This window comes from Manis pentadactyla, chromosome 2 (assembly GCF_030020395.1).
Source record: "Manis pentadactyla isolate mManPen7 chromosome 2, mManPen7.hap1, whole genome shotgun sequence".
In the NCBI taxonomy this organism is placed as follows: Eukaryota; Metazoa; Chordata; class Mammalia; order Pholidota; family Manidae; genus Manis; species Manis pentadactyla.
This window is the reverse complement of record NC_080020.1, coordinates 45,949,208-46,078,529: the sequence shown is the minus strand read 5'-3', so window position 1 is coordinate 46,078,529 and position 129,322 is coordinate 45,949,208. Positions and strand designations below refer to the sequence as shown.

The following is a 129,322-nucleotide window of genomic DNA, read 5'->3' as shown; positions in this document are numbered from 1 at the left end:
TCAGTAGTTTCCAACCCTGGCTGAACATTAGATTTCTTGGGAAGAATTTAAAAAGTCTCTATGCCCAGGCCCCACCCTAGGCAAGTTACATTGGAAGCTCTGTGGATGGGACTCAGGCATCAGGATTCTGAAGGTCCCAGGTGATTACAGTGCGGAGTCAGGGCTGAGAAACTACTCCTGCTCCGCCCAGGCTCCAGTCAGCAGTGGGGAGTAGGAGCTGGGCCTGCATGTGGTATGTGGGGTGGGAGCTAATGCTGCCAGGAGTCTCTGCTTTGAAGTGCTGTTTTCTGTTTGGGAAAATGAAAACAAAAATTTTTTTTTTGTCAGAGAAATACCCCTTTATACTTTCTACCATAGCCATATTCTCTTTCTCCTTAGGAAGGTGACTTTGCCAGCGCACGGATCTAGGCGGGCTGGAGATTTTTGCTCCAGTTACTAAAAGAAAACTGTCAATACCGGACTGGAAGATGCCATTTCCAGGGACGCAGTGATGGTCTGTCCTGTGAAGAGCCTCTCCAGTTTATCCTTGAGCAAGTAAGCCAAGTGTCACCTACTGTGTTCATTCCTACAGAAAGAATCTCATAAATACCCCATTCTGGAATTTGGTGGCTTATTCCTGGTGTGTGCGCCCAGGACACCTGGTATGTGGTGTATGTGTCTGTATGTCTGTCTGTGTGTGCACACGGTCTAAAGTGCGTCTTGTTCACCTTGCATCCTCAGTGTTCTGGCTGGTGTGGCCTGCACCTCATGTCAATAAATATCTAATAAATAAAGGACCCTGACTAAGCAGCACCATTTGTGAGACAAGCCCTGGGCTGAGAGTTCACTGGCTCTGCCTTATTCCATCCCCTCAGTGACCCCTGTAGGAAGTGTCCATGCTACTCTCCCGTCCCCAGATGAGGGACAGAGGCTCAGAGACCAAGAAATTAAGGTGGTAGGCAGCACAGTCAGCCTATTCTCTCGCCTGTGCTTCACTGCCCGGCACCTCCGGGAGCTGTCCACTGCCCTTGGGCTTCCCCCAAGGGGCAGACCCTTGCTTAGCCCAGCTCCCAGACCACCAGATGGACAGCTGTGACCTTGAGTGAGGGCATGTCTCACCTCTCTGGGCCAGCAGTGTCAGGGGAATAATATAGTGATCATGACACTAACCAGCCAGCGGCTTTGGTGCTTATTGGGTGTCTGTGCTGAGAAGGCACTGCGAGCTTAGCTCATCCTCACGCTCTCAAGTGAAGTGAGTGCTATTATTACCTTGTTGACACACATCCTCCCTGTCATGGCTCTGCCGGCAGCCTCCATGCCCCCGCCCCAATCCGAGAGGAGCCCATGTCCTCTTGCTGCCCACGGAGCCCCAGGGCTCCAGCTGCCTTCTGCTCTGCCCACAGGTGCTTTGTGGCTTCCTCCCTTCCACCTTCTTCCCTCACTTGCTCTTTCTCTCTCTCCCTCTTTCCTCCCATATGTCCTGTTTTTATCCTCCAGATATGTCAGATTCCCCAACCAAGGTTTTCACTTACCTCTATTTTCTCTCTCCTTACTTTCTATTCTTTGCCAACATTTTAAAAGAAAGAATAAATTGCTTGTTCATGTCATTCACATGCAGGTGGACTTTTCTTCCTTTTGTTCAGCATTTTCTCATTTATAGGATAAAAATCACATTAAGTACAATGTACTTTTGCCAGGCTATGTCTTTCATTTTTATTATTCTCACACTCACGTAGGGCTCAAAGTCCTCACCAATAAAATCAAATTCTCTTTCTGCTTGCCTCTGCCTGTCCACTCACACTTATTCATTAATTAGCGAGATCTGGTTGAGTCCTATTTAAGCTGGACTTTGTTCTAGGATTCTGAGAATAAACACTAAGTATTTTTCCTCTAGAATCTTACACCAAAGCGAAGAGCCCAATATGTAAACCAATACTGATGTGACACAGAGGCTGTAGTTTGGTCCTACGACCCACGGTGCTCTATGGCAAAAGGGTGGCATCTATCCAGCCTATCACAACTCAGGAAGGACTCCTGGGTCAGGTGTGAACCTGAACCTTGAACTAAATCATTATATTAAAAAAAAATAGCTTTATTGAGGTATATCTTAAACACCATAAAATTTACCCAATGTAAGTTTACTTTTTTGGTATATTCAGTGCTTTTTTGGTAACTTTACCAAGTGGTGGAACCATCACAGTAAATCAATTTGAGAATGTTCTCAGGAGCCCCCAGTAAGATCTGTCCTTCATGTCCATTTACAGGTAATCCCTGCTCTACTCCAGTCCTAGGCAACCACTAATGTACTTACTGTCTCTATCAACTTGCCTTTTCTGGACATGCCATGTAAGAGGAGTCAGACACAGTGCTGTCTCTCGTGTCTGGGCTCTTTCACTTAATTGTAACATCTCTGAGGGTCATCCTATATATGCTACCATCAGTCATCCATTTGTTCCTTTTTATTGCTGAGTAGTGTTCTGATGTATGGCTTTACCAAATTTTGCCTACCCCTTAATCAGCTGATGAGCATTTAGGTTGTTTCTAATTTTGGAACTATTATGAATAAGGCTGCTATGAACACTGACACAAATATTCGTGTGGATGTAAGTTTTCGTTTCTCTTAGATAGATACCAAGAAGTAGAGTTGCTGGGTCACATGGTAAGTTTATGTTTAACTTTTTGAGGAACCACCAAACTATTTTCCAAATATGCTGCCCCATTTTATTTCTCATGAAATGTATGAGGGTTCTGTTTCTGCACTCTGAGCTAACATTTGTTGTTATCTGGCTTTTTAAAACATTTTATTATGGTCATTCTAGTTAGTATGTGGCTATAGGTCTCATTTCACATTTGCATTTCCTTAATGACTAATGATGTTGAGCATCTATTCATGTGCTTATTAGCTCTTGGTGTATCTTCTTTGGAAAAATATCTATTCATATCTTTTGTTCATTTTTTGATCACATTGTTTGTGTTCTTATTATTGAGTTGTAGAAGTTCTTTGTAAATACTGGATATTAGCCCTTTGTGAGATCTGATTTTGCAAATCTTTTATCCTAGTCTATTGTTTATCTTTTCATTTTCTTAATGGCAGCTCTTAAGTACAAAATACTTGTCTTGATGAATATCAATATATTAATATTTTCTGTTATAAATCATGCTAAGAAATTTTTGCATAACCCAAGGTTTTTAAGATATTTTCTTACGTGTTCTTCTAAAAGTTTTATTGTTTCAGCTCTTACATTAAAGTCAATGATCCATTTTGAGTTAAGTTTTGTGTAGGGCATAAGATAGGGTCTAAGTTTTTCCTTTTGCATGTAGATGGGTAGTCAACTGACAGAGTTGTTAAACAGCCTAGCATTTCCTCCAATGAACTGCTATGGCACTTTTGTTAAAAATCTATTGGCCATAAACATAAGAGTTTATTTCTAGACTCTCAACTCTGTTCCACTCATCTCTATTGTAGTCCTTATTCTGGTACCACACTGTCTTGACAACTGTAGCTTTAGTAAATTTTGAAATCAAGAAGTGATGGTCCTACATATAACCTTGTACTTTTTCAAGAAGTTTTTGTCTATTCCAGGCATTTTTCATTTCATATGAATTTTAGGATCAGCTTGCCAATTGCTGGGAAAAAAGCCTTCTGGAATTTTGATATGGATCATGTTGAATCTATAGATCAGGTAGGGGAATATTGCCATCTGAATTTTTAGTTTTCTAATCCAAGAACGTGGACTGTCTCTAATTCAGATCTTCTTTGATTGCCCTCAGTAAAGTTTTATAATATTTAGTGTAGGAGTCTTGCATTTCCTTTTTAAAATTTATTCCTAAGTATTTTATTCTTTTTGATACTATTAGGAATGGAATTAAATTCTTAAGTTCCTTTTCATCTTGTTCATTGTTTGCATATAGAAATAAAAGTGATTCCTGCATATTGATCTTGTATTCTGTAACCTTGTTGTATTTGTTTATTAGTTCTCTAAAACAATAGTATATTGTTTTAGATTCCTTAGGAATTTGTACATACAGAATCGTGTTGTCTGACAATAAAGACAGTTTTACCTTTTCCTTTCCAGTCCAGATGTTTCTTTGCAGTTTCTTGCCCCTGAGAGTGTATTCCTGTTCTGGGGTGTCTGCCTGGACTGTTCTTCCCCCAGATACTCCATGGTTCACTCCTTCACCTCCTCAGATCTTAACTCAGATGTCAACTTCTTGCTGAGGCCTTCTTGAAATACCTAACTTAAACTGAATCCCTCACCCAGCCCACAATCCTCAGAACCCCACCACTACCACCACTGCTCTGTAACCCTTTTCTCCCTTTATATTTTTTGACAGCACTGACCACTTCAGACTTTATACCTCTCCCCACTCAAGATGGTCCCAAGAGTTCCAGGAATGAACAACGTAGCTGGAAGAAGGGCCCGAGCTGGTACTTGGCCAATGTTGGATGAAGCACAGTCAGAGGAGTTTTCTCTGGGCCACTCAGTCGCCTACCCCACCTTTCTTGGCTGGGAGGGGGTGAGTCTCTCTAGGCAGATGGGAAGACTTATAGGAGGCAGTGGGTGGGGCTACCCAGAGGCCAAGCTGCTGCTGCTGACACTAAGTTGAGGTGCATATATACATGTGGTTGCTTTGAACACCCCAGCCACACCAAGACAAGGCCCTCAGGGATCCACCTGAAGCTTGTGTGCATTTGGTATCACCTGGATAGGAAATGCTTGAGAAGAGAGGTGGGCTCCCAGTGACTCCTCCAGCTCCCAACTGTGCTATTGGTGATACTGCTTTTGAAGATTCCACTCTGCTCCAGCAACCAGGAAAATACATTCCCTGTTTGCATCAGGTTGAGAAACAGGGTCTCTTTGCACCCCTCCCTTATCTGGGGCTTGCCCCAGACTAGGATTTGGGTTGGGCTGGGGTGATTCCATATCAGGCATAGGTGGGTGAGGGCTGCAGTGGGAAGAGCTCTGGTTGGGTGTCAGGTAAGCCTAGATCACAGTCCTGCTTGCTCTGAGTCTTTGCAGCAGAGTGACCTTGAGCAGGGAGGGTCAAGCCTTCAGAAAAAAGGTTTCACTTCCATCAAATGGGTCTACAGAGGCCACCTGGTGGGGGGAGCTCCATTTCTTCATCTGTACACTCAGAGTAAGAATACCACCTCACAGGCTGGATCTCCAAGAAGATATTACCCCTTAAAATATTTACACATACCATAATGCACATAAAATAAAACCAACCATCTTAACTGCTTTTAAGCATACAGTTTAGTGGCATTAAGTTCATTCACATTGTTGCACACCCCAAGAAGATATGAACCCTTAAAAAGTCCTGTTCCTTCTCCACCCTCCCCTCTTGTGTTCCACTCCTGTGCTGGGTGTCCCCTCTGCCCTTGTTCTCATCTCCTTGTGAGATGCGATGATTTATGTGTCCCTCTCTCTCCCAAACTGGGGCAGCGTCCTGCACAGACCTGGGACAGAGTGGATGTGCCATAAAAAGGAGTGAGTGAGAGAATCATGTGGAGGGTGAGCCTCCATGGTCTCAGCCACTGGTGCAGCTCTCAGGGTGACTCTGATGGGGCACCCACGGCGGCTCCCTCCAAACCGGCCAGGTCCCTCCAGCTCGCTCATTCAATCCTATGGCTTATCTCTCCTGAGAGCTCTGAAGCAGGGAGCGACTATCTTCTCCGTTTTTGCAATGAGGAAACTGGGGCAAAGGGAAGATACACGACTTGCCCCCAACATCACACTTTGTGGTTACTGGCAGAGCTGGGGTTTTTATCCCAGGCACTGGGGTGGGGCTGCATTACTTTTCTTTAAAACGTGACCATTTTAATTTTTAATTTTTAATTGACGCCAGCACTCTACACTGTTAAATTCACTTTGGGAGTGATTCAAGTTTGCTTCACTTATAAATTCACTTTTGTTAGCTTACTTTAATTTAAAGAACACCATACCTTTCCATTGACAGGTTGCTAGGTGAATCATTAGACTAAATGCACAAACTGCTTTCTTATAATCTCCTTGTTCTCTATCCTTTGGTGTCTGAAATTTCTGAGTCTAAATTAGGCAACAGAAATTAGCCCATATGAATGGCTAGTGCTTGTAAGATGCATCAGAAAGACCCCTGTTAACCCTTTGGGTGGTTCAGTAAGTAAAATAACTTAGTCCAATTTAAGGCTGTTTCTCCAAACCCTATACATGATTCTCAGGGTCTGGCTTACATACCAGATTAAAATCAACAGCAGGGCTGGGGGAGTACAAATTTCTGTGTATTTGGCAGTTACCAGATTACTGCGGCCTCGGTTTCCAACCTGTAAATGGGGATCTGCTCATGGGGACGGCATGAAGATTAATTCGCTGGCTCTTGAAACTGTGCAGTACCCCTAGTTAGTGCTGAATCACGTTAATATCACCCGGAGTTCACTGTAAGGCCATGTCACTGGATCTCACATTTTTATTATGAAAAATTTCAGATATGCAGAAAGCTTGAAAGATATTATCCATGAACACCCTATGCCCACCACACAGACTCAACAATTGTTAATGTTTTGCTGTATTTATTTATTTGTGTGTGTTTTCTTTGAAATAGTTAGAGTAAGTTGCTAACACTGTGACCGTTTTTTGCTAAATTCTTCAGCATTTATCTCATAAAAACAAGATATTCTCCTAAGCAACCATCAAAGTTACAATTCCATAATATCATCTCACATCCTGTCTACATTCAAATTTCCCTGGTTTCAGCTCAGCAAAAGGTACCGTCAAATTTTTGGATTTTTTTTTTGCCAATCTGATTGCTGAGTCTCTCAGTGCAGTTATAATTTTCTTGTCTCTTGTTACGATTATCAAGGAGCATCTGTTTACATGTTCATGGTTCTGCAATTCTTCATGGCTTTTGTCTATTTACAAATCATATTTGGGGGTTTCACCTCTATTTTTAATCACTCTTTATGTATTGGTGAAATTAGCCTTTGTCTCTAAGTTACAAATACTGTCTCTGATTTGTTTTTTATTTTAAACTTTGCTTATGGAGTTTTTTGGCCATGAAAGTCTTTTTAAAAACTTAGCTTTAATTTTATGTAATTGAAAGTTACATTAAACAACCAAAGTTCCTCTTTGGTTATTTCTGAATTTTGAGTCCTAAGCAGAAGGCTTTCCTCATTCCTAGGTTATAAAGGAATCCCTTTGTGTTTTCTTCAACATTTTAGCTTAGTTCTACATTAAGGTTTCACTTTAAAAATCTGAATCTCTGGTCCATTTGGAATTTATTCAGGTGTTCAGTGTGGCATATGGGTCCATTTTTACCTTTTATTTGAAATGGCTGTCCAGTTGTACCAGGATCACTTATTAATAAATCTACTATGTGATTTGAGAGACCATGTGGGTCATACAGCAAATTTCCCTATGTACTTGAGCAAATTTCTGGAGTTTCTGTTCTGTTCCTTTGGTCTGTCAGGCTATTCATGTTCCTAACTATTCCATTTTAATTGTAGAGACTTTATGGCATGTTTTAATATCTGGTAGGGTTTGGCCCCACCCAACTGTCCTCCTTTCTTCATTTTCCTGACTATTCTTGATTATGTATTTTTCCATATCAACTTCAGAATCAACTTGTTTAACTCCCTAAAGGAAAAAAAAACACCCTCAGTATTTTTATGAGGAGTATGTTAAATGGATGTATTCACCTGGGCCAAATGAATGTCTTTATGGTACTGAGTCATTATCAAGAGTGTCTCTTTGGAGCATAGGCCCTGCTATGGATTGAACTGTGTCCCCCAAAAGGATATGCTGAAGTCCTAAGCCCCAGTACTCCAGAATGTTACCTTATTTGGAAATAGTCTTTTTGGAGGTAATCAAGTTAAAACAAGGTCATTAGGTTAGGTCCTGATCCAATATGACTGGTGTCCCTATACAAAGGGGAAATTTGGGCACAGACATGAGCGCAGGGAGAAGACAACGTGAAGATGAAAGCAGAGATCAGGGGATGCCTCTGCAAAACAAGGAGCACCAAAGATTGCCAGCAAACTACAAGAATCAAGGAGAGAGCCATGAACAGACCCTCCGCACAGCGCTCAGAAGGCTTCCGCCTTCCCAGTGCTTTGGTCTCAGACCTCCGGCCTCCAGAACTATAAGACAATAAAGTTATTTTGTTTTAGGCCCCTTAGCTTGAGATCCTTTGTTGCAGCAGCCCTAGCAAGGCAAACTACAGGCCTCTCAGAGAATCTCTTAGTCCAGAAGTGAGCATCCCCAACACGACTTCAGGACTGGGAAAAGCACTGTGTGCTTTCCTGTCCCCAACTCCTAGTGAGCCCAACCGGGCCTGTTTCTTGCCTGCCTGAAGTTGGATCAGTGAACCAATGAACACATCGGAAAGCTGGACGTGTGACTTCACCCTCAATGGGTGGCCAAACCCATTGAGGTCAAGGCAATGAATGAATCATTTATGCAATGTGGCTCAGTGAGTCAGGGAGGGCCAGGCAAAAAAGCAGCCTGAATTTGGGGCATGTTTCCTTTTCCCTTTTCTTTGGAACCTAGAAGAAATAAACAGTGAAATTGTGCACATTGCCACCCTCATCACATGCCTACTGTGTGCTGTGGAGAAATAGGACAAGGGCTTAGAAAATGGAGAGATGGAAGTAAGAGGCACCCAGCTGTGCCACTTACTTGCTGTGTGCCTCTGAATAAGTTAGTTAACTTCTCTGGGCCTCAGTTCCCTCATCTCTTCACATGGGGTGGTAATGATATCTGCCTCACAGGGTTAGTGTCATGATCACACAAGGAAATAAATATAAAGCCCTTGGCAAAAGGGCAAGGGTGAAACCATGTTCTCAATAGAGACTGGCAATTATTAGTAAGAACTGCCCCCAAATAACTTACCCATAAAGGCAAAATTGGGATGCACAATTTATGAGTCTTCAGCTATGATTCTGTACATACCACTGAGAACTTTCCCTCCTCCTTCCTTAGGCAAGAGTTTAGAATAGACAAACTATGACCTCATTTGTTCCCTCCAATGTTAATTAGTGTTTTCTAATTATGAAAAGGAAATTATGCCTCAACTCATACTCTGTCTAAAAAAATTAACTGACAACAGAAAGGTGTCACTTCTCATGGTGGCGTCAGTTCCCCCGGCAGCCGGGGCGTGGCTTGGGGCCATGTTGGCAGGCTGTGTCCTTGGTTCAGGGACACAGGCCTGTCTGAGTCATAGAGGCCCTGCTACTTCCTGGTCCCTCTCTTTGGGCTCATTTTGTGTTTGTTCAACAAACCTGCTTTGAGGCTTGTGCTGGACATGAGGAGAGGCAAGAAACCACATCCCTGTTCCCAAGCTAGTGGGAGAGACAGAAATGGTCAGCTACAGGGTACTGTTTCCCTTAGCTGCTCGGACTTCATCTGTTCCCACAGTGAACCTGAGAGTTTGGTTCCTTGGGGTTATTACTGCTCCATTTTACAGGGGATAAAACTGAGGTTCCTGGGGAAAAGTGATAGATAATTGAGGACCATCTCTCAGAGGTATTTCATCCAGACATTTCTATTCCACACCAATCTTTCTCTCTCCAGACAGCCCCCCCTCTGGGTACCTTGCCCTCATAACCCCCTCCTGGGAGAGGGTCCCTTTTCTGGCTTCCCCAGTTTCTACCCTGGCACTTAGCACCCGGGTTGTAGTTTTTTAATAACAAATATTTAATAACAAATAATCTCCCCCTGCCTGCCAGGAAGTTGTTACTCAATGACTGCAGCGTTTTAATTCCTGTCCATCTTAAACCTTTCACTTAATTGTATTCTACTTGATCTAAGATGTCAGCAATTCTAAGGCCCCCTCATTAATTTATGCACCATTACAAAATAAAAATGCTGCCAATTAACTATGTCAATTGACTATGATATGCCCCTGGTTGTAAGTCACATTCCGCTTTGAGGAATGTTAAAATATGAAAAGCATGCCAAGACTCAACAAAATATAAAGACAATTACTGCTTTTAAACACATCTTAGAGGAAGAAGATTTTATAAATATCCAAACATTTACCCTATGTCAAGCACTATTCTAAAGTGCTTTTCATCCATCATCTCCCATCAGGGGCTGGCAAACTTCTGCAGAGGTAAATACTTTAGGCTTTATGAGCCATACGGTGTCACAACTATTCACTTCCAATTGTGGTGTGAAAGCAGCCACAGAGAATAAATAAAATGGGTGTGGTTGTATTCCAATAAAACTTTATGGACACTGAAATTTAAATTCCATACAACCTTCACATGTCACAATTATTATTCTTTTGATTTTTTTCCACCAAACATTAAAAATGTGAAAACCATTCTTAGTTTGTGGGTTGTATAAAGGGAGTGGGTTAGAGTTGGCTCATGGACTGTACTTGACTGACCCCTGAACTATAGTTTACTGATCCCTGAGCACAGTGATCTTCTCGTGATCTTCGTATCAGCCCTACAAGATAGATGCTGCTATTATCCTCATTTTACAGGTGAGGAAACTGATTCTCAGAGAAGCAAACAGATGAGTGGTCAGGCTGGTACTGTGACCCATGCAGTCTACCTCTGTACTTGCTAACTTGCTTTTAACAAGTTACCCTAAATAGAGTAAATATGGTTTACCTTAAACATGGTTGCCCTTTAATATTTTTAACTTTTCTCCTGATTACAACAGTTCCACATTTATGTTGAAAGACTCAAACCATACAGAGCTATAATGAAGAAAATGAAAGTAACCCCGCACTCCAGAGATAAAGGCTTAAGGGTTTGAACACACAGCTCACACAATGCTGACTAGATTTAGAATGTTCTGGACACTGTGTGACTTTGTATAGGTTGCCTAACCTTTCTGGGCCCTTGTCTCTCCAATGAGGGGGCTGGCTGAGATTACGCAGTTCTTTAGCCCTCCCAGGCCTGACCATGGAGCTGCTTGTAAGGATTGTGTAATAGCAACTCGTTCTGTCCTAACTGCTTGGGTGTGGAGGGTGAAGTCACTCCTTGCCAGCCCCTCAGGATGGGCCAAGTGGCTGTTGAGTCTCCCTGGCTGTGGCTCCCCCAAGTCCCAAGAGCTGAGTGATTTCAGAGAGGCAGCAGGGACTCCAGGGCCTGAGTCAGGGGTCCTGGGAGGCTGAGGTTCCTTCCACGGCTGCTGCCAGGGAGCATTCTGCCCAGCAAGCAGAGCTCTAGGCATTGTGGGAGTCAGAGGCTTCAGCCAGTGCTGCCTGAGACAGGACTTAACAGATTGGGGTTCCTAGGTCAGATTCCCCAGGCCCCACACCATCTCTAAGACAGGCCCAGGGTTTGGCTATATGGGATGTATGCCATACACCAGTTGTGTGACCTTGGGCATGTCCCTTCTCTGAGCCTGTTTCCTCGCTTGTAAAGTAAAATGAGGATAATTACCACTTCACAGGATCACTGATTAGTTAATGACATGATAGCTGTTATGCAGCTGGCACAAAGGAGAGGCTTAATTAATGCCCATTTCTGCCTCCTCCTCTTCTGATAGGAAGGCCCAGTGGTGGCAGCTTGGGATATGTGGGGAAAAGAGCCTCATGGAGGGTACCGAGCAAGGGGAGAAGCTGCCATACAGCACAGGGAAGACAGTAAAAGGGCTATGGATTCTGAAAGAGGACATGAAGAACAGTGGGAGCCAGGCCCTCTGCTGAGAGTACCCCCTCTGGGTGTGACCCACCCCAGGCCCTTTCTCACACACAGTCTGGTGTAATCCTAAATGGATATATTCCCAGTTTACAAGTGAGGAAACTGAGGCTTAGAAACATTAAGCCTCTTGCCTAAGGTCACAGAGCAGACAGTAAGCTAGGGTCACTCTCTGTCATCTGTGGGAGTGCCATCGTTTCTCCTCCTGTGACCCCAGGACAGATCCAAAGTCAATTTTGAGGGCAAGGTTTGCACAGGGACTGTAGGTAATGCCAGCACTGGCTACCCAGTTTTCCCACTGCCCCTAGGGATACATGTTATCACATCCATCACAGGAAGGAGGGAGTGCAGGCTCAGTAGGCAAAGTGGCTTACTCAAGGCTGCACATTAAGGGTGGGGAGTCCAGGCCAGGCCTTCTAAATTCAGACCTAACCCCTACCCATCCTGCCTCCAGGTTTATTTTAGGGACATCTAAAATCAGGATGCACCCAGGTCAGAAAAACTGTTTTCTTCCCATTGACCATGCATTGCTTCATGCTCCTTCATGCCCCTCTGCCCACCAGGCCCACAGTTCCAGCCCCTCTGCAGTCACCTTACACCAGTTTATGCTGGGCCTCTCTTTGCCTCCAACTCCTGTCAGAAGCATCATCTCCACCGCCTGGACTTTGGTTTGGGTGGCTACACCTTCACCACCGGACCCCCTGACCCAAACCTTTGTGTTAGTTGGTCTCAAGGAGGGACCTTTTCCTGAACTTGGCCTCACTCCCAACCAGGCCTGCCGTCATCTTGTGGCCGCCTCTCCAGGTTCTGGAGCCAGACCCTGAAACACATAGTGCCATGATGATACAAGACCTGCTTTGCTGGGAAGGGGAAAACCAAGAGATTTCGTGAATCATAATGAGAAGGGGTGAGGCAGGGCCTGGGTTCCTGGTATACTTACCATTCTCTTACTTGGGCCCCAAACTGTCCACAAAGTAGGCAGTTGTAAACCCACTGTACAGATACCGACCTAGGTTCAGTAGGGGAAGAGATTCACCTAGGATCATGCAGCAATTAAAGAAAAGAGCGGTATTCAAGCTATACTCTTTCCAGAAAGGGATAAAGAGGAAAACCCACATAGCTCAGCAGACACCTGACTCCAGGGCCAGACTGTACCACCACCACTGTAATATTTGTATGAAAAAGTTTTCTTTTCAAAAAATGTGGGTAGGGGAAGGTATGAATGCTCTTGGTTTAAAAAAAAAAATGGGGCAGATCAAGTTAGTATGCTGTGAAAAGTCAGCCAGCTGTAACATTTTATGATTCAATGCAAAAAATATGTTGAGTTCCTCAGCTGAGTAAGTAGTATAAACAAAGATTTTTTTTTCAGATACAGGGAGGGTGTGTTGCCATTATCTGAGGACCTCTTTGCTGTCCTCAGCCAATGTTCATCTGAGAGCGGAAACAGCCCTTAAGAAAAAACACTCAGCCCTTAACTTTTCTAGAACTGACGCAGAAAAGTTTTGAACATGTGTGAACACAGAAGCTAGGTGAGGCAAATGCAGAAGTTGCCTCTGGTGATAAAATCTACAAATCAATGACACAGGGTCGTTGAAATCCCCTCCCCACCCTGCTCCCCAGGAGAGGGGAAGAAACCGCAGAATGTTCCTGACTCTGCACTCTGGCCTGGTGGCGCAATGTTTATGTTTGTGTACCTAGCTCCTCAGTGCCGCCTTCCACTGCCCAAAGGACAGTCACTGGGGCTCAGGGCGCGGATGACCGCATGGGGTCTTCCCAAACGTTTGTCCTGGAATCAGCTGAGAACCAGGGCGTAGGGATTGGGGCCCCAGAACCCAGCGCAAAGTAGATGCCGAATCAAAACGTATTTTGGGAACAGAGATGAAGCAACTCCATCTGTGTTAAGTGAACATGACCAGAAACGTGTCTGGTGGCCTCTGGGAGGCGCTGTGGAGCCCGCAGGCGGTCGCATTCCCAAACCCCGCACCCGTCCGTCAATAACGGCACCTTGCGACCCCCATTTGATTTTTTTTTTTTTTTAAGTAACAGGAGAGAAAGTTTGGTAAACAGGAAAACATTTCCCTGAACCACCCCAGTTCTTGGTAGGAACATTTCTCTGGTCAAACTTGTTCACTTTTTCTCCAGCCCTCATTTCAGGCTCCTCTCTGCCTCCCCACCCAAGGACTGCGATGCTGGGTAAATAAAACGCTTCTCCTTGGAACCTCAGTTCCTCCTCCTGTTGATGATGATGAAATGCGAGAGGAGCACACGTGGACGCGAAAGAGCAGGCTGAGCCCCTTTCCGCCCAGGCTGGGGCTGGCGGCGGAGGGGCGCTGCCAGCCTCTAGCATCCCGGGGCTCAGCCTTTGGCTGGCAGCGGGCCCTCCACCTCTCGTCCCCGCTGGGCCCGGAGAGCGGCGCGGGCTGGGTCCCGGGGGGAGCACCAGGCTGAGGCTGGGCGAGTGCTCGGACTCCACGCAGCCCTCAACGAACGGGTCCCGCTCGGAGGACGATGACGTCTTCGCCTCTGGCTCAGCCGGCGCCAAGCTGGGCAGGGCGGTGACGGCATCGACCGGTCACGTGACCACTGTTCAAACAAACAGACCTCCCCTCCCCCAGCGCTACCGCTCGCCCCGCCCCAAAAGAGGCCACATATAAACGCGCTCCCTCGGCCCGAGCTCGCTGCTCAGGACTTTGGAGTTACGGTAGCTACGCGGCCCGGAGGGAAAGTCAGGGGAACAAGGAAGCCGAGGCGGCTGGGGACCCACACGACACACCCCTCGCTCAGTCCAAAAGCAGTTTGGGGTTAGGTGCAAAGGGAGCCAGGGTCGTGCTTTTCCTCGAAAGCCGTCGCCCTCCTTCTATTGCAAGGACAAAAGAACACAAGAGGACTTACACGCTGGGGGCGCTGGGGCCGGCCATGGTCATGGAAATGGGTTCCCTGGACGCCGGAGGCCTGCGTACGCTGCTGCGGGAGCGTGCGGCGCAGTGCCTGCTGCTGGACTGCCGCTCCTTCTTCGCCTTCAACGCCGGCCATATCGCCGGGTCGGTCAACGTGCGCTTCAGCACCATCGTGCGGCGCCGGGCCAAGGGCGCCATGGGCCTGGAGCACATAGTGCCCAACGCCGAGCTGCGCGGCCGCCTGCTGGCCGGCGCCTACCAAGCTGTGGTGCTGCTGGACGACCGCAGCGCCTCCCTGGACTGCGCCAAACGTGACAGCACCCTGGCCCTGGCTGCAGGAGCGCTCTGCCGCGAGGCGCGCGCCGCGCAAGTCCTCTTCCTCAAAGGTACGCGCTCGGGGAAGCTCGAGGGCGGGCTGCAGCTCTCTAGAACCTTGCCAGGGTCCTCTGGCCCTTTGCTCCTGTGGGGCTGCCCCACCTGGAACGTATGGGTGCCCGAGTCGTGTTTTCGGGACTTGTCATTGGCTTTGTTTGGCTCTAAGAACAAAGACTTGCCTGAGCCTCGCCGGATAAACTTCCAGCCCTGGTGGTGGGGGGAGCTGTATGAAAGTGCCCCGTTCCGGAGATACTAATGGAAAGAAAATGTCTCTTTGTGTTCTCAGGAGGATATGAAGCCTTTTCAGCTTCCTGCCCGGAGCTGTGCAGCAAACAGTCGACCCCCACGGGGCTCAGCCTTCCCCTGAATACTAGTGTCCCTGACAGCACCGAATCAGGGTGCAGTTCCTGCAGCACCCCACTCTACGATCAGGTTAGTAGGGGCCCATGCCAGAGGGGAGAAGGAACAGCTGGCAAAGGCCTGGAAGAGCAGCACTATGAGAGTATAGAAAGCGACCTATAACTTTATAACAGAGAGGATACAAGTATTTACCCCCTGTTAAGTGGCCTAATGGAGTCTCTACTTGCTGGCACTGCAGAAATGAACTTAGCTGCCCTGCCCAAGCAAATGGGTTTAGTTCTCTATTTATACGCCAACAGTGCTGAGAACTTCACCCAGTATCTGAAACTGACTTTTCCAGCAGGGATTTTTCTGTGGGTGTAGGCACTGGCATTGACTTTGAGCAACACTTGACAGATGTTGGATGTTTCTGATTTCAGGGTGGCCCAGTGGAGATCCTGCCCTTTCTGTACCTGGGCAGTGCCTACCATGCTTCCCGCAAGGACATGCTGGATGCCTTGGGCATCACGGCCTTGATCAACGTCTCAGCCAATTGTCCCAACCATTTTGAGGGTCACTACCAGTACAAGAGCATCCCCGTGGAAGACAACCACAAGGCAGATATCAGCTCCTGGTTCAATGAGGCAATCGACTTCATAGGTAAATAGAACAGATGCCTGGGACTTCTTTGCCTTGCTCCTCCCATTTTAGCCACTGACCCAACTCTATGGCAAGGATTTGCATGACATTCTTCTGAGCCTTCCTCCAGATGTTAAATAACAGTCTGGTGTGGCCAACATCCCCGCAAAATATGGATTTGATGTTCCACCTAACAAATTAGCAAAACTGAGGCTCAGAAAGTTGAATAGACTTATCCAAGATGAGTCTGCTTAGTGGAGATACCTGGTCTGGGTTTAAATCCTTTGCACACTACCCACACTGCCTCCATGAACAGTGTCTGTGTGGTGGCACGATGTGATGTTGACCATCTCTGGAAGGACACGCATGACCTTTCTTAGACACCCTATCCTGGGGTTGGGGTCATTCTCCTGAGCTCTTGAGTAAGTGGCTGCCCTTTGTTTTCCAGACTCCATCAAGAACGCTGGAGGAAGGGTGTTTGTCCACTGCCAGGCTGGCATTTCCCGGTCAGCCACCATCTGCCTTGCTTACCTCATGAGGACTAACCGAGTCAAGCTGGACGAGGCCTTTGAGTTTGTGAAGCAGAGGAGAAGCATCATCTCCCCCAACTTCAGCTTCATGGGCCAGCTGCTGCAGTTTGAGTCGCAGGTCCTGGCACCACACTGCTCTGCGGAGGCTGGGAGCCCTGCCATGGCTGTGCTGGACCGGGGCACCTCCACCACCACTGTCTTCAATTTCCCTGTTTCCATTCCCGTCCACTCCACGAACAGTGCGTTGAGCTACCTTCAGAGTCCCATCACGACTTCTCCCAGCTGCTGAAAGGCCATGGGAGGTGATCTTCATGACTCACCAGGACTCCGGGCTCCTTGAGGAGAAATGCAGTAACTCCAGGGAGGGGGCTTGTGAGTGCTGGCCCTTATTTATTTAATTTCACCTGAGTTCCACTGGGTTCCTCAGCAGTCATAATGATGACTTAGTGTCAAGATGTTCGCTGAACTTCGCACATTGGGACCAGTATGTGTGGGTACATCAAGTTCCTCTGACAAAAAGGGGCAGAAGAGAAAGGACTCAGTGTGTGAGCCAGTTTCTTTTTGTTTGCCCCTGTTTTTGTAGAAACTCTTCATGCTTGACATACCTACCAGTATTACCATTCCTGACGACACATACATATGAGAGTATACCTTATTTATTTTTGTGTAGGAGGGTCTACCTTCACAAATGTCAATGTCTACCCTAGATGAACCAAATACCTCAATTTTTGTGTTTTGAGTACTGTAATTTCCTGTAAATATATCCTAAGCAGGTTGTTATCAGCACTGATGGAAAACACCAGTGTTTTTTTTTTTTTAGTTGCCAACAGTTGTATGTTTATTTATGACCGGAAATAATATATTTCTTCTTCTAAGAAGACATTTTGTTACATAAGGATGACTTTTTTATACAACAGAATAAATTATAGCATTTCTATTGAAATCTCAATGTTCTGTTTCTTGGGCAGCCCCACCTGATTCCTTTCCCATCAGTGAAATAGGAGAATCTGGACCAGGACCTCCAGATGTATGTTGGGATTTGATCTCATTCCTTGGTGCCCCTCAGATCCCACAAGATGACTGGGTTGCAACAGATGTAGTGAAGTGTGATCTATCATGGAAAATCAGGTGTTGGAGCTGAACTCATTGTATTGGATCCAGGTGTCCCCCCATGTATCCCTACCGTGCCACCCACGGACCTCAAGTGTCCCCAGATTCAAAGCTAGGGAAAAATTACCATTTGCTTGAGTTGCCTTTTCATTTAATACCTTCCTCAGTTAAAAAAAAAAACAACTCCCTCCTCTCTCAGCTGTGCTAAAGTTACAAGGATGATGGTTTTCCAAAACATTTGACATAAACGTGTCCTGCATGCAAGGCAGTGTGTGCAACCTGCCCCTAAAACTATATTTTGCAAACAAAGATGCTGAGACCCAGCATAGCTAAGTGGCAGGGTGGGGAAATTGGGCCTCGCTTCTATGTAGTTTCCTAATTCTGTGTGCTTTGTACTTTATCACTTGCCTCTCACGTGGTTTCTTTTTTCCTTTGAAAAGCCCTTTATTTTTATGAAAAGAATCCAAGCAGTATAAGCAACTACAATGTAGAGAAATCACCTGAAATTCCCAACCCTAGCCTAACCATTAACTGGAGTTCATCCACATTGGCATCTCTGCATATATACACAGCATTTTTGGTGGCTGTTCCTTCAGGTCACTTGCTGCTCTGATTTCATAATTTTGTTGAAGATAGGCAAGTAAATCTGACTCGTTCTAGGGCAATATTCTGGATTTTTACTCTCTAGCCAAACAGGCTGAAATAGGATATAACTGACTACCAACCTATAACCCATCTATAATGTTGAATTAAATAACAGTGAAGCTCTTGGGTTACTTACTGGCACCTTAGTTCCTGTCCCCTTTACTTGTTTCTGACAAAATGTTATAGGAAGCAGACAAGGAAACATCTTACTTGGCCTCCAGTAGTACCCTGAGCAGTGGTCTTGGTCCAGTTCTGTCATTCAAGACGTTCAAGGCCTTGACAGAATCAATGTCCTTGACATTTCCCCACTGGTTCATCAGCTGCCAGCTGACATCCAGGGCCTGAAAGATCCCTGTGTTCTAAGTTCTAAGAACTTACCCTGGGCTGGCAAGCTTGTTCCCTTGCCTGGGCTTCCAAGTGTAAGTATGTTCATGCCTTTCAAAACAAATCGTATCCATTGTTTTTATCAAACCCTAGAAATTTACTATTACAAACATCTCCCTTCGTGGAAATGTACTAGCGACTTCGAGACCATGGCAGATGCCATGGCTGACTTCCCCGTGGGTTTGGGCCATCACTTTCTGCTTGGCAGGCACTGGCTGAACCAAAATTAATCTCCACTATGATCCACTCAGTGGAAAAATACAGCTGCTGCTTAAAGGAACCGCCAGCATAAACAATTCACTCACTTCTCCCAGTGCAAGCTGCTCCACCTCCAGCCAGCCCTGGGGAACAGGGATGATAACCCTCATTTCCCATGTATCTCAGTCTTTAGGGCCTCTAGAAAAGGTCACTTCTGGCTCAAGACTATTTTCTTAGACAAGAAAAAGGTACCTCATAATGAAAAGAAAGATGCTTAAACTATTAAAATATTTCTCAGTGGGAGACTGGAATAGAGACAATTGTTTAATACTGATAATGCGGTAATAATAGCTTAAATTTTAGAGCTAGCACAATGTGTCAGCCACTGTACTAACGTCTTTGCACATCTCACTAAACCCTAATAGCAACACCCATTTTAGAGAGGAAGAAATTGAGGCTCAGAAAGGTGAAGCAGCATGCGTAAGGTCATACAGAAAGTAAACAGCATTGCAGAGATTGGAACCTGGGTCTGAAAGGAGACTGGGACCGAAGTCCTAATTCAGTCCCAAAGACAGCTTGAGGGAATAGGGAAAAGATGATTATTGTAATCAACCATACATCACCATGGTTTTACCATATAACTTTGTAGTGGAAAAACTACTTATCCCTTTGGGGCTCAGTTTTTTAAATCTGTAAATGAAGATAATAAAACCTGCCTCATGTGTGAGAAATAGGAAACAGGCTCATGAATGTAGAGCTCCTGTCAGGTAGTGGGGCTCTGGAAGAACATTAATATCCCTTTCCTCATTGCTAAGGACCTCTGGCAGTTCTCTGGTGTCAGTTTCCCACCCTTAAAACGACCAGCTTCCATTGGATCTAATAGGTAAAGTTCCTCCCAGTCCTCTAATTCTAGAACTAGAAAATGCATCAATGGTACTTTATGCTTTCCTGTGGTTTCCAGGCACCCATTATTGCACTGGGATATTGCCAACCCCAGATGCCTCCATTGCATCCTCTCCTTTCCTTGGCATTTTGCAAATAGCAGCTTATTTACCTCGGACTTGCAGCCTCCGGCGTCCTTTCCCTTCCCTCCCTCCGCAGCCCGTGGAGAATGACATCATGGTGTGTACACCTTTAAGATTATATAAATGTGTGGTTTTTACAGTGGCCTCCATCCCCATGGTAACGCGGAGGAGTTTCCCTTTTGTGAGGAAAGCTGTTATGTCACTTCCTGCTGCTGACAAATCAGTTTAAGAGATTAAGATGAAGGGGGGCGAGGGGCGGGAGGCGGCTTTTGAGAACTGCTGGTTGCGGTGGTTTCTGGTTGCCATACACAGAGGCAAACAAAGCCGAGGCCACGCGGGGTAGCCCCGCCCAGCGCCAGCCCCGAGCTCCGGCTTCCCACACCTCACTCGGCCGGCGGGTGGATCCAGGTCACCCTAGGCTGGTTTTCTCCGCAGGTGGCTTTCTGGGGAGCAGGTGGGAGGGCTGCCCACCTCTGCGGACTTTCTGGGGCTCTGTAGGGCAAGGCTGTTGGAGACCAGCCGCCGGGTCTCGTGGATCCTCTGCTGCCCTGTGCAGCTCAGGAGGTAGCTTTGTCCTCCCAGGACGAAAGGGTATGCAGGTTACCAGAACCACAGCAGACAAAACTGTGCTAAGAAAAAGACCTTAAAACCACCTTTTTCTTGACTGTGGTTTTTTAAGCTAAGCACCGGGCCCACTCATTCATTCATTCATCCATTCAGTATTTGTTGATTCTCCATAGGCTCAGGGATACTTTGGTGCAAGACAAAGTTCCATCTCTCAAGCAGCTAACAAGGTATATAACAATGTATAAATGAGATAAGGATGAAGGCTATGAAAGTGGGAGAATAAAAGGGGAGGCTCTCCTTTAGATTTTGGTGGTCAGGGAGGCCTCTCTGAGGGGTGACTAAGCGAAGACCTGAATGATAGTTGCCCATTTAAGAGGCAAGCTGGGAAGAGGGTTTCAGGCAGGAAAGACCTGGGGTTTGAGAGGGATCTTCATGGACTGGTAGATAGAGCACCTGACTTGAGTCAGCTAGACCACTTATTAGTTATGTGACTTACTGTGGGTAAGTTACCAAACTCTTTAAACCTCAATTTCCTATCTATAATAAGGGTTCCATATGCCAGACCTTCAAAGAGTCTTTAAGGATTCAATGAAAGGCAATCACCACTGGGAACCTGAGAGAGGCTTTGGAAAGGTTCGTTGTCCTCTCATGACTGAGCTGGTTGCCATCTGTCCCCATTCTGTCACTTGAGTAGCAGCACCCCTCCTGAGTGCCCTGGTGAAGGCAAACAGGGAAGTGGGTGTCTCGCTCCATCCTGACAAACACTCTGCGCCCGCACTCAGGCGGAGCTGTCCTCTGGGCCATCACAGCTTTGTTTGGTGATGGCCTTTGCTTGAAAACCACCAGCCCTAGCCCATTGAACCTTCTAGGCCTCAGTTTTCTCATCTATGAAAAGCTCCTGAATATCCTCCTTTCCCACCTAACCGCTGGCCCTGAGCCCTCTCCTCGTCGAGGCCTCCGAAGGCTCTCGAATCTCTGGGGTTTGTTCGGCCTGGTTCAGAGACAGGAAAGGAAACAGATGCTTTCCAGGAAGGGGCAGCAAGGGGTCTTGGACTTTTGAAAGGTGAGTTGACATGATGGAGATGTGACTAGTCCCTATGGAAATGGGTTCCCCACAATGTCCTGCAGGGGTATCACAGACTCCTGGCCCCATTGCCTGCCCTTTTCCCCAACCCCAGGCAATCCTCTGCCATGGACCACACTGCAAAATTTGATTTTAAAAGCTTCATCAAGGCTGACACCAATGGACATGTGAGGTTGGCTGCCTCCATCTGTGTTCTTTGTGCCTTCATTCATGTATTCGTTCACTCAGTAAAAAATATTACGTACCTTTGGTTTACAAAACACTCAATAGTTACTTCTCTCCAGCCCTTACTCATTCTCTTCTGAGATGTGTGAACTTGTGTACATGCTCCAGACCAGACTCACTTTGGCACGTAATTGAAGGTCTTCCAAGATGGAACCACTGCCTTCATTTCCAGTTTCATTCTCCCTATCCCCACTATTGTTCTTCATGTGTGTTTAGACCTGTAGTTCTCATAATACAGTCTGCTCTCTCTTGCTACCCTTACCTCTGCTCATGCTGTTTCTCTGCTTGAATGACCTCTCACTGCTCAAAAGAGCACCAAATCCGTGAAGACTTCTTTAACTTTTGAGACTTCCTTGTCTGTGCATCAGTGTCCTGAGAATATATAGCTTCATCCCACTGCTGGAGCCCAAGGGTCATAACCCAACCAACCCTGGGCCAGGCAGGTCCCTTAATTAAGCACTGGGCCACTGGGAACTGTTGTGACCTGGGAAGTTCATGCTGGTAAGGAAGCTATGAACCAATGTGGATATGCAGGCCCAGTGTTACGATAAGTTCCTAATTTTTTTTTTTTTTTTAGTTTTTTTTTTTTTTTTTTTTTTTTTTTTTTAATAATTATTTTTTATTGAAGGGTAGTTGACACACAGTATTACATTACATGAGTTTCAAGTGTACAACACAGTGGTAGAACATTTATATACATAATTCTAGGTTCCAGCTATCACCCTACCAGGCTGTTACAATATCTTGACTATATTCCTTATGCTATACCTTACATCCCGGTTACTTATTATTTTACCATTGGAAGTGTGTACTTTTTTTTTTTTTTTTTTTTTGTGAGGGCATCTCTCATATTTATTGATCAAATGGTTGTTAACGACAATAAAATTCTGTATAGGGGAGTCAATGCTCAATGCACAATCATTATTCCACCCCAAGCCTAACTTTTGTCAGTCTCCAATCTTCTGAGGCATAACAAACAAGTTTTTACATGTAGAACAAATTCTTACATAATGAATAAGTTACATAGTGAACAGTGCAAGGGCAGTCATCACAGAAACTTTCGGTTTTGCTCATGCATTATGAACTATAAACAGTCAGTTCAAATATGAATACTCATTTGGTTTTTATACTTGATTTATATGTGGATACCACATTTCTCTCTTTATTATTATTATTTTTAATAAAATGCTGAAGTGGTAGGTAGATACAAGATAAAGGTAGAAAACATAGTTTAGTGTTGTAAGAGAGCCCATGTAGATGATCAGGTGTGTGCCTGTAGACTATGTGTTAATCCAAGCTAGACCAGGGCAATAAAACATCCACGTATGCAGAAGATTTCTCTCAGAATGGGGGGGTGAGGTTCTAAGCCTCACCTCTGTTGATCCCCAATTTCTCACCTGATGGCCCCCCTGCGACTGTGCCTGTCTTAGGTTGTTCCTCCCTTGAGGAATCTTACCCGTCTCTGGCTAACCAGTCATCTTCCGGGGCCATACAGGGAAATGTGAAGTTGGTAAGTGAGAGAGAAGCCTTATTGTTTGAAAAAGTTAGCTTTTTACTTCTTTGCATATTTATGCCCTGTGGCTTCTATGCCCAGCATTTGTCTTGAGGTATCTTTACCACTTGGAAGAATTATGATACTCGGTAAATTTGATATGAGGCACGAATTCTATTTAAGGGTTGTAATTAGGAAGGAAGAAGAAAAGCTATAGAAGTAGCAGGCGGAAGAAAACATGGGAAGATTGATTATTTCTTTGATATATCTTCTTGTAGAGTAACTTCAGCATGTATAGGTTTTAAGCTACTACTTAAATTGCACACACACATTAACATAATAGGAGTATAGTTACATAACCAAAGCATATCTGTAATTACCAGCCATCTGCAGTGAAACCAAGAAAACCAGTTAGGCACCTTAGGCATTTGTGAAAACTTATCTATGATATGGTGGATATTGTCCAAATGAACTTGAACAGTCTGAGAGAAATCAGACACATTAAAACAACCCATTCCTGGGGACTGTTCACACGCCATATGTTCTTTTAACAATAAATAGTTTGTAGTTGTAAGACTTTGGAGCGCTACAATTTGCACTTCTCCAAATTCTTGGTTGAGTTCCAACAGTATAGATCCAGTCCAATTTTGTTGTTTTACTGTATGTACAGGCCAGCTTAGATATCTCCTTCCTCATTCCCATGGCAAGTCCAGGAACTGGTGGGATGAGTGCATCTACAGCTGTAGCAGTGCGTGGATCTTTGTTGGGGTTTTTTGATGATCATCTTCTGGCATGAGTCTTCCAGAGAGTGCAGATGTTGGAAGTTCTTTTTCATATCGTATCTTAGTTCATTTTCGGGGTAGCCCAATTAGGCTTTGATCCTCTGTATAAACACAAACAGACCCTTTGCCTACACTTTTATATGCCCTTTATACCCTTGTGTAGAACTCGTTGGAGGTTACCACACAGGAACTGCCCTTTTTTTTTTTTGCTATCACTAATCTACACTTACATGACGAATATTATATTTACTAGGCTCTCCCCTATACCAGGTCTCCCCTATAAACCCCTTTACAGTCACTGTCCATCAGCATAGCAAAATGTTGTAGAATCACTACTTGCCTTCTCTGTGTTGTACAGCCCTCCCTTTTCTCCTACCCCCCCATGCATGTTAATCTTGATACCCCCCTACTTCTCCCCCCCTTATCCCTCCCTACCCACCCATCCTCCCCAGTCCCTTTCCCTTTGGTACCTGTTAGTCCATTCTTGAGTTCTGTGATTCTGCTGCTGTTTTGTTCCTTCAGTTTTTCCTTTGTTCTTATATTCCACAGATAAGTGAAATCATTTGGTATTTCTCTTTCTCCGCTTGGCTTGTTTCACTGAGCATAATACCCTCCAGCTCCATCCATGTTGCTGCAAATGATTGGATTTGCCCTTTTCTTATAGCTGAGTAGTATTCCATTGTGTATATGTACCACATCTTCTTTATCCATTCATCTATTGATGGACATTTAGGTTGCTTCCAATTCTTGGCTATTGTAAATAGTGCTGCAATAAACATAGGGGTGCATCTGTCTTTCTCAAACTTGATTGCTGCATTCTTAGGGTAAATTCCTAGGTGTGGAATTCCTGGGTCAAATGGTAAGTCTGTTTTGAGCATTTTGATGTACCTCCATACTGCTTTCCACAATGGTTGAACTAACTTACATTCCCACCAGCAGTGTAGGAGGGTTCCCCTTTCTCCACAGCCTCGCCAACATTTGTTGTTGTTTGTCTTTTGGATGGCAGCCATCCTTACTGGTGTGAGGTGATACCTCATTGTAGTTTTAATTTGCATTTCTCTGATAATTAGCGATGTGGAGCATCTTTTCATGTGTCTGTTGGCCATCTGTATTTCTTTTTTGGAGAACTGTCTGTTCAGTTCCTCTGCCCATTTTTTAATTGGGTTATTTGTTTTTTGTTTGTTGAGGCGTGAGAGCTCCTTATATATTCTGGACGTCAAGCCTTTATCGGATGTGTCATTTTCAAAGATATTCTCCCATACTGTAGGGATCCTTCTTGTTCTATTGATGGTGTCTTTTGCTGTACAGAAGTTTTTCAGCTTAATATAGTCCCACTTACTCATTTTTGCTGTTGTTTTCCTTGCCCGGGGAGATATGTTCAAGAAGAGGTCACTCATGTTTATGTCTAAGAGGTTTTTGCCTATGTTTTCTTCCAAGAGTTTAATGGTTTCATGGCTTACATTCAGGTCTTTGATCCATTTTGAGTTTACTTTTGTATATGGGGTTAGACAATGGTCCAGTTTCATTCTCCTACATGTAGCTGTCCAGTTTTGCCAGCACCACCTGTTGAAGAGACTGTCATTTCGCCATTGTATGTCCATGGCTCCTTTATCAAATATTAATTGACCATATATGTCTGGGTTAATGTCTGGATTCTCTAGTCTGTTCCATTGGTCTGTGGCTCTGCTCTTGTGCCAGTACCAAATTGTCTTGATTACTATGGCTTTATAGTAGAGCTTGAAGTTGGGGAGTGAGATCCCCCCTACTTTATTCTTCTTTCTCAGGATTGCTTTGGCTATTCGGGGTCTTTGGTGTTTCCATATGAATTTTTGAATTATTTGTTCCAGTTCATTGAAGAATGTTGCTGGTAGTTTCATAGGGATTGCATCAAATCTGTATATTGCTTTGGGCAGGATGGCCATTTTAACGATATTAATTCTTCCTAGCCACGAGCATGGGATGAGTTTCCATCTGTTAGTGTCCCCTTTAATTTCTCTTAAGAGTGACTTGTAGTTTTCAGAGTATAAGTCTTTCACTTCTTTGGTTAGGTTTATTCCTAGGTATTTTATTTTTTTTGATGCAATTGTGAATGGAGTTGTTTTCCTGATTTCTCTCTCTGTTGGTTCATTGTTAGTATATAGGAAAGCCACAGATTTCTGTGTGTTGATTTTGTATCCTGCAACTTTGCTGTATTCCGATATCAGTTCTAGTAGTTTTGGGGTGGAGTCTTTAGGGTTTTTTATGTACAGTATCATGTCATCTGCAAATAGTGACAGTTTAACTTCTTCTTTACCAATCTGGATTCCTTGTATTTCTTTATTTTGTCTGATTGCCGTGGCTAGGACCTCCAGTACTATGTTAAATAACAGTGGAGAGAGTGGGCATCCCTGTCTAGTTCCCGATCTCAGAGGAAATGCTTTCAGCTTCTCGCTGTTCAATATAATGTTGGCTGTGGGTTTATCATAGATGGCCTTTATTATGTTGAGGTACTTGCCCTCTATTCCCATTTTGCTGAGAGTTTTTAACATGAATGGATGTTGAACTTTGTCAAATGCTTTTTCAGCATCTATGGAGATGATCATGTGGTTTTTGTCTTTCTTTTTGTTGATGTGGTGGATGATGTTGATGGACTTTCGAATGTTGTACCATCCTTGCATCCCTGGGATGAATCCCACTTGGTCATGGTGTATGATCCTTTTGATGTATTTTTGAATTCGGTTTGCTAATATTTTGTTGAGTATTTTTGCATCTACGTTCATCAGGGATATTGGTCTGTAGTTTTCTTTTTTGGTGGGGTCTTTGCCTGGTTTTGGTATTAGGGTGATGTTAGCTTCATAGAATGAGTTTGGGAGTATCCCCTCCTCCTCTATTTTTTGGAAAACTTTAAGGAGAATGGGTATTATGTCTTCCCTGTATGTCTGATAAAATTCCGAGGTAAATCCATCTGGCCCGGGGGTTTTGTTCTTTGGTAGTTTTTTGATTACCTCTTCAATTTCGTTGCTGGTAATTGGTCTGTTTAGATTTTCTGTTTCTTCCTGGGTCAATCTTGGAAGGTTATATTTTTCTAGGAAGTTGTCCATTTCTCCTAGGTTTCCCAGCTTGTTAGCATATAGGTTTTCATAGTATTCTCCAATAATTCTTTCATTTCCGTGGGGTCCGTCGTGATTTTTCCTTTCTCGTTTCTGATACTGTTGATTTGTGTTGATTCTCTTTTCTTCTTAATAAGTCTGGCTAGAGGCTTATCTATTTTGTTTATTTTCTCGCAGAACCAGCTCTTGGTTTCATTGATTTTTGCTATTGTTTTATTCTTCTCAATTTTATTTATTTCTTCTCTGATCTTTATTATGTCCCTCCTTCTGCTGACCTTAGGCCTCATCTGTTCTTCTTTTTCCAATTTCGATAATTGTGACATTAGACCCTTCATTTGGGATTGCTCTTCCTTTTTTAAATATGCTTGGATTGCTATATACTTTCCTCTTAAGACTGCTTTTGCTGTGTCCCACAGAAGTTGGGGCTTAGTGTTGTTGTTGTCATTTGTTTCCATATATTGCTGGATCTCCATTTTGATTTGGTCATTGATCCATTGATTATTTAGGAGCGTGTTGTTAAGCCTCCATGTGTTTGTGAGCCTCTTTGCTTTCTTTGTACAGTTTATTTCTAGTTTTATGCCTTTGTGGTCTGAAAAGTTGGTTGGTAGGATTTCAATCTTTTGGAATTTTCTGAGGCTCTTTTTGTGGCCTAGTATGTGGTCTATTCTGGAGAATGTTCCATGTGCACTTGAGAAGAATGTATATCCCGCTGCTTTTGGATGTAGAGTTCTATAGATGTCTATTAGGTCCATCTGCTCTACTGTGTTGTTCAGTGCTTCCGTGTCCTTACTTATTTTCTGCCCAGTGGATCTATCCTTTGGGGTGAGTGGTGTGTTGAAGTCTCCTAGAATGAATGCATTGCAGTCTATATCCCCCTTTAGTTCTGTTAGTATTTGTTTCACATATGCTGGTGCTCCTGTGTTGGGTGCATATATATTTAGAATGGTTATATCCTCTTGTTGGACTGAGCCCTTTATCATTATGTAGTGTCCTTCTTTATCTCTTGTTACTTTCTTTGTTTTGAAGTCTATTTTGTCTGATATTAGTACTGCAACCCCTGCTTTCTTCTCACTGTTGTTTGCTTGAAATATGTTTTTCCATCCCTTGACTTTTAGTCTGTACATGTCTTTGGGTTTGAGGTGAGTTTCTTGTAAGCAGCATATAGATGGGTCTTGCTTTTTTATCCATTCTGTTACTCTGTGTCTTTTGATTGGTGCATTCAACCCATTAACATTTAGGGTGACTATTGAAAGATATGTACTTATTGCCATTGCAGGCTTTAAATTCGTGGTTACCAAAGGTTCAAGGTTAGCCTCTTTAGTATCTTACTGCCTAACTTAGCTCGCTTATTGAGCTGTTATATACACTGTCTGGAGATTCTTTTCTTCTCTCCCTTCTTGTTCCTCCTCCTCGATTCTTCATATGTTGGGTGTTTTGTGCTGTGCTCTTTCTAGGAGTGCTCCCATCTAGAGCAGTCCCTGTAAGATGTTCTGTAGAGGTGGTTTGTGGGAAGCAAATTCCCTCAGCTTTTGTTTGTCTGGGAATTGTTTAATCCCACCGTCATATTTGAATGATAGTCGTGCTGGATACAGTATCCTTGGTTCAAGGCCCTTCTGTTTCATTGTATTAAATATATCATGCCATTCTCTTCTTGCCTGTAGGGTTTCTGTTGAGAAATCTGACGTTAGCCTGATGGGTTTCCCTTTATAGGTGACCTTTTTCTCTCTAGCTGCCTTTAACACTCTTTCCTTGTCCTTGATCTTTGCCATTTTAATTATTATGTGTCTTGGTGTTGCCCTTCTTGGATCCTTTCTGTTGGGGGTTCTGTGTATTTCCGTGGTCTGTTTGATTACTTCCTCCCCCAGTGTGGGGAAGTTTTCAGCAATTATTTCTTCTAAGATACTTTCCATCTCTTTGCCTCTCTCTTCTTCTTCTGGGACCCCTATAATACGGATATTGCTCCTTTTAGATTGGTCACACAGTTCTCTTAATATTGTTTCATTCCTGGAGATCCTTTTGTCTCTCTCTATGTCAGCTTCTATGCGTTCCTGTTCTCTGATTTCAATTCCATCAATGGCCTCTTGCATTCTATCCATTCTGCTTATAAACCCTTCCAGAGTTTGTTTCATTTCTGCGATCTCCTTTCTGGCATCTGTGATCTCTTTCCGGACTTCATCCCATTTTTCTTGCGTATTTCTCTGCATCTCTGTCAGCATGTTTATGATTCTTATTTTGAATTCTTTGTCAGGAAGACTGGTTAGGTCTGTCTCCTTCTCTGGTGTTGTCTCTGTGATCTTTGTCTGCCTGTAGCTTTGCCTTTTCATGGTGATAGGAATAGTCTGCAGAACTGGGACGAGTGACGGCTGGAAGGACTTCCTTTCTTGTTGGTTTGTGGCCCTCCTCTCCTGGGAGAACAGCGGCCTCTAGTGGCTTGTGCTGCGCAGCTGCGCGCAGACAGGGTTTCTGCTTCCTGCCCGGCTGCTATGGAGTTAATCTCCGCTGTTGCTGTGGGCGTGGCCTGGCTCGGGCAGCTACTCCAAAATGGTGGAGTCGCGTTGGAGCAGGAGCTGCTGGGAGGCTATTTATCTCCGTAAGGGGCCTCCCTGCTCCCTGCAGCCCAGGGGTTAGGGTGCCCAGAGATCCCGGATTCCCTACCTCTGGATTAAGTGACCCGCCCTGCCCCTTTAAGACTTCCAAAAAGCACCCGCCAAAACAAAACAACGACCCCCAAAAAAAAAACAAGAAAAAAAATTTTTTTAATTAAAAAAAAAAAAAATTTTTAATTAAAAAAAAAAAAAGGTGGTCGTTCGTTTTTCTTTATTCTCCGGTGCCAGCCTCAGGCCTCTGCTCACCGGTCTTTCTGCCCTGTTTCCCTAATATTGGGGTCCCTGTCCCTTTAAGACTTCCAAAAAGCGCTCGCCAAAACAAAGCAGCAAAAAAGCAAAAAAAAAAAAAATGGTCGCGCGCTTTTCTTATGTCCTCTGTCGCCCAGCCTCCAGTGCCTGCTCACTGTTCTTGCTGCCCTGTTTTCCCAGTATCGAGGGCCCTGCACTCTGGCCCGGATGGCTGAGGCTGGGTGCTCGGCAGTCCTGGGCTCCGTCTCCCTCCCGCTCTGCCTGCTCTTCTCCCGCTGGGAGCTGGGGGGAGGGGCGCTCGGCTCCCGCGGGGCCGGGGCTTGTATCTTACCCCCTTCGCGAGGCGCTGGGTTCTCTCAGGTGCGGATGTGGTCTGGATATTGTCCTGTGTCCTCTGGTCTTTATTCTAGGAAGGGTTGTCTTTGTTATATTTTCATAGATATATGTTGTTTTGGGAGGAGATTTCCGCTGCTCTACTCACGCCGCCATCTTCCGCCCCACCCCGATAAGTTCCTAATTTTAAAAGAAACCAAAAATTTGTATTTTTTGTAAAATACCTGGATTTCAGATACTTTGTATAGACCAAACCATCAGCAGACTGGACCTAGCCCATCGCCTATGAGTGTGCAACTGCTGCTAGCCATCTGTTTGTGAATCTCTCAAGGTAAGAGCCCTCCCTTATCTTCTCTCTAGGCCCCTGGGACTTAGCCCAGGGCTTAGTGAGTAGCAGGTACTTATACACATTTTTTGAATTAAGGAGTTAGTGGCAGTCATTTATCCCCTACTGTCCTACAGTCTAGACAGTAAATGTTAGAATAATACAAAGAAAATTCTGAGATTTTATTCCAAATGCCTGGGACAAAACCAATAGATGATGAATATCTTCACGACTTTGGGTGGATTACTTCTTTCAAAGCCTTTTTAGAGATTTTACATCTCTAAAAAGAGAGTGATCAAAGTATCTGCTTCACATGGTAGTTATCAAGATTAAATGAAATAATGTGCAGAAAGTGTTTTGTATAGTACTTGAACACGGCAAACAATTTATGTTAACTATTTTAACTGTCATTTTCATCATCACCAGAAAAAGACAAAAAAAAAGGAAATAAATATATTTTGACAGCTCTGAAAATTTAACCTCTAGCCTAGACTTCTAACTGCATGCATGCTGCATCGCCCCTAGCCTCCTTGACATATCCATCTGTTGATCAAACAGATTCTCAAATTTGGCAGTACCAAAAACAAACCTTTTATTTACCCCCAAACTAGCCCCTGTGGTCTCCCCACCTTGTTAATGGCCACGGCCACTTCATTCTTCCATTGGTGCAAGTCAAAGCTTTGGAGACATCCCTGACTACTCCCATTTTCTCATAACCTGTATCTAATTAATCAGTATTTTGAGACAGGTCCATTTTCAAAACACAGCCGTTTAAAAATATACCTACTTCTCATCACTTCCAAAATGACTCTCTGGCCCAGCCCCCACCACATGTTGCCTAGTGACTGCACAGCCTCCGAGCTGTTCTCCCTGCTTTGGCACTACCCCTCTTAGTCTCTTCTTGATTAGATGCCAAAGCTCTCCTTTCAGCTTTGCATGTAGTGCACATCTTATGATGATAAATTCTCTCAGTTGTTGCTTCCCTACAAATGTTTTTGCTTACTTCAACTATTGAAAAATGTTTTTGCTGGGCAAAGAATTCTAGTTTCAACCTTATTTTTTTAACTACTTTGGGAGTACATTCCAATGTCTGCTGCCTTTCACTGTTTCTTTTGAGAAGCCAGTTTATGGGCTTATTATTGTCCCTCTGAGGGTAATCTATCTTTTTTCTCCGGTTGCTTTATAATATTTTGTCTTTTTTTTTTTTAAAGCAGTTTTATCATACTGTCTCTGTAGTTTTCTTCCTAGTTAATTGCTTGTGATTTGTGGTGGTTCTGAATCTGTGGCTTGATGGATTTCATTAGTCTTGGAAAATTCTGTTGTTATTTCTTCAATACTTTGAATATTTAACTTAGTTATTTTAATGTCTGTGACCAATAACTATCTGGATCCTCTTGTGTTTATAGCTATTGCCTATTGTTTCTATTTTTTAAAATCATGTTTTATTCCCTCACTTGCCTGGCTGTTTTTGTTGTCAGGCACTGTGTATGAAAAATTTTAGAGATCATTTGAGAGTTAAGGTGGTGTTACCATCTTCCCGAGGGGGTTTCCTTTATTGCAAGTGGCTAGGGACCTAGGATTCCCAGACCACCTTAATGTAACCAGAGACTGAGATGGCTTGAGAAGACTTGAACCTGGACTTGTATCCATTTGGGGTTTCAACTAAAAGCTTGGGTGATTTACTACCACTTACCCCCCACCAGGCTGAATTACTTTTTTGGTACTATGCAAAAATCCCTGAGTATACTAGATTCCCCCTTGGTGTTCCCTGAACTCTATTTGCCTATTAGATTCATGAGTCTTTTAAAAGCTCTGCTAAAGTTCTTAGCTTTTTAGCTTCCTCTTTCAAATTGGCAGGTACCCTTTGGGGAAAAGAGGCCCCAAAGTGTTATGCTCATCGCTCTGAGCATTCATCTTCTCTGTCTTGATCCCACAATTCCTCACTACTCTTTTAGTGACTAGATGTCTTCACATTGAAATATTTTTAAATGTTTAGTCCAGCCTTCTTAGTCTTCATCAGTAGGGTGGTTCTGAATTATGTGCTCTGCCGTGACTAGAAGGGAATTAGGTTTTTTAAAACCCAGAGTGGAACTTCTAACACAGGTCATTTTTCTCCTCTATTCCAAACCCTCCCATGGCTCCAATCTCACTCATAATAAAAGGCCAAGTCCTTACAAAGGCTCTAAGACCTGCCGACCTGCCACGACTTGTCTTGCCAATATGTCTCTGACCACATCTTCGGGCACTGTTGCCCGTCACTCATCTCCTGTGGCCAAGCTGGCCTCATCCCTCTTTCCGGCATGGGTGAACTTTACCCATGTTCACTCTTTCTTCAGGGACCTGTGCTCCTCCCTCCACCGAGACGGGTCTTCCTTCAGATCTCAGCAGGGCTGGCTCACCCATTTCCTTCAGCTCTCTGTTCAGCAGCATCTCATCAGTGGGCCATTCCCTGACCACCACCCCCATTTAAAGTAGCAACTAGCCTGACCCAACACTGGCATCCCCTTCTTTGCTTTTTTCCTCTCATCATAGCACTTATCACCACCTAATATTTATTTATATGTGTATGATCTATCTCCCAACTAGAATGCGAGGCCTTGAGGGCAGGCACTTTGTCTGTCTTGTTCACTGGAACAGCGCCCGACATATTGTGGGTGCTCAATAAGTGTGATGAACACATGAAAGAATTCTGAAGGCTCTGGACAATTCTCCTTCTTTCTGGGTGGGTCCTAGGCCCAAGCTAGGGGAAGTGATTCTTTTCTGCTTAACCAACCTCTTTCCCCTCCACATGAGGCAATTTCCCATGGAGACTTTCCAGTAACACACAGTTGTGTGCAAATGAAATACAGTATATAAAAGCACTTTGTAAGCAGGAAGCAACATGAGGGGCCTAGCCATTTAAGACCTGCTATCCTGGGGTTCTAGTATTAGGTTCAGGGATATGATTCTGGAAAGATGATGGTGGGAAAACCTACTCAGGGACTTCACTCTGAGCCCCATCCTCCCACCACTTCCCCCTATATTTCCTCCCTCCCATCTGAAGCAGAATTCCCCATGGCGTGTGCTTCTAATGAGGAGAATGGGGTAGTGGGTGATTCATAGGGAAGTCTGTAGGGCTGCTTGGGGCATATGACTCACAGCTTCTCATCCATTAGGAGGATTAGATATCCACAATGAATCTTCTGGAAATGTCTCTTGTGATCACTGGGGATTCTCCCCAGCAGGACTCTCAACAGCACCTTCTTGACACCTGTCACTCTGTGTAGTTGTGTATCTGTTGCTCAGTAAGTACAGATGGAGGGAAAAAAGGAAGGGAGGCAAGGAGCAAAACGGGGGAGGAGGGAGGGAGACTCAGGAGAGGGCATCTGCCTTCCCCACCGACTGTGAGCCATGGAGGGCAGATCCTGCCCTTTTCGTTTCTGTGTCCTCAGCATGCAGGGCAAGGCTTGACATACATACAGCTGGGGAAGTGGGTGGTTGAATAAATGAAGAAATATTTGAGGGGGTCTTGATGGACTTCATTCTAGGATTTTGCCAACCTTGACAGAGCCTCGAGGCAGTGGTGGGTGGGGGGTTGTCAGTGCCAGCCAGGTTGGGATTTGGTATCCATGGTGGATGGCGTCAGAGACGCCAAGGCAGATGGTTGTGGTGGCCACAGGTGCACTAGTTCCACAGCCCCTACTGAGCTTTACCTGGTGTTGGGCCCTGCACCAGGCACTGGATGCCAGGAGTGGAGAAGGCATGATCCCTGACCATGGGCTGTCCTAACAGGTGGCGGACACTGATGGGTGGGCCCAAGATTGTAGCGCAATGGTCCAGGAGTCACGAGCAGGCATGGGCAGGGGGAACAGGTGGGAGATGAGGAAGAAGTGGGTGGAGGGGAGAACAAGGAGGGAAAGCTTTCTGTAAGGGATAACCCTTGAGCTCAGAAGTCTAGTGACACAGCACAGAAAGGACCCCGTCCTCAGCATGACGAGGTATGATCTGAAGTCAATTTACATTAATAGGTTTGTTGTTCAGTAGATTTTATGGAGGGAAGAATGGCCCAGGGCTTGTCCCAGGACTGACCTATTTGTCCTAGAAGTTAATTCCCAAGAGCCCTCATGAGAGTTGCTGCACTTGTCCTATTCCTATGCAGAATGGACCGGAGACCTGTGCCTCCTATGATGGGCATTTCAAAGCAGAGGCACTGCAGTGCCTTGAGTGAGGCCAAGGAGACAACCGCCAGGGAAGAACGACTGAGGAGCGCTGCTTAAACTACAGCCCCAGCTTCCTCTCCATATTCTCATTGGATGAATTATTTAGTCTGTTCTGTCACTGCAGGCAGAGGAAGGGTCTGCTGTAAGATATGCTGGCCACCCTCCTTCATCAGATCATCATTGTCACCATCAACAACTACCCTTTCTGAGCAGGAGCCAAAGGTTTCAGGGGGCATCTGTGTGTTCTGGCCCCAAGTGTAGCATTTCCTTTTAGAGTGACTTTTATCAAATTACTTAACCTTGCTGGGCTTCAGATTTATAGTCATAAAATATGGATAAGATGAACAGAGAGATTCACCATGAACCTGGAACCTGCAGAGAGTACAGTGCCCCATGAAAGTGAGATCACATTATTATGACTGCCTTCCCCCAGCCCAGAGCAAGTCATTCAGGCTCCCACTCACACTGACTTTGGACATGAACAGGGCACAGCCAACATTCAACCCTAGTTACTCTACAATGAGCTGCTTCCCTGGTGTGAAAGGCCCTACAGCCTCGGAGAGGCAAGACCCGGGGTCCCAACTGGGCCACTGCTCATCCTATTGTTAAGTCTCCAGGAGTGAAAGTGGCTTTATTTCCAATGTCTCTGGCCAGAGATAGTACCTAATACAGCCCCAGTAACTCAGGGTGGGAGAGGAATAAGGGAGGTCTCTTTGTTGAGCACCTTCTATGACTGCTTGCTTTACATACATGATTTATCTAATGCTCCCATCTGGCCTCTATGGCAGGGCTTATAATTGCCATGTCATGATAAGTAGTAACTGAGGCCTGGAAAAGCAGAGGATTAGGCTAGAGCCACAAGTTAGGCTGAACTTGTCCAATGCCCAAGTCTGGCAGGGTCTTTCCACTGTACCAGGCAAGACAAGGGTGAATCCCACCCTCATTCTGGAGCCCCTCAACCCTCTTTAAGATTGGGGAAGGTGGAAAGTGCTGAAGTTGGTTACTAGATGAGGCTTCTTTCAGGCTCCTGAGAGGGGTTTTCTTTATCCTTGTATCCTCTAGCTCCGTCAAAAACTTCACAGACCATGTTTAAACTGACCTTTTCAGGCATAGATGGCTGATTACTCCCAATACTGGTTCTTCCTTTCTTCTGTAGCAATAGATTTTTAGCCAGGTATGTGTCCTGCATTTCCCAGTATCCCTTGCAGCCTGGTGTGGCCATTTGTATAAGTCAGGCCTAAGATGTGTGCAATGTCCATGGAGTGTCCCTAAATAGAAGGAGAATGCTTTTCTTCTCCCTTTCATCCTTGTCTGGAATACAAATGTGATAGCTGGAGCTGAGGCAGCCATTTGAAACTATGAAGCAACCTTGGGAATGATGGCAAAACAGCAAGATAGATAGAGTCTGGGTCCCTGAGGACTGTGGGGGGCTAATTCTCAGTGACATTTTTATGCCTCTTGTAACACCTTCAGATTCAGTTTTTCAAGAATATTTGTATGGCAGATAGCCTGGGAGGACAGAAATAGTGCTCCTTTTGGAATAGAGATGAGATTTTTTTTCCTCACCAGGTTAATAATGTCATCCTCCAGGGTAATTGTTGACCAGCAGCCTCTTTGAAGATCACCAGCTTCCTAACCTCAGTGTGTCTCAGCTCTGACACAAACCCACTGTGTGCTCAGCATCCACCTGGGCTTTCTGCACTGGCCCCCTAGAACTTGGGGGCAAAGGGAGCCAGTATAAACATGAACTTCATGCTTCCTGCTGTGCTATAACTGAGTTCTGACTCAGGAGCCCTGTGTCTTCTGCAAGCATCTGTGAAACTGCAATAGGTTAGCATTTTAGTTTGCAAGTAGGGAAAAAGTCTCAGACCCTTTGTGCTTCTGACAAAAACTTCATGGAACAGAGCACTATCATTAGCCTTAATGGGCTTTTTACTCCCTTTTTCTAACTTTATTGAGATAAAATTCACCTCAATAAATGCATGTATTTTAAGCTTATAGTTTAGTGAATTTTGACAAATTGATACAATTTTATTTATCTTTGAATTTTGACAAATAGATACAGATGTATTATACATCTACATCTACATGTATATGTATTATACATTATACATTATACATGTATTACACATCTACATTATACACCTACATACGATGGATATATGGACCGAACATATCCATCATCAAAAATTCCCTCCTGCCTCTTCCGAGTCAGTCCCTACTACCTACCTGAGCCAACTAGGGGGATGCTTTTTGTCACCATAGATTTGGTTTGTGATTTCTACAGTTTGAAATACATGAAATCATGAGTATTCTTTCTGTTGTGGTTGTCTTCTTTCAATCAGCATACTTTAAAAAAAAATCCATGTTTTGTGTATATCAGTAGTTTTAAAAAGTTTTAATTGTATTTTATAGAGCAGTTTCAAGTTCATGGAAAAATTATGTGGAAAGCACACAGAATTCCTATATACCTCCTGTTGTCCCCACACAGGGACAACCTCCTATATGCATTCATGAATACGTGTAACACACACAAACATGCACACATTCTCAAACACATATGCATATGCACACACATACACTTCTATCTACACACACTCATGCATCCATGTTCACACATACACACATTCACACACACAGCCACACACACTCCTTTGGGAGGCTGGCTTCTGCCGCTCGTCCAGAGGTCCTGCCTGACCACTTTTTCTAATGTAGCCCCTCCCGCCATTTCTCCACCTTTGCACCTTGTTCATGGACTTCACTCTCCATGATGGCTGCTCCCATGCATTAAGCGGAGAGGTGCACCAACACAGACCAAGCTTCTGTCCTAGGGTAACAGTGGGTTATTGTTGCTCCCTGTCTGCACCACAGGCACCTGTGATGGGGTAGGGACCATGTCAATCCTGTTCACTGTTGTATCCTCAGTCCTAACACAGGTCAGGAACATAGTAGGTGCTCAAAAAACATTTTGGGGAATGAATGAATGAACAGACCACAGGTTGTTGGAACAGGTAGGCATTCTGTGCAAACCACCTGTCAGCAGGAGCTGAGGTTGAGTGACAGGCAAAGACCCAGGTCAGAGCATGAACGGGGGTGGCTGACTGGGACTTGCCTCTCCCACTTAATGCTTGGGTCTCAGCAGAGCCTGGCAGGCAAGTCTCCTTTTCCTGCTTTCCCACAGGGACAAGGATGTGGCCTCCTCTCCTTGGTGGGCTGGTTCCAGGAAACACTCCTGCTCTGTTCCACAGAAGGCAGGCAGGCAGGCCAGGGTAGGCACTGGGCGGTAGCACCAGAGCAGAGGCACTATTTCTGCTCCAGCATGTGGCAGTGGCCCAGGTGCACTGACTTCCCAGCCCTGGTCCCTCTCCCTTGGCAGAGCACCTTTCTGCCTTGCTTTCCCCTTACACCAGGGCTGTGAGGCTCAGACCGGGAGGTTGGGCAGGAATCAGAGCCCCCAGAGGTGCTCTCCGTGCTCCCTCTCTGCTGGCTTTGGATTCTCACTGGCTTGATGGGAAGCAGGTCAGGGGCAGATATCAAATCTTGGGAATAGTAGTAGTTTGAAAATAATTTGACAATGCATAGTCAACCTTCCTTTTTTTTTTTTTTAAACCCCAGCAAAAAGCAAGTTTGACAAAAATCTTCTTGAGGTATGTGGGGGAGGGGTGGAGAAATAGAGGTAAAGGCTTTAAAGACTTGGAAACATTGCCTTAAGAATTTGAGTGAAAATGAGATGCTTGTGTGAGGTGTGTGGCTGTTTCGTGTATGCTGAAGTACACACAGGTGTAGGTAGGCAGGGAGGGAGCAGCTGTGTGTGCCTGCATGTGGGAAGCACGGCTGAGGCCCTCACATAATTGCCTACGTGTGAACACATGCGGTGTGCTGCCATGTCTGGGTGAGGGGAAGGACACGCTATGGGGCAGAGGGACATCTCTGGGTAGAAGGCCAAGGTGGTTCAGGCCTGACAACTAGCCTCAGGGAGGTGAGTGGGCACCAGCCTCTTCTGTGTCTGCTGCCCTCAGTTGGCTGGACCAGAGGAGCTTATGTTCATTTAAGGTGCTGGCTGGGACAGGCAGCTCATTGGGTGGCAGGCCACCCAGGCCAAGATGGTGCAGGCCTTCCAGGGGGGCCCTAGGAGCTATTTTTAGTGGCCTGGGATGACTCCCAAATCCTGCTGATTATTTCTGGCATCAGAAGATTGCCCTGAAGGATGTGGAAAATTTTCATTTTAAGAATGTCTGGTTTCCCTTTGGCTGTGCAAGGGCAGAGTAGGAGACCAGGACAAAGGGCTTGAGGCCCAGGGGCTTCTGGGAAAATTCACCAGCACTGAGAACATGAAATGGCCAGCTTCCTGACCTTTGGAGAGTAGATGGACTTTTAAAAAACACCAACACAGTTATGGGTGACCGTCCATCCTGGTTTGCCTTGGAGTGTTTCAGTTTTAGCACCGAAAGTCTGGCATCCAGGACATCCTTCGGACACAGGAAAATTGGGGCAGTTAGTCACCCAAGTTCCATTTCAGCCCCTTTTAGTTCTAGTAGTAAAACTAATAAGAATAAGCATAAGAATTGAACTACATGCATCATCTTCCAGAATGTTCACAATCACTCTGTGCAATTGGTACTGTTATCATCTCCATTTTACACAGGAGGAATCTGAGGCACAGAGAGGAGAAGCAACTTGCCTAGTGCAGAACAGCTAGCTGGAGCCAGGATTTGACTTGTGCCGCTCTGGAGCCAGGGAGCCCTTTATGCTGCTGGGGAAAAGGTTGGCTTTCTACTCAGGAAAAACTGAGTTCAGACACTTTCTAGCCAGGCACTTAACATGGGATAAATAATATTTTTTAAAAATGTATTTGGCCAGGTTGTCATGAGGGTTAAATGAGAAAGTGCCATTGCAAGAGGCCTGACACCAGTAGTGCTCAAGAAGTACTGGCTGTGTTTCGCACAGCTCAGTTCAGCTCCTCCCTTTGGGAACGGCAAGGCCTGGCTGTGGAAATTCGCCTGTTTAATTTGTCTTGAGACTTGCAGACTGAACCGCAGGACCCCTGGTTACCCGAGGCCCTGAAATGCAGCCCTCTCCAGCTCCCTTGCCAGGCAGTGAGGGAGGGAACCAACACAGGGCAGGGAAAAAACCTGCGAGCCACCAGCCACAGTTCTGCCCTATTTGCCTCAGCGTCCTCGCTCACCTCTGGTCTCCACATCCTCAGCTGTAGGAAGGGCAAGTAAGCCCGCCCCCGGCGGCTGGGGACGGGGTGCAGGGAGGTCACGCGGGTCCTGTTCCCGGCCACAAACCCCCCGCCCAGTCCCCACCAGATGCCGCCACCTCGCCCCCCACCAGACAGGTCGGCAGCGCGATCGCGCCCGTGAGCGGTGGGGGCCGGAGGTGCGGACGTGCGTGCGGCCGGCCGGGGCACGAATGGAATGCGGCGGGCCGGCGGAGACGCGCTGTTCCTTCCGCAGGCCGCACGTCAGCGCCCGAGCAGGAAGGGCCGGGTGGGCCTCGCGTTCCCAGCCGCCCTCTCCGGGCTGGGGAAGTGGCTGAACAATAGGGCCGCCCCGAGGGACCACCGTGCCTGGTGTGTGTGTGTGTGTGTGTGTGTGTGTGTGTGTGACCACGCCCAGTGTGTGTGCGCGCCCTGGTGTGTGTGGACCGTGTGTGTGTGTGTGTGTGTGTGTGTGTGACCACGCCCAGTGTGTGTGCGCGCCCTGGTGTGTGTGGACCGTGCCGTGTGTGTGTGTGTGTGTGACCACGCCCAGTGTGTGTGCGCGCCCTGGTGTGTGTGGACCGTGCCCGGTGTGCACGCCCAGGCACGCGTGTACCCTGGGGAGAGTGGTGAGACAAGGAGAGGACCCCTTACTGGGTTTCCCTGGATGTCAAGCAGGTGGCTGGATTATCTCATTTAGTGCCCACAGCCATCCTGGGAGGGAGGCACTAGAAACATCATTATACAGGGAACAGGCGCAGAGAGAGCCACTGAAGGCAAACTGGGTTTGGGCATTGCTTAGGGAAAGCCCTTACTGGCTCCTGCTGTCTTCCAGCAGTGGGTTTGGGGCTGAGGCTGGGGCTGGGGCTGGGGGAGAGGCTGAAAACCCTTGCTATGCCCTTGATTCCACAGTTCATAGAAAGCTTGCATGCACACATCCTTTGATAAAGTAACTGAGCTCTCCCCACATACCAGAAGAAGGCTCTGAGTTCACCAGCATATCTATTTTCAGGTGGGGCAACAGAGGCTCAGAGTAATGTGTCTACTCATACTGCAAGTACGTATTTATTGTACCAAAAAAGATTTAAGTTCCTGAAGAAAGGGAAAAGAATCACAATTAATTCCACCTTTCCTATATAAATGGTACCTCATGGTTATCAAATGGCTGACAAGGGAAATTTTCTATGTAGATTTACAGTTGCTTAGAAGCGTAGAAGGAATGATAGAATTAGAGATTCATCCTTGTGCAACCCCTTATGGATGAGTTGGGCAGCTAGAGTTACCACATCACGAAAAGCCAGACAAGCATCACAAGAAGAGCAAGAGTGTGAGTCTCTTCTGTGAGTCTCCTGATGGAAGAATACACGCTACCCGTGAAGTCATCTTGCCCAAATCCAAACCTGAATCTGATCAAGGCCCTCAATTTGAACAATTTACTGCAACTACAGGAGACAGAGGAACATGCCAAGTGGTACCTTGGGGATGCAGTCAGCCAACTTCAGATATAGGAAATTCCATAGATAAATAGCTATTTTCTTCTACAAATAAATTGTAAGGAGAGAGAAAGGCAAAAACAAATAACAAATAAATAGGTAACTAAAAAAGTAAATAAATAAATAAATGGATGTGAACTTGATAGAATAAAGGAAATTTGGAGACATATCGACCAATCACCAGGTATAGATCTCATTAGGATTCTGATCTAAACAAGTCGCAAAACAAAAATATCTCCAAATAAATGAAAACCATTTATGAAAAAAGAAATTTGAATAGATCCCTAAAAATCCCTTGGCTGGGGGCTTGTGATCTATTTTGAACCAACACTCCCAAAATGGGATTCTTGGGGTCAGGCAGCTTTCAGAGTCCTGACTTAGGGTAAAATGGGAATGGCCCCAGGGCACTGATGCCTGCCTGCCCCCTCCTCCTAGGCACTCCTGGTGGACAGGCCCTCACTAGAGTTTGTGAAAGGAGGGAGAGAGGGAAAAGGGAGAAGAGAGAGATCATTTTCTCCTTTCTGTCCTCTGCTTTCAGGGTCATCTTTTTTTAGTGCATGTGTCTTGTAGATAGCCAGGATCTGACCTTTTTGTTCTGTCTGCCCAGAACCCAGTGTTCAAAATTAGACCCTTCGAGCCAGAGGCCACTGTGATTCTGCTCCCTGGGAAATGGTGTAAACAACAAGCTCCGGTTGCTGGGACATAGAGTATGTGCCCCAATCTGGGGTGGCCCAGGATAGTGATGTCCCACACCTCTGAGGGCAGCCCTGATGAAATCCAGCAGTGGCTCTCAGGCCCAGATCATAATGGCAGGCACTGTGATGTGCAAACGCTCTTTGTTCTCTTCTCCAGATGGTCTTTTCTTTTTTTTTTTTTTTCTGGATAATTATTTTTTATTGAAGGGTAGTTGACACACAGTATTACATTAGTTTCAGGTGTACAACACAGTGATTCAACATTTATATACATGATAATTCTAGGTACCAGCTATCACCATACCAAGTTGTTACAATATTTTGACTATATTCCTTATGCTATACATTAAATCCCGGTTACTTATTTATTTTACAATTGGAAGTGTGTTTATATATATATATATATATATATATATATATTTGTGTGTGTGTGTGTGAGGGCTTCTCTCATATTTATTGATCAAATGGTTGTTAACAACAAAAAAATTCTGTATAGGGGGGTCAATGCTCAATGCACAATCATTAATCCACCCCAAGCCTAATCTTCGTCAGTCTCCAATCTTCTGATGCATAACGAACAAGTTCTTACATGGAGTACAAATTCTTACATAGTGAATAAGTTACATGGTGAACACTACAAGGACAATCAACACAGAAGCTTTCGGTTTTGTTCATGCATTATGAACTATAAACAGTCAGTTCAAATATGAATATTCATTTGATTTTTATACTTGATTTATATGTGGATACCACATTTCTCTCTTTATTATTAATATTTTTAATAAAATGCTGAAGTGGTAGGTAGATACAAGATAAAGGTAGAAAACACAATTTAGTGTTGTAAGAGAGCAAATGTAGATGATCAGGTGTGTGCCTGTAGACTATGTGTTAACCCGAGCCAGACAAGGGCAATAAAACATCCACGTATGCAGAAGATTTCTCTCAGAACAGGAGGGGGGAGGTTCTAAGCCTCACCTCTGCTGATCCCCATTTTCTCACCACATGGCCCCCTGCGACTGTGCCTGTCTTAGGTTGTTCCTCCCTTGAGGAATCTTACCCATCTCTGGCTAACCAGTCATCTTCCGGGGCCATACAGGGAAATGTTAAGTTGGTAAGTGAGAGAGAAGCCTTATTGTTTGAAAAGGTTAGCTTTTTACTTCTTTGCATATTTATGCCCTGTGGCTTCTATGCCCAGCATTTGTCTTGAGGTATCTTTACCACTTGGAAGAATTATGATACTCGGTAAATTCGACATGTGGCACGAAATTCTATTTAAGGGTTGTAATTAGGTAGGAAGAAGAAAAGCTATAGAAGTTGCAGGCGGAAGAAAACCTGGGAAGATTGATTATTTCTTTGACATATCTTCTTGTAGAGTAACTTCAGCATGGATAGGTTTTAAACTACTAATTAAATTGTGCGCACACATTAACACAATAGGAGTACAGTTATGTAACCAAAGCATACCTGTAATTACCAGCCATCTCCAGTGAAACCAAGAAAACCAGTTAGGCACCTTAGGCATTTGTGAAAACTTATCTATGATATGGTGGATATTGTCCAACTGAACTTGAACAGTCTGAGAGAATTCAGATAAATTAAAACAACCCATTCCTGGGGACTGTTCACATCCCATATGTTCTTTTAACAGTAAATAGTCTGTGGTTGTAAGATTTTGGAGCGCTACAATTTGCACTTCTCCTAATTCTTGGTTGAGTTCCAACAGTATAGATCCAGTCAAATTTGTTGTTTTACTGTATGCACAGGCCAGCTTAGATATCTCCTTCCTCATTCCCATGGCAAGTCCAGGAACTGGTAGGATGAGTGCATCTACAGCTGTAGCAGTGCGTGGATCTTTGTTGGGGTTTTTTTTTGCTGATCATCTTCTGGCATGAGTCTTCCTGAGAGTGCTGATGTTGGAAGTTCTTTTTCATATCGTATCTTAGTTCATTTTCGGGGTAGCCAAATTAGGCCTTGATCCTCTGTATAAACACAAACAGACCCTTTGCCCACACTTTTATATGCCCTTTATATCATTGTGTAGAACTCATTGGAGGTCACCACACAGGAACTGCTTTTTTTTTTTTTATCATTAATCTACACCTACATGACGAATACTTTGTTTACTAGGCTCTCCCCTATACCAGGTCCCCCCCATATACTCCTTTACAGTCTCTGTCCATCAGCGTAGCAAAATGTTGTAGAATCACTACTTGTCTTCTCTGTGTTGTACAGCCCTCCCCCTTCTCCCACAGTCTTTTCATTTTAAAGTTGGGAAATGGAGTTGCCATGAGCCTTGCCCAAAGTTGGACAGCAAGTTTTTATTATTAATTCATACATATCAGATTAAAAATTTTTTATTTAAAATGGTTTGCTTTCATATAATAGGTCAAGCCATGTCCATGGCAAAAGATTCAAAAGTAGCAAAGGATCTGATCTGTGATGAGTGATTTCTTTCCACACTACCCCCAGTCTCCTAATTCTCCATTTGAAGAACTGATGTGATCAGTTTCTCCTGCATCCTTCCAGAGGTGGTGGCCAGCCTATCTTAGCAAGATTCCACAGGAGAACTAGGTCTTAACACAAGATGGTTGTATGTAAGGAATTAGCCTCTCACTTCTGCATCTGGAGTGGTACCAGTCATGAACCATACCTGGATGAACTAAGAATTTGTATCTTATGTCATTTTCCATGTTCTGTGTCAGATCCTGACCCTCAGTGGGTCAACTAAATGTTCCATACCTTTCTTCTTCCCTTACTTGGTCTTGAAGATAGCATATGGTTAGTATGCAGAGAGCTACCTCTTTGTTACAGCTTTTGGCTGTGCGGTACTCCAATGTATGTAGGCATGTAATTCATTAATCTGCCTCCTCTGATGGGCGTGTCATCTTTTGCTTCTATACATGATGCTTTAGTGTATATTCTCATTCATGTATAGGAGGACATCTGTAAGATAAATTCCTAGAGGAACAGGCCCTTACTGATTTGTGTCAGCTGGTGCTGTTGCCCAGGCTTCTTGGAAAAGGACAAAAAAGTTTTGCATCCATTCTGAGAAGAACCTGACCTGGATGTGCAAACAATCTGCAAGTTAGAGGAGGGAAACAAGAATTCCAGATGTTCAAGGAAGGGAACGAACAGTTATTATGGGTCTCCTATATGTTAGAAGTCTCTGTGTTGCCTAATTTAATTCTCACAGCAGCCCTGTGAAGTGGATACCTATTCCCACTTACTGCAGAAGGAGATTTACTTACTTGTGTGCAGGTACACAGCAGATAAGTGGCAAAACTGGGATTTGGACCCCAATGCGTTAGAATCCAAAGCTTGGACCCTTTCTGGTCCACCACCTCACAGGCTGCAAATGTTCCAGAATGGCCAAGGGTCAGGATGACATGTTGCCCACCCTCAGGGAGTATCACTCACATTGAAATCTGGGTGCTCAGCATCCTGACATTGTACAGTGCACAGTCTGTGAGGCTGTACATGGCAACCCTGCTGGGATGCCCACACTTTGCTCTCAACAACAACAAAAATCACTGAACATGAGCATACAACAGCAAATCAGTTGAGTCATGATTTCTTTCTCTCATGTGTCCATTAAGAGGTTATTACTAGATACTAATAGCATCAAAGTTGAGAGAGAGGCTGTTTCACCTTCCAGAGGCTCTCAGTCACTGATTTAGAGGTACCTAGTGATTAGAGAGGAGGATGGACTGAGCCTCTTGGGCTGAGGATCAGGGAAGGCTTCTTGGAGGAGGAGGCAGTTGGCTGGGCCTGAAGTTTGAGCAAGAACTTGCCAGGTGGGAGCAGAGTGAAGGTGGCGGTGGAGAGGGGTATTTCAGAGGAAAGAGCCAGTAGAAGGCACAAGGTGTGAAATAAGTAGACCGTTAGGAACTGCAAGTGGGTCCCTGTGACTTGGGTGCAGGGAGTGTGGGAGGAAATGGGGGGCAGATGGGAACCTTGGAAGGGCTTGAAGCTCACAGACATGTGTGGGCAGTGGGCAAAGAACAAGCCCTGGAGTCCCTGACTTGGATTTAAATCCCCATTCTCACTGCACGACCTTGCACAAGGCCAGCCCCCACTCTGGGCCTCTTGTCTGTGGGTCACAGGAGGGAAAGTGCCGTGGTGAGGTCCATCGGGGGCCCTTGGTCAGCACTGTGTGTGCTGAGCCCCAAGCGCAGAGGTCACTCAGCTGTCCTTAGCGATGCATACATACCTCCCTCCTGAGGGCAGGTCCAGCCAGCCAACCTGGGAACTCCTGGGGTGTGAACGGGGCATGGTGGGGCAGGGGAAGGACTGGCTGTCTCAGCTGGTCTGGGTGCTGGCTGGGTCAGACGTGCAGACAGCTGGGCGACTCCTCCCACTTGGGTGGTTCAGCCCCAGGCACATTGCTGTGGGGTTGGGGCACAGGGCGGTGGGAGCGGGAACCAGGAAGCCTGGCACTGAGTGCTCAAGGTGAGCCTGCTGCCCATTCACGTTGCCTCACTCGACTCTCACCGAAGCAGGTACTTTGTTCCCTTTTCACAGATGGAGGAAACCATGGCCCCATTGGCTTTAGGGAAGAGGTTTCAAGGCCATGGCTGTCCACTCCAGAGTCTGGACTCTTGCTAGTTTTCATCTGTTCTTCACTAGTTTCTTTATCTCCACTTCAGGCTATAGAGAAAGTGGAGGCCGTGGCCAGGGTTTTCTGCCCCATTGGTTTAGGTGCCTTCCAATCTTGAGATAAAGGGAGTACTTGGGGGATCTCCTCCAATCAATCTCTTGTACTCGATGCTCTGGTAGTTGCCTGTTTCAGGCCTCCGTACCTTTGCATACGCTGTTCCTTCTGACTGGAATGTTCTGATTTTTCTTTTCTACCTCACAAATTCCTCTTCATCCATCAAACCCACATTAAGCAGCACCTTCTCCTAGAAACTGTCCATGACTTTGCCCTAGACAGAACCAATTTCTCCTCTTTCTCTGGATCACCTGTGCCCCTTATCCTTCTTATGTGCCCCCTTTCAAGTGGTTGTGATTACATGTAGGTGTGTCTGTCTCCACAGTTAAATGATTAATAATCTAAAGGGCAGAGACTGTTGTTGTTTATCTCTGGACTCTCAGCCCTCACCATGTCCCAGCTTTCCCCATACACACAACCTATGCATTCTCCTTCTCATCCCCACAGCTAGAGCAACCTTTGAAAAATGTAAGCTGTACCTTCTCCTCTCTTGTGAACCCCTCCGATGACTTTTCATTGCATTGAAGAGAAAGCAAACTCTTTCCCAAGGCTGAGAAGGCCCTATATGATAACCAGCCTCTTCCAACCTATTTTCTCTCCTCCACTGGCTGTTAGGTGGAGATCATGTTGGCCTCATTGCTATTCCTGCCTCAGGTCCTTTGCACATGCTATTTCTTTGCTTAGACCATTTGTTTGCCAGATCTTCATACAGATGCTTTTTTCTCAGCCACCTCCTCTGAGAAGCTGCTCCCTTTGCTCCCCACAACTAGAAGTAGCCCTTCTGAATACTCACAATTACCTCACAGTGGTTCATTTATCTGAATAGAGCCTTTAGGTATTTTTTTCTTTCTTTAAAAAATTATATATCTTTTTGTTGTTCCATTAAAGCAAGAGCTTTATTTTGTCATTGTTGTGTCTCCAGAATAGCGTCTGGCACATAGTAGGTGCTCAGTTACTATTTGCTGGGCACATACATATGAGTGGCTGAGGGTGCTGGAGAAGGGTTTAATTATGCTCATATATTCACAGTTGGGAGGCAGACGTCTCCAGAAACAGCTGAGAGGTTTGAGGTACTCCAGCTGAGCAGTCCAGGCAGCTGAAACCAAAACTGCAGATGCAATGAGTCACTGCTGGAGCCTGGTAACGCTGGCACCAAACGCCCTCTCCGTCCAAACACATCACAACATCATGGGCCCTTGCGTCGCCAAGGCCCCAGGTGGCAGCTCTGGCATTTGGGAGCAGTTGAGCCGTGCGGGCACAGGGGATGGGGTCAGGGGTGTGGAATGAGTTAGGCCGAGGGCCTGGGGACAGTCAGTGGCCCGGAGAGTGGGGGTGGCTTCTGAACACAAACCTTGAGGAAAGTCGCCTTGAAGAATGAGCTTAAAGCAGCTGAAAAAGAAAAATTCCACTCATAAACCAGAGCAGACCACTGGGTTGTGTAATCCATTTCTATGACACTTAGCATGCTTGAGAGAGGAAATTCTCTCCTTTCTTTTTTATTTTATGACAGTTTTATTGAAATTTAATTCACTTACCATATAATTCATCCATTTAAAATGTATGACTCAGTGGTTTAGAGAATATTCATAGTTGTGCAACCATCACCACTATCAGTTTGAGAATGTTTCCATCACCCTCAAAAGTAACCCCAACCCATTAGCAGTCACCCCCATTTCCCTCTCCCCACCAGCACTATGTAACCACAAGCCTACTTTCTGTTGCTATAAACTTCTCTTCTGTACACAATGTAAATGCAATCATACGTGATCTTTTGTAACTGGCTTCTTTCACGTAGCATAATGTTTTCCAGATTCGCCTGTGTTGTAGAGTGTATCAGTATTTCATTCCTTCCTATGGCCAGGTAATATGCCATTGTATGGAGAGACCACACTTTATTTATTCTTTCATTGGTTTATGGACATCTGGGTTGTTTTCATTTTGGGGGTATTATGAATAATGCTGCTATGAATGTTCAACAAGTTTGTGCAGACATATGGTTTCATTTCCCTTGGGAATATATCTAGGAGTGGAATCTACTTTTTTTCAAAAGGAAAAAAAAAAAAAACTCCAAGTCAGAATATGTCTAGAATGTAGTAGATTTAAAATGTCATTTGTGGGTATGATATGGCAAACGGACTTCATGAGCGGGGGCTACAGCAGTGCCCGGCACATACCAAAACCTCAGTGAATATTTTTAAATGAATGCCCAAGTTCTTACTCATTCTGGTGTCCTCAGTGAAAAGGCCTGGGGGTGGAAATGAGACAAAAATGGGGCTGTATCCATTCATTCATTCAATAAATATATTATGAATTGGATATATGAATTTAATCAATTGTTCAGTTTCTTTGACAAAGATGGAGAAGCCCCAACCCAGGTAAGGAAGAGAAAGCAGACCAGTGGTCCCAGCACCTTGGCACTCAGGGCACAGGGAGGGAAGCAGGACACTTTGCTGTCCCCTCTCACTCTTGGTGTTTCCTCCCTGAGCCAGGGACACTGTCCCAAATTCACAGCATGGATTCTTCTTGTCGTTGGGACAGGCGCAGCCGTGGAAGAGAGGCCCCACCTTCAGAAGGCCCTCGGTCTGCCTTTAAGGCAACCCTGGTCCTGGTCTTTTGTCTGATATCAAGAGCCTATCTGGCTGGTTTATGGAGTAGAGAGCATCTTGCCTTTTGCCTTTTTCTGGTCGTTGATGGATTTCGCCTGTACTCCTGAGTACAGTCTAAGATGTGCTGGGCACTTTGGGCTCAGAGAGGGGCAAAGACAGCGCATGTCCACCTGGACCTCCAGCCTGGCAGGCAGGACACAGGGTCCACAAGTGACACAGAGGGATAAGAGGACTCAGAGTGGGACACAACCCTGGACCGGCCTCTGGGGCTCATATCTGAGGACGTATAACCCTCTATGTCTCTTTAACTTGTTAGAGGCATTTTTACATCAGTTCCTGATATATTTTCGTTCTTAGCATTTTCTTGTGTATTTTTATTTTTAAACATTCACTTGTTCATTTATAAACATTTGTTGAGTATCTAGTATGTGCCAGGTCCTCAAAGGGACATAGAAACCAGTAAAATTTTACCTTGGCCCTTGAATGCCTGACAGTCTAGCAAGAGAGAAAGACAAGTCAGTCACAGAGCCCCTGGGCATGTGCTGTAAAGGGGACCATACAGGAGGGAACTTATTTTTATTCTATTTCACATATAAGTTTCTCATTCAGAATATAAAAATACACACACATACATATCTTATATATATATATATATTATTTAGTCACATTTCTCACATATGTTCTGTTCTCTGGGTGACCTATACTTTTGTAGATAATTTTGGCTTGTAAATACTATACTTTTACTTTCCTTGTCAAAAATATTTTGTATCTTTGAGTTTCATCTTTTTAACAATACATTTTATCTTTTTAAAAAGGTGCTTTTCTTCTCATGATTTTAATAGTAGTGTGTTTTCAATGGAGAAAATTTAGAAAACAGAAAAGAAATAAATACATAAACAGAAATTGCTCCTACTCTCCTATCATCCAGAGACAGGAATTGTCTACCTGTTGGGGCCTTTCCTCCTAGTCCTTCTCCTAGGCTGTGTGTAATGTTATGTGTATTCTTATTAAGGCACATATAGTCTTATATGGTATTTAATTCTAATGATACAGGAGGGGTGCAGGTGTCTCAGAGGATGAAGCATCTCTACCTCCCTTTCCAGGGAAAGGCCTTGATTTTTTTCCTTTCTGGGTCACCCACTCACCCTGTTGTGACTCCTCAGTTCAGAAGCCTGGGGCATAACCAGCCAACACCATGGTGGTGAGGGTTTTTGGAAGGCCTGGGACTAGGGTTCTGAGGCTGTGCCCAAGGTCGGGGGGTGGCCCTTGTTCACCCCAGGGTGGGGGTTGGGGGAGAGCAGGTAAATTATTATGGGTCTCCCCCCAACCCCCAGCAATGGTTCTAAATAAGGCCCTGGAATCTGCTGTGTCAAGAGACAGCTGAGAATCCATGTGGCCCAGTGTCCCCTGCACCCGGCCCCAGAGTGACATTTGTAGGGCAGGGGGCACTGGAACGCCAAGACCCGCTGCCCAGCATTCTGCCACTCTCCAGCCTCCCTGAGAAAGGAACTTCTCAGAGAAAGAAAAATACATGAAATACATGAAATATTAAACCCAGCCTAGGAAATGGAAGCCCAGGTTCCCTTTATCGAGTGGTGGGGCCAGTTTTTCACCAAGCTAGAAAAGAAAGAATGACTGTGAAAGATAGTGCTGTGACCAGTCTCATGGAACCCTCATGATAGCTCTAGGAGGTGCGTCTCACTGCCCCCTCACAGCAAGGTGGGGAAGTGGGGTGGCTTGTTCATGGGCACAAAGGGTTGGGGGGCTATGAGACAGTTTGCTGTTAACCCCTATGCTCTCCTGCCCCTACCGCGGGCAATCCCACGCCCTTCTGTGGCTGTCTTCTCCCCAGGCACTGAGGGTTCTGCAGGATTAATTCCCCCAAGCCTCTGCTCCTCCATCCCCCTTACCTCTTCCCTCCATCATTACACAGGCAGGAAAGACGTGTCCCAGATCTGGGCTTCCCAGCAGCCCCCCAGCTCTAGCCTTCACATATAAATATTTATCTAGCAAACTAATAAATGTAGAGAGGAGGCCTGCAGATAAAATCAGGCTGGAGCAGAATCCTTCACCCATTTCTCCCGGAGGTCTCTGCATGCACAGCTGCCTGGGCCCCTGTGTGTGTGTGTAGGGGGCTGGGCTTGTGGGGGCAATAAAAGAGTCAGATGGTGGAATGCAGTGATTTGACACACAGATTCCTGAGCCAGGCTGTCTGGGTCTGAGTCCCACCTTCTTAGCTGTGTGAATTCGGGAAAGCTACTACCCCTCTCGGTGCCTGTCTCCTCCTCTTTAAAACAGCAGAGTGGTAAATAGTGTATATCTCCTAATTAATGCAATAGCGCTGGTACAGGGGCCAGCACAGTGCATGGGACAGAGCAAAAGTCTTTAAAGTGAAATAAAATATTTGGGAAACCAAGTCAAGATTCCAAGAAGGGAGAGGCCACTTGTACTAGGAGGCTCCTTAGAGGAGGTAACATCTGAACTGTTCTGGAATTCTGCATAAAATCCTCCACTGACTCCTCTGCTGTTCTCAGAACCAACACAGAGCGGGTTTGTTTATTGTTTCCATGGCTCACAAGGCTCCACAGGGTCTGGAATTCAAACTAACCTCTCAGTTTTGCCCCCATGAACCTGCCTTGCTTGCATGTGTCCCGTCACAGCCCCACTACCCACTTCAACCCCCAGCAGAGCCCAGCCCCAAACTCTGGAGTTGTTTTTGACTCCCTTGCTCTCTCTCCTACTTTACAGCCTGTATCGCACAGCTGTCCCTCTAAAGCATACCCTCCAACCAACCACCTCTCATGGCAGCCACCAGCGCTGGTCCCTGTGGCCTGGCTGGCCCCTCCGCCTCTCTGCGGCAGGAGCCTACTACTCGAGTCCCACTTCTGCTTGCACTCCGGGCCCACAGGCTGCCGGAGAGGCCCCTTCAAAACACATCTCTGATAATGCCCCCTCTGCTTGCAAGAACCCCCAGCTCTTACCTCTCACCGAGCTCCAGGCCTCAGCATCTGGCTCCCAGCCAGCCTCCTGTCCTCTCGGGTCATCAGTCATCTGCTTTAACAACACAAGTGTGCATGCTGTTTCCCCCAAGAGCCTGTGCACCTGCCTCCCCTCCCCCAAAATGCCTTTCTCCAGATGCTCCCATGCAGGGTGCTTTCCCTTCCAGGGCTCTGCCCACATGTCACCCCCTTAGAGCCTCCCTGGAGTACCTCTGCAGTACCCCAAACTCTCTCACACATGTACACCCTCTCATCTCCTCTTCACCTCTTTCTGACCTTATTTTCTTCAAAATGCTTATTTCCACCTGAAATGATATTTTAATTTTATTTATAAAATATATTCACAATTTTTAACATTACTATATTGTCTGTCTCTCTCTAAAGCATCAGCTCCAGGAAAGCATGACTGTTGAAGGAAAGAGGGAAGGAGAAGGGAATTCAGGGTCAGATCTGGCTGGGTGGAGGCAGGAAGGAGGGGAGAGGTGAACCCCAGGCATGAAGCCATTTGGGGGGAACAGTAGTCTGACTCAGAGAGAAAGCATGGGGTATTGTGGAATCTGAGGCTGGGGTATGATTTTAGGAACAAAATGCAAGGAGCTTTAACCACTAGAAAAGGGACCCGTGGAACCAAGAAGCAGAACTCAGTATTGACCCTAAAACCCCGTCCTCACTGGAAGGCAGGTTAGCTTCTAGAAAGGACAGTGAAGGTCAGGCCTATCATCATATTCCAGCCTTGGTCTGAGCTGCCCTCCCTACCATCCCACTCAGGAGCTGAGGAGGGTGTGGACCCAGGATTCGGAGCCAAGAGGCCCTCACAGTGTCACACCCTCTGGAATGCTGTGGCTGCGATTAACTCGCTCCAGATTCACACAGTTCCCGTCAGAACATGAAACCAGAGGAAAAAACCCACGAGGCCCAGCCTGATCAGTGCAGAGCTTAGCAACAGCACAACAAGCTGTAGGCAGCCCCTTCTGCAGTCGAGGTGCTTTCCACCAGGCCTGGGGCTTGGGAGCTCGGCTTTGGCTCTGCAGCCGCTGCCCCCCACCCCTACTGTACCCCCGCTGTCAGGGCAGTGGAGCTGGGGCTTATGGCTGAAAACCCCAGCATCCCCCAGGTGCTCCCTGTGGGGGACCTGAGAGGCAAGGCCGGTCCTGGCCACCTCGGGCCCCCTAGGTCACTCTGCTGGCTGATGGCCTCTCAGGGCCACGCCCTTGCCAGCTGACAAGGGGATGGGGGACTTCAGAATTTCGGCAACATCCAGATCATCCCAGCATTGGTCAGTGAGTCACAGCCTTGGGTCTTCACCATCACATCTGGAGGCGAGGAGCATGGCTGGCCCCTGACCTGGTTCCTCAGTCCCTCCTCCCTCCTTCCAGGCCAGCTTCACACTCACTGGAATGGCATGATTATATCATAAAATACCTCAAGCATATGGAAAAATGCAGAAAATCATATTGCACACAAGTACCCCTCACTCCTACTTGACCCTTAATGATTTGTCTTATTTGCTTCAGATCTTTCACTTTCTCTCTCTAAAAAAAAAAATCCAATGTATAAGATTCTTGTGAACACAGCCATGGTAGGTGGCAGTGGTGGGTGTCCCCAAGCCTATCTGGGGAAGTGTGAACAGCTGGCAGAGTGGGAGAGAAGGCTCTGAAAGGGAAGCATGGCCCATATCAAAGCCCACTGGGTCAGTTATGAAGGGTGCCTGGCAGACCTCTAATAGGCTTGCCACGGAGGAGGTGCTCAAGAAGTAGTGGTTTTCCTGGGACTGCTGGGTCCCAACCACCCGGCCTGTGAGGCAGGCTGCCTGCAAATGGGGGAAAAATGCCCAGACTAGGGCTCAAGGTCACTTGCCCAGGAAGGGGACCAGGACTGTGAGCCTTTGAGGGAGCACAGAGAGGACAGCCACCAGCCTCCCAGGGCCAGCCCTTCCCGGCATTGCAGGGAGGAGGGCCATCTCCAGGCTGGGTCCCTCCAGGGGTGCTGAGAACAAGAGCCTACTGAAGAACAGGGACTGCGAGGGAAGTCACCTTGATTTCCCGGATGCGGCCACTTGGGGGATTTGAGGGAGGTGCAGGAGTGTCTTCAGGGATGGGAGTCTCTGGGCTTGCCCCGACAGCCCCTTTCCCTCCCTCCGTGACAGCTGTGACCTGGCCCGGTTGAACCTGCTATGGCCTTCTGCAGTGGCAGGGACTTAGGGAAGACGCACTGCAGCTAGTGGGTGAGGTTAGAGCCCAGAAATGCAGCAGCCCCCATGTCTGTTCGCCTGACTCATCGACCCTTTGACTTCGTGATTATGCAGCTTACCAAGGACAGAGCACCCAGTCTTGTCCTCCCAGGGCCCTAAAACCCCTATTCAGAGGCAGGGTGGTGGGTAGGTCCCCTGGAGCCCCAAATCCCTGGATGGAGTCCCTGCCCCACTACCAACTAGCTGCATGGGCCCGTGCAGGTAGTTCCCCCAAGCCTTAGTGCTTTGTCAGCTGAGCTGAGGGGACTAAGTGACCAAGCTGGCACATTCTTGGCACCCCAAAGATGGCAGCCCTTATTGCAGTAAACACTTGGGCATTCCTGCCACCCTCCAGACCACTGTTTTGTTCTAAAGCAACAGCTCTCAAATTGGGTGTCCACACAACCAGCAGTAGCATCACCTGGGAACCTGTTAGGAATGAAAATTCCTGGTCCTACCCTAGACCTAAAGAATCAAGGACTCTGGCGTGGGGCTCAGTGGTTTGTGTTAACAAGCCTTCTGGGAGATTCTGATTCCCACTCCTGGTCGGGCACTACTCTTCCAGGGCAACCAGCTGACCATGTCATTTTCCTGCTCTAGACATTCCCCTGGCTCCCCATGGCCTTCTGGATAAAGTCCAAGGGCTCTACCCAGTGTCCAAAGCCCTCCCCTGATGGCCCTGACTGGTGTGAGGTGGCCATCTTTTACACAACACATCCTATTTGTGGAGGGTGGGGGGGTCTTCAGCTATAAAGAAACAACAACACATGTTTCTGCATAAAAAATGTTTGAATATGCAAAGTAAGACCAAATAATAAAGAGACTACCAATAAATAGCTTCTCATCAGTTCATGTCAGGCCAAGGCTCTTAGACTTTTCCAGAACACTGGGGAGCCATTGAAGGGTTTAGAGTAGAGATGTGACATGATCAGGGTGATGCCCTAAAAGAGCAGGGCATGCATCAGAATCCCCTGTAGGGCTTGGCAAACACAGACCGATGGGCTCTGTACACTGTCACTCAGACCATACAGCAGCTGGTGAGGAAGGCGTGACCACTCTCCCATTTTGCAGAACATGAGGCTCAGGGAGATGAAATTACTTGCCCAAGTCCCCAGCTAAGTGGGGGTCAGGGTTGGGACTTGCCAAGTGAATTTCAGGGCCAAATTTACAAAAAATCTTTTGGTTTTCAGGGAGGAGCTGTCCTCGTGCTGGGCTCAGTGAAAGGCATGCGAAAGAGGGAGAGAACAAAGGCCTTGGGATCCCATGGCTTCTACCACATCTTGGCTGTTTCACCTTAGCCACACGAACTTGCCTCGCTGAACCTCAGTTTCCCTGCCTGCAAACTGGGATTGGCAGTGCTCTTTGGCAGGGCTGAGGGAGACCACACTGAGACAAAAGGTGCTGGGCACCCCACAGCCCTCAGGAGGAGCAGCTCTGGGGCCAACTCTGCTCTCTGCTGGGGTGTCAGGCTGAGCCCTAGAATTCCCCAGCCCACACCCCAACATGTCTGGTCCTGGGCCCGGGCCCCAGAACAAAGAGGAGCCCTTCCACCCTGTGTTGCCCAAATATTGTGGGAGGCCTGTTGGTATCTCTCCATGGTGATGGCAACTTGCGTGGGAGGAGGTAAGGGAGACGGCTCTGCCGGGCACCCACAGGTGCTGTCCCCAGCCCTGGGACACTGCAGAAACAGGCTGGCATGGCCAGTGCCATTGAGTGAGACTACAGAGGTAGCCAGGCCTCAGTACCAGAGCTTCCTGGAGTCCAGCAAAAGGGTGCCCCCCAGCTGTGTGCTCCAAAGCTGCCCTTGCCACTGCCAGCCTGGAAGCAGTTGCATTTCCTATCCAGGCACTGATTCTCTATCTCTTTCTCTTGGAAGCTCCTTTTTCAAAGTTCAGTTTTTGCTAAACACCACAGCGGATTGCAGAGCTCAAAGGTTCCAAAGCCAGAGGCTGGTTTCAAAGCCCAGCTTGGCCAGCCACCGTCTATGTGATCTCAGGAAGGTTACTTGATTCTCTGTGCCTTCGTTTTCCTCATCTGTGAAGGTGTTGACCTCCATTCTTCTAGGGACTCAGATCTAAACCTCAGGGATGTCCTTAACTCTGTGCTTTCTCTCTCCCCCACGTCTGAACTATCAGAGAGTTCAGTGGGCTTTACCTGCAGAGATCCAGAGCCTGGTGACCCCTTCCTCCCTCCAGCTCTACCCCACTGCTCAGGGCTTCCCTTGTCTCTCAGCTCCCTGTCCTTTCTGCTGCCACACTGGCCTCCCTGACAGCTCGTTCTCAGCACCCTGCCATGCTTTCCCATCTCAGTCAAAGGGAAAACCCAGTTGTTCCAGTGCCTGCCCCCATCTCCCCCACGTGGCCCTGCCTCCTGCGCTGCTCCAGCTCCCTCTCTCCCCTCGCTCCCTCTGCCCAGTGCGCTGGGCTCCCTCCAGTGCCCTGGGTCCAGTCCTGCCCTCACTCCTTAACCTGGCTTTTCTCTGTTTGGAAAGCTCTTCTCCAGACAAGGGCCTGGCTTGCTCTCTCCCCTTTCTTGGTCTTCACTTAAATGTCATCTTCCCCGGCTCTAGTATCTAAAGAGCTGCCCTGTGTCCCCAGGCCCTCTCTGTGCCCCTCCTTGCTTTAATTTTCTGTAAAGCTCTGATCACTACTTAGTGTATGCTGTGTTTCACTTTCCCCCAACTGAAATGTCAGCAGCAGAGAGCAGGGACTTCTGTGTGTTTGTTCTCTGCTGTATCCTCTGCCCCTAGAACAAACAGTATGTGGCCTTCAACAAATATTTAATTAATATTTGTGGAATGAATGAATGAATGAGTAGTGTAAACCGCTGGTTTCTTGTGAGGATTCGAGTTAATGCAAAGCCCATAGGAAGAGCTCAATATGGGTTTGCTAATGCTACTGGGGTTCTAGACCCTCCTTGCCTTGGGGTTCCAGACACCTGCTTGCAAGAGATGGCTTGTAGCACAGTGGTAGCAGAGGCAGGAGGATCATCTGGGCTGTGAATGGGGCCTGGGATGCCCTGGAAATGCCGAGTAACCAGGTGAAAAGGCCTCAGGTGGAGGAGGGACAGCAAGTGAGGCCAGAGACTGGGGCCGCTCCACCTCACAAAGCCCTGGGACAGCAGGTGGAGGGGTTGGAGGCAGTGGGGAGCCTTGGGAAGGCTTTGGGTAGGGGTGGGGGTGGGGATTGGGAAAGCAGGTGATGACTTTGGGAACCAGGACTGATGTCTCTTGAGGCCTTAATGGGAAGGTCATGATCTTAGAAGCTTTGTTGCACAGTGAAGGGCTGAGGAACTGAGCAATCCCTAAAAAGACAGTTTCTATGGCAGCCCCTCCCATGGCCCGGAGGGCCCCTTCCAGTGATCAAGAGCGTTCCCTCTGTAACTCCCTACCCCGTGCCTAGCCCAGTGTTAGCAAAGAAGTGAGTTGCCCATCTCGGGCAGTTTTCCAGCAGAATTCCTGGGATACTTAGAGAAAGGGAGAGCACCTGGACTGTGGGGTTTCCTTACAGGCAAGAAGGGGCACAAGCTGGTTCTCAGTGAGGGGAAGTGAGGCGGGCTCTGCAAGCTCAAGGTTTCTGGGGAGGATCTCTTCGCTGATTCCTGCACCATGTGCTCTGTGAGCATGGACTACAGGCCAGGACCTTGCCGGGCACTGGCTGTGCAGCAGGACGCAGAGTGGGCAGGGTCCCACCTGCCCCACCCTCCTGGGGCCAACAGTCCAAGGTGGGAGGCAAAAAATCCACCCGAGATGGAAGGAGTTTCCTCTAGAACAAAGTGGTATTAAATTGCATGGTATTGGGGAGTTATCTCCTAATAGCCCTGGAGATTACATCATTAATGTCCAGCTCAACTCCTACAATGAAGTGATGAACTTGGAATTGCCATGTGCAACTCTTAAAATAATAATGATAATTTTTTTTTCTGGTCCAAAATATCATTAATGACAAGGTTGAGAAATCCTACTCTAAATTGAACAGTGGTAAATATTCTGACTCATACGCTTTAGTCTCTCTCTCTCTCTTTATATATATATATATATATATATATGTATTTCTTCATCTTCTTCTTTGACTTAACCCTTTGAGAGTAAGTAAATTGTAGACACCATGACTCTTCACCCCTAAATACCTCAGTGACCCCTGCATAATCACAGTACACATCTGATACAATACGATTCTCTTCTATCCAGTCTATTCAGAGGTTGCCAACTGTCCGAATAGTAGCCTTTATGGTATTGCTTTTTCCCACCCAAGTCCAGCCCAGAATGAGGCCTGTATGTAGTTGTCCTGTCTCTTTTCTCTTCTTTAATCTCAAGCAACTAGTTCCTCAGCCCTCTGTATCTTTCATGACCTTGACATTTTGGCAGAATACAGGCCCATTGTTTTGTAGAACATCTTATCCCTCGGTGTGGGCTTGTCAGGTTGTTTCCTCAAGATCAGATCCAGGTCCTGCTTTCTGGCAGGCATGCCCAGCAGCACCACCCAGTCCTCAGCACAGTACTTCAGGAGGCATGCGACGTCCGATGGCCCCAACTGATCTCTTGGCTAAGCTGGAGTTTGCCCGATTTCTCCCCTCCAAAAGTGTGCTTTCCTCTGCTGGGATTAATAAAGAGAGTGGAGGCTGATGCTTTGGGACGGTGTACACGTCCTACTCACCCCCAACACACCTTCCCCTTTGATGATTTTTACCTAAATCAATTTTCACTCTTAGGGAGCTGAGTGATTTTCTAACTCCATCATTCCTTGATGACTCCCCAGCATTCACTGATGATTAGTGAATTAGCCTTTCCTGTGATGGTTGTCAGATGATGCTTTTATACATCCACCATGGCCTCTTCGTTTGTTAGTTGGCATTCCTCTGCAAGGAGGGGCTTCTTCCACCCTTCCTCTCTCTCTCCTCCCTTTCATCTTTCCTTCCCTCCTTTTTCTCTATCTTTTGTTTATCAGGGTGAATTCATGGATTCTGTTTTATTCAATATGTTATAATCCATTGCCAACATTATTCAGTGCTCAATTGTCCCCTATAAGTCAATGTCAAATTGTTCCGTAGTTGGCAACAGTGGCCTCTTCGGGCTGGTTCCTGTGTCCTTTTGACCTGTTTCGGTCACTTTCACCATTCTTTGGTCACTTCGCATTTTCTGTCAAAATTTGATGCTCCAGGCTCATCTTGTATTTTTCCTGCCCCAGCCTTGGAATCATCCATTTCCCCAAACTACCCTGGTTCCTTCCACCGGGGAATGATACCTAGAAACCAAGACTTGGGTGGTAGACGGGCACACTGCTCTTGCGGTGTCATTGATCCTGGACCCTTTCAGCAGAAACCAACATTCATTCCTGCTCAAATATATTTACCCCATGAGCTCTTACTTAATACTCCAACTTCCAGCCCAGCACCACGGCTTCCTCCCATTGCCCATTTCCATATTGTATCTCCCTTGCTGAAAAACCTGACTCCCCACCACATTAATGTGTTTGCTCATTCAGTCGGGGCTACAGTAACCACAAAAGAGTTTCAGACCTGGTGAACACCAGGAAAGCTATTAAATAAAGTTCAGGTTTCCTTTCCAATTCTACTGCCTTTAGATTGAGGGTAGCATAGTCCTTTGGCTATGTTAAGAGTTTGCTTGGATTCATTTTTCCCCCTTTCTTTGGAATCATGATGACAGTGATATGTTACCAATTTGCAATATTGTTACTTAATTTGCTTGTAATAGTATTTAATTTTAGGTTTCTGCCTATTCTTACTCATTTACTTTAACACCTCGCTTAACTCCTTTCTGGCTCTGCTTCCTGCAGTGTTGGACATTACCCTGAACTAAAAAAGCTCCTTCTGCTTCAGGTTTCCCAAAGTGTAGACTGCACACTCCTGGCTCTAGCAGAGACAATGGTACGCAGACTTGGCATTAAATAGCAGTTAATCACACTGTGAGAAATGTATTATTTTTCTGGTTTCTCTTCCATTCTCTGATCACTTTGAGCGTCACAGGTTGATTTTCTGCCTTTCCAGCACTTACTGATCCCCCTTTGTAATGAAGAAGTAGAGACTTTAGGCACAGAGCCTGCAGAAGGCAACAATATTTACAGAGAAGACAACATTGTTTTATTGATCTATTTGTTTGTTTCTTAGAACCAGGCTACCTGATTTTACATGGTGAACCTGCTGCTTTCCAGCAGTGACCTGGCACAAGACACTTAGAGTCTCTGTGCCTCATCTATATGTTTGAGATATAATAATGCCCATCATAGGATTGTTATGGTGATGAGCAAGTTAATATTAGTAACATGCCAGGCAGAGTACCTGGCACATGGTAAGCACAAATTATATTCATTTTTATGACAACCTTCGGATGATGGAAAGTGATTCTAGCTTTCCATTCTGGGTAGTGGTGCCACTTTTCCTTTTAAGATACATTTAATTCAGTGAGCAATTAAAAACAAAGATTAAGCTTAAAAATAAGTGGTCTGCAGACTTCACAAAAATAATCAATGCAGTCAGTGCAGTGTGAGGTGAGGACTCTTCCCTGCAGGATTCTTTGCCGCCCCAACTTTTCCCTAAAATAATGTACATGAAAGAACACTGCAAAGTGTAAAGTGCCCTCCTCCCTTCCTTTCTCTTTCCCTCGTGCCACCCTTCCTCTCCTCTCCCGTCCTCCCTCCCTCCCTCCTTCTGCAGTTCCTAACAAAGCCTTGGGCTAGTTGCTGTGCTGGGCACCTAGGTGCTGTTGCTGGGCACCGCAGCTCCAGAGGTGAAAAAGTCAGGAAGCCTGTCCTCCTGGAATTCACAGGCCAGCTGGGGAGGCAGACCAGTCACTGGATAATTACGGCCCTGTGGGGACTGCCCTGAGGACAGGGCTCAGTACAGCACGTAATTGAAGCAGTGGGGAGTGGGGTTGCCTCAGCCAGCAAAGGTGTGGGCAGGAGGTCAGAGATGGTGCTGCAGTCAGAGTGAGGTCTTGAAGACCATGGAGGACTGTTGGAGTGGAGAAGACTGGGAGGGTGTTCCTGACAGAGAGCTCTTCTGGATAAAGATGTGCAGCCTTAGAGAGCACACACTGCGTTTATTCCAGAAAATGTGGAAGCATTTCAAGGGGTGGGGTGCCAGGTGCGGAGCTTCGGGGAGAGGCTGCAGAGGTCACAGGGTCACGATGCCTGGAGTCGTGAGGACTTTCTCAAGCCTGACCTACAGTCCCTCTACCCTTAGCCTCTACCCCCTTCAGAGGCTTTGGCCCCATTAACTCCTGCCTGAGCCGAGCTTCCAAAAAGGAGGCCAAGTAAAACAAAGCTTTGCTAAACGTGCTAAGCAAAGACTGGGTCACCTTGATCCAGTCACCTAGCCCTGCTCTGCCATTGTTTGGCTGGGTGGTCTTGGACAGGCTGCTTCTCCTTGAGAAGTCACAGGTTCCTCACTGGCACCACGGGCAGAACCCACTTGCTTCAAGGGCCACAGTGAAGCTCAGCCAAGGAACCTCAAGTAAGAGTCTTTCAGGCCTCGTACAGGGCCACGTGCATTCATGGGGTGGGAGTTTGCACCCAGTTTCTTAAACTGTCATAGCACCTAGCTGAATCAGTGCCTTGACGTGCTTCACTGCCCAGTTCCCAGCTGAGGGAACTCCACCCGCTCCTGCCCTTTCCAGCAGATGCTCTAGGTCACGTCCTGGGTTCACTCGTCATTGTTTTGTGCACTCAGAAGGTTGCCAGCACCTGCTGATGGCCCATCAGCTGCCCCCACCCTGGATGGCTCCACACTGGAGGCCTCTCTTACCTGGGTCACTGCAGCCATCTGTGCTCTGACCTCCTTCCTGGGGACAAGACAGTTCAGGCCTAACAGTCTCTCAGCCATCCATCCATCTGCCCACCCATCCACCCATCTCCACTCCCCCTCCGTCCACCCAGCCATTCTCCTCAAGCCCCATCTCTGTACTGGGTGCAGTGCTAAGCTCTGGGGAGAGTGGGATGAATGAGGACTCACGCCTGCTCTTATGCACAGGCTTTTTGTTCTGGAAAATGTAAGCCATCCAGGGAGAGTTGATGGGGTTTGTGGAGTGCTGGCAGTGAAGGCGCAGGCGCCCTGGGGGCATGTGGACTGGACTTATTGATGGGCAGGGTCAAGGGATCCTAAAGGGCTGCAGCCAGAGAACTTGCAGGGCTGAGGAAGAATGGCCCCCAGATGCTCTGAGACTTCTGGGACAGGGGACCCGCTGCCCCAAACAGGAAGACCTGAGTTCAAGTCTTGGGTCTGCCACTCTGTGACTAAATGACCTTGGGCAAATCACTTCCCCTCTTGGATGCTCTCAATTCCATAACGTCTACAATGGGAATCATAATGGACAGTCCTCTTGAATGATGATGATAATGTACATAATTACCATCAAATTACTCAGCAGGGCACCGGGAACCCAGGAGGTGCTAAATAAATGTTAATTTTCACTGTCCATTTCTCTCTTCCTTCTTCTCACTACTGGCCCTGGAGATTTTCAGGGACCCTGAACACTCCACTTCGGCCGTAGCTCCTCCTACTCGTGGCTTTCCCTGTCTGTAAATCAGGTAGTAACGTGCGTGTGTTCCCTAGGAAGTGTCAGTCAGTGTCAGGGCCCTTGCGGTTGCCGCAGCAGGGGGATGAGCCTTTGGCCTGTGCCTTGCAGACCCCCTTCTGAGTCTGGCCGCTGCTGGTGTTTCTCACCCTGTCTGTCCCTGACCCCATGGCCACCCCTTGCCTTCCCCATGAAATCATGGACTCGTATGCCTCAGGGCTTTTGCTCAAGCTGCCCCTTCTGCCTGGCTCACCCTCCCCTCTGGCTGTCTCCCTGCAGCCCCCCTCACCCCCTCTCCTTGGGCACTCTATCACATCACCCTGTTTTATGTTCTCCTGGTAGTTGCTAGGATGGGAAAGGATCTTTATTTCTTCTATTTGTCTGTTTGTTATCTGTCACCCTGTTAGTCTGGAGCTTGCAGAGGACATAGCTTTTGTCTTGCTCCCTGCTGTACTCCCAGGTCATGGTACAGAGCCCAGCACAGAGCTGGCGCACACTGAAGATTTGCTGTGAGAAGGAAGGAAGAAGAAGGTAGAAGAAATGAAGGAGTGAAGACAGAGGGCAGAGGAGCCTGTGGAGGGCGGCCAGGAGGTGTGGCTAGGGAAGGGGAGCCCCAGACCTCTCTTCTGCTTCTCTCCACAATCCATTTTCAGATTCTGGTGGTGGCTTTCACCTGAGCTTGCTTTCTTTTTAATTTTTATTTATTGTGGTAGGAACACTTAAGACATCTACCCTCTTAGCAGATTGTTTAAGTGCATGACACAGTGTTGTTGACTAGTACAGCAGATCTCTAGAACTTACCCATCTTGCATAAGTGAAACTTTATACCTGTTGATCAGCACCTCCCCACTTCTCCCCACCCCGCTCCCCAAGGTCCCAACCTTTCTCCTCTCTGCTCTAGGAGTTGATTAAAATTTAGATACCTCATATAAGTGGGTATCATGCAGTATTTGTCCTCTGTGACTGCTTATTTCATTTAGCATAACATCCTCAAGTTTCATCCACATTGTTGCACATGGCAGGATTTCCTTCCTTTTTGTTAAAAGACTGAATAATATTCCATTGTATGTATACACCACATTTTCTTTATTTATTCATCTGTCCATGAACATGTAGGTCGTTTCCACATTTTGGCTATTGTGAATAGTTCCACAGTGAACATCAAACTAAAAAGTTTCTGCACAGCAAAGGAAACAACAGAGCAAAAAGGCCACCTACAGAATACGAGAAAAATATTTACAAACCATGTACCTGATAAGGAATATATATCCAAAATACATAAAGAACTCCTACAACCCAACAGCAAAAAAACTAATAACCCAATTTTAAAAATGGACTAAGGACGAATAGATTTTTCTTCACGGGAGACACACAAATGGCCAACAGGTATAAGAAAAAATCCTCAATGTCACTAATCACTGGGGAAATGCAAATCAAAACCTTACACCTGTCAGGTTGGCTATTATTAAAAAAACAAAGACAAGAAGTGTTGGCAAGGATGTGGAGAAATTGGAACCCTTGTGAACTGCTGGTAGGAATGCAAAATGGTGCAGCCATAGCGGGAAGCACTATGGGGGTTCCTTCAGAAATTAAAAATCAAACTACAGTATGATCCAGCAGTTCCACCTAGGTATATGCATCCAGAAGAATTGAAACCAAACTTTCTTTCGAGGAGGTCAGTAGTCTCCTTCCCCAGGTGTTTGTCAGCCAGAGGTCCCCCCACTCCCTGTGCCCTTGGACCAGGGCGCTCTGTTGAGGAGCTAGGATGCACCTGCCGATGGGATTAATTGGGACAGGGAGACCTCCCAGCACCTCAAGTTTCTCAGTCTGGAAACCAGGGATGTGAAGGTTTCCTTGAACAAGGGGCCTTTGCTGCCACCTACTGGGCATCTGGGAAAGGGCTTTTACAGTCACCCGGGGAGCGTCCCCCACCCCCCGCACTTTATCTGGGCATTATAAAAAATACCAACAACAACAGCTAGAACAACAGTCATAATATATCAAATGATTACTCTGTGTCAAACATTGTATCAGGGGCTTTAAAGACATTATGTCTTCATCTTCAACAACCTTGAAATGTGGCTGGCGTTCCCCTTCTGTATTTATAGAGAGATGGGGGAAACTCAGACTCAGAAATAAGAATGGCCAGTCATACAGCTAGTGAGTGGCCGAGGCTGGATTCGAACTCAGGTTTCTCTGGCCCCCAAGTGGGGCTGAGCAGTGTCCTGGTGAAAGGCAGAGAGGGAATGAGAGGGTGGGCAGGGAAGGTGGGAGGACAGAGATGAGGGCCCCAGGAAGGCTCCCTCACAGTCACTCTTTTCCGGGGCACCCACGCTGTCCCCCAGCCTTGCTCTGAGCCCTCCTCAGGGTGTCCTCCCAGCAATGCTGATTGCCGTGCCCTCAGCCAACATCAGCGCTGGGGAGTGTGGGGCGGAGGAGGGGCTGACTGCAGGCCCTGAGCCTGGCGCTCTGGGGTGGGGCACTGGGATCAAACCGGAGAGGGGGAGGCAGATGGGTCAGGTTCTCACGTTCCGGGGGCCTCAGCGTCAGGCTGGCAGAGTGGGATGGGAGGCCCTCTATGGGATAGATTCCTGGGCATGTGCAGGGTAAAGGTCCCTCTGCTGCTGTCAGGAGGTCTTTCCAATGGGGAGCATGTTGCTGATGTCAGGAAGACCAATACTCTTTTCCTGGCTCTGCCACTTTATAGCTCTGTGGTCTTGGGCAACTTCCTTCAGCTCTCTGAACCACAGTTTACCCTTCTGTAACATGGGAAGAATCCCAGTCCCTCCCTCAGAGGGCCCACTTAGGAATCAAGTGAGAACATGAATATAAAGCCCTGCTTGCAGAGTAAGTGCTGGATAAATGGTATTATGAATGACCCCCACAGACACATAGCAACCATGCTTTAATGCCTCTTAAGGCTGAGAAACAGATGTTGTGTAATGCCTTTGCAACATTGGGAAACTGAGTCACTGGGCCAGGAAGTGCCTGGACCCAGGCTTCAGCCTGAGTCACAAGCCTAACCCTGGGAAACCTCCTTGTAGCCACCTCCAGAAATGCTTCATGCCTCTGACTGCTGGCTTCTGTGCCTGCACTCCATCCCTTCCCTACCAGCCTGGGAATGTTAACAGAGGGAACCCACTGAGCCAGGGCAGACTCCATCCCATATGTATCTAATGAATGAATGATGCTCTGAGGTGCACATTTTTATCTCCACTTTACAGATGTGGGAACTGAGGTTTAGAAGGGGTCGGTGATTTGCCCAACGTTACACAGCTATGTTGGGATAGGACCCTGATTTGCCCCCAGAGGCATCCATTAGAGAAAGCTCCAGGTAGCTGGACTCCCTCAAGGCTGGCATGAACCCCAAGCTCAGGCCTGGGATCAAAGGCAGCCCTGCAGGAAGCCCTTCCCATCCCGACTTCCCCAGAACTGGGACACGCTTTGACGTCAACAGGTCCACATTCCTGCCCTCCAGCCCCAGGGTGGGGGCACAATTTCCTCCTTCCAGTACTGGCACCACAAACAGGAAGCTGGGTCATGTGGGTGGGTCAGGCCAGGGCATCAGGAGGAGGAGGTGGGCATGCAGTCCAGGCATCAGTTCCCAGCCTGGCCGGGGGGCATCCGGGGAGGGCCAGGGGGTCGTGTTATAATGTGCCCCCAAGGTCACACTGTTTCTAAGGCATGACAAAGGGCCTTCAGTGACTTTATCCTTTGGTCTCCACAAGCTGTTGCACTCTCATTGATCACAGTTAGTCTCACTGATTAACAATTGTGCCTATCGTGGGTTGAGCACTTACCTGGCTGTGCATTTTACATGAGTTCTCTCACTTAGTTCTCATAAACAATCCTCTTAGCATCCTTTGACAGATGAGGAAACTGAGGCACTGGCAGGTCCAACCAGGTATTAAAAGTCCCATAGCAGTGGGAGTGGTCAGGGCAGGGATTTAGACCCAGAGTCTAGCACTCAGAGCCCTACCTGGTACAGCCTCGTCACCAGCTCAGCCCCTGCCACTGTACTGTTAGAAAATGCAAATCTGATCCTGTCTCTCCTGGGCTAACCCCTTCTGTGACTTCCTTTTACCCCAGGGAGAAAAATCCATGCTCTGAGGATATCCCCTGCTGCTCCCACATCCCCAGCCAGGTTTCCTCCTTCAAATGTATCAAGCCACTGCTGATTCCTGAAACCACCCTCATTTTTTCATTATGACCTGTTTTATAGGGGAGGAATTGAGAGTCAAAGAGGGGACAGAATTTGCATCAGGTCAGAGAACTGATGGGGGACAGTCAGAATTCACACTTGGGTCTGGTTTGTCCAGAGCCTTCCAGGCCTGAGGTCCCAAATACTGTAGCACAGAGGAATGGCTGGGTCTGTTTGGATGGCAGCTTCCTGCCCAACCAGGGAGATGCAGGGGACGGGCTTGGGCACCTGCACTGTTAGGAATCTCCCCTGGTGACTCTGGAAACCTCAGCTCCCCAGCCCTCTGAAGCCCTCAGGCCTGTCTGGTGGACTCCCTGGTGTGACAGAAGCTGTAAGACTTGGATCCTGTGGGGCTTTTCCAGCCAGTAGCCCTGCCCATCCAGGGCTCATACCAGCCAGAGACCACCTCTCCTGCGGAGCAGCCCTGACTTCTCACCACCCACCTCGGGGTCCAGCAGGGTACTCCATATTTCACTTCCCACTGCCCTCACTTTCCTGCAGGGCAGGTGTGTTTTGCACACCTTAAGAAGGGCTGATGCAGACCAGAAGCTCTCACACTTGACTGTGCTTCAGAGTGCCCTGGAAGGCTTTTAGACACAGATGGCCTGGCCTGCCCCTGAATCTCTGACTTTGAGGTCTGGGTGGGCACAGAGCATGTGCTCCTAACAAGGGCTCAGGTGACGTTGCTGCTGCGCTGGGACACACTTTGAAAACTGCTGCTCTGGGACACACTTTGAAAACCACTAGTGTGGAGGAGGCAGGCAGGGTGGGCAGGGTGTCACCACACTCCACCAGTACAGCTGTGCCTCAGTTTCCTCCTCCGTCAGAAATCAAATGACACCTACTTCTGAGATGTTGTGAGGTTTGAATGGTTTATTTGTTTTTCTTTGCCACTCAGAAATACTTTTCCAGGCTGGTTCCTTCCACAAATCTTTCCCAGCAAAGAAATCTGTTTCCCCCTGAGGCTCTTGAGCTCTGGTTCCCACAGGCACAGTGAGAATTTTTGCCACTAGCTTGAGTTTGGTGGGACTTGAAGCACCAGTTCTTTGGGGCAGGGGCTGCTGGGTCAACAATCCCATTTGACAGCTGCGGACACTGAGGCTGAGTGTCCTGTGCTCACACAGCTGGGAAACAAGCCAGGGAAGGAGTTAAGCCAGTTATCAAGTCTCTAGCCGCCCGCAGCGCTTCTCAGTGAGGCCACCGCGCTCACTCCTGAAGGGGGAGCTGCCAGGCGCCCGTGGGAACCTCCACCCCTCTAGGGCAGACCGGTCAGTCAGCTGGGCCATTTCTCAGGTTAGGACGCCCTCTGGTGGTCAGTGTGCAAAGGCAAGGGAGGCACGGAGCCCGGCTCCAGAACCTGGCAGCTCTCTCTGCCAGGGATTTTATTCATTGGTTTATTCATCCACCCATTCCACAAACATTTTTGGGGTGCCTACTGATGCTCGCCCCTGGGATAGGCACTGGGGCCAAGACAGACACAATGGCTGCTCTGACCACACTTACGGTCTACCCAGGAGAACAGAAGCTGGAGCCTAGCCTAGTGGGGCAGGTGGGAGGGAGGACGGTGGTGGAAGAATGGCTGGGGAGACGGCAGACCCGCTCTGGGGGGCCTTCTGAGCCTTAGCAGGGAGGTTTGTCTCCTTGGTGCATCAAGCTGGTGTCATGAATAAAGGTGTGGATTCTCACCCCTGGCTGCCTGGGTTTGAATCCTCTTTCTGCCTTTTGCCGGCTGAGTGACCCTGGGCAAGTTGTTTAAGCTCTCTCTGCCTCAGTTTTCTTATTTGGGTAATTGGGGTGGTAACAGAACTCCCCTCATCTGGCTCCTGTGAGGGGTAAGGAGTCTGCCTGGAAGAGTGCAGGGCCCTTGGGAGTGCCTGAGAATACTATTATTGCTGTTGCTTTTGTTACTGGAGGGTTCTGAGGTGGGGTGACAGAACAGAATCCTGGCGGCAGGAGGCCTAGCCTCTGAGGAGGATGGCTTGAGGCGCATGGAAGCAGGGAGGCTGGGAGAGATGACGGCCACATGGACCAGTGAGCTGGTCGGGAGGTGAGGACAGCCTCCAGGTGTAATGAAGAGGCAGAATCAGTGAGGCTAGTTGATGCATGGGATATGAGGGGTGAGGGAGAGAGAGGGCCCAACAGGACTCCCAAGACCCATGGCTTCACAGCTGGGTATAGAACAGGAGATGATTGTTATTTGATTGACTGATGTTGAGAAATTGATTCACAGCAGGGTGGGTAGGTGCACAGCAATGTGCAGGGAGTCCAGGGTCAGTTTGCAGCCTGGGGGAGCTGTTCAGAGACAGTGGCCATGGCTGCAGGGTACAGTGCCCAGAGGGTGGCCCAGGGGAGAAGGGATTCTGGATCCCCTGACTAGGAAAGCCTCCAAGGATGCTACCTGGAGGGAGAGGATGCAGAGGTACAGGAGGAGAGGCCACTTGCAATGCTGCCTCAGGAAGGGTGGGCTGGAAACAACCCCTGGGATTAGCGTTTCTGGATCTACCAGCACCCAGTGCAGGAAAGCACATCTCTCTTAGCCCCAGCACGGGCCTCCTTCCTCAAAGGGCCTATTTGGTCTCAACCCACCATGTGCATTCTCTCTGTTTCTTTCAAATGCCCCTTCTCCGCTGCCTGTTCTCCACTGTGTGGTTATTTTGTTTGGCAAAGCTTCCCACTTCCCTGCCTCCTGCTGTCTTTCCCTGTCCTTCGTCTGTGAGCCCCAGCTCAGCCTACGCCGTAAGGATGTCACCAACGGCCCCCCACCTGGCTCCTCCTGTGCTTCCCGCTACCCCTGCACCCTCCCGAGGCTCTTCTTGAGCTTCCTCAAATGGGAATGGCTTGAGTTTTCAAAAGTAGTAGATCCCAGGGCAAGTAGATGGGTGGGCATCTTCCTTGGCCCCCTGAGCCTCTCCAGGACTTTCCACCTGCTTGAGAGCAGCCTGCGCCCTAGAGGTCCACCGTGGTCAGCTCTGCTGTGTTCTGCTCTTCTACCTCGTCGGCACTGATTTCATTGACTGTCTTCCCAACCGTTCTCTGCCCCTTCACGGAGGGCTTTGACACCTGCCGGCGTCCTCTGTGTCCCAGGCTTTGCCATCATCTTGGGTGACTTTGCTGGCCCTGTGGGAGGCCAGTCCCATGTCGTGGCCTTCCTCCTCCTCCCTGTGACTATGGGTTTGTATTCCTCTTTCCATCAGTCAATTTTTACTTTATACATTTTGGGGCTATGTCATTAAGTATATATAAACTTGGAACTGTTAGAGCTTCTTAGTGGACTAAAGTCTCTCTCTGGTAATGTTTGCCTTAAAGTCTGCTTTTTTTGGATATTAGTACAGCTACATTTTTTATTATCATTTGTATGATGTATCTCTTTCCATCTTTTTACATTTATTATCCTAATATTTAAGTTGTGGTTTCAAAAAAGTCCAGTCTGATATTCTTTATATTAATATATTATTAATTATTAATCTATTACTAATATTAATTGCAATATTTAGTCTATTGTAATTTCTTCAAATTACCTACACATTTTGAGTTTATGCCTACCATATTATTATGTGTTTTCTATTTCTCCTACCTATTCTATGTTCCCTTTGCTATCATTTTTTTCCCTTTGTACCAGTTTCCTAGGGCTGTCATAACAAAGTACCACAAACTGAATGGTTGGAAAAGGACAGAAATTTATTCTCGCACAGTTCAGAAGGCTGGAAGTCCAAAAGTAAGGTGTCAGTGGCGTTGTTTTCTTCGGGAGTGTCTGAAGGAGGGAACCGCGGCCCCTCCCCCACCCTCCCCTTCCATCCGGTGATGGCCAGCAATCCCTCGAGTTCCCTGGCCTGCAGATGTGTTACTCCAATCTCCACATTCGTCTTTCCATGGTGTTTTCCTGTCTCTGTCTTTACATGGTCATCTTCTTAAAAGGACACCAGTCATACTGGATTAAGGACCCACCTTACTGCAGTATAACTTTGTCTTACCTTAACTAATAACATCAGCAATGATCCCTTTTTCCAAATAAGGTCATATTTTGAGGTACTGGGGGGTCAGGACTTCAATATACCATTTTTGGAGGATATAGTTCAGCCCATAACAGCCTTCTTTTGAATTAAATACTTTTTAGTATTCATCTCCTATTTATTTTTTAGTTGCACATTCTTTTACTATGCTTTTGGTGATTATCCTATCCATTACAATGTGCATCCTATATTTATTCAAGCCTAATATTAATTCGTGTTTTTTCCATTTTTTGAACAATGCAAAAACTTTGGAGCACTTTAATTGCATTTTCTGTCATATTTTTTGTGCTATTGTTGCCAGATATATTTTAACTGTACATGCACTTGAAATTCCATGAGACATTATTCTTGCTTTATGTAGTCATCTCCAATTATATAACCCTATATAATTACCTTTCTATGTATCTTTCTTCATCTGATTCTTCCATCTGAACTTATTTTCTTTCTGCCTAAAGGAATTCCTTTAATGATTCCTTTGGAGGGGATTTACTGGTGACAAATATTTTAGCCCCCTAGAAAGCATTTTTCCTTCATTGGGAAGGCTATAACCACTGCATATCAAATTCCAAGTTGCAGGTATTTAAAACATTTAACCCCTTTTAAGGCATTATTGCATTATCTTTTGTTTCTACTATTACTGTTGAGAAATTAGCTGCCAATCTCATGTTCCTTTGAAACTTAGATGTCTTTTTTCCCCTCTGGCTCCCTATAGGATTTCCTCTTTGGCTTTGATTTTCTACCCTTTTTCTATAATGTGCCTGGGTGATTTTTTATTTGTATTTGTTTTGCTTGTTGATTCTTTTCTTCAAACTGTGGATTGAGGTCTTTCATAACTTTTGTAAAATTTTAGCCACTATCTCTTTACTATTGCTTCTACTCTTTTCCCTTTATTCTTTCCTCTTTTAGTCCAGATTTCATGTGTGTGTTATGGGCTAAATTGTGTCCCCCTCCTAAATTCATATGTTGAAGCCCTAACCCCAAGTACCTCAGAATGGGACTGTACCTGCTGAGGAGCCTTTGAAGAGGTGACTAAAGTAACAGGAGGTCCATAAATGGAGGTTCTGTCCTGCAGGAGCTCCCAGACGGGTTCCCAGATAGCTCCTGTGCAGAGGCATGAGTGAGGATGGCACATAATACGTGCTCAGTAAATTGCAACATCACTGGGATGTCATTTATTTAAAGTACCTAATTGATCAAAGATGAAAAATACATAGTGTCCAGAGCTGGTGAGGCCACGGGGAGGTGGATATTCCCCCCTTGCTGGTGGAGCTGTAAATTGTTTTAGTCTCTTTGGAGAGTGTTCTGGCAGCAAAGGTCTAATGGCTTAGATGTTTGCATATTTTTTGACCTAACAATTCCTCTTCAAGGAATTTAGCCTATGGAAGCAACTGGGAGATGAGCAAAAAGACAGCTTCAAGGACCTGCAGGACAATGCTGTTAATAACTGGAAAATCTTGCATGCAATCAAAATGCTTATTAGAGGAATGATGAAAAAATTTATGGATCATCCAATCAATGAAATACTGTGCTATTCTTAGAATTAATGATAAAAATATACTGTAGCAATTCAGAAAATGCCAGTACATGGTATGGAACCCTGGGGAGCAGCTGCCGTAGGAGCCGCCACTCAGTTGAGGGGGCATTAGACCTCATGAGGAGAGTGGGGTGAGAGCCCCCCATCAGGCCCTTAGGATGATCCCAGCATGCGTTGCAGCTCCCCCAGCCTTCCATCATCTTCCAGACTTTCACTTGTGCCTGTGCCACCCTGTACACCCACCCTGACCGCATCTGACCCATCTTCCCTCTTCTCTCTCTCTCCCTCTCCTCTCCCCACACAACACACACTCCTGCATTCATTCACACACCTGCCCACACATTCACACACACTTCCACATGCTCACCACACCCATAAACTCACACACATTCCCGTACTCACCCTCACCCACACACTCACAAATGCACACACTCATCACACATATAAACACTCATCCACCTGTATTCACATGCACCCACACACCGACATGCACATCCACTTTTACATACACCCCTGGTCCTCACACTTGACACACGCACACCTCCCACTTTCATACACACTAACACTCACCAGCGCTGTATTCAAACATGCTCATGTGCTGGCCCACACCTTCACATACAATCCTACACTCACATTCACTTACACACTCACACCCACTCACTACTATGCCTTCTGTTCTCTGAGGTCAGCAAGCTGGCTTGTCCCTGGCTGGCTGCTACTCTGAGGAGTCCCTCCCCCGGAGGACACAGCATTCCAAGTATGGGGTGGAAGATGTTTCCATCCTCACAGTGGCTGCCTGAGAGCCCAGGGATGGGTTTGCGGATTCCTGGCTCCCTCATCCACTTCGAGACCCCATCATCTGGCTTGCCGTCCTCTCTCCTGTCTCATGGCTGCCATCAGCCCAGTCCCTGGACAGCCTCTACTTCACAGGAGACTTGAGCTCTTCACAGGAGATTTGATGCTCATGGGAGCAAGTGACCCCAGGCCTCGCAGCACCACCTCCTCCCAGTGCCCCCGGTGTCTCCCGACCCCACAGCCCCTGAAGGCAGCCTGCCTCGTCTCTGCTCCCGACCCAGCGCAGCTCTCTGCTTGGCCTCTCCACCTGCAGGCCATTGGCCACAGCCTTCTCTAAAGACTGACTGAGCCCCTACCATGTACCAGGTGCTGGGGATGAAAAGTGAGTAAGAGACCTGTCTCTGCTTCCACTCACCTCCTGAAAGGGTGGGAGAGAAAGTAAACTGACAGAAGATGATAAATGCTATGATGAAAATAAGCAGGGTGCCAAAATCAACAGAAGGCTGCGAGCGTGGGTCATGAAGGGAATTTCTGAATAAATGACATTTAAGCTGAAAAGGACGTGGCAAGGCCTTGCGGCCCGGTAAGGAGCTTTGGGCCTGCTAGGAAAATCTTTGAAGGATGTTAAGCAGAGGAATTATATAATCTGGTTTATGTTTAAGAAAATCCCTTCTGCTGCTCTGTGGACAGTGGATTAAGATGGGGTGAGGTGAAGAGGAGGTGGAAAGCACCTATGGGCCAGGCCATGTGCACGGCCCTCAGCCAAGGGCATGAGTCCCCTGGCAGGATCCACAGTGATGGGGGCACTCCCCTGAGGAAAACTGAGGTGTGTTTCCCAAAGAAGGAGAATGAGGGCTGGACAGCAAAAATTAATAGTTGTCCATGTCAGAGACCAAAGTGAAATGTATTGAAGGGAATATTATAGAGTGAAGAGCATGACAAAGTGAAGGGCCTTCTACACCTGGGACTCTGGGCGGCTCAATAAAAGTCTGTTGAATGAAGAACGAACACAGGTATAAAGTATAGAGGGCTGCTCCTGCCAGGAAGGCGAGATCTCCCTTTCTGCTGATTCAGGCAGAGATGCAATAAGGAACTATCTTGATTTCTTGAGGCAGAGATGGAATAAGGAACTATCTTGGTTGCTTGGGGATGTTATGCTTATGAGGCTGGGGTCCACACAGCCCAGTCTGGGAACAGCCTGTGGGATGGAGGCCACAGTCCAGCAAACAAAAAAAGCAGAAGGCACACAGCACACTTCTTCCGCCTGTGGTTTTTAGCTGCCACAAAGACGACGAATGCCCTGCATCCCTCTCCCTCCCACAGGAGCTCTGATTCTGTCTTCCAGGTTCCACACAGCCCTCGGCCTGCCCCAACCTCTTGGGCCCCTCCCTTTCTGCCTTTCCCTCAGAACCCTCCCAAAAAGCAGACAGGAGAGAAGCGGGGCCAAGTCAGCAGGTCAGAGGTGAGAAAGGCTCAGAACATGCTCACTCAGGAGGGACTGTCCCTTGGGCCTGGCCTGGAGCCAGTTTCTGAGGCTAACAGAAATAACTCCCTCTTGGACAGCCCCCCTGCCACCCCCCACCGCCTTCCTTACACACCATGTAGTCACATGCTTAAGTGAAGAACTATCTATAAGGTGCCTACTAAGAGTCGGGGATTGTTCTGAGCATCAGGGATACAAGATATTGTCCCTGCCCTTGAGGAGCTAATGGTTTACTGAAAGAGAAGAGTAAGCAAATGATTACTGATTAACCCAGCCGGTGTGGGGGGGGGGCATTGGGGTTGAGGGGGAGAGACATTCTAGCAGAGGTCATATGGAACTGTGAGGTTTGAATGCTGGTGAGTAGGCTGATCCAGGCAAAATGAGTGTGTGTGCACTGGGGCTGTGGGTGGTGGGGCACTCCAGACGGGAGGGAAGCATGTGTACAGCGAGGATGACTCTCAGTCCATAAGCCCAGGCATGCATAAAATGAACTTATTTCCTCCACAACTTCATTTCTATTTTGAGACCCTGTTCCACCAGGCTTCCCTGCCTTTTTCCCAAGGTCATGCATGGCCAAATTCCAGGGGCTTATATTGTGCCAAGATGTTGATGGGGAGTAGGTGCAGAACACAGGAGCCGATCCTCCATCCTACCTGTCCGCGTGGTAACCCAGCTGGTCCCGCTGCAGCAGTGACGTCCCCTGTCCTCTCCTGGCTTTCTGCACTGTGGTGCCTTCCCTTTGAGTACAGAGGGACAGGGAAATCCCATGTAAGGGCAGGAAGTGCCAGGGGCAAGGAGGCTCACTTAATATTGAAAAACTGAGCTCCCACATTGGCAAAGGTGGTTTACTCTGGCTGGGGCGCACAAAGTGCAGGATGTGGGGGGGGACTGTGGGGTAGTATTGGGAGGCATAGTTGGGGTGGGCCCCACACGTCCTTTCTCTTTCAGCCATGCAGAGGTTGTGGCCTGGACCTGGCAGGGGTCACTGCTCTCTCCTGCAGAGGTGGGTGGGCTCTTTTAGGCCACTGGGGACCTCACAATTTCACTCTACCCAGATCATGCAGGGAGAGGTCTTCCAGGCGGGCTGGAGTATCACCCACCTATTCTGTTACTACAGAGCCAAGGGAACAAGGGCTAATCACTGCAGTGGGGTCATGGAGCTAAGAGAGCCCACATTTCACCTGCAACCTTCCTTTTTCCCTTGCAGATAAGCAGGGAATGATAAACAGCCCGAGGGAACTCGCTCGTCTGATTTAATCTGATTTCACTGCTTAGCATTAGCAGGGCAATTCTACAATTTACAGGAAAACCACAGCTCTGGGGAGAGGCTTAACAGGTGAATCAGAGCTTAAGTGTTTTCTGTTACATGTGAAGGAGGAAGGAAAAATAAAAGGGACTATTTAAAAAGAAATATTCAAAAGCTACTTTCAAGGTGAAATATATATCCTCTCTAAACCTTCTTATACTTCTTTTTTTTTTTTTGGTTACTGGCCTGATGAGTCACCCAGGCTGGAATGAAGCTGCTTCAGGCCTTTGCACCCACTGTTCCAACTGCCCGGCAAACCCTTCATCCTCTTCACCACCTGTAGACTACCTGCTCCCCTTAAAAATGCTACTCAAGGGCTCCCTCCTCTTGGAAGCCTCCCTTGAACCCCTCGGGCTAGATCAGGGCTCCCACACTCTGGGCTTTCCCTGGCCACAACTTGGGGCTCTGCCACTTCTGCTTTCATTTCTGTCCCACTCCCTGATGGTGAGGTTGGGAGGGCAGAGAGCATGCTGTGTCAGAGTAATTTGCTGATTCACTGGGCCCCACTTTACCGACTTTCTTTAGAAGGTCGCCTCACCTTGTCCATTCTCTTTTCATGCCCATTGCCCAGACTCTTGCATTAAACAATAATTATAGTATTTCTAAGACACCTATGTCAAAGCTATAACCCCCAAGGTGACTGTTTTTAAAGATGGGCCTTTAGGGAGGTAATTAAAGTTAAATGAGCTCTTCAACAGCTGGTGTTGGCAAAACTGGACAGCTACATGTAAGAGAATGAAACTGGATCATTGTCTAACTCCATACACAAAAGTAAATTCGAAATGGATCAAAGACCTGAATGTAAGTCATGAAACCATAAAACTCTTAGAAAAAAACATTGACAAAAATCTCTTGGACATAAATATGAGCAACTTCTTCATGAACATATCTCTCCGGGCAAGGGAAACAAAAGCAAAAATGAACAAGTGGGACTATATCAAGCTGAAAGTCTTCTGTACAGCAAAGGACACCATCAATAGAACAAAAAGACATCCTACAGTATGGGAGAATATATTCATAAATGACATATCCGATAAAGGGTTGACATCCAAAATATATAAAGAGCTCATACACCTCAACAAACAAAAAGCAAATAATCCAATTAAAAAATGGGCACAGGATGTGAACAGACACTTCTCCAAAGAAGAAATTCAGATGGCCAACAGTCACATGGAAAGATGCTCCACATCCCTAATCATCAGAGAAATGCAAATTAAAACCACAATGAGATACCACCTCACACCAGTAAGGATCGCCACCATCCAAAAGACAAACAACAACAAATGTCAGCGAGGTTGTGGAGAAAGGGGAACCCTCCTACACTGCTGGTGGGAATGTAAATTAGTTCAACCATTGTGGAAAGCAATATGGAGGTTCCTCAAAAAACTAAAAATAGAAATACCATTTGACCCAGGAATTCCACACCTAGGAATTTACCCTAAGAATGCAGGAGTCCAGTTTGAAAAAGATATATGCACCCCTATGTTTATCGCAGCACTATTTACAATAGTCAAGAAATGGAAGCAACCTAAGTGTCCATCAGTAGATGAATGGATAAAGAAGATGTGGTACATATACACAATGGAATATTATTCAGCCATAAGAAGAAAACAAATCCTACCATTTGCAACAACATGGATGGAGCTAGAGGGTATTTATGCTCAGTGAAATAAGCCAGGCAGAGAAAGACAAGTATCAAATGATTTCACTCATCTGTGAAGCATAAGAACAAAGAAAAAACTGAATGAACAAAACAGCAGCAGACTCACAGAACCCAAGAATGGACTAACAGTTACAAAAGTGAAAGGGACTGGGGAGGGATGAGGGGGAAGAAAAGGGGGGCATTACGATTAGCAGACATAATGTAGGACAGGCATGGGGAGGGTTGTACAACACAGAGAACACAAGTAGTGATTCTATAGTATCTTACTAGGCTGATGGACAGTGACTGTAGTGGGGTATGTTGGGGGGACTTGGGCATGCGGGAGTCTAGTAAACATAATGCTCCTCATGTAGTTGTAGATTAATGATACCAAAAAAAAAAAGTTAAATGAGGTCACAAGGGTGGGGCCCTCATCTAACAGGTCTGGTGTCTTTATAAGAAGAGAGGGGGACACCAGAGATTTCTCATTCTACATCTGCACAGAAGAAAAGCCATGCCAGGACCCAGGAAGAAGGCAGGAGGAGAGGGCATCACAGACCACCTGACAGCACCTGATCTTGGACTTCCAGCCTCCAGAACTCAGAAAATAAATTTCTGTTGTTCAAGCCATCCAGTTTATGGTGTTCTATTATAGCTGCCTCAGCAAACAAAGGCTGAAGTGTAGGGGAGTCACCTTGATGGCTAAAGATGGTTTTAGCACTATTGCCATTCCTTGTCTATATTTAAGAGTTTCTTTTTCTTTCCAATTATAAAAAGTGTGGTGAAATACACATAACAATACTGTCTTAACTATTGCAAAGTGTACAGCTCAGTAGCATTACGTACGTTCACATTGCTGTGCGACTATCACCACCATCCGTCTCCAGAACTCTTTCCATCTTGCAGAACTGAAACTCTTCCGCATTCAGTATTAACTGCCCCATTGCCCTCCCCAGGCGCTGGTAGCCTCCATTTTGCTTTCTGCCTCTGTGAATGTGACTACTCTAAGGACTTCATGTAGGTGGACTCATATAGTATTTGTCTTTTATAACCAGCTTGTCTCATTTAGCATAATGTCTTGAGGGGTTCTTTTTATTACATTTCCCCCTGCTTGTTTTAGTTTACTGTCCCTGACCCAGGGTTGCATGTGTGGATTAAACTGAGCCAGTCAGGTCAGTGGCCTGAGGTAGAGACCAGAATTAGGGACCATGTACTACCCTCCTAGCATTGCAGGGTCCAGAGAAGGACCTTATTCTGGTCCCAGCCCCAGTCCACCCCAACTGTAGCTCCAGCCCAACCGCAGACTCAGATGTGACCTCAGCTCAGCCCGTGTCACCTCTATGACCTCCCACACCCTCCTCAAGCTGGCCTGATTCACAAGGCTATTCGTAGGAGCCTGGATCCCCAGGTCTCCGGGATCTGCTGGGGTGGATCCCACAACTGGACCTCGACTGCCTGACTCTCAGTTTCTTTCAGCTCAGATCTTTGCTGCCTTTCACCAAGACCACTAGATGGCGTCAGTGCTCCATCTTCTAAAAAGAAATCAGCAGCTCCCTACTAAGAGCTCAGAAAGCCCCTTCTCTGGACTCGAGGACATCCAGGTTCACTGCTTTCTGATGAGAACGGGCAAAAAGGCAGTCCCAAGGGGCTGGGGCCCTCACTCAGCGTCACGTGGCTACCCTGCCTCCCACACCCCTGCCCAGGCTACTCTACGGCCCTCTGCCCATCCATCTGTCCCACCTGGAGCTCAGGGACCCCAGCCTGTGGGCAGAGCTGCCAGCCAGCAGAGTCATGGGAACCTCTTGGAGAAAGAAGGCTGGTTGTAGCAGAAGGAAAATGTCTCCTGGGGACCTTTGCTCTGGCCTTGGGCAGCTCCTCCAGCATGCTGCCCTCCACCCTCTGCTTGGGCAGGTCCCTTCTGCAGAGGGGGCTCTGGCTGTTCTTCTCGGCTGCCAAACTGCTGTCCACCCTCCAAGGCTCAGCTTTCGTGTGACCTCCTCAGGGAAGCCTGCCCCAGTACCAAGGCCTCTGTTAAGAACAACTCCAGCTGAAACAACCCCAGGGTATAAAGACAGCAAGGCTGGACCTGGAGGGGTGGCCCTGGGACCATCTAGACTGGGACCAGCTGGGACTACCTGTCAGAGGGGACAGAGGGTAACGCAGGCCTGGAATTACTCAGAATAATGGAGAGGATTCTTGTTTGGTGGAGGTGGGGGATGACACCAGAAAAGGGAGATGCGGGTTAGCTAGCAAGAGAGACTGGGGTGGATGAAGGCCAAGAACTTCTCACCAGGAAGTTTCTGACCTTTCTGTCCTGGGGTGGCAGAGAGAATCTTCTCCCACACTCCGTCTCCATTCCTCTGTGGGGGTGGCTCTCCCTGCGGGGTGCCTAGGTGGGCAGGGGCCAGTGCTGAGGCCAGGCTGCAGGCAGCTCCCTGCTCAGCTCCGATGAGGGATGGCCTGGCCCTTCCCACGCCCCTCCTGGAATGTAGGGCTGCTCCTGGGAGTTGAGCAGAAGTGTGACTTTCCCTCTGGAGTCCGAGGTCAGTCAGCCTCCCAGGCCTGGGCCAGCATTCTTGATGGGGAGCCAAAACAAGCAAGGGGAGAGGGGCTGGCGAAGCTCAGAGGCCTGGCGAGCCCCCCCCCCGCATCTGATCGCCCCTTGCTTTCATTCCTTGTGGGGAGGAGGTGTGCTGATGCCAGGAATTCCACACTTGGAGGACGGGGATGTAAATACCAAGGTTCTGCTGTGTGGAGCCGCTGTGCTGGTCACCTTAGATGCTGCTAACAGTGTCACAGGGCTCACTCCTTGAGGCAGTACAGGCTTGAAGGGAGGCCCAGGGTGCTGTCGGGGGACAGAGGCAGGCAGCCCACAGCCCAACTGGGATGCAGGGGTGGGGTTGCGGGGAGGAGTGGGATGAGGGAGGGAGTGGTGTCCTAGGACCTATAATACTGGAAACAGTGACCACCATTACCCAGCACCTCCTGAACGCCAGCACTTCCCAACACGATTCATCCTGACACAACCCACGGGTGAGCCGACACTATCTCACCTCATAGATTCAGAACCTGAGGCTCAGGGAGGGTTAACAAGGTCCCCAAGATCCCACAGGGGAGGCAGGCTGATCCCAGGCCTGTCTGTCTCCCAACCGGTGCTCTCACCTCACTGTGCTAGAGTGCATCACACTGGCAACACCTGCTCCAAGATGGGAGGCCAGGATGCCGCCTCCCCCCGTGAGAGATCCCCCCCCGAGATGCTTCCCTTCGCTACAACCAGCCTCTTCCTCCCTCCAAGGGCTGGAGGGCATGGTCCCTGTTGCCCCACCTAGAGGCAGGGAATAGAGGCATGGGCAAAGGGGCCTCCCCATTGCACAAGTCCAGGGGGGCACACCCACACAAACTTCGGGTGAGCAACACTCCCAGGGTCCCTGCTTGCTGCGGGCAGAACGTGGACGTGAGCTCAGGCCTGTGCAGCTGACTCCTAGGCGGGTCCTTTGGACTTCCCGGAGGGTAACTCTCAGAAAGGAGAGTCTCAGGCTCTCCATTCAGAGAGAAAGGTTTAACCTCATGCAGGCCCTAGCCAGTGGGAGAGGGGGCTGAGGAAAGGGGTCCAGATCCTGAGGCCTTCTCTGTTGGTGCAGCCGACCCCAGGCTTCTGGAAGCTTCTCCTCCCTGGGTGCATTTAACACCAAGGTCAGGACTCTGTTCCCATAGTGGATGCCTGGGATATTCATGTTTTCCACATCCCTGTGTAGGAGCCAAAACCAGCTTCCAAGAGCCAGGAGGGTTCAGCCTGAAGGGAGAGGCAAAGATTCCCTGTTCCTGGAATTGGACGAAGGGACAGTGTGTAAGTCAAGGACCCAGCTTTTCTCTCCTTGCTCTTCTAGGTGCGCTCTGATTCCCTTCCCTTCCCTCCTTTCCCCCCTCCCAGCCTTCCTCTCTTCACCTTCCTTCTCTTCTCTTCTCTGCCCAGCTCCTCCCCCGCTCCTCATTCTGACAATTTGCCCACAGACAAGCTGTGATGCTCTGGAATCAGACCAGATTCACACTGTGGCTCCACTGCTCACAGGCTGTGTGATTCAGGGCTAGTCACTGCCTTCTCTGAGCCTGACTTCCCTTATCTGTAAGATGGGATGATAATACCTACAGCTGTTTGTGGGGTCAATGAAATCACTATGCTAGAGGGCATCACACTGGGAACACCTGCTCCAGGACCATTTGTCCATGAAAACCCCTGGGTGTAGATCCAGGGAAATCCTTAATGAAAATAAGAGAAATCTTTTGGTTGTTGAGAGGCCCTACAAAATAGGATAAAGTTACTTCATCTCTTGGAGTCTTGGTTTTTCTCTCCTATGAAGTGCAAGTAAATGCTGGGACCTACCACGGAGAGTAGCTGTGAGGATTCAGTGATCTTGTGGATGTCCTTAGCACATAGTGAGTGCTCATTAAATCACTTGTTATTGTTATTATTATCTTTGCAGAGCCTTGTTTTTCCTCCAGGAACCCAGGGACTAAGGGAAAGAGAAGCATCCATACAAAACTCCTCCGAGGCCTGCTGTGCCTCAGGCAGCAGGGGCTGTGAGGGTTAGCATGCAGGCTCATGCACGGAAGCATTAGAGGAGAAATACGATGTGCCTGGGAGCATGGCTGGGGCATTAGTGAGAGTCTGAACAGCAAGGAGAAAGGATGCCGAAATTACATCACTAAATGATCTAGAGCCTGTATGCCTTGACTTCCATCTGTCCCAGCAGCCTCAGCACCACACTGCTATGAACATGTCCGTCTGTGGCTCTGCCTTCTCCTCCAGATTGGCTGGTCCTTGAGGGCAAGGCCATGTCGGACTTGGTTTTGTATCAAGTGTGGGCATGTGACCGAGATGGATTTAGAACTGGGCTTTGATCCAAGGGGTCAAAGGAAAGACAGACCTTGGACTTTTCCTGAAAGTTTTTTAAAAGGTTACTAAGATGGCATGACATGAGTTAGGAGCCACTGGAGATCATCTTGGTTACCACAAAGAGAGAGCATGCCTGGGAGTGATGTCAACCCAGAGGAAAGCATGATGACATCATGTGAACACCTGGACCCAGCCACTCCAGAAGCTAGAATTGACCTGTTCAGTTCTGGGAGTTGCTTCTTAAGTTGTTTTTCTTGAGTTGGATTTCAATCTCTTACAACCAAAAGAGCCTAGGTCAATATGGTCTTTCCCCCCTATATTAAAAAAAAAATCTTGATTATCAAATGGCACCTATTAAAAATGTCCGCTGGCCCAGTATAAGTGGGTGGTGTATTTCAGAGACACATTTTGCCTTAACTCTGGAGCAGGCATGCCGAGGGTTCAATCCTCCTGCCACCTGGGAAGGACCCTACTGCCCTTGCTTCTAAGATGAGGAGACAAACATTGTGAAGATGCATTGTTGAGAGTGATTGTGAAAATCATGTCTTCTGCTTAAGAAATGCTGGTTCATTTCTCTTATCCCATTGATCTTAAAACTCAGTGACAACAAGCCAGGAGGAGCCATTTTGTTTGTTAGAATTTCCAACTGTGCTGTGACTTCTGTGATCCAGTCATGCCTTATGGAGAGCTGATATTTAACTTCCGGCAATTGTAAATCTAAATATGGGTTCACACAATACCAATGTCCCCCACCCTCACCCCCTCACACCAATACCACTGCAATACTCCATCCCAGAAATCTGGGCAATAAAGCCTGGCCTGGAGGAAACCTAACCAAACTGGTCAGCCTGGATGGGCCTCCACTAGAAACCTGCAGGTCCTTATCTCCACTGTGACTAAATTTGGATCTCAAACTCAGACAATCAGCTTGGGAATTCCTGACAAATTCCAGCAAGGGCCAGCTGCTATTGTTTTTTGCAGGGAAGGGAGATAATTTTTCCAAGAACAAATTTAAGTTAAAAGCAATAATTTGTCGTTATACAAAACTTGGAAAACACAGGGAAAAACGCCACCAATAATGCCATCACCCAGACAGAGCCCCCAGGGACATTTTGCTTATTTTGTTGGTCCTTCCAATACATGGTCAAGTTTGAGGGCTGTTGGTTTTTCTTTTTTTTTTTTAACAATCACAACATCGGAGTGTATGTTCAGTTTTGTATCTTGATTTTCCCACCATATTTTAACATAAACACATCTCCATGTTATAACGTCTTTGCTGAGGGTCAGATGCCATGCCTGGCACATGATCCACACCATCTCAATAATGTTCACACCCACCCTAAAACTAGGAGCTCTAATTCTTCTTGCTTTGCAAATCAGGAAACTGAGGCACAAAGCAGTTAAGTGTCTCACTCAATATTGTGGTGAGGACCAGGCTGTCTGGCCTCCCCACCCATGCTATTAGCCAGGTATGTGTCTGCAACATGGCTTATTCAACCTTTCTTGGAGGGACCCGTTGTTTTCCCCTACCCTGCATTCCTCCTCCACTGTTCCTATTTCCCCCAGGAACTGAAATCCTCCACTTTCAGTCTGAGGGGGGCAGCTATTGGGTGGAGTTGAACACATGCCTTGGGTCTAGCCCATCAGAGCCCTGTATCTCCCTGGCCTCCATGATTGGTTCAGGAAGGGGCATGTGATCCAGGTTGGTTCGCGTAGGAATCGTTCAAAGTCATGTTGTATAGCGTGGACCTGCAGCCAGTTGCCCCGAGAACCTGCTGGGATGGGGCCAGAACAAAGGAGGGCAGAGACCCAGTCTTGTCTCAACATTTCAGCTTCTGGACGCAGTTGTATCTGCAGGGGACTCTGCTGTTCTGACACTGGACTTCTCCATTACCTGAGCCCTTTCATCCCTTTAAGCAAGTTGGATTTCTGTTACTTGTAACCAAGAGTTCTGGGAAGTACACCCTGGTTGTCGGACATTGGGGCGGCTTATAGTTTTCTACCATTATAAATAATGCTACAGTGAACATCTTTACATATAGAACTTATCCTTGATTAGAATTATTGTGATATTTTCTTAGGAGCTACTTGGCAAAAGGCTCAAACGTTGTTGGGCTCTGTAAACATTTTGCCAGCTATTTCTTTAAGGATGGTAATGGCTTCACTTTCACTCCCCAGCAGTGTATGCAGCTGTGGTTTTGAAAATTGAGTTGTGAGACTTTATTTGAACAAGTTAAAAGTTGTATTTGTTTTTTAAACAGTAAAATTATGTTAATATAAAACATAAAAACAGATAAAACTGAAACACACAACACAAAACACAACACACAGGACCAGTGCAAACCCTTCCCAACCAATCCCCCAGGTTTTAAACTCTTTATTACAGATCCACCAAAGATTAGACTGTATTGGAGAGGTCACAGTACTGAATCGGAAAAGTAAGAATAATAGACATTGTTTAAAAGGTCTGTACACAGGTAGTTGGGGGTGGGATGAGGGACCTCATCACTCCAACATCAGCAACATAATGCAGAGGTGTTTCTGTGATTATCGCAGATTTCTAGAACACTACCATGTACGACAGTCCCTTGCCCACTTTCTAAAAGTTGCTTTTAAAAAAGATAAAAAGTGCACAGACGCTTTCATAAGGCACAGACAGATTGTTGTACAAGTCATCTCATTAGGGATTTGGAAAAGACAGTGGGGCAATTAAATACCGAGAAATGCCAGGAGGCCACGTGTTCCTGAGCCGATGTGCCTCTGCCAGAACTGGGGCAGAGACGGGACCAAGCAGGGGGAAGTCACTGCCTCTCCAAGACTTCGCACAGCCCCATTTCTCAACTGGAACTGACTGGGGGTTCTCTGGGGACTTGGGGATTGATTTCCAGCAACCAGTCCCAAGGCTTGAAAGTAGTAGGTAGCCAACGGCGCCCCCTGCCCCTCCATCTCCCTGGCAGGACCTGAGGGTGATCATCAACCAGGGGAGCCTTTGGGGATTCTGCCCAAGGCCATTGGGGCAGCCGCTTACTGTTACAGGGTGCCTGGCATCTCTGACACAGAGGCTTTTCGAAGCATGCAGGAGGCTCTGGGGAAGGAAAGCAGTTGTGCGCACTTGCCAAGATAGACCCCTGAAGCAAGAGAATGGCTAAGAAGGCCCAAAGAATTCTCCCCAAATGTCTCACCCTCTCACTGTCTTTATCTCTGAAGGCAGAGTTGGGCACTGTACTCTCCGTCCCCAGCACCCCACACCTAGTAGGCACTCAGCAGAGGTGGGTTGACTTTATGTGCACGTGTAGGTAGTATTTTACCAAACCCCTCAACACACGTAGTTTGATTTCTGATTTATTCAGTAAACGTTTAATGAGAAACTACCACGTGCTAGTACAAGGACCTGACACCAGAGGGGTCAAATAAGAGTCAATAAATCTGTCCATCTCCTGCTCTGGACCGCAGGCTCACTGCAGGCTCTGTCTTTACTCCCAGTTCCCAGCCCCGTGTCCAGAACACAGGCCTGCTGACGAGAGGGTGTTAAATGACTGAGAAATTGTTGCTGCAGTGAGGAGAACCGCTACCCAGAAACTCCAGGTAGCTAAATCCCAGAAACTCCCAGTTCTGGGAATGGACTAGAAATAGTTTGTTTTCAACTTGGAAACAGCCCAGTTAACCTGGTGATCCTCAGGCACAAGACCACACGCCAAAGGTGGGTATCCTCTGGTCTCCCCCATCCTACCCCTGGAGTCCCTGCTAGAAGGGGTGGTGGTCATGAGGCTCAGGAAGCTGGTGGGACATGGCCCTCAGCCCTCTCCAAAGCTGCCCTACATGGGAGCCCCCCATAACAGGAGGCCCTGGGGTCGGATGTAAGACCCCACACAGCTCAGTTCCCCTGGGAGAAGGGGGCAGTGGGCAGGTGAGCCTGGAAAGGACACTTGTCCTTCTAGCGTATGGGTGGCAGAAGGACCAGAGTCTGGGGCTGGAATCCTCCACACAGGTGCAGGAGCCTGGCCTCTCTCCACAGGGCTGCCCATATTTATTTTAAACAAGAAAACTCAGCCAGTCTTGAGCTTTCTGTGATTTGGGGCCAGGCTGTGGAGTGTGGGATTTGGCACCAGAAACTCCTGGATTTGCACCCCAGCCCTGCCCCCTCCCAGGCTGCAGGCCTAAGTCACTTCACTTACAGGACCTCAGTTCTCTTACCTGCCAATGGAGATTGTACCGTAGTTCATCAGTTCTAAGCAGCACAGGTTTTTTACATTTCAGTATCTCTGATTAGAATGAGTTGTATAGCTCTGGCATCTTACAGTTAAAATTGGCAGTGTTTTTCCTCAGCAGTACATAAAATGGTGTGTTTGATAATTAGTGGTGTCTTAGATATGACCCTATGTGGTAATAAGACCTGGCTCATGGGATTGATGCATGAGACCTTCCCAGCCCTGCACTGAGGCACACAATGATGCAAAATACATAAGAGTGGTTCCCTTTCCCCTGCCTCTTCTCCACCAGAACAAAGAGGGCCTGTGAACAACACCCTTGTAGCACTGAATCAATCAGCTTAGAGCATCCTGATATGTCTGGTTTTTAGAAGATAAACACCCCCTTAATTCCTCTTGAAAATGGGGAGGTTATTTATAGCAGCTGTAGAGCAAGTTAAACAGGCCACTGGCTCCCTTCATCCCAGGTAACAGGTCACCAGGGGTGTGGCCTGGCCTACCTGGGGTCCAGGCCCTCAGTCACTTGCTTCCTGGTGGTGGCTATACATGACCCGGGCTGGAACCCTAGTGGGCAGTCAGAAAGGGCAAGGGGCAGGAGAGAAACACCCCCCCCACCCCCGACCTCCCAGGTGCTGAGATGCCTGGAGCTTGCATGCGGCTCCATCCAGGCAGGGGGTGCTGCCTGGAGAACCACAGTCCTGGGTGCAGCAAGGCCTCTCAAGCAGGGCCTGTGCCGGCCCACACCTGGCACACTGGGGAGATGGAAGGTGACCAAATTCAGCTGTGTCCTTGGTGCTGCCTAAATTCTCACTCTCATCTTGGCAAATGCTGGGGTTCCACTAGCTCTCCAAAAGATTCTGCTGTAAAGTTAAAATATGGGTGTGTTCCCCAAATTCACTAGGGAAAAATAACCAGTCAGGGGTTCTTGCAGGGCCAAGAGTGGAGTTTCTGAAGTTGAGATAGGTCAGAACACTGTGACCACTTCCAGGCAGAACAGCGGTTGGTCCAAGACCTGCAGCATCAGAAGAGCAGAGACCAACTGGCTTCAAGGACTTCATTTGTTGAGGGCTCAGCAGAGCTGGGCTCCGGGCTCCCAGACACCCAACACACACATTCAGCAGACGAGCAGATTAAGAGTTGTAATAAAAATGGTACCTGCTCTCTGCAAGGTGTCTTGGACTTTTTCAAATGTTGTGCTGGTCCTCCCAAGGGCTCTGGAGTGGGCAGGTACTAGGCTTCCTCTTGGAAAGATTGGGAACTGAGAATCAGAGAGGCCCAGGGACTTCCCCAAAGGTACAGCACAAGACAGTGCAGAGGTGGGGCCCAGAACTGGGACTAGGAAGGGAGACGCAGGCCTGGGCCAGCCCATCCACCCAGCTGTGGTCTGGGAGTCTGCAGAGATGGGCCTGGGCAGGGATGAGGGGGTAGAGGCAGGGCCAGGGTCACAGGAAGTGCCTAGCACACAGCCCTGGGAGGCGGGGAGTCCCAGTGTCAGCATGTTCAATTACTGACTCACTTACTAACTTCCTAATGATCAATTAATGTCTTAGTGATCAGCAGGGGAAGATAAGCCGAGATGCAGAACAAGGAGCAGTGGCGCAGCCCTGGCTCTCCCTCGGACTCTGACAGCAGATCAGCCCAGTGATGCACGCCCAGAGCCACTGGTGAATGCCAGACCCCGGCCTACATAGATACGCAGATCTGTCTGCTCGATGGAGGGGCCCTTCCAACTCTGCATGAGTCACCCGTCTCTAAGATCCTTTCCCTCCCCCAGGAAAAGAGAACCTGCTGCTTGCCTCCTCCTTGGGGAGGGCAAGGGGGCTACAGTCTAAAAGCATCTAGGGCCCAGGTCACACCGAGGTGTGGTGTGCTTAGGATTAGGCTGTCTAGGGGGTGAAAGGGTGAAGGCTTTGGGGTGACACCACCCAGAGCTCTAGGCAGCAGCACCCATCAAAACTCCTCTTGAGGACTGAGTAAGAAACTAAAAAAGCAAATTGTTCTTTTATGTTCTCCGCCCACCTTCTCCCCATGGAGCTGTTGCTTTGGAGCTGTAAACAATGAGCTATTTTTTCCTCCCCTTAGAAAATCTGAGTGTCCCCTTTCTATATCATCCAAGGGAGTTCTGTTTAGGTGCAGGTTTTCATATCTTCAAAACCAGCTGATGTCACAGTCCCAGAAAGTGAACCATTTCTAGCCACGCTAACTTCTGGGCTCTGGATTGCACATTCCTTCATGTTAAGTAACCTCCTAAAGTCAGGATCCCTGGATAAATACCTGTGCGTTCTCTCTCACTCATTCTCACACATTCCTCCCACACACTCAACCCCACCCAGCCAAAAGCATTGCACTAAGCATGCTGTTTCCCAGCTGATGGGTCACCAAGGGACAGGGTGGCCTGCCAGGCAGTTCCTGAGCTTGCTCTTGGGACGGCCTCTTGGGGGCATAGCACTTTTGAGCCAGAAGCAGCCCTTGCTGGGGCTCAGACCCCCAGGGCCTCATCTCCACAACTGTCATGCCTTGCCCACCATTGAAGAATGGCAGACGAGATGGCTGCCCTTGACTCCCTGGTGGCCATGATGGTTGCTCAGCCCAGAGGGCTTCAGAAAGGTGACTGTGCTCTGGCCAAGGCCTGTCAGTGGGCCAGGCTACGGCCTGTAGATCTTGATGACGTCCTTGATGGGCCGCCGGCAGATGGGGCAGCAGGCCCGGGTCTGCCTCTTGAGCCGCAGGCCACAACTGTGGCACAGGCACATGTGTCCACACGTGTAGATAACCGTGTCCACTTCACCATCAAAGCACACCGTGCACTCGCTGTTCTTGCTGCCTGCCGGCTCTGGAGGGGAGAATACGGGGGACACCGGGGGGCTCAGCGGGGAGCTGGGGGCTGTCACTGCAGAAAGGGAGAATAGGACAGACCTTAATAATGTGGTTCTCAGGTGGGTTGTGCTGGGGCAACCCCAGAAGGCAGAGGTTCTGTGGCGGAACCCATAGGGGAACGATTTTGGAAGGCACCAATTTTGGTTTCTCTTCTAGGTTTTGCCCCTTTCACCACCACCCCTTCCCCAAGCATCAAGCACTGGTATCACCCTTTGGAATGCCACATCTAGATGCTTCTCCTCCCTCTAGCTGAGGAAAGAGAGGATGCAGGGGGTGGAGGTGGTCAGCCCTGCTGAGCCCCAGGAAGGAGCCAAGCCAGCTGCCAGCCCCTACCTCCTGTAGGGTTTGCCCTTCCTTACCCAGAGATGACTCAGATGCTGAAGAGGACTGGTTGACACTGAAGGCCATGTCAGAATCACTGTCATCCTGGGAGCCGCTGAGGGACCCCGATGGGGATGTGGTTGCAGGGCTGGACTGAAGTGTGCCTGAGAGCAAAGAGACTCCATCAGGGCAGGTGGGAGCTTGGCCCTGCTCTGCTGGTCCCCGGCTCTTCACTGCTTTGCATCTCAGCTTCCCCACCTGCCTAATGGGAGGACCAAAGCTACCTCATAGGATTCTGCAAAAGATGTACTGATGGAATTGTATGTGTGGTGGGGATCTGTTCTTTGTCTGCCCAGCCTTCATTCCCATTTGAGAAAGAGAATCAGGATTTTGTTTTGGGGTAATACTTCACCCTCCCTCACATGATCCAACAAAGGCCAATGGGGCCTTCCCAAGGACTTCCACTACAACTGTTGGAAAAGAAGGCGCTCATCCCATAAGGAGGTGAGCGTGGCACTGTTGGGCCTTCATTTGAGAGTGAAACCAACTCAAGAGAAAAGTGAGATTTCAGATGGGATTCTGACGCTATCCTTTCAGCACCTACATCCAGCTGTACCTGAATCCATCTGATATAATCCCAGACTTCTGAGGTATGTGTACCCATACACTTTTCTTTTTGCTTAGGGCACTTTGAGCGAGGTTTCGTCACTTTTAGCTACAAGATTCCTGACAAGCAGCGTTTAACATGGATGAGTTTTCTTCCCCCAACTCATTGCCAGTTCAGATAATAATGGGCTATTTCTTGGGTGAAGAAAGATGCCCCTCCCCTTCCTCTACTTGAGGATGGATGGACAGATATTGCAGTACCAGGCCTGCTGTCAAGGAGCCATTAGGAGGGCAAGTCCCTGGCCTCCAGAAGCAGTCACTTCCTTTCTCCTCCCTTCTCTTCCTGACCTCTCAAGGGCTCCTCCTGGCCCCTCTGGAGGCGCTGGGAGGGGGTGAGAAGGACTCTAGGCTCAGTTCTTGCAAAGCCCCAGTGGGAACTTGGGCAACTCACCTCAGGGTGATATGATGACTAAGTCTGATTGTCCCTGAAAGAACAAAAACCTACCAAGCAGCCAGCACTACTTGCTGTTCTTCCTCTGCCCTCAAACAACAACAGTCACTGTTATTTCTATTACTACTTATTAAATAAGCTGTAGGTGGCAGGCACCTGCTGAAAGCATTATGTGTACCTCACATTTCATTTCATCCTCACGACAACCCCAGGATGCAGGTAATTACTTCTTTTCTGCACAGAAGGAAACTGAGACTCAGAGATGGCCTGTGATTTGCCCAACAGCTTCCTGGCTGACCAGTTACGATTGGGCAGTGCTTTATTCTCTCTGTGCTTCACTTTTCTTATCTGTAGATGGGATAATGGTATTTGGTTTCATAAGGGCAGTGGGAGGATAACATTGAGTGAGGTAACATACAAATGTTCATCGGTTCTGTTATCATTTGGACTTTACTTCTTGAACCATGGAAAATGGAGCTGTGCTCTTTGGGAACCTCCCCTGACCACCACCCGCAACTACACCAACTGGGCGAGGAGCCCCTCTGCCCTGAAAACACCACAAGAGCAGCTCTCCACGTGGCTGTGCCTGGTCTGTGTCTTGTCCTCCTCTGTGCCCCGTCTTGGAGCCCCAGGGCCTTGGCCCCAGCTGGTGGGTGCTCGTGTCTATTTGTAGCATGAATGAAGGTAAGAAACATCAAGCCTCCATTCCATTTTCTGTGGACAGTGTCATTTTTATTTACTCTTTTAAGTGTAGTTGTATTTGCCTTTTCTCCTATGCATTATAGGAGAAAATAAATAATAAATCATAATGTGAATAAAAATCACACGGGCCATTTACCGGCTGCATAAAGCCTGCCAGGCCAATTACTTTGGTACTTAGTTGGGTATGGACAAATTGTGTTCCCGAGAGCAACCTGGGCATCCCAGGGGCACCCGTTAGAAATGCACCCCGGCCCGCTCCCCCGGGGAACTTACCGAGGAGGCGCAGCTGGCCCGCGGCGCCACCGCGCACAGCGAAGAAGGCCCAGAGCGCCTGCGTGGTGTCAACGCACAGTAGGCGGCCACGTGGGCGCCCGTTGACGCCCAGGAGCACGTCGCCGCCGGGCCGCAGCGTGAAGCTGAGTGCGTCACCGCCACTGGGCACGGGTCCGACGTGCGCCACCACCCAGTACTCCTTGCGGTCGAGCAGCGCGTCGGGGTCGGCCGGCAGCTCGGCGGGCCGGAGTCCACCAGGGTCACACGATGTGATGCCGAAGGCCAGCAAGCCGGGCGCCGCCAGCCCGGGGCGGCCCACCTCCACGAAGAGGCTCTCGCCGGGTCGCAGTGGGCGCTCGGAGAAGACGAGTGTGCGGCCGACGTCGGGCCGCGGCGCACAGGCCACTTTGCGGTCGGCGGACAGGCTGACGTCAGAACCACGCGTTGTGTGAAAGCGCAGGTCGGCCTCAAGCAGCGCGGGCGATGACGAGGGCCACGTGCGCTCGCGGGGCCCGCACGGGATGGAGGCAGCCGCGGCGTCTGCAGGCTGCTGGCCCGGGGCACGGCCCAGTGCCAGGTGGCCCAGCTTGGCCACCACCTGGTTGTTCTCGAGCTCGTTGTTGTCGAAGTTGGCCGCGTCGTGGCTGCTGGACGGCAGGCAGGCGCTGAAGTGGGCCTGGCTGAGGCGGGTGGACGTCAGTGTGTCGGCAAACGCACTCTCTACTCGAGGACAGAAGATGGGCTGGTGAGAGTGTTGCCCATGCTGGAGCCCCCTGCCCACATGGGGGGCCTACCCAGGGCCTGGACCTACCCATGACTCAAGTAGCCCCCCCCTTCTTTTACTGGTTCATTTGTGTACTTATTTCAGACGAAGTGCACTGAATCAAATTAACCATAATCTTTAGTTTACTTGACATACTCTTGTCTTCAGGATGTACAGATAAAGCTATTCTTTTTTCTTCCCTCCTTCCACCCCTCCCCACTTTTCTCTCCACCCTCCTTTTCTCTCCTTTTTTCCCTCATTTTCTCTCCCTCCTTCCTTCCTTTTCCCCTCCCTCCCTCAGTGGTTGTCATACTTTGGAAGATTTAAAGGGCATTTGAAAACCCTTTATTGTCTGCCTCTCCAACTAGAATGTAAGGTTCAAGACAATGAGAGAACCCTTTTGCTTTTTATTTGTGGTCTTATTACGTGAGAGGTACTATACTAAGCTCCTTTCACGTATTACACCATTTAGTCCTCACACAATCTGTGAGATGTATAGTTATCATCTACCACTTAACAAAGAAGGGAGCTGAGGTTCAGAGGGTTAAGGAATATGACCAAGATCACACAGCAATTAGGTGGCAAAGCCAGTCAAGAACTAGGCTGTCTGGCTCTTCACCACATGCTGACTCAGGAAAGTGGCAGCATGCAGCACAATAACCGGGTGGTACTCAAACATTGAATTTATAAGGTTTCTATAAGAGATTTTCTCATTCTATAGAATAGTAAACTAAGGGAGACTTTTTAAAAAGCCACAGTCATAAAAATATTTTTGAATATTTTTTAGTAATACAAAAAAAATGTTTGATACAACATACTGTTAAGTTAAAAAAACAAAAGTAATGTCTTTCATACAAACAAAATAAAAGTAATATGGGTCTTCATACTTTGGAAATTGTTGATTGTCGCCCCAACTAGAATTTGAGTCCCTAGAGGGTCGGGCTATGCCAGATTGTTCACCACCTTGTTCTCAGGGCTTAGCAGAAGCAGAGCCCTGGGCAAATAGCCTTCATTGTTTATTGGATGAATAAATGTATGAATGAGGTTTCTAGAAGAGACTGGCTGATACTCTGAATAACAAAGAAATCAAGGAAAGAAACAGTTATGAAAGTATTTTGAAGTGTTTTTCAGGGATTAAATATATTGTTAACCACAGTAAGTAGACAAAGCCAGAAAAAGTGTTTCTCAAACTTTTTGAAACACAACCCCTTTAGGTAAGATTTCCTTAAATGTTACCACTCTGTAATTTATATCATGAAAAAAAGATTTCTTCCTCTTTAGTTTTCCAAATACAAAATTAAATAATAATGAACATGCTTTTTCACAAAGCATGCACTAGCCCCTCGTGAGAGTGTGGTGTGTTAATCCTCACTCCCATCCCCTCCATACAGAGCAGATTTTGCAAATTGGCTGTCCAAGTTCTGATCCTGGCTCACAGACCTGTTTGTGTAGCCTACTGGTGTTTTTCTTTCTTTTTTTAAGTAAACACGTACACAAATGTATAGTGAATGCTGATTATCCAGATGCAACAAATATCAATTCATGGCCCATCTTCTTTCATTGACACAACTCTCTCTCCTGTATTATTTTAAAACAATCCCAGACACGCCATTTCATCTAAAAAATTGCAGTATGTCTTATAAAGGAAAGATTTCTTGTCATATTATGTGTGTAAATATGCTTTTTTCCTGCTTTGAATGAAGATACAAATGAAGTTCATTCATTGTCACTGGTTTCTTTTTTTAAGCTATAGGTTGCCACTTCATCTTTTTTTCCTCCCTTCCATGTTTTCGTTGAGTAAATCACCACTTGATCTTTAAATTTTTTTAAAAATTAGTAGCCAATACTTATGTATCCAGGAGATTTCTCTTAAAGTAGACTTACAGTCTCTCTTAGAAAATCAGGAGGTCAGGTAACACAGGGCTTGAATTCTGGCATGACAGCAGTTAGCTAAAGCTTGCCCTTTTGCTGAGGACGTTTGCTCTCCTTTCCCAGGGCCCCAAGCTGGCCCTCTTTCCCGTCTCAGCCACTTGCCTGGGGTCTGTGAGCATTTGAGTGTGTATGTCTTGTCTTAGAGGTTACCTCCCTATAACTTGGAGGAAGAAGTGGGCTTTCAGTTTGGTTCTTTAAAGAAGAATATATATGTCTATATTTGTCTATACTACTTTATGAGTATAGGAAATTAAATTCTGGAAAGATAGAATGTTAATGGTCATTCTCTCTCAGGCAGGTTGAAATTATGAGGGACTTCTCTCCAGATTTATCTAACATTTCTACAATAAAGATGCATACTACAGAGTTTCATCATCACAAAAACCCCAATATTATTTTTAAAAATCAGGTTCTCAATTACTATTTAACAATGTGGGGAAAATGTCCATAGTTTAACGTTAAGTGAACAAAAGAGGATACAAAACTGCATATATGATTTGATTTTAATTGTGTGGGAAATGTATGTATTGGATGCATAGGAAAAATACAGGAAGGAAATATATAAAAATTTGAGGGTGGTTATCTAGATGGAAATTTGCTTTTTTATAGTTTTTGGATTTTCTTATTTTTTTCTAATGAACATGTATTGATTTTGTAATCAGAAAAAAGCATGTATAAAAGTAGACTAAAACAAGCACTTTTTTGAAAAGGCATTTTAGACAAGTGGATGTTTCCGGTGTAGCATCCACTTCTAGTGGAGCCTCTTGGTGTAAGGCACTTTCCCAGGCTTCTCTTCCCCATCCATCCTGCTAGCGAGGCCAAGCCTAGAGGCATTGGCCGTGGCTTGTCCTGCCTTGCTTTTGCCAACACACTCTGCTTCTGTCCCCCACCTCTAATGCTCCTCCCTTCTTGCCCCTAACATCTATACGACCCATTCTTCAGTGCAGCATCCTACTTAAGACCATGGCCTGTGGACTTAGGTTCAAGTGCTGACATCAGCCCTTCCTGGCTATGTGACTTGAGGTTAAGTCATTTCACCTCTCAGAGCCTCAGTTTCCTCAGCTTAAAATGGAATAATGATTGTGTCCCTTCCCCTATGTTGTTATGGAGATGCCTTGATAAGGAGAGTGGCACAGAACATGCCACAAAGTAAGTGCTCAAAATATGTTAATTATTATCATTATTCTTCAGCACGTATGGAATAAAATGTACAGAGCTCTTGCCACGTGCTGTGCTGGGCGCTGGAGGGAGCAAGGTGCACAGGCAGGCATGGCTTCTGTGTTCATGGAGCCCCATTCCAGTGGGAGAGACAGACTTCAGTGAGGCATCTGAAGGAAAACTGTGATGAGTGCCACCAAAAGCCACCATCCTGTGTGGCTCTGTGAAATGGGCACATTTCCATGGGGGACCTCAGACTCTGAGGGATGAAATGAGTCTCTCCAAGTCACAGAACTGGGAGTCTCTGAGAGTGTGTAAAAGGGGGACTTGGTCTGAAGCAGGGTCTGAGAGTGGGTCAGAACAGGCCTGACAGTGATCATGAAGCTAAGACCTGATGGGCGGGGAGGGGTGCCTCAGAAGCAGGGTATAAGCATTCAAGGCAGAAGGTATAGATTGTGTGAAGGAACAGCATTTCTGAGGTGAAAGACTGGTGTGTTTGTGAGGCTGGCATTACAGCACATGTGACAGCACTTGGCTTGCCTGGTACCTGGCACACAGCAGCCCCTGAAAAGTTGAGTCTGCTCACTTTATTTCTATTCAAGGAGCTTTGTCCCTGAGTGAGACAGGCCCAAGATAGTGCAGTGCTGGCCTAGGCCGGATATTTCAGAATCCACCTCCTAAAAGGTTGTTCATGGAGAACCAGGCAGCTGCAGGCAGAAATCCCACAACATCAAGAGGCCACCAAGGGAGCTTACCAAAACCTCCGAGCTTCTAACCTGTGTGACTTGCCTCCAGACCCACTCTCTGGACCTGATGAAAGTATACACAGCCACCTTCTTGAGCATCTACCAGATGCAACTCCATGCATTCATTATCCCCCATCAATCCTAACCACTAATCCCATCAGCTCTGTAACAAAGTAGGAGGACAGAGGTTGTGAGAGATGAGTTATTCAAAGTAACACAGCCAGGGGTGATGGAACTGGGATTTTGTCTCAGGCCCTGCGATTCCAAAGCCAAGCCTCTTGATCACTAGCAACACTTTCTAAAATTCATCTGTCCTTGTTCAGCTATTAGAACTGTCCAGCATGTGGACTTAGCCTTAGACCAAGTCACAGGAAGGGTCCAAAAGCAACCCCCCAACCTCCCAACATCTACTGAGCACCATCACACAGCCGCAGCCCCAGGCTAGGTGAAGGGAGGCTGGGGTGGCTGGGAAGGGCTCGTGACCTGGCACCCTCCCTGGGCCACCTCTAGGGCCTGGCTCTGGACATGGGAGGAGGCTGGGTTCTTTTTTTCCTTTCCCTAGCTCTCAGGTCAAATATGCCTGGGCTGGAAGTAAAGCAGAATTTATGATCCAAAAAAACCATCTTTGTGTGAAGATGAAAATGAAGGCGGGAAGAACTGGAGACAGAATGAACTGGCCGCTGGTCACTTCACTGTGTCCAAAGGACTGACTCAGGGCGTGCACTGGAGGCAGAAGGGACAGGACATGCCGACAGAATGGGGGCAGGACGTAGACATGAAGACTCAAGGACGACTCCTTGAGGTTTGGACTGATAACCAAGTGCGTGGTGCCTTTCCCTGGCAGTGAGGATGCTGCCTGAACATGTTCAGTGTGAGATGCTTCTTGGATGCCAGGAGATGCGAGGAGGCAGAGGGAAGTCTGGAGTTCAGGGGAGGCAGCAGGGCTGGGAACAGGGACTTGGGAGCCCACAGCCTGGAGATGGATCCAAGGCTTGATGACAGGCTTGGGGGATGTGGTGACAGAGGGTAGACAGAGAAATGGCTCTGCTTCATGATGGTTTGTTAAACTCTACAGTTGTTTTATATACTTCTCTATATGTGTGTTGTGTTACCTGATTTAAAAGTAAGGAGATCAAAGAGAGCCTCAGAACCCTGGGGCTCCCAGCACGTGGAGACAAGCAGAAGAGAGCCAGCAAGGAGGCCAAGGAGGACTGGTGGGGAGGTGGGAGGAAAACCAGGAGTTTGCAAGGCCTGGAGCCAAGAGCAGGTCAGAGAGGCAGGGAGAGGTCACCTGTGCTGGAAGTGGGAGATTGGATCAGAGGACAGACATGAGCTCTGGATTTGGCAGTGGGGGGCTGAGGGATGAGCTTGTAGGCTGAAGTCCAGTCAAGTGGTGAGGACAGCTCTGTGGCAGCCCAGCACATGAGGGAGGAATTTGATAAAACTGGAATGAGGAGGTCTGCAGAAGGGATTCTGATGGTATACGAGCACCAGCTGCCCCATACGTTACTGCACCAGCTGGGAATCACTTTCTTCAAAGTACCTGGTGGTGAACTTAACCCTGGAGAAGATGAAACTGAAGGACTAAAATGCTCACTGACAGAGATACTGGTCATCATAATGGAGTCCTGCCACACTGGGTCATTGCTGACTGCATTGGTAACTGGGAGAGACCAAATTGTGGACCTCAGTACCCAAGTATTGCTGCACATATTCAAAAGCACATGTAAGACATGTTTTGGGTTCACCTTCAAGAGAAAGCCTTGTTTGCAGTCCTTCAAAATGACAAGCTGGTAGCTGCATCACTGAATTTTATGATAATGTACCAGGCTATGGACCCATCATAGAATTCTCATCTCCCTCAGCTCCTGAGCAGGTTCAAGATTATATACAACTGAATTCTGTGTGGTGGGACAGTAGGCAGGCAGCCATGGCCATGGGAAGGCAGGAGTTAAGACAGGGGTGTTGGGGTTCAAAAGGAGGTGTGGATGTTGTCTGGGGCATGCTGAGAGTGGACCCCAGGTCTGTGGGCCACTGAGCCTCTGCATTTCCAGATGCCAACCTTCTGCAAACCAAAGAAGACTGGACTGGGGAAGTCAGACCTCAGAATAAACATGGTAGAAAAGTTTTTGAGGGATTTATCTCTTTCTCAATATGTAAAAGGCCACCTACTTTCTATTGTTTGAAAAGTTAACATGGAGAACCAGACTGTGGGGTAAACAGGTGTGAGGATGTGAGATTTACTTTTGGTCCTACTCATACTTTTTGTACAACGTTAAAGAAAGTGGACTTCCTTCTATTTGTATATTATTCTTAATTTCACATCACACATTTAAAACCTAAAATATCATTGGTATGAGCTAAAGAAGGAAATGGAGAGGGTGGTATAAACATTTTTGAGAAAGTTTTGCTCTGAAGGAGAGCAGAAAAATGGGACAGTACCTGGTGGAGGAGGTTTTCAAGGGCATTTTTTAAAATGATGGAAGCTACTGGAGTTCTTCTGTATGCTTAGGGGAAAGATTCTGTGGAAAGAGAGAAAGTGAGGGGGAAGAAAAAGATGAATGACAGAAGCAATGGAGCTAGAGATCCTTCAGCCATGGCCATGGGAAGGCAGGAGTTAAGGACAGCTGTGTTGGGGTTCAAGAGGAGGTGTGGATGTTGTCTGAGGCATGCTGAGAGTGAACCCCAGGTCTGTAGGCCACTGACCCTCTGCATTTCCAGATGCCGCCCTTCTGCTAATCAAAGAAGACTGGACTGGGGAAGTCAGACCTTAGTTGGACCCTGGCCAGTCCTGGAAACCTCAGTTTCCTTCTGCAATGTGGGGACCCGCACCCTGCCCACAGGCCCATGGAAGCATGGAAGAACTGTGCAGTAACAATGTGCTTGGTGCTGTGCCTGGCAGAGCAGGCCTTAGTCGGACAGGCTGGTGGCCAAGAGTGGAGAGTTCACCCCAGATTGGAAGAGGACAACTCTTCAGGCCACCCTGCCAGGCAAACGCCTTACTCTGAGGGCAGTGAGGTGGGCTTTGGCCTGGATTGTTTGCAAAGAAAACATTAACTGCAAAGCCAGTTACCCTGTGCTACTCCCCTCTGGGGCTCTGGATGAAGTCAGCTGCAGCCTTTCTGCTCAGAGAGATGTGGGGTGCTCACAGGTACACTGATCCCTGCTTCCCCACCATGGCCACTGATTAGCTGGGTGACCTTGGGAAAGGCCACACCCTTCTCTGGGCCTCTGTTTCCTCACCTGCAGCATGGGGTGGTGTACTCAGACCTCTGGGCCCTGCATTTAGATCCTTAAGATCAAGTTTTTAATCAAACACTGTTCCTAACACTAATGAACACAGGCTAACTCTAGAACCACCAACAATTGTGTGACTTTGGCCAGGTTATCCATCCATGCTGAGTCCATGAATGGGGATGATACTATTTCCTGCCTCAGAGGGTTCTTGTGAGGACTAGAAGACCTCACCCAGATAAAGCTCTCTGCATGTGCCTGGCACATGGTAGGTGCTGAGGAACTAAATTGACAAAGGGGTTCAGAATTTTCAAGATGGGTAAATGGCTTCCTTACAAGGCATGTGGAGACCTGTGGCTTGGTTACCTGGCATTCAGCCCCCCTTCTTCTGGTCCCAGTACCCAGCTTTTCTTTTGAGGGAGCTGCCCCACTGCCACCTCCCACTTCCACTCATTACCTGAAGAAGGGCTCTAACCTGGCCACACAGTCCTGTTTGCCAGGCCATGGAGATGGATAAGCTAACTCAAGACATTAGCTAGCCCCTGTGGGAAAACAGCTCTTTTGCTGGGTCTGGTAAGCTGCTGGGACATGGGACTGGAGCTGCTAGTGGCCTTGATGCCCCACCCCCACCCCAAGGGAATGCTCTGCTGAGGGTGATGCCAACAAAGATGACAGGGGGGCAGGAAATAAAGGCAGCCCAGCATGCCAGGTGCTCTTCCGGGGCCTTCATGTCAAACCGGGCTTACAGGCAGCCATTCCCCTGGAAATTCCAGTCTCATGAGACATTAATTCCTTTTTTTTTTTTTTTGCTTAAGGAAGATTGAACCAGTCTCTGTCACTTGCAGCCAGAGGCTCCTGACAACAGCCTGCAATGCCATGGTCCTGGGCTGGCATGGCTTGTTTGGTCTGACCAGCGGGCCACCACTTGGCAGAGAAGGGATGATGGCGCCATGACACTGACCACTGCTTAGCTGCCCTGAAGGACAGGGCTGCCTCAGACAGCATGAGGCCTGAATCCCAGAGCTCCAGGCAAGGGCATTCTCAGGAAGGAGCCAGGGAGAAGAGTGGGAAAGGTGTGCACAACCTGGCTAAACCTTCCTCTCCTGGGTCCAGGAACTGTTAAATCCAGCAGAAAATAATGTGCCTGAGCTCAGCCCTTTCTCTCTGGCCCAGAGAAGCATCTGGAGAAATCACAGGTTTTCAGAATGGACCACTCTGGACTGCAGCGAGCCCATCCTGACTGGTGCCCTGGAGAATAGTAAACTAGCAGCCATAGGGCAGCACCGTGGGAGAATGTGCCTGCACGGAGGGTTGCTTGGGAGGTGGGGAGAGGGACTGGCAGCAACCCAGCTGTTCATCAATGTGGGAGTCCCCTAGGGAACAAGGAACCAGACAGACACAGCACAGAGACATCCTAAAAGTGGGATAAGTGAAAATAGAAAACAGAGTAAGATCCTTAGCACAATACCATCATATATGCAATATTATATATATTAAAAAGTCAATATATTTTATAAAGCTACATACATGCAAGGAAGGGCTTACACCAAACGCCATAGTGGTGCCTAACTGGGCAGGGGGAGGTACGAATGGGAGTTGCTTTGGGGGTAAAGCAGAAAAGTCAAACAAGACAAGAGAGGGGGCATGCCTGGTCCAGTGATAATACCATGCCCTGAACTGAGAGATCTGAAGAACTCAGCTCTGCACCCAGCAGGGGGGAAGGAAAGACACCCATCACTGTGCTCACAATCCTGGCCGCACCCTGGGATCACCAGAGGAGCCATAAGACATCTGGGAGCCACTGAACTAAATACAGATGCACCTGGCTTCTAATCCTGGCTCTGCCACCCACAGCTTGGTGGTTTAGGCAAGCTGCTTCCCTTTTCTGAGCCCTAGATTCTTTATCTGAAAGGCGCTAAATCACCCTGTCATGAGGAAAGAATGAATGAGATTGTCCCGAGAGGAGGCACCCCGGTGCTGGTTACATAGATGCAGCATTCTCTGCTGCAGCTGGGTCTCCTGGCCGAAGGGCACTGGGCTGGAAACACAACTCCACCAGGTAAAAGAAATACAAGATGCCTACGAACCCCTTTTAATTTCTGAGACTGAATTTTGGCTCAAATTCTAGAGCAAAGACAGTGCACCCCTGCTTCACAAACTGGAGAGGATGCTTCCCAGATGAAGGTTGCCAGATAGAATACAGGAGCTCTGTTATACTTGAATTTCAGGTAAATAACAAATTCTTTTATAAGTATGACCCAAATATTGCATGGGACATACCTGTACAAAAAATTATTCATTATGTTTCTGAAATTCAAATGAAGCTGGGTGTCCTGTATTTTTATTTGCTCAACTTGACAGCCTTACCCAGATGACACTTTCATGGGTTAGTTTTCAATTTTCACCCAGTGGGGGCTGGGAGACGCAAGGGAGAGCTGAGAGGTTCCTTCTCTGAAGTTTTCTATCCTGGGGATTAAGAGCTGAGAATCTCTAAAGGAACTATGCCCCCTCCTAATTCCTTGGGAGGAAAAGGAGGCCAGAGGGCTCTGGACAATATGAACATCAGCTTCCTTTTGTTTATCCATTTGGTACCTTGGACACTACCCTCAGGAAGCCCAGTTCTCCCAGGAATTGGGAGAGAGGGACCCCATTTATGGTAAGGATTTTGTGATTCTCATGTTGCCTCACCCCATGCTGGCGACAGGAAGGTCTTTTGCCTGGACTCAAACCATACAAAATCACAGTTTAGATTTCTTATTTTTATTATAACTTTTTTTCTGATTATAAATCATTATTGATAACTTGGGGGGAAGAATCACCCATAATCCATTTACCCACATGTAACCCATGTCAATTTGCCCTTCCCCTGGGAAGAGCCTTGACCGCATGCCAGAAACTTCCTCATTATCTCATATGACCTTCAGAAAGGAAAATAACTTTATTGGCCTTTCTGATTGTAAGAGCAATAGCTCTTTATATAAATATATGTTTTTTTTTTAAAGTTAACTCAGAGATATAAAGAAGTGAAACTCACCTAGAAGTCCCATCCCCCAGAGACTGAATTTCTTCGAATCCATTTCCCTTTTTCATGTGTTTGTGAACATGGTTGTGGGGCACCTGTGGTGCAGGTGCTTCCTGTGAGCACACCTCAGGCGCTACTTGCAGATAAAGAACCAGGCTCACATCTGCCTCCTAACACTGATGTTCCAGTAGGCTCTCCCCCTTCCCTCCAAGGGGCAAGCGCTCAGTAAGGGTTTGTCAGAACCCACATAAATGCGAGGAAGAGTGCCTGGCTCCTCACAGGCTGACTCAGTCTCATTAAGGCATCAAGGGCTGCTTCCAATTTGTATTTTTAAAAAATCCTAATCCACTTGGGCAGATTACAGGGTGGCTGTGAGTTCTTGGCTATTACCCCGAGACAAGGTCTGAGAAAGCAAGGGAATGAGGTGTGATTATTTCCATGCTCTACAGGAATAAAGAGCTCCATAAGAGAATGACAAGAGATCTATGAGGTTTTCAAAACCTGCATTTCTTGGAGGTGAAATACCAAAACTTCCCATGGAAAAGAGCATGGGGGAACTTGGATACAAGGTTCAAGTAAGGTTCTCGCTTGGAGGGTAGGCTGCTATTCACAGTTTGGTCTGCCTAAGCCTGGAATTCAGACACTTGCGCCAGCCCATGTAAAATGAGCAGAGATTCCTATTTCTTAGCGGTTATTTCTTGAGTGCCTTCTGTGTTCCAGGTACTTTGCTGTACCCCTTTCATATATCATCTCATGTCACCCCGCCAACAGTCCCAAGAAGTGGGTTATATCATGAGCCCATCTTACAGATGAAGAAACTGAGGTACAGAGAGGGTCAGGCACCTGGCCAAGGCTACACAGCTGGCAAGTGAAGAGCCAGGTGTGGAACAGAGGTCCATGTGATTCCCAACTCTCTGCTCTTAACCACTCAAGAGTTCTGCTGCCTCCCTTCTCAGGAGGGGGTACAGCCTGGATGCACCTTCCCTCCTTGCCCAATAGTGTTGGGGGTGAGGGAGGAGCCCAGCTCAGGGTTTTCCCTCAAGATGCTGGGCTGAAAGCCAGAACAGCCCAAATATTCAGATATACAAACTGTGATCCATCCTTATCATGAAGTACTACCCAACAATAAAAAAGTAACAAGTAACAAATACAGCAACAACATGGATGAATCTCAAAAATACTGGGCTGAGATAAAGAAGCCAGATATTAATGCATATATACTGTATGATTCCATTTATATGAAACTTCAGAATAGGTTTAACTAATCTATGGTGAAAAATCAGAAAAGTGGCTGCCTCCTGGAAAAAGGGGGGCCTACTCGGAAGGGATAGGTGGGAATTTTCTTGGGTTATGGACAGGGGTACAAATCTTTCAAAACTCAAACTTTAGATCCTGCAATGAATGCGGGTAAATGACATATAGGGTTGTGTCCAGATCTCCTGAGAAACCTGCTCTCCCTTTAGTCCCCCAGCAGTTGAGGCTGGGTTGGCTTAGAGGCAATCTGTGAGTTCAAGAGCTAAGGCCACACACAGAAAGCAGGTGAGTGGCTACCAGGGCCTGGAGGTGGGCAGGAATGGGAACAGCTTGATGGGTATGAGTTCCCCTTTGGAGCAATGTTTAGGGACTAGATAGAGGTAATGGTTACCAATTGAATGCCACTGGATTGTACACTTCAAAGGGGTTACTTTGATGTGCATTTTACTTAAAAAAAGAAAGAAAGAAAGGTCTCAAGATAAGGGCAGCAACTTCTGTCTCCATGAGTTCTCACCACCAGGTTCAGCCTTAGTGGCCTAGTAGCTGCGCCTTCTTTCAGAGCAGGGCCACACTTACCTCCCTGTCTCCCTAATGGACCTTGAGCCCCTTAATGGTGGGCCTGGATCTGATGCATCTGCTTGCTCACTTCCTGGACAGTGTAGATACTTGAGATTTGGGGTATAAATTTGATGGCTGAGTAAGTATATGTGTGAGTGAATGAATGATTGAGTAGCAAATGAACAAGGAAGTGAAGGAATGAGCAAAGAAATGGATGAAAGAATGAGTGAGTGCACAAGTGACTGAGTGACGGAGTAAGTGCATGACCCGCGCTAGAGCACGGGCTCTGGACTCAACCGGGTGGGTTCCAGTCCTGACTTTGCAATGCAAGTTATTAACCTCTCTCTCCACACCTCAGTTTTCTCACCTACAAGAGGGGATCACAGCCTGTCATAAGAATATGTGAGTTAAAATGTGTAACTCTCCAGGCAAAGTGAGCCTTCAGTGTTGTATTAATGGACCCGCATCCATGTGCGCAGGGCACCACTGCCTGTTGTGAAGGCGCCGCCCCCTTCCCCGCTCAGGGACCACGACCTACCGAGGAGCTGCACCTCGTCGGTGATGCCGTAGACGTCGATGAGCGCCCAGAGCGGGCCACCCACGGCCACGCCGCAGTGGAAGAGCACAGGCTCGCCGTCGTTGACGCTGTAGAAGACGCGGCCGTGGCGGTCCGCCCAGTAGGCCAGCACGGTGTCACGCAGGGCCAGGTTCTCCGGCAGCGCCTTGGCCCAGTAGCCGGGCCGCGTGACGAGGTCGGGGCAGGCGTACTTAGGGATGTCCTGGGCGCTCATGAGCGATGGGTCGTGCACGGTGAAGCCGAAGCGCAGAGCGCCGCTCCAACCCGGGCGCACGGCCACCAGGCGCAGCCGCACCTGTTCGTACAGCCGGATGGGCCGCTGCGTGAACGTGACGCCGTTGCAGAAGCTGTTGCGTCGCGTGGCCCGGCGCGAGTGGCCGTCCAGCCGCACATTCTTGCCCTTGGCCTGTGCGTGGAAACGCGGTGCATCACTCAGGACTGGGCGCCGCTCAGGGCCAGGGCCACAGCACGGCCGCGTGGCCAGGAGACGCGCCGGCGGGCTCGAGTCTGCGGGAAGAAACACACAGGAGTTACGGCCTTTTGGAACTCTGCGGCCGCATTCATCTTTTAATAATGATGTCCACTTTAAAATCCTTCTTAATTACATTGGTAAGTGATAACTTTGAGAAGGTTCCAGCCACCCCAAGTCTGATCAACACTACCACAACTAAGTAATTATACCCACTTCACAGATGAGCAAACCAAGCCTTCACGTATGAGGAGTGTGTCTGAGTGTGAGAGTGTAAGAGTGAGTGTGTGTGTGTGTGCATGTACCCAGTGAAGCACTTGTGCAGAGCTGTTTCACTCCCAAGTGGGCCAGTGAGCTTGTCCCAACAACCAAGCTGGCTTCATCTGACTTCACCCCCATCAAATCCTTCTGAATCTACAGGCTTCCTCCAAGGGCCACTTTTGAGCAGCAGAGTCCCGCCAAAGGCAACAGGGGCCTTGAATTCTTGGGGGAGTAGTGGAGGTCTCAGGCTGCTTTTCTTCCTGCTGTTTTTGTTCAAAGGCAAGGCAGAAAAGGCCATACAAAAAGTCAGTCTTGGGCACTTTGACAATAGAATAGAAAGCAATATAAAGAGTGCAGCCACTGGGCACTTCCTGGCTGCATGATATGTGGTGGCCCTTGCCACCTCTCTAGCTTGTTTATTTGCCTGTAAAATGGGGATACTGCTCACCTCACACAGCTGCTAAAAAGATTGGGTGGATGATGTTCCTAGACTATAGCCCGGCACAAAGTATGTGTTTAATAGGCAACTAATAATATGATCATAATACTGACGTTCCACAGGAAACCCAAGCCAGGGTTTGGTGACTTCCCCTTCTCTCTATCCACAGAAAATGAAGGGATTCTTCATAAGTATGGTTGGCTTTTCAAGAACATATACTTATCAGGATTCATTTGTAAGGGAGCTTTGCCCTAAAGGACCTGGAGAATCTTGGATGTCTCTTTTCAAAGGATCTGGCTGCTGGCCACAAACCTAGGAGGCCTGGGAATGAGGTAGGGGCTTTATCCTTCCCACCTTTCCTCCTCCATCCCAGGGGCAATTCCTGGGAGGCTCTGGCAGCCTGGGAGGTGGCAGGGCAGGTAATTACTGCACAAGTCTCTGCTGCTTGCTCACAATAGCAGCCAAGTACAATTTTCATGGCAAGTGCTCATAAATCACAGGCAAACCCTGGCACACAATGGTCTGTAGTCATGGGGGAAGAATGGAGACCCCAGGGAATGAGAGACCACTGCAGGGACCACTCCTCCCATGCTCAGCCACGGGGCTTGCTGTGTTCTGGGCATCATAGTGGGGTCTATGAATATTGAGGCTAATGGGAGTGAGAACAGGAGAAAATGAAGAGAGACAGGCAGTGATGAGGCAGGCAAGCCATGGCTCCCCTCTCCAGGCCCAGGGGTGAGGCCACCCAAGTCACTGACCAAGCTGGGAAGCCCCTCTCCAAACAGAAGCCACTGGCCCACAGAAGGCAAAATACAGAGAATACAGCCAATACCCCAAATGAGAAAAAAGAAGTTAAAGGGCCTTAGTCATTCATTCATTTAACAAATGTGTAGTGAGCATCTAGTGTGTGCCAGGCACCATGCCAGGCACTAGAACTACAGCAGTAACCAAGAGAGACTTGCTTCCCACCAAGGTTCCCATTCTGATAGAGCTGACATTCCAGGGGGCAAAGTCAGACAATAAATAAAACGTACTCTGCCTGGTGGGATGCTTTATGGAGAAAAATGCAGCCAAGGATGTGGGGCAGAGTGAGATGTTATCTCAGAGGGCCTCTTTGGTGAACAACTTTTGAGCAGAGAAGGAGGTGAGGGTGTAAGCCATGAGGGTATCTGGGGGAAGGGCATCCCAGGCAGGAGTAACGGCGAGTGCAAAGGCCCTGAGCTGGGAGTGTGCTGGTGTGGCTGAGAAGCAAGGAGGCCAGTGTAGCTGGAAAGGGGTGAGTAAGTGGTAGAGTGGGAGGAAATGAGAGTAGAGTGGAGTGGTAGGGAGAGGTGAGGTGGGGGAGGAGATCCTTTGGTGGTTCGGTTTTTCTTTACCCCTTGTACTCTGGGTAACACGGGATGCTACAGGAGGTTTAGAGCAGGGAAGTGGAAGGACTGGTCAGGCTGCCATGAGGAGAGTGGACTTTTGGGGAGGGGTGGCAAGGGAGCTAGGGGTTAGGACAAGGCTACTGGGTCATTTCAGGGCAGAGGTGATGCAGGAGCAGATTAGGAAGTACCAGCCAAGGTGGTGAGAATGGGTCAAATTCTAGCTATGTTTTGAAGATCATAGAGATTGGAGTTTTTAGTCTTTAATGAGAGAAATAGAAAACATTCAATATACCTGCTTTGTGTTCAAACTATATTCAATGAATAAGACAAATAATGGATACTTGAAGGGGAAGCAGAGGTGGTGAAGGGGAATAGGGAGATTCCAGGGTTGGATCTTGGAGGGCAGGGGCTTGTCCATCTCATCTTTGGTCCCCCCGTGTGAGCAAAGGCCTGGCACACACCAGGCACTTGATAAATGCCAGCTGCTGCGTTTACTATTGTTAGAGCTAGAGCAGACCTCAGAAACCATCTCCTCCAATAAGTCCATTTTAAAGATGGGAAAATGGGCCCAAGGAGGGAGAGGGGCCTGCCAAGCTCAAGGTCAGTTGGGGTCTGGGCAGGAACCCCTTTCTTAGGTTCTTCTGGCCAAGCTATCTCTGACATAAGAGGGAGAATGTCTGAGGTCAGTCCCACTGAAGAAAGGGAAGGGGAGCCTTGGAGGGGCTGCTCAAGGCATGTCCCTTAGGGACTGAGCCATTCTGAATGAGGACTCCAGTTTTCTGTAGCTCCCACAGCAGTTAGCCATGTGGACACGTGCTGCGTATGCCAGGCATCCATTTCTACTTTGCTGGTTACTGTGCTACAATTTCCCTTGGGATGCCTAGCTTTCCCCCAGCTAGTGGGTTTACCTCACCCCAACTCTAGAAATTGGGGTATGACTCAGACCTGGCCAATCAGATCACTGAATACTTTTTAGCACAGGGAGCCCTCTTTTGCTTGTCAGCCAGGTTGAACTAGGTTTCTGATACTTGCAACCAAAATTGCCCTGACTGATAGAATGACCATGCATTCAGTAACCTTGTGGGGACACCAGCTCTGGGCTGGAGACTGGACATCCTGATTTAGTCCTTACGATAACTTTATAATAATGAGGTAGGACTACTGGCATTCCCACGATGCAGGTGAAGGAGTGGAGTTTCCGAGAAGGTTGAGTTATTTGCACAAAGTCGCATGGGTGGCTTAGCCTCAGGGCAGAGCTGTGATTGAAGCTAAGTTTGTGTGACCCACATCCTGCCCTTTCAGCCAGTTTATTGTACTCTCTCAGCCCTTTAGAAATCAACACAAGATGGGCAAAAGGGGTGGGCTGTAGACTCTCTACATAGGAGAGAGAGCAAGAGGCTGCCTGTTGGCTCCTTTTACACATGATCAGGCCTGCTAGGCACTGGACTGGTGGGGGAGGGCAGTAGGCAGAATGTTCACTCTGCTATTTATCCATCCATCTGTCCATCCATCCATCCTTTCTGTAGACACAACTCTAGTGCCAGGCAGTGAGGATGTGCGGACAACTGTACAATCCTGTCCCTGGGGGATCTGTGTCTCTCCATGGGAGAGAAGACACACAGATGAATAGACAGTGACAGAGGGGCATGATAAAAACCACCTTAGGCATCAGCACCTGGAAGCTACAGGGCCTGGAGGGAAGCCCCAGACTCAGATAGGGGCTGGGAGGCAGGGGGTGATTGGTGCCCATAGAACCCGGTCTTGAAGGAGGTAGGGGAGGAGAGAGAACATTCCAGGCTGAGGGAACACAGGAGCAGAGCAGGGGAAGCTGGACATTGGGCAGCGGTAAGTAATATGATATAGGTGTGGCACTGGGTGGGCAGCCAGTGCCTTGCAAAGATGCCATTGACAGTGCCAGAGCCAGCTGGAAAGGTCCTGGATGTCCGGAGGCCCTGCACGCACAGCACAGGGGAGAGGGCTTCCAGCCCAGCAGGCCAGCACTGCCTGCTAGGGAGAGGCTCCCAGGACAGCTAGAGCCAGGCTATAGGCCATCTCCAGGGCCACAAGAATGAGGGCAGGGGCCCACTGGAGAGCTCTTTAGGCAGGGCAAAAAGCAAAAGGATGAAGGAAATACCAGCTGAGTGTAAACCATCAGGAGAGGCAGCCCTGCGCTGCAGAGCCTGCCTTCTCCAGGCACGCTGTGGCCTTGTGCAAACCACCCAGCTTTTCCGGGCTGCAGCTTGCCTCCTGTGTCCAACAGGCCGGATTCTCTCCAAGGTCCCCACAGCTGGCAAACGCTCCAGGAAACATTAAATATGATCACAGGTCAAAGCCCTTCTGATCACCAAAGACCGTAGCCACTCTTATTTGGTTATTTTTATCTCCCTTGCCATCACTGTGGCTTCTCCAACCTTATCTCTCAGTCAGAGAGTTTCTCTACACAATGGCTGGGGAATCCTAAGCGGTGTTCTCTGAGTGGCCTGGTGATTTGAATGAACGCTAGGGCAAAGAGGGATACTGCTTTGTTTTAAGGGGAAGTTTTCCGCAAAACCAACTATACATTGGGACAAAATGCAGCCCAGCAACCAATGAGGTTTACATATTTGTTTAATCTTGATGGTACGATCCAACTTCCTTCAGGGAGTGAGTGATAAACAATCGTTTTCCCCCTCAGAGGGCAGAGCCCTGAGATGAAGAAAACCGGAGTGTAAATGTTTCTAAGAGGATGTGTTGTTTACACAAATTGAAAATGCTTAAAATAAAAGAACAATAAGCAGTCTCCAAATTGTATACCAACATCTGCTCTGAGCTCAGCTCAGGGAAAGCGACTTCTATAAGAAACACAAAAGGGTGGATGTGGTGTGGAGGGGGCCCAGGGCCCCATGGAACATCTTAGTTTAAAGATGTTAGCAGAAAATCTGAACTCCATCACTTAAATTACCACAAGGAAGTACTGAATACCTTTTCTAACTTCATAGCAATCGGAGCACATGTCCAATTTTGCTTCCTGCCTTTTCTAACACAACATTACATTAAAAAAAAAAAAAGCATTTTCCCACATGGTTTCCGAGCATTTCCTTGTTCGTGTTTCATGGCTTCAGAATATTCCCTTTAAGGGCCAAAATACCCCACACCTTTCCCCTCCTGGTGATCACTTCAGCTGCTCCCCTGATGGCTTGGTATATGCACACAGAGGTTCCCAGCTGTGGGTGCCAGGACTGGATTCACACAGGCCCGTGCCACCAGTGACAGCACCTGCCAGGAAGAGGCCCCCACACCATGCCAGCAACCAGGCCCCATGCCTCTTTCCTTCCACAAAAGTCAGAGGATCCATTGGCCTTGTCAGGGTGCCACCTCTGACCAGTGAGCCCCTCTCCTCTTCTGGTTAGGAATCACATCCAGGGGCTCTAAGAACAAGGCACGGTGGAGGGGGTTTCTGTGATGTGGGAACCCCACGGAGAGAACTTGGCAGTAGCTCATCCTCATGTGGGAGGGAGGAGGAGACAGTCCTGGCCCCACCCCATGGTTCACCAAAGGCTGCTCTGGCCCTGCCAGGACTGGAAGGGAGGGTATTTCCATCATTTAGTCAAGGAAGCAATTCCCTGACTCTAAAAACATATGGGCAGAGATTCTGGGGTGTGAGCAGGAAATGGCCGTGGATGGTTAGGGTGGAGAGGACCTCTTCTGACTAAATAGAGGTTGACCCCTGCCAGCCTCGGGAGAGGCCTGGGGAAGATAGGGGGACAGAAACCAGCTCTGGGGGCCGCTCTGTGGTTCACCTGCATCAGTGCTGTAGAACACTGTGGCTCACAGGCTCTGGGTTGGAGCTTGTGCTTTGTGGCTGATGAGTCTGAAGGTCTTTGGTTAAGTCATATCAAGGGCCGACACAGCAGGTGTGTCATCTGCCAGTGGTGTTGATATTGGACCTGGTCGCAGGCTACTGGGGGGTGGGAGGTGGTGGTAAGAGCACAAAAAGATCCCAGCAGAAGTCCTGGCACATAGTAGATGTTCACTCAATGTTCATTCCCTTCCCCATGGGGAACAACAGGTCCAGCCCTGGGTGAGCCTCTCACCCCCTTCTCTCCTGTGTTTTTTATTTTTTAAATCTCAGTTTGAGAGGCAGTTAAAAAGAAAATAGGCTTGGAATCAGACAGACCCAGGCTTAGATTCTTGTTGTGTCCTTTCATAGCTGTGTGATCTTAAGGTACATGCTTATCTTCTCTGGGCCCCCACAACCAGACCTAGAAAACTGGTAAAAGTCACCTCCATCCTGCAAGACTGTTGTGTGGACAAATGAGGCAAATTTGTCAGACACAGTGCATGGCACATAGAGGTACTCACTAAACACTGGTCCCTCCCTTTAGCCACTTAGTTCCTTTGATGAGAAAAGGTTTATTTTTGGGTCAGAGGAGTCTATTTGTGGGTCTGGGGAAACATATCTTGATTTATTTAATTTCTCTGTGGAGGGCTGGTGACCTGAGCAGAAAAGGCCTCTTGAGAATCCTGGGGTCGCCTTCCCTTGGTGTCCAACGACAGAGGCCCATTTTGAAACCATCCCAGCTGGGTCTCAGACATGTACTGTGCCACCCCCTGAATGATCCTTACCCATGCCCCAGCCCAGCCTTTCAACTGATCTAAAAAGAGCCTGAGGAAATGGCATATACTGCCAGGAAGATGGCAGGAAGCAACAGCTCGGGCTTTTCTGGCTGCTGAAGTGATGGCTTCCAGCATGCTGGCATTCAGCAGATGGCACTCTGGCTGAAATTTCCAGCAGGTTCTACTCCACAGGCAAAGGGAATCACCAACTGGGAGAACAGCCTATTCTGTGCCCTCCCTTTCACAACTAGCCTTTTATTGAGCCCTATTTGGTGCTGGCATGTGCCTTTGTTTATTGGTGTTAGTTTTCATAACATCCTGTGGGGCAGGTGTAGCCCCCTTCATTTTCCAGAGGAGGAAACCAAGGCCTAACAGATGGGCAGTGGCAGGAGAGAGCCAGGGTTGGGTTCATCCCCCGCCGCCTACCCCTTCTGTAAGGCAGCTCCCTGAACCACTGGGCAGGGGCTGTGGCCCAAGGACGATGAGTTATGCAGGCCTCTCTGCCCCGAAACATACCCACGTTCCATGCACACAATTTGACAACCTCAGGGACTTCCTGGACCTACAGAACATCCAACCTCAGACTGTGAGAAGTCTTTGGTTCAAGTGACATTTGACCAAGTCCACAATTCCACAATTCCAACCAATGCAGTCAGCAGTAGGAAGCAACACCGTGCATGCGTCTGGGTGGGGACTGCATATACTTCAGAGAGAAAAAGTGGCTGCTGTTCGGCAAGGCCTCCCTCCACCCAGGGCAGGGCAATGGTATCAGTCTCTTTGAGCAACAGAAAGAACCTTTGCCGTTGGTGGGTTTGAAAGGGGACTAGAAAAAAATAACCAGCTCTCCCTCATCTCTGCCAAATGGGGCAGTGACATGCCCCCAGGAAACGGACACTCATTTAATGAGACTTTGTTCTCTGTTTCAGAGGCCTGGTAGGCCAGCACCCAGGCTGGAAAAGGGCCAGCCCACAGTAACTGCCATCCTGCTCCTCCCTCCCCTTTTCTTTGCATACAAAACCCGGTCATCCCAGTGCAGCTGGGAAAGCCCCACACTCCTGTCAACAGCAGTAAGGAGGCCTCAAGAGAGGCCGGAGGTCACGCAACACTCCTTGTTGGGAGAAAAGTCCTTCCAGGCCTAAGTGGCAGCTCTCTTTGGTCAAGTGGGCTGGGATGCCCCAAGTTCCCAGGGGGTGAGGTCATCCTGACATCCCTTGGATACATGCTCAGCAAAGCTGGGATTCCCAAACCTTTTCCAACCTCTGCCAGGCCCCTCAACTGAAATCTCTTCCTGATAAACAGACACAGGACTCTCCAGTCTCGGAGGCACTGGCTCCCAGGGTTAGGGCTCCACTGGCATGGAGGAGTGGGGAGAATGCTCCCTCATTCTTTCTTGAGTACATCACTTCCTCCTTCATCTGACATTTATGACCATCTGCTCCAAGCCAGGACCTGTGCTGGCTGCAGGGACACATGCGCTGGCAAGTCACAAACAGCCCTTGTCCCCCAGAGCTGAGAGACCAGCAGGGGACACAGACACAGACAGACTCCATGACTGCTCAGGCTGGCTGGCAGGGAGGGCTGGGGCTGTGGGATGATTCTCACAGGAGCCACTCTGTAGACTCAGGAAGAAGTGGCTGGGAGAATGATAAAGGATGAAGTGTGTTTCAGGCAGAGGGAAGAGCAGATGCAAAGGCCTGGAGGTGAGAAAGAGCAGAGTGCACTTGGGGAACTACAGTGAATAGAGGGCAGAAGGGAGGGGGATAGTGGAGAGGGAGTCAAGGGCTGCATCACAAAGGGTCTTAGAGGCTGTGCAGAGGAGGTTAAGGTTCTCAAGAAGGCTCTGAGGGCCATGAAGTGTTTGGAGCACGAAAGGAATTCCTGAGGATACATCTCTTTGAAGAGCGTGATTCATGCTCTATGTCTTCCCACAGAAACTGTCCCTTCTCTTTTCTCTGCCTATCAAAATGACACAGCATAGTGGGAATGGGAAAAAGTCCAGGTTTCAAATGTTGCTCCCAACGGCTGGCATAGTCCTGCCCCTTGGCACCTGCTTCTCCTCCAGGCAGCCCCTGGCAGCTGCCTGCTGAGAAGAGGGCTGAGTCGGCCAGGAGGCTCCTCTTTGCCTGGAGGGTACCCACTCCCTGGAGCCTAGGGCCCAGTAACCTGAGGTTCACTAACCTGAGCCCCATGTAAGCACCTGCAGGGCCCCATCCCGACTTTTTGGAACAATAGATCCTCTAGTCTTGCTTTTCAGGGTCAAAAGCAGCGCTGAGGGAAGAAGCTGCCCTGGAACTCTGCTGTTCTGGCTCCTAGAACTACAGAAACGTTCCTCACAAGCCTCACCGCTGGGCAATGTTTGCTGGCCCTGTGGGGTGGGGAGCCCACCTCTGTGACACACCCAGTGTGTGCCAGGCGCTTGCTATGCGGCTCACTCACTCCTTGCCACACCCTGCCTGGTGGCTTCCAGATGAGGACACCAAGGCCCAGAGAGGAGAATGTCCTTGCCAGCAGCCACCCAGCCTGTGAGGGCGGTGTTTGTTTTCAAAGCTGGTCCCATCTGACTCCAAAGGCTGCATCCTTCCTGTTTGATGCCTTGCTCCTCCCCAAGGTCCCTTGCTTACCCCTGAGTTGCAAGAAAACAAGCTAGACTATGTACAAGTCGTTTAAGCCACTGTCTGGGAACGAGGGGGTGAGATGCCCTGGCTCAGGCTGGGGAGGGGTGAGGAGGGGTGGATGTCATTAATCAGCTTGTTTTGAACCGCTCAAAGGCCACAGTTTGGCAGGACTTGGGATGAACAATAAGCAGCATCTAAAAAAGGAAAGCGGGTGACTGATTACAGCAGGAGGATGGAGCCCCAGCGCCTACAGTACCTGAGGTCTGCAACAGGAATTGGGGGAGGGGCGTGATGGGAAAGGCAGACCTCCCCGGGGCCATGCAGACACTGCTACTGGCCCACTGCCCACCAGACCTCCTGTGGTGTTCCTGACCATGCTGGAGTCGCTGACTGCTACCAAACCTCTGCTTCAGAGGAAGGGAGGCTCAGAGAGGTTGGGACAGCTGCCCAAGGTCACACAGTGAGGAAGTGGTGGACTTTGCATTTGAACCCATAGCAGCCTGGCTCCCAAGGCTAGAGTGAAGATGCTGTGGCTGCTTCAGGCAAAGTATAGAAGTCATCCCCTCCTGAAGAGAAGGAACAGCACAGTGCCTGGCACACGGTAGGTCCTCAACTAATGTCACTTCCTTCCCTGCTGTATTTGGTCCTAAGACACATTCTACTTCTTTCTCTGAAGATCCAGCTTTCTCAGTTCTTTCCCCCTCATCCATCATGCTGGCCTTCCTCCAAACATCAGAGGATTCACGAGAGCAGGTAAGTGTGGGCTGAGGGTACTGTAGGAAGCTTGAATGGACTTCTGCCCCTTTACCCAAAAGGTAAAGGGAAGTAAGTGTTGGGAATGTAAACTCAGGAGCCATGATAAGAATCTCCATCCCATATACCCTAAATTCTAGTGTTTTGAGAGTCATTAGCTCACTGGGATCGTTCTGCAGCCCTATGAACCCATTTCTCAGATGAGGACATTTGGCTCAGGAGGCACAGGAATAGACTTAGATCTGAATCTAAAGTCCATGCATGCTCTTGACCATTATGTGGAATTGCTTCCCCAGCTGACCAGCTGGTACTTTAGTAAATCCATCACAGGGACTTGAGAAGAGCAACCCAGCAGGACTGTTTGGTCCAGTGCTCCTTCTCCCACATCGATTTCAGGCACACAGATTCCTTGCCTTCAAGGGGACCTAATGGAGCCCTCATCTTGTGTTGGGCTCAGAATTCTCACGGAATCCCCTACTTACTCTTCATCACAGCCCCATGAGGGAAATGCCATCCTCATTTCCATCCTAAAGATGAGGAAACAGGGCTCAGAGAGGGAAGTAACTTGTCCAGGATCACACAACTTAGATATTGCAGAACTGAGATAGGAACTTGAGACTACCTCCAAAACCAGTGCTGTTCCCACCACATCTCGGGATTCCAGCCAAAGACCCCATCTTTAATCTGAGTGACCCTGTACAAGGCTCTGCTCCTCAGTGCCCCCCATCCACCAAACAGGAGGTGGGACATGATGATTCCAAGCACTCTCTGGTCCTGGGAACAGAGCCCTTGGCTGACCTGTTGGGATGAAGGGCTGCACCATCCCCAGAGACAGGGAAATTCCACTCTTCCATCTCCTGCCCTTGAATTTCTCCGAACCTTGAGGGGAGGAGAAGCTCTTCTGCAAAGTGGAAAGTTACCAAGCAGATCCGGGTTTGGAGATAAAGGGGATGCATGTGCCCACCCACCTCATAAATCCATCATCCTTGGAGGAAAAGGAAAGAAAACGCATGCCCGAAGATGTAATCGTGATATAAACAATGTGTAATGTTGAGGAGGTAAACAGAAAACACTTGTTAATCGCTGAGGGCATTTTTCTGAGCAGCAGTACAGTCCCAGATACCCACACCCCACCCCTTTCCCCAAATGGCTTACTCATTAAAGAACTTTCTCCCCGCTGCCCAGAGGTGAGGCAAGAGGCCAGCTCTGCACTGCCCTGAGTCCCAGTAACAAGAATGAAGAGAGAAGCAGGGATGAGGGTGAGCTGAGGCTGACATCTGAGGATGGCTGACCCACACCTGCTCAGAAATACCTGTGGCTGAGTCAGCAAAAATGCTGAGGCTGGGTGGTTCGGGCGAGGGAACAGACCTGGGCGAGAGCAGGTAGCTTGATCTTTCTGTGCCTCAGTTTCCTGATTTAAAAATGGGGCCAAAACCTTCCAATATGAAGAACTGGCAGGAGGATTATATAAATGAAACATTGTGAAGGGCTCTACAGGCATTCAGCAGACAAGCACAGGATAGCACTCCCCATAAGACCCCAGGGTAAAAAGGTGTCTCAGTGGACAATTCATCTGGATCCTTCTGATGCCCCAGTTGCCTCTGCAATGGCCATGTCAAGCTCCAGCTGGGATAGACACCAGTGCCCTTCCAGCAAAGGGTGCTTCCTCCCTGCTCTCCTCATTCCACTTCCAGACAGCTTTCACAGAGTTCCTCCTTTGAGCTAGAATCTGCCTCCATGTGACATCCTCACGCTGGTCATGTCTGCGTTTGGCCAACACTACCCTTCCCCATCAAGTCTGCTCCGCAGCCTCATGGATCTGCAGGCAGCTCTCAGGCTCCAGAGATCCCTAGGCCAGGCTGCAGGAGATTCTTTGCTCCCCTGGGGATGACATAGCCTTTGCATTGCTGTATAGAAAACCCTTAGGACATCAGCTATCCCCTGACTTGCCTTGAAGGGAGTTTTAAATCTACACATCAGACTTTGGGGAATAGCAGCTGGGGCCCCTACAGTGAACCCATAGGCCACCTGGAGACTGCCCCCACTCTGCCATGCCTAGAGGGAGGACGTGAGACAAACAGCTAAAGACATAGGTGAACAGCTAAAAACAAATCTGCCAGGACTTGTAAATGCTTTCAGATTTCTGCTCAGTACTGTGAAGGCTTCCTGTCCAAGTGTGAAAAGCCCCTCACCCGACCCGGCCTTCATCCTCTCCATCCCAACATCCCTTCCTCCTAGCCAAGTCATGTTGGACTACCTGATCTGTGTGCCCGGGGGCAAGTTATCTTCCCTCTCTGTGCCTCCCTCTGTTCTCTTAATAGTTGTATGGGATTAATAAGAGTGGTTATCTCACAGGGCTTGTCCTGAGGGTTAAATGCAGGTACCTGCTTAGAACAGCTGTCTGGCAGACTTGCTGTGTGATACAAGTTAGTGGTTATATTATTCTTTTGTGTCTGTCTCCCTTGGGAGTGCAGGGCTTGGCACTGAGCAGGGGCTTGTTTGCTCAGTGAATATATAATCGTGACAGGTACCCCATGTGAGCACTTACTATCTGTCAGATGTTTTACGTGCCTGAAAGGTAATATCATTATCCCCTTTCTGCAGAAGAGGGGATGGAAGCTTAGAGAGGTCAAATTGCTTGTCTGGCTCATTAGGGGCAGGGCCAAGACTCAGACACAGACTCAGGGGTGAAGGACCCTAGCCTGTGCTCTTACCAACTCTGCTGAGAGTGACAACACAGAGGGAGACAGGATACTTCTCACCTGCAGGAAAGCCTGGGGGCGGGAGGACAAAAGGCTGTCACCCCGGCCCTGTGCCCTTGCTGACTGATGGTGGGGGATGCCTGGAGCTCTGGGTGGGAAAGGCCTATGAGCAGATGGGCTCCAGGGAAGGGTGTAGGTGCACTGTGATGCCCTCCAAGGGCAGGTGGGGGTGGCCAACCATGACTAGTTTGTACCAGGCAGAGCCCTAATGCAGAAGGAAGACAGGGTAAGGAGCTCAAATGCTCCAGGGAAGGATTCCCAGACGCCACCTCCACCTTTTGAGTGAGAGTCTATAGGCCTGGGGTGGGATGGGGGATGGACTTTTCCATACGTGGCTTCACTCTGCCTGCTGTGGACTGAAATAATTCACTGTCCCAAGACAAAGAAGGTGACAAGGGCAGCTTGAGGCAGGAGTGGGGCTCAGGATGAGGATAAAGGGTAGTGGCCCCAAGAGGCCCTAAGGAACATCGTCCCTTGGTGATGGAGAATGGGCTTAGGAGCCGAGCAGGCCTGAGGTCAAATTCTGCTCTGCCACTTCCTGGCTGTCTGTCCCAAGGCAGGTCTCATTACCTTTGTGAGCTCAGTTTCATTATCTGTGAAATGGAAGACTATTTCTGGAAGGCTGATCCTGGTTTAAATAGAAATAAATAGGTAAATGAAAGGAAATAGATAAAAGGTGGGGGGGCAAACATGCTGAAGTTCTGACCACTTTACTACTAGTGCTACATGCGTGCTTACTACCTACACACCTCCTCTCTTCTTCTCTGCTTTAAACTTTAATCACACACCTGACTTTGGGCTTCTATTTTAAGCCCTCAGAGAACCCCACTAAGTACAGAAAGCCCTTTGGTCCAAAAGACGGCAGAGCTGACTCTTCTTGTCTATGTGGAAGATTGAACAGTCTGTTCAGGAGTCCTTGTGACCCAGCCCAGTGAAAATGCTTTGCCCCTCCTGGCAAACATGGCACATCATCCCTGCGGCAGATGAGAAATCTAAGCCTCCTAAATATGGCAGGTCTGCAAGAAACCACTCCCTCCTCCAGCCTGGCCTCTGCCCATCACTCTGACCCCACAGCTACCCCCACGTGCACCAAGACCCTGAGAACCCTACGCTCCCCACACTCCCCTCAAGCCTTTGCACCTCTAGCTTCTCTGCCTTTCTTGTTTCCTTCTCCTGGCTAACTTTGTGCTTTCTGGTCTCGGCTCAAGAGCACCTCCTCTGAACCTTCCTGCATCCTCGTCTGGCTCTCATGGTTCCCCGGGTTCCCCAGCTTACTGTAACTGCCTTGTCCTGGTTGGCCTCTCTCACTAGACCTTGAGTCCCTAAACCCAGCCTGTGACACTGGGCCCAGCCTGGTGTTCTGGTGAACAAATAAACGATAACTGCAAAATGCAACCTGCCAAGAAGATTCTTCTCCTTGGAAATCAGGTGTCCAGACAGACCTCAAGGAGACTTTGGGAATAGCTGCCAGTACACATGAAAGGGACACCTCCCAATCCAGAGCCTTGGTTTGAGGCTCGCAGTCACCTGGGGCACCCCCAACCCAGGGGCAGGCCTGAGGTCTCTCCTTCCCGTAGCAGCAACAATCACCATGACAGCAAAAGCCCTGGGCACTGTGCAAAGACTGCTGGCTCTGCTCACTGACCTCTCACCATTGCCAGCCATGAGGGAGCCCCTCTCTCCTCCGCATTTTACAGTGAGGAAGCTGAGGCACAGAGGGGAGTGCCTTGCCCAAAGTCACCCCCCTGAGCCAGGGCTGAGCTGGGATTTGAACGCAGACAGCCTGACCCCAAGATCTGTGTGCCAGATCTGGACACCAGATCTCCCCGTGCTGTAGACCAGTGAGTGGCCTTATCATAACTCTTAATCAGCAAACCCCCTGGAGAGCAATACATTTTATGCTGTGACACACACACAATACACACGCACACAGCTGAAACAAAAGTTTATGAAGCAAAAATAAATTTACTACATGAGTAAACTCCATATTTTATTTTTTATTCTATTCTATATCATTAAAATTTTTTTTAAAGCTGGTCACACATGACCCACAGCAGATAGACCACTTGGTCTGGTGGCCAGGCCATGTTTGGGGTATATAACCAACAGTTTATGGCCGAACCCCCAGGGCCTGGAATATGCCAAGTGCCCAAAAGATATCAGATAAATGACTAAAGGGCACACTCAGGAAAATGCAGAGCAGGGCAGACCCCAGAGTCACCCCAGCCTGGGCACAGCACCTAAATGGAATCAGTGCGGCCTTGGGATGACTGAGCCCCAGAAGACCCTAAAGGCAGGCAGAAAGAGATGACATTCCAGTGGGGAAGGCAGACATTCAGATGGCTTTCCTTCAGGTGTCGCCTCCTCCAGGAAGACCTTCCCCTAATCCCATAGCCCCAGAGCTCCCATAGCCCCAGAGCTCCCGCCTTTCCTGTCGAGAGAGAGAGAGAGAGAGAGAGAGAGAGAGAGAGAGAGAGTGAGAGAGAGAGAGAGAGAGAGTGACAGGAGAAGAGATGGTAGCAGGAGAAAGGTAAAGACAGGAGGCCCTAGTCCCTTCCGGCTCTAGATTCTCCCCAGGCAACTTCTCCACTTTTCCTGCCCACTGAACACACCCATCCCCTCTTCCTTACCTCACTAATGGATAAGGCCACTTGCTGCTTCCGGCCCAGCCCACCCTGGCCCCCAGCATGTTTGCAGGCTGTCACAGAGGAGCCTTGACCAGTCAGGCCCCTGACCATGTGTTGACAGCCTCAGAGTTTGCAGGGCTGTTGGATGAACTATTATCACTTTGAGAGGCTTGGCTTATGCCTCTTGCTCACCCAGGAGGCTGTAAAAGGGATTCCTCAAGATGGGGTGGGAGGAAGGCAGATGGGGTAAGATAAGGCAGGAAAGCCCAGCCTAACTTTACATTGTGACTTGGTAGAGAAGGAAGACAGCCATAGAGAGAGGGGAATGTCATTGATGGGGTCATCCATGCAGCCACTGCGGGGTCTGTAAGCAAAGTGACAAGGCTATTGTCCTCCCAAGGACCAAGAATGTCCAGATCCAGGGAAAGGTGGCTGCCAGACTCTGGCAGCATTTCTACCCACTGTCCAGGGACAGCAGATCTGACCCATGTAGGCCTGCACCCACACACGTCCTCACCAGGAGTTCTGCAGGGTGTCTGAGTGGCCCAGTAGGAGCGGCAGCTTCCTATTCGGGACTCAGCACTTGCAGACAGTCCATCTACGTTAGGAAGCCTGGTTCTCCCCCTTACTCCAGTGTGTCTTTGTCCTTTACCTCTCTGAGCCTCTGTTTGCCAATCTGTAAAATGGGGACAAATATAGCCTCTCTAAAGAGCTGTTATAAGGGTTTAAATCAGGTAATGTGGGTAAAGCCCCTGACTCAGGGCTTGGCACAGAGCAGGGTCAATATACTTCCCTCACTCCAAAGCACCGGGATGCCTGATTATTGAACTAATACTAAAAAGAGCCATTGACTTGGTCAAGCATGGACCAACTTAATGATTAAACTCAACTGGCAGTTTGAATTCATCCTCCCCTCCAATCAGAACTACAGGTGAGCCCCAGGGGTGCACTGAGGGAAGCACTGAAATGTGCTGTTGAGAGAAGGGGAAGAGTTCCCCTCCCTGAACCCCACCACCTGCCCTGGAATTCTTCCCCCTTGCCACCTGTTTACACTTTTTTTTTCCCCTTACAAAACCCAGACCAAAGCTAATGCAGTCCAGAGAACAGCACAGACCTTCTTCTAAGCCTAGCTTTGCCACTACCTGTGTGACTTGGAGCAAGAGTCTTAATCTCTGTGCCTCAGTCTCCTCACCTATAAAATGGAGGAGAACTACATCTTACTGTGCAGGACTGAGCTGCACCTAGAAAGGGAATGGTAGTGCACACAGTAGGAACTTAGCAAATGCGGGTTCCTGCACTGACTCCCCAACACTTCTGTTTATAGGGTGTTCATCTAAATGGGCTGATGCCTTCATGAGGCTGCCAAGGGGCTTCCCCACTGCTGACCTCCCTTCCTTTGGCACTTCCTTATTATACACAGTAACGTGCCAAATTTCTCTGGGGCACCTGATAAATGTTATCTGAACCAGGGTTTGGGAAGATATTGCATGTTTGAGGAGGAATGCAGGACTTTGGAGCTCAGTCAACATGGATTCCAATCCTAGTTAAGCCAGCTGGATGAGCCATGTGATTGCGGTGAGTCTTTATCTGAGCCTTGGTTTTCTAATCTGTAAAATGGAGATAATAGTCTCTGTCTGCAGGGCTGTTGCGAGAATTAAGTCCATTCATTCATTCATAAAATATTTACTGAACATCTGCTAGGTACCAGCCACTGCTCCAGGTGCTGAATATACAGCAGTGAATGCAACAGATGAAATCCTCCCTGGGGAGACAGATAATAAACAGCTAACTACACATACAGCACAGCACATGGTGATCCATGCTAAGGAGAGACACAAAACAGGGTAAAGGGAGTGGGGAGTACTGGGGGCAGGGGCAATGGCAGGACCCGCACTGGAGCAGAGACCTGAAGGAAGGTAGGGGAAATCACTTGGAGGTCTGGCGGGAGAATGTTCCCGGCAGAGGGATCAGCAAGTGCAAGAGCCTTAAGAAGCAGCATGCTTGGCATGTAAATAAAGCCACATATGCAGGAAGCCTGGCAGGAAAGCCAGGTGCTTGCAAATGCCAACTCTGTATTTCAAGTCCTTTGGAAGGAACCCCACGCATGTGTCCTTTTCCCGAGAATGAAAGCACAAGGGTTTCTACAGGACAAGACTGAGCCAAGTGTTCTGTCAGCTTAAGATGCAGGCAACATGTGAGCTCTACCACCTGGTTCTTAGCTCCTGCTGGGCACCAGACTCTGGCTGGGCAACCAGGGATACAAGATGATCAAGATAGAGTGTCTGTCCTGACAACTCCAAGGTGAGTTGTGGAGATGGGTGATGACCATGCAATGTGGTCAGATGAACAAGCAGAGACTTAAGGTATTTATGTAGCAGAGTGAAGGAAGGGATTGGGGGTGGGTGGTCAGAGAAGGCTTCCTGGAGGAGGTGACAACTAAGCTGGAATTTGAAAGACGGACTAGACAAGAAAAGATATTCCAGGTGTGGGAAGCATTACATACCGAGCAAAGAGCTGTTTAAAAATGGCACAGTATCTGTGAGAAACTAATTACAGGCAGGTCAGAAAACAATAAACAGTTCTTCATATTCTTGGCAACAACCTGATGTAGCTCAAGAATTCCAGTCCTGTCACCTACCTCAAACTCAGTGCAAGCTTCAGCCCAGTGGAGAGTTTGAATTTCCCACACTTAAGCTTCTTCAGTGGGTAACAGACCTTAACTCAGGCCTCTCAGCCCAGGATGGCCCAATCCAGAGTGAGGGTTCAGGGGGATGGAGACTACAGAAATCTCTAGCTATATTTAGCCCACCTGGCATGTGTCTGCCCTTTCAGCCACCCCAAGGCTAACCCACAGGTGGCAAAATGACTTTTTACTAGAACAGTATAAACATTTCTTATTTAAGAAATCCTACAAAGGGGCCTGTTCCTCAGCTCATCTTTGTGGCTGGCAGAATATCTGCTGCCATATTTGCCAATATCCCTGGACACCTCCTGACTGGGCTCTCCCCATCTGGGCAAGAGCCCTGGTCACAGGAGGTGGAGGCCACCCTTCAGTGAGCAGACCTGGGTTTGAATCCCACCTCTGCCTCTGATGAGCTGGTGACCCTCTGCTGGTGACTTTACTGTTTTGAGAATGTGGCGGTTTGAGTGCAGTGGTTCTAAAGCTGCCCCAATGCTTAGAAAGTAGGAGTGGGCTCCTCTTGAGGCCTGGGGAATCCCTGGTTTAGCATCATCCATTTCAATCCCCTCCAGGGGGAAAGAGATTATTTTTTATATAAGGCCTAGAAGGGAGGGCTGTATGAGAGTGTGTCAGAGCAGAGACTGGGTGATACATCCTGCTCTTCCTGGCGTCACACTAAATTTGCCCCACAGCTGACTTGCTTCCCTACTGAGCTGGGTCTTTGTACTTTAAAAATAAACACATCTCTCACCTTCTGACTAAAGGATGCTACCAATGCCCAGCCTTAAACCAAAATAGATTTATTCTAAAGATTTGGTGGATGGGGGTAGGGAGGGCAAGCCGACTTCCATCCCAATCCAGAGTCACCTCCCACTAGCGGTGTGACCTTGGATGAGTAATTTCCCTTCCTCTAAGCCTCAATTTATCCATTTGTAAAACTGAGATACATCTCTTTATACTGCAAAGCTTCTTTGTATTGCACTGGGGTATGCAATGTGCCTGACACAGAGCCTCCATGCACTGATCTATCTGTTCCCATAATTACCAGGTATTTTCTAGTGAGACCTATACCCACTCCCACCCTCCACCCTCCCATCCCCTTACTCTGGCCAAGAAAATTCTGGGGTTGTGCTAACTAGGGGGCGATGCACTCGCTCTGCAGCAGACTCCCAGGGGCTAGAGAGCCCCCAGTAGTGCAGACACCAGAGGGGGGCGCAGCCGGGGTGCGCGTGGGAACATGGCCAAACCAAGACAGCATGTGCTGCGGGGGCGCTGAGCGGCTGGAAACTGGGGTATCCCAGCGAGCACCACCCCCATCCTCCACCCCCCACTCTCAGCAGCTGCAGTCTCGGCACAACCGGCGGCCTCTGACCGTCGGAAGCCCTGGGGAACCTCGCTCCAGTCACCCCCCGAGGCGCCCGGGGCTCCCTCATCACAGCCCTCCGGCTGGAACAAAGGCGAGGGGGCGCCCCAGCGGCCCCTTTGCGCATCTCGCCAAGCCGGGAGAACGGAGACTGGGGTCCCCAAGGTAACCAGGACGCGGTACCCGCCCTCCTAGAGCTCAGAGCCCAGACGCGGGGCGCGCGCGAAGACGGGGTCAGTGAGACACCAAAGACTCCAGCTCGCCGCGCGCCAAGGTCTCCAAGGAGGGCTGGGTGGCTCTCCGGAAGTCACCCAGTGGGTTCCCCGGAGGGAGGAGAACCCCAGCGTCCGCCGCCCGGCAGGGCTCCCCGGCGTACCTGGCAGGGTCCTGTGCACGGTGTTGCCCATCGCTGCGTCGGGGTGCGGCGTTGGTGGCCGGGCGCTCAGGGTGCCCAGAGGCTAATTACCCCCTGGGCCGGGGACCCGGGCCAGGGTCAGGCTCCGGGGCATCGCGGCTGCACGGGCGAGCTGGCGGGCGGCAGCTGCGGCGGGCGCCGGCAGAGGCGGTGGTGGCGGGAGGAGGAGGCGGAGCCACCAGCCCGGCCCGCCGGCTCCGCCCCCGCCTCCCGAGGCCTCCAACCGCGCAGGGAGGGGAGGGGCCGGGGCCGCCGCATCTTTTGAAAGTTTGCACCGGGAGGCGGGAGGGGACTGCAGAGCCTCCCGCCTTTGCAGCTCCCGCGCCCGGGGCAGGAAGGCGCGCCCGGCAGCTGGGAGCCCTCGGAGTGCCAAGCTCGTCATCCTGCTGGCCTTTTTTATTCCTATATTCCAATACTTTCAGAAGGCTACTGTGTGCCAGGCCCTATTCCAGGTGCTGGACAGCAGGAGGACAAGACCTCGCCCCGGCGGAGCACGTCTGCAGGGTGTGGGGTTGGGGACGTTACACGCAGGCAGATTACGTCGGACGGTGTAAAGGGCGTGAAGACAATCTAATGAGGGTGACCGTGGTGGGAGTGGGATCACGTACCCACAAGTCGGAGAAACCGAGGCGGTGTCCAAAGGCTGGGAGGAGGGAACCCATTAAAATATTTTATTAAGTGTATCCTATGTGCCAGGTGTGGTGCTGGCACTGTAGACACAAATAAGGCAGGCTGGTGGAGAAGACAGAAATAAGGAGTTGAGATCACATAGTATAATGATGACAGGAAGAAAATGAAACAAGATAGGAGTAGTGCAATAACTATGGGGGGCTCAAGGAGAACCTGGATTGGGGGGAGTGTCATCAAGGAATGGACAGCAAGGAAATCAGCAATAGGAACAACTGAGGAGCGTGTCCGTGGCAGAGGGAGTAACTGTACTCCTCATTCATTCATTCATTCATTCACCCCAAAGGCATTTTATGAGAACTCTCCTGCCCAGGAACCCAGACCACACCCAACGAGAAGGGAAGCCTGTCGATGTCTGCCTCACTGAGCTCCATTTTGCAGACTGAAACACTGAGGCTCAGAAGGTGCAGTAACTTGCCCAAGAAGACTAGTTTTTTTCCGACTTTGCTTTCCATGCTCTTATAACCTTTAAGACCTTATGAAATATGTGTTATTACCCCCACTTCACAGATAGGGATATTGAGGTTCAGAGAATGGAAAAGAGGTGCCCAAGATCTCCCAGCCAAGCTAGCCTGGAGTTATGTGAATGAAAGAGGGTTATCCAGGAGAAACGCCCCCACCCCTACCCTGCCAGCTCAGTTTCTTCAGTGCCTTCTGCCTACAGTGCCTGACTCATCTCAGAGGGTTCTCATTCTTCAATGTCAGTTCAAAGCCTCCACCTCTGGGAAGACTTCTCTAAAACCAATTTATCATATATGTCTGAATATAAGGTGGTCTTGCAAGAGTTACTAATTTCTCATATTTCAAGTGCTCTCTCAGTCACTTAATTTGTAAACACAAAATTCTGTTTGGGAAAGGTACAATAGTTCAATACACTCTCAATCCATGTGACGTTGGGATGCATATCAAAATCAACATTATTATAAAAGGAGCTGAGGAAAATTTTACTCTTATAAAGCAAAGCATTGCAAATGGGACTTTGTAACTGCAAGAGTCACAAAGGGAAGGTCACAAAGGGTGACTGCAAGGGAGGTTGTCGTAAACAGGCCTTTTAAAGGTCACTTTCGGAGCATCCAGGTAAGTGGCTGTGCTGAACCATCGCAAATGCACACCTGCAGCAAATGAACTACCTACTGTTGTGCAGATGGAGGGGACAGGGTCCAGTGGCCACCTGGCATATAGATCCAAAAGGGCTGTGTTTTAGCATCTTGGTCCTTGGTCATCTGGATAATTGAAAAAGCCCCATCCCCCACCAGGTGATGGTGGCATGAGTGTCAAAGCCACACATAAAGAGTTTGAACCAAATTGTTTCTTTAAACTTGAGATCAGACAAAAGCAGTCTTTCCAAATAATATTTTGCATAAAAATGCTTTAAAATATGTCTAACTAAAGAAACAAGTATTACAAGTAGATGTGTTTATTTTATCTCTATCCCTTAAGCTCAATTTATATCATTCAACTCTATTGTGCATCTTTTTATTGAGAGAATAGGTATTACCCTTACCCCTTATTTGGGCTGCCTTATATTTGTACATATATGGTAGTTGCTCACCCCTCTGAGGTCTACTGCATGTTGTTCTGGCCTCAATTATACCCATAGGGCAGGTGCCATAGCTGTCATCCTTCCATCCTCTCCTAGCAGATGGAAAACCTCCTGTGGGCAGGACCCAGTGGTATACATTTCTAAATCTCCCGTACCAAGAACAGGACTGGCACACACAAGTTTTCAGTACACATTGACTGAAGAAATGTATTGTTCTGAACTGGGAGACGAAAGGAAAGAAGGAGGGAAGGAGGGGAGGGAGGAAGGAAGGGGTAGGAAAGAGTTGTGAAGGAATGAGTCTTAGTTGATAGTTGCCCTGTACTCTGGTGTGACCAATAGTGAAATGTGCAGGAGAAACAAAATAGGGATGCATTAACAGAAAAGTGTTCAGAACAAAGGAAGGGCTTGGGCTCCAGTGCATGCTGAGTAGACCATTCTGGGAGAAGGTGCTTTGGCTCTGGGCATCACACTTGAGTAGCAAAACAAAGATGCTCCACAAAGGTGGGGAAGATGACTTTGGGAGGGAGGGAAATCCTTGTCACAGGAGGTTAGCAAACAGAAGCAGGGGATAGGGAAGCATTCTGGGGTCTGGGCAACAGCCTCTAGTCATAACCTCTTCTGGCTTTGACTTCCATGCACCTCCCACCCTTAACCACATCTAGAACCCTGCAGCTCTGGTACCCTCCCTTCGCACCAGGATCAGGTTGTAGGGGCCCCTGGGTGGGGTTGATTCTCTTGCTTGTGCAGTGTTGGTGCAGCCTCCCCGAACAGTGGGTACAGGGAGAGCCCTGGCAGGGCTCCCTGGTGCTGCTCCCTGGGGGCATGCCCTGGCAGGCCCTGCCCCACACAGTAGCAGGCAGGTGCACCCTGTGAAAAGAGCACACACTCAACTCAGGGGTATACCCACTGCAGACACCTAGATGAAAAGACTCCTTCCTTCAGGGGAACCCGGTTTGCCCAGACTCCTCCCTGCAACTCAAGAACCAAGAATCCAGGCTGCAGTCATACCAGAAACCCTGGT

General features: G+C 48.2%; 2 protein-coding genes, 1 long non-coding RNA gene and 1 pseudogene across 4 annotated transcripts; 3 read left to right on the top strand and 1 right to left on the bottom strand.

Moving 5' to 3' along the window:
* The first annotated feature begins 14,288 nt into the window (after nucleotides 1-14,288).
* On the top strand, nucleotides 14,289-17,335 carry DUSP1 (dual specificity phosphatase 1). Its single transcript, XM_036884786.2, has 4 exons — nucleotides 14,289-14,897; nucleotides 15,173-15,318; nucleotides 15,666-15,885; nucleotides 16,313-17,335. The coding sequence occupies exons 1-4, from the start codon at nucleotides 14,531-14,533 to the stop codon at nucleotides 16,681-16,683; spliced, it is 1,104 nt and encodes a 367-aa protein (XP_036740681.1). The 5' UTR covers nucleotides 14,289-14,530; the 3' UTR covers nucleotides 16,684-17,335.
* A 28,566-nt stretch (nucleotides 17,336-45,901) lies between these two features.
* Nucleotides 45,902-83,530, top strand: LOC130680686 (uncharacterized). Its single transcript, XR_008993738.1, has 4 exons — nucleotides 45,902-46,597; nucleotides 79,622-79,746; nucleotides 81,901-81,992; nucleotides 82,627-83,530. It is a non-coding gene; the product is annotated as an uncharacterized LOC130680686 (long non-coding RNA).
* Nucleotides 83,531-87,290: 3,760 nt separating this feature from the next.
* On the bottom strand, nucleotides 87,291-126,233 carry NEURL1B (neuralized E3 ubiquitin protein ligase 1B). 2 transcript variants are annotated; one of them, XM_036884718.2, is made up of 5 exons: nucleotides 126,033-126,233; nucleotides 105,683-106,228; nucleotides 92,478-93,197; nucleotides 90,484-90,609; nucleotides 87,291-90,080 (listed from the first exon to the last, which is right to left on the bottom strand). In XM_036884718.2, the coding sequence occupies exons 1-5, from the start codon at nucleotides 126,061-126,063 to the stop codon at nucleotides 89,893-89,895; spliced, it is 1,611 nt and encodes a 536-aa protein (XP_036740613.2). In that variant the 5' UTR covers nucleotides 126,064-126,233; the 3' UTR covers nucleotides 87,291-89,892. The 2 variants fall into 2 exon arrangements, with proteins under 2 accessions (XP_036740613.2, XP_036740612.2); XM_036884717.2 differs by having other exon boundaries at nucleotides 87,291-90,137; nucleotides 126,033-126,232.
* On the top strand, nucleotides 97,852-101,816 carry LOC118911980 (cleavage and polyadenylation specificity factor subunit 5-like; annotated as a pseudogene).
* Nucleotides 126,234-129,322: the final 3,089 nt, after the last annotated feature.

Bases quoted from the DNA above. Each gene is read 5' to 3' on its own strand.
- DUSP1 (XM_036884786.2), top strand. From the start codon at position 14,531: ATGGTCATGGAAATGGGTTCCCTGGACGCCGGAGGCCTGCGTACGCTG. The intron at 14,898-15,172 runs GTACGCGCTCGG...TTGTGTTCTCAG, and splicing joins GCAAGTCCTCTTCCTCAAAG to GAGGATATGAAGCCTTTTCA. The intron at 15,886-16,312 runs GTAAATAGAACA...TTTGTTTTCCAG, and splicing joins TGAGGCAATCGACTTCATAG to ACTCCATCAAGAACGCTGGA.
- NEURL1B (XM_036884717.2), bottom strand. From the start codon at position 126,063: ATGGGCAACACCGTGCACAGGACCCTGCCAG. The intron at 93,198-105,682 runs GTAGGTCGTGGT...GTCCTCGAGTAG, and splicing joins CGACGAGGTGCAGCTCCTCG to AGAGTGCGTTTGCCGACACA. The intron at 90,610-92,477 runs GTAAGTTCCCCG...CTTTGCTCTCAG, and splicing joins GGGCCAGCTGCGCCTCCTCG to GCACACTTCAGTCCAGCCCT.